At 42.6% G+C, this 144179-nt stretch overlaps 3 protein-coding genes, 1 long non-coding RNA gene and 2 pseudogenes across 7 annotated transcripts; 2 read left to right on the forward strand and 4 right to left on the reverse strand.

Annotated features, from left to right (window-relative positions):
- Positions 1–3189: 3189 nt before the first annotated feature.
- Positions 3190–8556, reverse strand: Uqcrb (ubiquinol-cytochrome c reductase binding protein). Its single transcript, NM_001127553.2, has 4 exons — positions 8515–8556; positions 5909–5980; positions 4534–4700; positions 3190–3950 (listed from the first exon to the last, which is right to left on the reverse strand). Exons 1-4 carry the CDS (start codon positions 8531–8533, stop codon positions 3873–3875), a joined length of 336 nt encoding a protein of 111 aa, NP_001121025.1. The 5' UTR covers positions 8534–8556; the 3' UTR covers positions 3190–3872.
- Positions 8557–8735: 179 nt separating this feature from the next.
- On the forward strand, positions 8736–14444 carry LOC102549197 (uncharacterized). The gene is made up of 2 exons (XR_355592.5): positions 8736–8873; positions 13762–14444. It is a non-coding gene; the product is annotated as an uncharacterized LOC102549197 (long non-coding RNA).
- Positions 14445–14827: 383 nt separating this feature from the next.
- Mterf3 (mitochondrial transcription termination factor 3) lies at positions 14828–33100 on the reverse strand. Of its 4 annotated transcripts, NM_199387.1 has the most exons (8): positions 32961–33069; positions 29294–29623; positions 27184–27336; positions 21923–22112; positions 19423–19570; positions 19019–19090; positions 17204–17365; positions 14828–15088 (listed from the first exon to the last, which is right to left on the reverse strand). In NM_199387.1, exons 2-8 carry the CDS (start codon positions 29601–29603, stop codon positions 14894–14896), a joined length of 1230 nt encoding a protein of 409 aa, NP_955419.1. In that variant the 5' UTR covers positions 29604–29623; positions 32961–33069; the 3' UTR covers positions 14828–14893. The 4 variants fall into 4 exon arrangements, with proteins under 4 accessions (NP_955419.1, XP_006241571.1, XP_038934551.1 ...); XM_006241509.5 differs by lacking the exon at positions 17204–17365 and having other exon boundaries at positions 32961–33100; XM_039078623.2 differs by lacking the exons at positions 29294–29623; positions 32961–33069 and adding an exon at positions 22808–22901 and having other exon boundaries at positions 27184–27322.
- On the reverse strand, positions 28917–29032 carry LOC120093896 (5S ribosomal RNA; annotated as a pseudogene).
- Positions 33101–33423: 323 nt separating the features above from the next.
- On the forward strand, positions 33424–95198 carry Ptdss1 (phosphatidylserine synthase 1). Its single transcript, NM_001012113.1, has 13 exons — positions 33424–33709; positions 49250–49341; positions 52489–52533; positions 55355–55479; positions 58211–58369; positions 61673–61824; positions 65866–66007; positions 67975–68087; positions 70120–70185; positions 84614–84713; positions 90944–91012; positions 92626–92695; positions 94156–95198. The coding sequence occupies exons 1-13, from the start codon at positions 33531–33533 to the stop codon at positions 94263–94265; spliced, it is 1422 nt and encodes a 473-aa protein (NP_001012113.1). The 5' UTR covers positions 33424–33530; the 3' UTR covers positions 94266–95198.
- Positions 95199–136589: 41391 nt separating this feature from the next.
- Positions 136590–140038, reverse strand: Esco2-ps1 (establishment of cohesion 1 homolog 2 (S. cerevisiae), pseudogene 1; annotated as a pseudogene).
- Positions 140039–144179: the final 4141 nt, after the last annotated feature.

The following is a 144179-nucleotide window of genomic DNA, read 5'->3' on the forward strand; positions in this document are numbered from 1 at the left end:
TAATAGCCAGAAGCTGGAAAGAACCCAGATGCCCTTCAACAGAGGAATGGATACAGAAAATGTGGTACATCTACACAATGGACTACTAATCAGCTATCAAAAACAATGAGTTCATGAATTTCACAGGCAAATGGATTGAACTAAAAAATATCATCCTGAGTGAAGTAACCCAGTCACAGAAAAACACACATAGTATGCACTCACTGATAAGTGGATATTACCCCAAAAGCTTGAATTACTCAAGATGCAATCCACAGACTACATAAAGTGCAAGAAGGACCACTAAAGTGCGGATGCTTTACTCCTTCTTAAAAGGGGAAACAAAAGTATTCATAGAAGAGGATATGGAGGCAAAGTTTGGAGCATAGACTGAAGGAACGGCCATTCAGAGCCTGCCCCACATGGGTACTCAGCCTACACACACACACACACACACACACACACACACACACACACACACAGCCATTAAAACTAGAAAAGATTGATGAAGCTAAGGCTAAGAAGTGCAATCTGACAGGAGCCTATAATAGCTGTCTCCAGAGAGGCTCAGCCAGAGCATGTCAAATACAGAGGCAAATGCTAGCAGCAAACCATTGAACTGAGAATGGGACCCCTGTTGGAGGAATAGCAGAACGAATTGAAAGAGCTGAAGGGGCTTGCAATCCCATAAGAACAATGCCAACCAACCAGAGCTCCCAGGGACTAAACCACTACCCAAAGACTATACATGGACTGACCCATGGCTCCAGCTGCTTATGTAGCAGAGGATGGCCTTGTTGGGCACCAATGGAAGAAGACCTTGGTCCTGCCAAGACTAGACCCCCCAGTGTAGGGGAATGTGGGGGGAGGGAGTAAGGGGAAGTGGTTGGGGAGGGGAACACCCTTATAGAAGAAGGGGAGGAGGATGGGATAGGGCGCTTATATCCGGAAAACCAGGAAAGGGAATAATATTTGAAATGTAAATAAAAAAATTATCCAATATATTAAAAAGTGGAGACAACTGATGCACAGAGGTTGTCTTTCCTATGGTTGAGGAGCAAGGGTAAGGATTGAGGTTGTGTGATTCCAACCCTGGAATGGCTTGGAATGGATATTGGTTTCAGCTGTGTCAGATTTCCCAGTGCCTTGCAGCTTGTAATGACACGAAGACTCTCCTCTGTCAGTGACATGAACTGATCTGTTCACAAGTTCCTTCTATCTTCCTGGTCTCCCAGTGATCTAAATCCTGGTCCTGCTTATTCTTCACATTAAACAGAACAGAATGATTCATAGCACTGGAAACAGTAAGACTGTTTTGGTGGTACATGGTTTAATCTGAGCCCTTGGGAAGCAGCATGAGAGTAATCGATATGAGCCAGCCTGCTCTACATAGTTAGCTGCTGGCCAACTAGAACAAGCTGAGAACTGTCTCAAAGTAAAACCCAACTCTAAACAGAAACCCAAAGAGCAGGAAGTATATTCTAGTTTTAAAAAAAAAAATTGTACTTATTTGCTACCATTTAGAATTCAGCAGCTAAGTGACATACGTTGACAACTTAGATTGGAGATAGAATCTTTCCTGAAATCATTGTTGTACATTTTAAAAAGAGATTTATTTTATGTGAGTACAGTGTAGCTGTCTTCAGACACACCAGAAGAGAACATCAGAGCTCATTACAGATGGTTGTGAGCCACTATGTGGTTACTGGGATTTGAACTCAGGACCTCGGGAAAAGCTGTCAGTGCTCTTAACCACTGAGCCATCTCTCCAGCCGATTATGTCACAGTTTTAACTATGAAAGCAGTGGGTAGCCTGGAACCTCCTGTTCCTAGTAAGTCAAAACCTCACCTGTTGAAGTTCATCTCTTGGTATTGCCTTTAGTTTTGCCTTAATAGCTTAAATGTGAAGGATATTAAAAAACTACTTTTACCACAAGAGAAACATTTTTAGGAGGGCTCTAACTCATTAGAGAACTAACAAGAATAACTTCCAGGATGGGTTTCAAAATATGATTAAAGATCTAAGCAAAGTTCTTTTCTGGAAATTTAATCAATAATAAATTAACTCTCAATATCCCAACACTACTTTTAAGATATTCTCTTTTTCCTCTGACAGTCTTACTGTGCAACTCAGGCTAGTCTCAGATGTAGCCATCCATTTCTCAAGTGCTAGGATCTCTTACAGGCACCATGTTGAGCATGACTTTAAAAATATTTGTTAGGAGCCAGACATAGTGGTGCACACCTTTAATTCCGCATTGGTTAGGCAGAGGCAAGCGGATCTCTGTGAGTTTAAGGCCAGACTGGTCTACAAAGTGAGTCCAGGTCGGCCAGGACTATAGAGAAACCCTGTCAAAGAACAACAACAAAAAAGAAACCCGTCAGGATCTTGCTTTAAAGGCAAGTTTTTTTTTTTTTTTTTTGTCAAAGGAACTCATATATGCATCTGTATGTTTTAATTACTTCATGAATTTTAACTGTAACAAAAAACTCTGTTCCTTTCCTTCACCAGTGTTTCTATGGATCTAGATCACTCTCCTGCTACATGTACAAAGCAGGTATTCCTCCTCCTGCTGGGCCAGTTGAAATCCCAGTTCTTATCTCCACCAAAGACCTCACAATTCACGGTCAGAATTTGTATTTTTAAACTAATCTGTGGTCTCTTTGCTGTTTAGTACCTAGTTTGTTTTTTGGTGTGGCCCTGGGTGTATCGGAACTATATAGGCCAGGCCAGCTGGCCTACTGAATGCTAGCAATGAGCTGCTATGTCTAGTTCAGTACATAGTTTCTTGTTATTTATTCATTCCATTTCCCAGCATCAGCACTCCCAACTCCTCCCTCTCCTCAAAGAAAAGAGGAAGCCCACTCCCCGCCCAGTGCCACCCCACCCTGGCACATCAAAGCCCTTCAGGACCAGGCACTGTGGCCCACCCAGGGGAACAGGATCCACAGGTAGGCAATAGGTTAGGAGACAGTCCCCGCTCCAGTGGTTGGGGGACCCTAATGAAGACCAAGCTTCACATCTACTACACATGCGGGTAGCCCAGATCCAGCCCATGCTCACTGTTTGGTTAGGGTCCAGGTTAGTCCATTCAGTTGGTCTTCTTGTGGAGGTCCCATCCTCCTTGGGTCCCTCAAGCCTTCCCACAATTCTTCTACAAGACTTCCTGAACTTTTAGTTCTTAAAGGAACATAAAAGCATAATTTGCCTTTGTGTTTTTCTCTGTTGTTTTCCTCATGCCAGATTTATTACTTATTTATTCATTACTGATTAGCATAGGAGCACATGCACCTGCACATACATAGGTAAGTTACATAAGCCCATAATGGAATACAGACTTTTCCTAAATGCAAAATAAATCTAGGTAGAGAGCAATGTTCTGAAAGGCTGTGTCTCGGGTCCTGGGTAACTAACCTGGGGTAAATGTTCCCTTCCTTCCATCAGTCACTCTGAAAGCTGATGGCCCAACTGTTCAGTGCTGGTTGCCTAATCCCTCATCTCACACCTGTACAGGCCTTGCTATGACTTCCCAGGAGCCCAGAAAGGGAATCTAAAGCCTACTATTCAGCTTGTATAAAGTGCTGCATCTTTCAGTAAGCTGGATAGTTATATAGCCATGAAGAGATGATTAAAGCAGCTCCTGTCATCTCCAGTTAAGCAGCAACTAAAAATATCTTAGAAATCTGGAAAAAATTTGTGTCATAAAAATGATAATAGTAATTATGAGAGTAAAAGTTTGAATTGGATTCAAATAGTCCAACAACGGTTATAATAGACATTTATTTAAAGTGAGGCATGTGTAGAGCAAATGATTCTTAAGTTGTGATTCAGGTTGAAACAATGTCATAAAATAGGGTGAGACCAGGCGCACCCACAGATCTTAACTACACGATCACTTCTTCGCCCACTCTTCTCTCTCCTTTCTTTCCCGAATAACCTCTTTCAGATAGGGTTCAAGGTAGAATTTGTCCTGAAGAATGAAGAAGAGAACAATAGGCCTTAAACCTCCAATAAAGTTCACTGCAATGAATTACTGTTTGCTTGTAACTTAAGAAAATACAATCTCAACCTCTAGGACATATGTGCTTTTTAATGTAAAATCTAAGAAAGATCAAGCAGTGAGCAGGTCAGAAGATGTACAATGCCTGTAGGCTTGCCTGGTTTGATGACTTTTGAGGACAGATGTCCATGCTCAGAGCTACAAAAGCACTCAATAGACTTCGTATAACTAAAACTCTTTTCATAGAGCAGGAACCAGAGTAGAGGGAAAGCAACACTAGCGGATGTGGCAGAAAATATGAATTCCAGCCCAGGCCTTCCATACTAAAGACTAGCTCAGTGATATCAGAAGTCACTTCACCTCCAAGTCTCACCTTGTTCTTCTTTAACATAGAGCTGACACCTTTCTACTAACTTCACTTGGCTGCTGAAATGCTACTTATGTGGCATGACTTGGAGAACACTGAAACACTGAACAATCAAGTGTGTTTCTTCTGTTTCTGATACTGCATCTTGAGTGACCAACACTGCTAGACACATCAAATCTGTTCTACCTCCTCATATTTTGTCCACTGATCCTTAGGCAAGATCTGATGCCGCATAGACAGGTCTAGGGCTCTCTTAATTCGAAACATTCTGTCATTATAAAGGTTCTCAGGCAGCCTTCTTATGGCTTCTTTTACATCTTCAGTTTCATGCATTGTGTCATCTCGCATTAACCCTGCAACAGGAACAGAAGAACCAGATTAAAGAACAATCTCAAAAAGTGATCTTTGTTTGTTTTGCATTTTTGAGACAGCCTCACTCTGTAGCCCTTGTTAGCCTTGAACTCATAGAGAATCATTTGTTTCTTCCCACTCAGCCTTATACTCATTTGCCTTGAAATGACCATCTTTTTGCCTCTGCCTCCCCATTACTAAAATTACATAACTCACCATATCTGGTAGGAGTTTTTTTTTTTGTGTGTGTTTATGTATGTATGTACACACATGTGTCTCCACACACGTGGAGACCAAAGGGTGAAACTGAGGTCTCAGGTCTTGAGTTTTTGCCTTGTTTGTGATGTCTCTGTGGTGCTGCATAAGCTAACCAACCAGCTTCTTGAGATTCCCGTCTCTGCTCCAGCTCCCCAGAGTAGCACAATGGGATTACAGCTGTTTGTGCAGTGTCAGCTTTTATGTGGGTTCTGAACTCAGGTCATCAGGCCTGTGGAGTCACTGAGCCATCTCCTCCATACAGAATTTTTCTTTTCTAACGAACAAAATATCTTTATGTCTTAAAATTCAAGATTTGACTGAAAAAGCACCAAGTGACTAGAAAAGATGGAAACCAAATGCATTTTAGACCCAAGTTATCACTTGAAGAAATATATAGGCTTTTTAAAAGCACTATCAGAAAATTCCTATTTATATGAACCAGTTCAGAAAGCATTTAAAATGTGTATCTTGCTTGACCTTGAAACCATGTGGACTCGATCTCTTCTTCTAATCTCAGATCAAGATATTATATAACTAGACTAGGGAGATGGCTAGGCAGTGAAAGTACTTATTGTACAATCCCAAGTTTGATCCCTGGACACCATGAAGGAAGGAGAACTAACTCCCAGAAGTCTTCCTCTAACCTCCACAAGCACATGCTGGTATATGAGCAAATGATGTTTTTAAAGACACGAAGAACTTAAGTTTATACCAAGGAACCCTAAGATCTGCTGATGCTTCCATTCAGTTTCTGGACCACACCGTGAAGTTCATGGCAAATTAGGCAATTAGAAATAGGAAAGTTCAAACACCACATAAAGATCAAAAATCAAGAAAGTTTAATTTTAAATCTGATGCACACAAAAACAAAATATCTCCTTTGAACTCTAAGAATTCTTTAAAAGCAGAATTCAGAAGAACAGGAGGTGGCGGCCAAAGGACAGGTACTCACCCAGTTTATTGAAGCCCGCTGCATTATAATACCACTTCCGGAAACCATCCAGCCACTTGCTTGATGCTGCAACTAGAATGACCAGGCTGTCAGCTGCTGTAATACACTTACAAACGACCCAGTTCTCTTCTAAACCCAACAATATCCCTCTGTATACACGTGGATAATCACTTCACTCATGACACCGAGGGAACAAACGGTAAACTCAGAACTACAGGTGCCTAATAGCCACAGGTATACTTCCTGCCACTTTGGGTTCTCAAAGTCCAACATCCTCTGCCCTGGCATCACCTGCTACCCTAAGAGATGAAGGACAGGGGACAAAAAAGGATCAGAAGCATTTTTGTCTTTTGTAGCTGCAGAAGTAACTTATTCTTTTCAAAGGAGGTGGAGCTATGAGAGTTCAGGTTAGGTGGCAGGCTTCTAGTCTCCAAATTTTTAGTCTACCTTGTCTTTTTTGGCTATTATCTTTAAAATTATAGTTTTAAATAATTAAAATAATTATTTCTAGAAAAACTTTCACAGTATCAGCTAATTTAAATATCAGTATATTAGTAAAAGAAGCTCATTTTCCTTTTCTCAAATACCAACTGTTCTTAAAGGGAATAACAGTATTTGAACATTGATAAGGAGAAACATTCAATGTTGAATTTAAATCTCTTAATGTAACAGAGCATGCTTGTAATTTCAGCACGCAAGAGGTTGAGACTATAAATACCAAGCCTTGTATAAACAAACAAACAACAAAAACTAAAATAGGGGCTGGGAATATAGCTCAGCCTTAGAGTTCATGCCTAGCATGCAAAAAACCCTATGCAAAAAACAAAATAAACAACTGAAAGCTCTTTGGGGAATAAGGCTGAGCTTGAGGGAGGTAACTGAGAAGAGGTCAAGGAAGCAGGAGAGTGCCTGATGTTGACCAGATGTGGTACAGGAAAGAAGACAGAGAAAGCTTAACCTTTCTTTTTAAAATGTGATGGATAGGGGAGGGAACATGTGACTGCCAGAGGACAACACTAGGCCCTAGTCATCCTCTTTCAGTTTTGAGGTGGCATCTCTCACTGGCTTGGAACTGCCAAGTACATTAGGCTAACAGACCAGTGAGCCCCAAGATCCACCTGTCTCCTTGTCTCTTGCACTAGGATTAAAAGCATGGACTAGAGCTACTGAGGCAGTGTCTCATATAATGTAACTGGCTGGCCTGGAACTCAGGCTTTATTAAAAAAAAAAAAAAAGGCTCAACAAACAAAATGGGTTCTGAGAATTAAAATCAGGCTTGTGCTTACATTGCAAGGCAACCTTTTTATCAGCTATATTCTCAGTCCGTAAGCTTTCTTTTGAAATTTTGTCTAAAGCTATTTTCTTACCAAAGAAGAAAAAAGAAGCTCCCTTCTGCCTTCCTACTCCTTAGTACAGATTATCACATGGTTTCCTCTAACCTTAGAAATTAGAAGTCATTCATAAAATTGTTTCTAAGGGAAAATTAAAATAGTCAAGGCTAGTCTCAGTTGGTACATTGCTTGCTTGCCTAGCATGCACCACAAAGCCCTGGGCTCCAACTCCAGCATTACATAAAACACGCACAGTAGTGCATTCCTGCAATCCCAGCATTTTTAGGGTGGAAGAAAAAGAGTCAGAAGTTCAAGGTCATCCTTCAATACACAGACAGCTAACTTGGGTTACAATGACACCCTGGCTCAAAAAATAGAAATATTTTAAAAAAAAGTGCATATGAACAAAATTGTAAACATAGTAGTGACTATGATATTTACTTAACACTTATGTGTCAGGCACTAATCTGTTCACCCTTACCACATTAGCTAGGTCAAAAGCCTGTTACAGAAAAGGAAGTAGTAGGTTTATGTAAATATTAAACTCAAGTAAGGAAACAGAATGCCTTAAATTTAGTAAGGTTCCTTAAAGTTGTATCAAATGGTTAAAATTAATGCCTTCAGAATTTCCAGGGACTCTTGAGAAGAGTATCAATATTGTTTTTAAAGACTATTTCAATTTATACCACCAGAGGGCAAAGATTAGCTTTAAAAAAATAGGAGGGGGTGGTGGTGAGGAGTACTATTTGATGTGAAAACATTCTGGCATTCTATCCCATGACAAATTTGTTCTAGTGCCTACATTAAACAACAGTCCTTATAACTGAGCAGCTCCAGCTCACGGTCCAGATAGGCCAAGATTAACCTGAAACCTCACTGTGACCTATCTTACCTCCCTTTAATTCTGACAAGCTCGAGGAGCGGCATCCGGACTCCAGAGCTATTTGCTCAGATCACTGTCACTGAAAAGGCCTGCGTCTGACTCTAAATGCTCCCCACTCGCTGTGGCAGTCTTCTGCTGACCTCCCCATGTTCCTAAGCTGTCATAAGGCGGAGAAGGGAGGAGGCCGATCCCGCTGTCTGCCACAGCGGGCTCCTTCCGGCGGAGGTCCCTGTTCTAATCCTCAGGCAGGTTAAGCGAAACCTGTCCTTTGAGCTACAGGCTGGGCCACCACGTCTCTTATCGCAAACTATTTAGCTAAAGCAAAATGAGAGCATTTCGTGGGAAAATACAACCGCCCCACGATACCCACAAAAGAGGATGAGCTCACTTACCTGCAGGTCGGCCCGCCATTTTGACCTAAGAGTAGAGAGCTGCCTTCTGGGTAAGTCCTAGAGGACGCGCCGGGGTCACGCGCAGGCGTCCTGCATACTTTCGGAAGGGGAGGGAGGGAAGAGGGAGTGCTGAGGGCGCCTGCACAGGCGCAGCTCTGATGGCCCGTGGAAGGCGTTTTTTAAATTTTCTTATCTGAACGGACTCCACACATTAGCCTGATCTTTTTGTGCGCCTTGTTAAAGAAACATTCTTCGTCACACAATGGGAAAAGTAGTACGAAATTAGGGGACGGTGTTCTTCCATGCCCTGTTACAGGAAAGAACTTTATGGTATAGATGGAGCCTTTGCTTGGAGACAGGTAATGAATAGATAGTAGATGATTTTCAGGCACACACTTCCTCAGTATGGATGGAGGGGATTCTAGGACACTAGAGGATAAGCTTGATGGTCAAATGCTTTATGTCAAATGGTGCGGTGTTTTAGTATAATCTATGCACACTCTTGCTTTCTTTAAAGCATCTCTAGATTACTTTTAATACAGGATATAAAGTAAGCACTACACAATAATTGTTACACTGCATTAGTTTGGAAATAACACCAGTATAATGAAAATCTATAGTCAATACAGATACACCCCTTCCCAATCTTCTCCCAGTCTTCTGTGCAGAACGCCTAGGGCTTGGTGTTTACTCGTGTTTGTTAATGTTGGTTTGAAATGTTTTAGGGGGTTGGGGGCGTGGCTCAGTGGTTACAAACACTTGCTGCTCTTCCAGAGGACTCAGTTTAGTTCCAAGTTCCAATGTAATGCAGCTCATCACCACCTGGAACTTCAGCTCTAAGAGATCTGATGCCCTCTTCTGGTCTTGTGTGTACCCATATGCATGTGTGAACATTTACAGATTCACACACATTACTAAAACAAATCCTAAAAATATTTTAAAAAATGTTTTATTTCTTTCCTCTTGGCATAGAAATGACAGTACTTTAACTCTTTAAATTTTAGGCACACACCACACACACACACACACACACACACACACACACACACACACATGATGCATTGGCACACCCCCACATGCAAAAAAATTTTAAAGATTAATCTTTAATATTTCTTTTTCCCTTAGTAGACTGCCAACTCCCAAGTCATAATGAGGGCATCTAGGATGCATCACTCTGTACCATTAAACCACTTTTACTCTTAAGATAAACATCATCAAGAAACAAACCTTTGGGGGCTGGAGAGATGTCTCAGCGGTTAAGAGCACTGACTGTTCTTCCAGAGATCCTGAATTCAATCCCCAGAAACCACATGGTGGCTCACAACCATCTGTAATGGGATCTGATGCCCTCTTCTGGTGTTCTGAAGAGAGCTACAGTGTACTTATAATCAATCAATCAATCAATCAATCAATCAATCAATCTTAAAAAGAAGGAAACAAGTCTTTACAGTTTAAAACTGCTTAAAATTTTAGGACTGTCTATGACAGCAGCACAGCTAACCTTTTCTTTGTGTGCTTCTGTGTGTACTCTTGCTTGTCAATATGTGTGTATGTATGTGTACATGTGTGTGTGTGTGTGTGTGTGTGTGTGTGTGTGTGTGTGTGTAGGCATGTGGATGCCAAAGGTCTAGGCTCAATGTCTTCCTTCACCTTAGTTTTTGAGAAAGGATCTCTCATTGAATTTAGAGCTCATCAATTTAGGCGAGATTGACTGGCCAGCGAGCCCAAGGGGTCCTTCTTCCATCACCCCAGCATTGGGATTCCATGTGCACTGAAGCCCTCAGTTATTACAAGGATGTTGGGGATTAAACTGGGGTCCCCATGTGTGAGTAGCACTTGCCCGACTAGGTTATCACCCAAGCTCCAAGCTAGCCCATTCCAAATGGATATGTCATTAAGGCAAAATGAAGTTCTTAGACATAGACCAGGCAAGTCTGTGCTTTTTCTCTCAGCTGTTTTATGGATTCATTTTACCCATTGGAGAACTGATGGGAACACACACACACACACACACACACACACACATATATATCACATTAGCCAATGTATTTTAGAACCTTAAATGTCAACTTAGTAATCAGAGAGACACTATGTCTGGCTCTGAGCAGTCACCAACTCAGTTACATTATTTTTGCAGGATTATCTAAGACACACGTACAACTCTGGTACAATAAACTGATTCTGGATCTAGTGGCTAAACACAGGTTATCTCCCAAATTTGACTCAGCAGGGCATTTCTGCAAAGGTGGCAATACTCAACACTGCTGCCTTCCTCACATCACTTGATATGCTGAACTGGCTGGATTGTTTTGCTTTTTGTCAGTCATTTTTCTCTTCACCCAATTTCTCCAATTGCTTGCTTTTACAGAATGGCTCATGACTCTGATATTCTAAGACTAGACATAATAGGCAAGTGGTTTTCAAGGTACCGCTTAAGAGTGTTGAATGGGCCAAACCATATTGACCCTAAGTCACTGTGGGAGAGAAATTCTTCCAAGTACCAATACCAGGTATGGTTCACTGTGGTGCTGCTAAGGCAGACAACTAAGGTCATGGTGCCTCACAAAAAAAAGAGCAAAGACATAGGGGCCAAGTCACTTGCCCTGGTTAACATATACATGGTAATTGTGGAAAATGTACCAGCTCATGCTGGTGCTAAGTCCAAGGTTTCTTATAGGCACCATTATGTCCCATTGACTTGCTTCAGATTTTCCTGATTACCAGTAGCCAACTGTGGACAATTTCAAATACTCATGCTCAGGAGACTAACACTTTCCATAAACCCAAATGGCTTGTTTTGAGTAGAGTAGTAGATATTGGATGAAGTGATATTTTAAATAAAACTATCTTCAAAACTATTTTCAAAGACCAGTGAATGCAAATGAGAAAAATCTTCCACTATAGCCAAAGCTTCATATGAAGGACACATTGTTAGTCCGTGGTAAAGTTGCTATTTTTTTTAAGCTTCTTGTATTTCATTTTTTCCTAAGAAGGATATGATTAAATCAAACAGGAATTAAGTTACTGGAAATTTGTAAGAAAGCCCTATGAGAGTGAATCTCTACAAATATACATCATCAAGAAATAATTTCTGTGGTTGGAGTGATGGCTCTGTGGTTAAGGCTGGTTGCTCTTCCAGAAGTCCTGAGTTCAATTCCTAGTATCCACAAGGCAGCTCACAACTGTCCATGAATGTAGTTCCATGGGATCCAGTGCCCTCTTCTGGTATGCATACATGCAGACAAAACACTCATACATATAAAATATATAAATCATTTAAAAGAAATAATTTCCAGTGAAACCATCACCTTAACTTACAGTAAGTAATACATTTAAATGAACAGGGAAGATAGCTCAGCTTAAGGGGCTGCTGCACAAACATGAGGACCTAAATTCAAATCCTCAGCGCCCATATAAAAAGCTACCCATGATGATTCAAGTTGATAACCCCAACCCTGGGAAACAGAAAAAGAAGGTCCTTGGGGCCTGCTGGCCAGATATTTTGTGGGATTGGTAAGATCCAGGTACAGTGAGAGACCGTCTTAAATTAGGCGGTCATAAAAGATATCTGATTTGACAGCTGGCATTCTCTCTCTCTCTCTCTCTCTCTCTCTCTCTCTCTCTCTCTCTCTCTCTCTCTCTCACACACACACACACACACACACACACAAAGACTCCGTTCTACTACAGATACTTGTTATGTTCATTGCCTATTTGCTTAGTCATGCTCATTGCCTCTTTAATTACAAGCTAGGAAATGGAAACAATGTCAGTGTTCTTCAACTGATCATGAAAACGTATATAACCGCAAAGAAATTATACTCGGTGATAAAGCAAAATGAAATAAAATTTGCAGGTGTGATGGCTTGTATATGTTCAGCCCTGTTAGAAGGTGTGGCCCTATTGGAGTAGCTGCATCACTGTGGGTGTGGGCTTTCAGACCCTCATCCTAGCTGCCTGGAAGCCAGTATGCTGCTAGCAGCCTTTATATGAAGATGTAGAACTCTCAGCTCCTCCTGCACCATGCCTGCCTGGACGCTGCCCTGCTCCCACCTTGATAATGGACTAAACCTCTGAACCTGTAAGCCAGCCACAATTAAATGTTGTCCTTATAAGAGCTGCCTTAGTCATGGTGTCTGTTCACAGCAATAAAACCCTAAGGCAGAAGGTAAGTAGACAGAACTAGAATATGAGGTACTAATTGAATCGAGGAACTGGAATATATATATACCAACTGAGGTAACTGAAAAAAAATTTGTTCTGTTATTTGTGGATCCTAATGTAGAATCTTTAGATTTGAATGTATATCCTGGAGTAAGAGCAGAAGCCAGGAAAACAGAGATTTTGGGGTAAGCAGGCAGGAAGGAGCTCTACACAGGGGTGTTAGGACAGAGGTACATGGAATGGGAAGTAGGGGGCTTTAAATGGGGAGGGAAGAGGAAGAGCTGAGGTGGTGGAAAGATAACACTTAAGGTTGTTTGAAAAAGCTACAGGTTAACATTTAAAAAGCTTTCTTTAAAATACACATATATACTATATGCTCATTATATATAACGTATAATACATTACACACACACACACACACACACACACACACACACACACACACATTTAGGGTACATGGGGTGGTAATGGTCTCACAAAAAACATTTCATGCCAGCCATGGGAAACCTCCCTTCAAGTTAGCAGAGTTTGAGATTCTTGGCAAAAGAAAGGCTATTGCTATAGTCTTGGACTATCTCTCAGAACTTGAAAAAGCCTATTTAATGCCAAAGATACCACATACTTTTTGAACACAGATCTTACAGACATGGAATTGACACTGATCTGGAAGCTTCCTCCCTAAGGACTAGTTCTTAGCATAGTGGAAGATGCTATAAGACATGTCAAGGGAGGTAATAGTCCTAGCCAGCTATAAAACAGAAGAACCACAAAATGATGGGCCTAGCAAGATAACTACAACTGTGCAGTAGTAAGGATATCTGGAAAGCAACCAAGTGTTCTAATTAGACTTGCTTGTCTAATTGACCTGCCCAATAGGCAGGAGTTCATACCTGCTACTATAAACTTGTCAGCTACCTGTAGTTGGAGAGGTCACAAAACCTAGAAAACATACTATTGCTATTTTCCAAAACCAATATAATTTCTAACTGTATTTTAAATATTTATCCAGAATCTACTAGCGCCATTTTACTAGACCAGCATAATTATATAACTACATTCTACATTTTATCCTTAACCCTACAGATAAGTACAGCTACTACCTCTCATCAAAGAAGTCTCTCTTTACAGTAAATGGAGACCATCACAGAAAACCACAACTTGATACGATGCAGAGGTCAATGGATTGTTAAGTTCAGCTCCAATGGTTACAGCTACCTCAGAGCTCCTTCATCTACTACAGCTTAGAGAACACAGAGGAAGATGGAGCAACACCAAGAAGCTGCTGTGAAAGTCTCTTTGAAATAGACAAGATTGGAATGGCAACATTCATGGGCCATGCCAATGTGGAGGAGGAAACTTTTTGAAGGGTTCTATACCTAGACAAAAAACTATAGACAAGTAATGATGGCTGATAGGATTTGCTTCTCCCTGGGATGAGCCTCCATATTGGCTGGTGTGGTGGCTTAAGAATGGCCTGGCCTCTACAGGCTCATCTAATTGAATGCTTGGTTACCAGGGAGTGTCAATATTGGAAAAAAAATTAAGTGGTCTGGACTTGTTGGAGGAAATGTGCCACTTGGAGTGGGTTTTGAGTTTTCAAAAGTGCATGCCAGCAGTCTCTTCCTCTCCGCCTATAAATCAGGATGTAGAACTCAGCTACTTTTATAGCACTCTATCTGTCTGCATGCACCCATGCTCCCTGCCATGATGATATGGACTAACTTCTGAAATTGTAAACAAGCCTCAACTAAATGCTTTGTTTTATAAGAGTTGCCTTGGTCATGGTGTTTCTTTACAGCAACAGAAAAGTGACTAAGACAGTTGGCCAATGCAGAATGATGAGCCCTGAAACCAAATACACACAAGCAACAAAAAGAATCAGAAGACTGCATTTATATATTTGTGTATTCACATTTATAAATGCACACATGCACTTAACTACTGTAATAAAAAGAGGCTATCAACTTGAGGCAGGGTATGGGAGGGATAGGAGAGGGGGTACCTGGGAGGATATGGAGGGAGGAAAGGAAAGGGGGAAAGTGATATAATTTTCCTATTAAAATAAACAACAAATGCCAAAAGCCAAGCCAAAAAGTTAGTCAGAAAGGGAATTAGGAGAAAAAGAGTTGTAATATTGAAACCAGAGGCATTTATTTTAAAAATAAGTTTATTCATGTATATATTTACAAGAATATATTTAAACATTCATCAAAAACTAAAGAGTTTTTAAGAATTTCTCAAAATCGTTTACTGAAGCTTTGGCAATCTCTTTACAAAATACTTCATCAGGAAAAGATACGAACTTGTCCAAAGACACATAGTTAGGTTTTGCTGGATCATACTGTGCTTTGCCCAAGTAGGCAAGAAACAAGTGTCTTTCTTTAATTTTAAATACTCTTGTATTAAATACCTGGAAGAGAAAGAAATAAACAATAAAAAGCTGAAATACTAACAAACTTACTCGGTTAACTATTTTAATAAGTTAGTTTAATAAGTTAATGACACTGACTATATGTTTGATTCCCAGCACACTCATAAGTATTACTAAATAAGAAATGAGTTTAGGTGCCTGCAATCATAGAACCTGGTCACATGAAGCAGAAGTATTAAGTTTAGAGCCAGTTTAGAGTTTAGGGCTACAGAGTGAGTTCCAAACAGCCTGAGCTATTGGGCAGAAATTCTGGGTACTGGGGCAAAAAATGAAAGAAGAAGGAGGTAAATTTTTATTTAAAAGGGACTAAAAACTAATGCAGAATGATAATGATGGAAGGTCTTCATGGAGGGCAACCAGTATGATGACTCCTGAGACACAGACAGTGTTGCAAGAGCAAAGCCTCAGGAGTCACCCCAAAACTACCTCATCTGAAACTTGAGAATAAGACTTTTAACAAGCTATTTAGAATTTAGATTATCTGTCAGGTTTGAGAACCAACATTAGAGACTAAGATGTGTCAGCAAAAAGGATTCCACGATCTGTAAAGTATTAAAGTGTCTCTGTTTTGATTTTTAAATTCTGGTACCCACTGAAAATTAAAATAAAATGAGGTTGACCCCTTTGGGGCGAATAGGAAAAGCATGCCTTTTAATATTAAAATCCCCAAAGACTAAGAAGAGCACAGACATCTGACAGAGGAATCATGAGCTGGCTACATGCCTAGAGCCTGCTGTTGTGTAGATGAAGGGACAAGAGGGGGAAGGGCCCACACTGAATGAGAGGCTGCAGCACAGGGCTGGGGCTGCTGGGGAGGTGAACCAAAGCACTTCTCTTGGCTGTATTTCAGACACGGTGAAGCACTCCATAGGGCAAATACTTCTAGGCCTTTTTCCCAGTGTCCAAAAGTGGATACAAAGTGCTAACTGTACCCATGGAAGGACACGGAGGAAAACAACTGGGGAAAACTAACAACTTTGAGATCAGTGAGCAAAGAAAGCATATGCTGCTAACTTGTTGGGATGCCTCTGGAACACACAGCCCTTTGTGTCTCTGTACTAACTGCCATAAGACCCACACAAAAGGAAGCATGAGATGGAGCAGCACACAGAGAAAGGAGACCCGTATGGACCGGCAGGCACGAGCCAATCAACACTGAACTTCCAGACAAGACGCTGGACTAGGATGCCTCACAGGACCTAAGAAAAAATACACTTGACTGCAAAGAAACTAAGAGGAAGACTTTCGGAAATCAACAGCTATCAAGACAGGCAGATTCTAATCCTCAAGACATGCCCATAGCCTAACACAATCTTAAAACCCACTGCCGGTGGGTTTTGGTGAAAGTGATTCCTGGGCCAGTGGCGGACAGGAATCCCACTTTGTCCCTTTGGTTGTTTTCTTCATTTGTCAAACAGGGATAATTGCTGGAATAGTAACTATAATGAGTCCATATTCGCAAAGAAGTAAGTGATCAATAGTCGTCCATTTTTCTATCTCTACACTGGATTAACTGCCCCAGCAGCCCCCTGGCTAAGACTCTGCTGCCGTGTGCACTTACTTTAAACCTCCGCCTCTCACACTAGATTACAAGCCACGTATGACTGAGCACTGTACTCTTAGTGCTCATACACGGTCTAGCCCAAGGCAGATCCATTCTGTAATGAATGACTGCGAGGTCCTATTCATGGAACCCATTCTCAATTATCCAACAATCTGTTAATGCTCCTTCATGGAAGATTACTTAAGGGTCACTAAGAATATGATGGGCAAAAAAGCATCACTCTATGGGAAGGAAGTGGGCTGGAAGCAACGTAATTCTGAAAGGTGTGCTAAGGCCACGCATCTTTTCCCATCTAGATACCACGGATAAAGGAAACAGTACTTTTCAAATTTAATGGAGAAAACCCCAAGAGACTATGTTTGTAGATAGAAGCTATAGGGGCAAAGACACTTCACCGAAGTCTCTCCAGGAGACCTGCAGCTGTGAACTTCCTACAAATGCAAGCACCACACCGGGCAGCCTAAATGCAAGACTCGGGCAGCGGTCTGAGACGCCTAGGGTCTGAGACGCCTAGGAGATACGTTCGTTACCTGTGGGAACTTGACAATGATATGGTGGGGAATATTCATCACATTGTGTACATAATCAAAAGTCTCCGTAAGTTTTCTTTTGTTTGCAGTTAGCATCTTAGGGATCTTGGTGACCATATGCTGAATTTCATTATGTTTAAAACCAAGTTCAAGGCGGTAAACCTACAAAAAAGTAAATTTCCTGGAAGTCACAAGTAGAAATGGCCTTTGGATACTATGCTGGAGGGCAAACTGATCCTTCCAGATTTAAAAGTAATAATCTTTTAAAATGTGGGCGCATTTATACCAGTACCCCTAAAAGGATTATGGCTCACATTGGTTGAAGTGACCCAAATTTCACAGCCTTTACCCACACAAGGATGTCTCTGCATTGACTGTCATGAGTCCCACAGGAAAAAAACAAAACAAGAAAACAAACAAAACACCGTGAGATGGAATAACATATGGAGAAAGGAGGCCTGTACGGACTGGACAAGCCAATCAGTGCTGGACTTCCAGACAAGATACTGGACCAGTTGTTCCCATGAGATCTTATGGAAAAGGGTCAGAACAAGAAAAAATACTGACTGCAAAGAGACCAAGAGGAAGTCCTTCAGAAATAACGACTATCAAGACAGGAAGACTCCAATCCTTAAGACATATCCATAGACTACACAATCTTCAAAACCACTGCAGGATTTTGTGAGACAGTGATTCCTGGGCCAGTGGTAGACATAAATCTCATTTTGTCCATCTGCACTGTGGTATACAGAGACTGTGCCATCTTGAGAGGTGATACATTGTTTGAATCTGAGCTCCAGTGGAGGCCTGAAATTTGAGTGACAATTATGAGACTGGGCTCGAATCCAATCTATAATAACCTCAGGAGGAGGGGGAGGCAGAAAGTGCAAAGTGCAGGTGGCAGGAGGCCTACATTATGAAACGTGTAAGGAAAAGTAACCCTGCCCTTGGCTGCCAGGAAGAAGCTGGCCTCTGGAGACCTGTCCCCATTTCACTGCTGTAAAGCCTGAAAGGTGAGGTCCAGCAGTATGCCTGGCACCTGCTGCACCTCTCCAGGAGCTGATTAAAGCTTAGGGGATCTTGGACGTGACGGCAGGGTGACTGCCTGAATAGATCTCAAATGCTGTGACTGCTTCCCATAGTTTCAGGGAAACTGGGATATAGGCCCAACTGGAAAGTAGTCAATACAGTGATTATTATTAGCTTGGGAGCCTTGGTCAGTAAGAGCTGCCGCCCAGCTTATGGAGTGCATAGCTATAGTTAAGTGAGGGCAGCCACTGTGGAATTTGCAAACAAGCTAAATCAGAACCACTATAGGATAAATCAAAATTGTTTTCACAGAAGGAACATGGCCAGGAAGCACAGACACTGCCTATCATACCAGGCAAGAAAATAAGCAGTTCTCAAGTCCCATTTATTCCTTACTGCTTCAGGATCTTGGGTCCTAATGTCTGCAGGAGACTGATGCAGGTACATTAGGTCGCATGTGCAGAAAACACTGGCTGAAACAGACTGTCATTTATGACTTTTAGAAATAACTTCTGCTAAAAATTTTTGTGCTTTATGAAGTATCTACGAAGACTCTAATAAATGTTTCTCTAGCTATTAAGAGCACATGACAACTTGAGCAAGAAACTTTGCTTCCTTAACACACAGGTTTCTTTCATAGAAACACAAAACACACTTTTGCTAAAAAGTTCTGCTAAAATTTTTGTTTTTCCATGATGACAACAGCAGTATTTATTCTAAAACAACAAACAAACAAAACCTAATCAAGTGTGGTAATCAGCTTCTTATAGCCTCAAGTTATGTTACCTTCATGTTTTCCTTCACAGGCTCCAGACTTCCTGTTAGTAGCCTTGGAAGACGAACAACCAGATCTCTAGTCTGTAGTGAAAACATAATTACCGTCACTATGCAAACACGTTTAACCAGTTAGGAAAACTAAGGGATGCCAAGCGAAAATTCAAAATATGACCCAATCAAATACATGATAGCAATCTTCAAAATAAACATCAACAACCTGGTTTGATGAAAAATCTGGCACAGAAACAAAACTTAAGGAATCAATTTGATGGAGTCTCCTCAGGCTAAGTCATCTTTGGACACAAGAGTCATGCAGTAATAGGATCTGTGTACACCAGGCACTTGGAAACATGACATTGAAAGATAACTAAAAGAGGAAAGGCATTCCCTTATACTTGGTCCTTTTTTCTTACCTTCTTCACACTCAGTTCCAGTTCTTTCTGAAAAAATCCCAGTCTGTTATCTAGTCTTTCCACGGAGAAGCTCAACAGAAATGGTGCATTTTTGACCATACAGGCAATATCTGTCTTACTGAAATTTTTTGACTGTAGATAAGCTACTCTAGAGAAAGAATAAAACATACACATACACATGATAAACATTTCCTAGGGAAATAAATATAAAGCAAAATGTATATACACAGACAAATATTTATTGATATGATGTTACTTCAGAAAGTAGTACTGTATTTACATAATTTCTACCCCCACTCTTCCTGTGTTCCATGCCCATCTCTTGTCAATTATTTTTACATGTATACGTACACACACATACACACACACACACACACACACACACACACACACACACACACACACACACACACACACATATTCTGAATCTACTCAGTGCTAAAGTAGTGTTTTTTAAAAAAAGTATCCTATAACTCCTCCATAAGATCAATAAAAATACTCTATAAGAGCCCAAACTCTGGACACTTTTGTAACACCCAACAAATTTTGATCAGCGTTCATTTACTTTAAATCAGAAAATAATCCTAATATACTTCTAATTTTAAAAAGAATTATTATATGTGTATGATGGTGGGGGGCATGAACATGTCTTTGGTGCACATGTGGAAGTCAGAGGATAATCTCAGGCATAGGTTCTAGTCTTCCACCTTGTTTTGAGACAGGGTCTCTCACTGTTCACAGCCAGGAAAGCCAGGTTAGCTATTGTCTAAGCTCCACGGTACTGGGCTTTACTTGGCTTCTAAGGATCCACACTCTGGTCCTCACACTTGGTGGCAAGTACTCTATCCACTGAGTCATCTGTTTTCAGACAGAATTTCTGGTTTTGAGACAGGGTCTTATGACCTAGCCCAGGCTGGCCTTGACCTTTTTATTTTCTGAGTTCAGTATCCCAAGTGTTAGGATTACAAGGTTGCATTACCATGTCTATAATTAATATGGAGTTTATTCATTTTGTAAATTCTACAAAGGACTCACAATTATACACACTAAATTATTTTCCACTGAGTCATTTCAATTTATGAGGTAGCACATTATTAAAGTATGTTATTATTATGATTAAACAATTTGCTCAAAGAATGCTAAATATCTGCCATCAACAATGAGAAATACTGGGCACGGTAGTACACAACTCTAATTCCAGCAACAGGCTGAGCCTGCTGAGACTTCCAACCTCACGGATCAAACAACTAAAGCATTTCTTGGCTTTTTGGACATGAGACGGCCATTGTTGGATGAGTCAGATCACAACCTGTAATCCATTCTAATTAATATATATTAAAAGGCTACTACTTTTCTTCTTAAGAGAACCATGATTACTACAAACAGAATTTCAATTTATGAGGTAGCACATTATTAAAGTATGTTATTATTATGATTAAACAATTTGCTCAAAGAATGCTAAATATCTGCCATCAACAATGAGAAATACTGGGCATGGTAGTACACAACTCTAATTCCAGTACTTAGAAGGCCGAAGCAGGAGGGTTGTAAGTTCAAGGCCAGTCAGGATGATATAGTGAGACTCAGTTTCCAAACAGGAAAAAGGAAAGAAAAAACAGTAATGACCATGCTTTCATAATCTGCCCAGCTTCTACGTGTACTCTTAGATAATTTAATTATTTGTTAATAGAAATGTCAGAGAAAAAAATTTATGGTTTCTGGAGGGAAATGTTTCAATACTAATTCATCGGTAAATTGAAAAGTGAAAATAATAATTGATGGTTGACAAAACAACTATTTTTAAATATTCTTTAGATCAGAAGTCCCTAACTAAAAGAACCATTGATATTCACTGTCTTAGTTAGGGTTTTACTGCTGTGAACAGATACCATGACCAGGGCAATTCTTTTTTTTTTTTTTGGTTCTTTTTTTCGGAGCTGGGGACTGAACCCAGGGCCTTGCGCTTCCTAGGCAAGTGCTCTACCACTGAGCTAAATCCCCAGCCCGACCAGGGCAATTCTTTTTTTTTTTTTGGTTCTTTTTTTCGGAGCTGGGGACTGAACCCAGGGCCTTGCGCTTCCTAGGCAAGTGCTCTACCACTGAGCTAAATCCCCAGCCCGACCAGGGCAATTCTTATAAGGACAACATTTAATTGGGCTGGCTTACAGGTTCAGAGGTTCAGTCCATTATCATCAAGGAGGGAGCATGGCAGCATCCAGACAGGCAGAGTGCAGGAGAAACTAAGAGTTCACCTGAAGGCTGCTAGCAGAATACTGGCTTCCGGGCAGCTAGGATGAGGGTTGTAGGGCCCACACCCACAGTGACACACCTACTCCAATAGGGCCACACCTTGTAATAGTGCCATTTCCTGGGCTGAGCATATATAAACCATCATATGCACACAGTAGATGCTTGGATAGCAAACTAGAAAGTTTCTCCCACACATATAATTCTTCCATAAGTACTTCATAGGTTATATGGGAATCATTTCAAACTTTACCTGGTCTTAAGATTTTCAAGGTCTTCAGAGAAAATAGCATAATTTTTTGTCAGAAATGGTCCCAGTTGGTTATCTTCTAAACCCAAATCTTTAAGAAATAGCAGTATTTGCTTAATGTCTTTTTCAAAATTCAGTCTTAGAAGGAGGTTGGCTACATCTGGATGTTTTTCTATCTTAGACAAATCTACTCCTATAATAAAGGAAAAGGATTGGTTTGAAAATAATTTCTTATTCAGCCATTAATGTCATATAGAAAAAAATTACCGATGAATAATCTTTTAGAAAGAACTGATATAGACAAATGGAAGCTTAAAGTACTTTTAAATGAATTGGTTGTAGAAATGAATTAAAATCAGGTATAGCATTTATATGTTAAAGGTCAGTGTAGACAGAAAGACAAAAACATTTGTGCTTAAACTTTCCCCTAAGACATAAGCACTAAATCATGTTAATAGCTACTTAGAAGGCTGAGTCAGGAGGATTATAAATTTGAGGTCTGCCTGAGTTATATGGTGAGTTCATGGTCAATGGTGAAACATGAAGAGACTATTTTAAAATACAAAGATAAAAGAAAACAAAAAAAGGCTAGAGTGTTTGCTTAGTATACACAAGACCACAGGTTTAATACTCAGTACCACAAAATCCACTTTTAAAAATTATTTTCTAGAGGCACTTTTATATATGTCCTATAAAAGCAACGAAATAACATTTTTATAATTATATCCACAATCAAAAAATCATCATATCCATTTACCAATTTTAGAAACAAATATAATTAGAAATCTAAATTTCTTGGTATTATGAGTGTGCACACACCCAAACATACCACACTCCCACATGGGGTAGAGACCAGAAGCTTACTTGGAATGAACTCAGACAACTTACCACACACTAGTGATGACATTTTAATTCAATAATGTAGCGGTAGTTAGTTAATCCACTCTGCTGCTGGCAGGTCACGACCACTCATTGCACCCACCTAGGAGTGGTAGATTCTCAAATGAAACACACACATACGCACGCACGCTCGCACGCACGCACGCCTGCCCATAAAAATATGCCTTGACTAGCTCAAAGGCTGGACAGTTCTAATCCTCCCCGCAGTCAGCACACATTTCCCTCTGGTACTCCTGGCCTAACGCCCGCCCTCTAATTCTTTATTTTATCTTTGTTGCCATGGCTCCTTCTGGGCAGCTCTCTAGTCTTTGCTGCCCAAGACGCTTCTGGGCAGCCCTTCCAGGGGCCACATTCCTTCTGATCTACACTTCGGATGATTTTCTTTCTGCAGCACTAAATCTGATCTGTCTCCCTCTAAATCATGGTGAGTATCCTCTCTAGTTCCTAGCATGCACAATCCAAAGGTCCTGCCTCAGTCTACCTGCCTAGCCATTGGTTATTGGCTCTTTAGTGATCAATCAAAAACCAATTGGGGACAAGGACTGCTAGTGTTTGAACATGCAGGTTCCCAATTTTGGGGGCTGGATTAATTCAAAGCATTAGAACCAATCCCAAACATCTCATCTTTTCTGTCCAAATAAAAAATGCTCATCTCTCTGACATAAATTGATCATAACTATAATAATTATGTAAATTACAAAGTATGATATACAATTAACATACAGTCCATCATATTTGTCGATTAGATAAAGTACTTCACCACCTATCCTAACTAAAGAGCTTCTAATTTTATACCTGCATTGTGTTTTGACTTTAGCCTGTATCACTACTGAAAACCATCCTTCCAATTGAACTATTATATGTAATTCTTTTGTAAGTTCAAAATAGAACAAAACCAAGTGCAATCAATGAATGATCTCAAAAAAATGAGATGGAAACTAGTTTCAAAAATCTGTAATATATGAGGAAATGTTTTAGAAATAACCTAAAAGACTTGGACTTAAGTGAGTTTACACATGCTGGAGGGCCTCACTCAGCATGAGCTGGCTGTCATACTCTGGTCATGGGGTTGCTTTTTAGAAGCAATGGGAGAAATCCCATCAGGAGAGTACAAGGCTCACACATGACTCCATTAAAATGAAAATTCAGCCACTGACCGCCCAAAATGCTGAGAAAAGGGGATAGGAAGGGAGCAGGAGATGTTCTAATAAATCCTGGCCTTGCATCTTTCACTGTTGCATATACTCAGTCACCAGCCAGGGTCTGGAAAGCATATTACCCTACAGAGCTCAAATGGAAGGAAATGTAACATGATGGCATGAGTAGAGTGGACACACAAAGGCATGCTAGCCACAGAGATAGGCAGACCAATCCTTTCCCAGAGATCAGAGGGAGCTATGAGTTATTAGTGAAGGGCCACATGAGAGAGAGCTGTTGTCGTGGAGTGACAAGTTAAAGGACCTAAAGAAGAGTGAGAATGGGGAAATGATCTGGCCCGCCCCTTCTGGCCTTTACAGAGCCCTGGCAGAAGCTGCCTAGAAGCCAGCTGCATTGAAGCCCCTGTGCACAGGACTGGCCTCCTGGATTTCAAACAAGCAGAAAAAGCAGGAAAACAAATAGAAGAGGACAAAGCTTCATTACTCAAAAACCATTGGCAAGCAATAATGGATCCTCTAGGTTACTGCCATTTAAGTTACTTTCTAAGGCGTGCTATTGAAATTATTAGCTCATACAAAAGGAATGGCTGGAACATATCCCAAGGCTCTCAGTATACTGTAAATTATTCATAGGTGAGAACCATGTTGATCCTTTGCAACAATACGTACCTGCTAGAGGGCAGGGAAGCTGTTCTGAAAGGTAGCTTACTCTGCTGTTCGAGGCAGATACCACATGTCATCTCTCATCTCTGAACTTATTACAGAAAGCATCTCTTAAGCTGTGTACGTTCTGAGGTCTGATAGATATTTTAGGTATATCAGCACTGTTTCTTGATTAAACAAAGCTAATTAACATCACAAAGCTAATTAACATAGCAACCCATGTATTTTGTGTGTGTGTATTTAAAACACACTCTTACTGCATCATAGATTCCTAGAACTTACTAAGAATGGACACTCTGTATCGTTCCACCAACATCTCCCCAAGGTCACCTCCCTTACCCCAATCACCATTCTTCTCTGTTTCTGGGAGCTTGGTTTACTCACTTTCTACTAATGAAACATGCCTTTGTATGCACGTCTTCCAAGTCCTGTTGGAAATGACAGCACTTCATTCTCTGCTACTGCTGACTGGTATCCCATTTGTATACTGCATTTCCTTTAATTAGTCACTAACTGATGGATGCTTAGGTTAGTAAAAGAGCCTTTATTTATATCTCATTGGGTACTTCTCATTTATCTCTATCTTCTTCCGGTTATCTTCAAGTAAGTATCTGTAACCCTGACTAGCCTAGAACCCACTATGTAGACTAGGCTGGCCTTGATCTCACAGGTGTCTGCTCCCTCTGGCTTGCTATGTAGGGATTACATGCCTAGCCTCACGTGAAGTTTCTTACACATACAGGTAACACCTGGCTAACTAGGCCACAAACAGGAGTGAAATATTACCATATGCTGTTATTAGTGCAGGCATAAAAACAAGTAGAGTAGAACTCACAGAGGAGTCATTCACATGGTATGGCAGAGAACACATTTCAGAAGCGGGTTAACTTGAAATAAGTTCTCTACTTGTTGGTCAACCAAAGAAGTGAAGGAGGCAAGGCAGGAGACTGGTAAGATGAACAGGAAAATTGGGAGAACTCAAAGGCCTTGAAAGGCTTTAAAGATACTAAGCAGTTAAGCAGGGTAGTCAGTTTGCATTACAGAGAGAACACTAACACTACAGATATCTTGCAGGGCCAATATGGCTGAAGACTAGGAAGTTATCAAGTTAGGGGCTGGAGAGAGAGTTCAGTACGTATATATGTATAGTGCTTGCCTATATGTATAGGGCCTGAGTTTGATCACCCAAAAGCCACATTTAAACAACAACAAGCCTTGTGGGTGATGTGCAATTATAATCCCAGTACTAGGTAGGTGGAGACAGATAAATCTCTGGGGCTTATTGGCCAATCAGTTTGGCCTATATCTGCAGGTCCAGAACAAGGAAAGAACCTGACTGGAAACAAAACAAATACAAGCAATTAAATGAAAAAAATTTTTTTTTTTTTTGCCTTCTACATGTTCTCTCTCCCATCCCCACCCCCCTCGGTAGGAGGTGCCTGCATTCTCTCTCTCTCTCTCTCTCAAGGTAGGAGGTGCCTGCAGTTGTTCAGTGACAAATGAGAACTAAAGTTAGTACAGCATAAGAGCAAACTTGGAGAGACAGAATATGGAGGCCCTAAATCAATGTTAAGGTGAGAGGGAGGAAACAATAAACCAAGGACAACCCCTGAGGGTCTGTGGTTATGTCACAGGTACTCTTTTCTCTTTTCTGATTAAAACAAACAAACAAACCAAAACTAGTTCTCCAAGATATAGCGAATGAGAACATGCGAGAAAGTGTCAAATCTCAAATACTTCTACCTCCAGGTATTTTGAGTAAGAAATACTTCTGCTGGTTTGAATGAAAATGGTCCCCATAGACCCACAGAGAGTGGTACTATTAGGAGGTGTGGCCCTGTTGGAGGAAGTGAGTCACTGGAGGTTGGCTTTGAGGTTTCAAATGCTCAAGCCAGGCCTAATGTGACTCTTCCTGCTGCCTGCAGTTACAGATGTAGAACTCTGAGCTTCTTGCTAGTACCACTTCTGTCTGCATGCTGCCACGCAGGGTATAAACCTCTGAACTGTAATGAGCCCTAACTAGATGTTTATAAGAGTTTCCATGATCATGGTGTCTCGTCACAGCAATAGAAACCCTAACTAAGATAATACTCAATGCTCAATTAAACAAGAAAAATAACCTTAAAGGCTCACAAATTGAGTCCCCAGAGATTAAGATGCTCAAGCTGAGGTACAAGCTAAAAATGGGGAACTTAGTATGGTTGTATGTGGGAAACTGGAATTCTTCAATCTCTTACCCATGTAATTCCTGTCAACTTCCTAGGATCATTACTGAGAAAATCAAGTAGGTTCAACAAAGTGCTAGATTACAGATAGGACCAGATGGAAGTGTGCAATAAAACGCTCTGGCTGCCTTTGATTACCTAGATTCAAGGATAGCCTCCTAGCCAGCATATTTAGAAAGTTATGATACAGGCTGAGAGAATAATCCAGATGGGAACAGGGGGCTTGGGGAGGAAGGTCAGGGGATATAACACGGCAAATAGAGAGCAGTGCACCATGGGTGAACAGACTAACACATTGTGTGACAGGTTGGAAACTTACCAAGCTGCACCAGCTTCTGTAGAGTCTCGGAATGGTCTACGTAATCTGCAAGTGTGGAGGAGGAAAGGGGCAGCGGGGAGTATGCAGCAATCTGAATAGCCTCCTCCTCTGAAACTGGCTGTAACGGAGACAGCGGAGGCAAGTCGTCCAGTTCTTTACAGCGAGTCATGAAGGGAGAGAGAATCCAGTCAGCAGTGTCATGCACATGCAGAAAACTGTTTCTATAAAGGGGCTGCATAAATGACTTGGCAGTCAAATACTGCTCTCGCAGTTTGGATCACAGCATCTACAACAGACAGTTCCCAATCCCATAACTCCAATTCCAGGGCCTTCACAGGCTCCTGCACTCACATGCACACATCCATATACATATGTATAATAAATAAAAATAAATATTAAAAAAGGAAACAATCCAAGATCTATTTTCATAAATATTCTATCTTCCCTACTTTGTGCCTCATTGCTTAAATACTGAGATTATTCCAGAAGTAGATGTTTATGAAGTCTAAGCCTATCACGATGTCCACACCTGTAATCCCAGCATTTGGCTGTGCAGGCTGAGATAGGAGGAGTACAGCAAGTGTGAGGCCAGCTTTGCCTAATAGTGGTGACCCCCACGCCACAACGGCCCACAAATAACCTAAGACCTAAGAGTTCCCGAGAGACCAGCTACCGTCCCTCCAAGGTAAGAAGCTTATCGGGAAGGTTCAAGGTAGTCAATCTAGTTTTGAGACAGTGAGCACAACCCAGGGAATCTTCCCGCCTCAGCCTCCTAAATGCTGGGATTACAAGTTTGAATCACCTTGCCTAGGTAAGGCACAAAACACTCTCTTCATGTTTCACTAACAGGTAAGAGTGTTGAAAGATCCACTGTTCTTCAACCACACTGTGAGACACAGCTTCGTGAACTTGGCTGAAGAATGACTTTAAAAACCCCAAATCTACATTCTAAAGTTATGTTATTCTGAATTTATTCATTCTAATCCAATGCCACCATCTCCAGATTACTCTTTTAAGAAGATTTCTATGTTCCTACCACCTGCAATCCTTTGCCAGTCTGCCCTGATATGGAGTTCTCTGCTGTTGTTTTAATATAATTTGGTACGGAAGACATTTGAAATTGTCCCTTTAAGGAACCCAAGCTATGATAGACTCTATTAATTTTACTCTATTAATTATGGTTTATCATTCACAGTCAGTTTCTCTTCCCTTCTTTTTAGCATCCATTCACATTCTACTAATGGAGTAGTATTCTACCTGTGGCTTAACAACGAATTCCTATAGTAGGTGGCATGGCAAGAGGACAGTTGACTATAAAGCGATTCAAGGGAAATCTGAAGTGTAACAGAACTGTTCCCACTTAATTATTGTTACACAGTTAAGTATATATGTCAAAACTGTATACTCCAAAGATAAATATAACAATTAAACCCTAATAATTCTATTTAATGCCAGAGGACTTTTTTTTTCTTTTTAAAGATTTATTATATATAAGTACACTGTAGCTGTTTTCAGACACACCAGAAGAGGGCATCAGATCCCATTACAGATGGTTGTGAGCCACCAAGTGGTTGCTGGGATTTGAACTCAGAACCTCTGGAAGAACAGTCAGTTCTTAACCACTGAGCCATCTCTCCAGCCCCCATTTTTTTTTTTTTTTTTTTTTCTCGGAGCTAAGGACTGAATCCCGGGCCTTGAGTGCTCTACCACTGAGCTAAATCCCCAACCCCAAAAGCCTACAGCACCCGGTATTCCCAGGTTTCCCACCCAAGTACTAACCAGGCCTGACCCTGCTTAGCTTCCGAGATCAGACAAGATCGGGCGTGTTCAGGGTGGTATGGCCCTAGACAACATTTTTTGAAAGAAGCTATGAAACAGAATTTTAGAAAGCAAACATCTTACACACTTAGCTATAAAACAATCTGACACAAATTAATAAACCTAGGAACTTATTAAAATAACAATTTAATAGAACTAAATGAAAATAGCCAACATTGTTCCTTTTTTGCCTGGTACAATACAGGATGTGGAATTGGTGAGTATTGTCTATATATTTAGCATGATCAAAACTATCTGTGAAAAGGGGACTTTTCTCACTGTCCACAATTACCTTCCAGAGGCAGCTCAGATTCAAGCCTAGGTATCTTCTCTGGCTGTTCACTCACTGAAGGAAGCAGAGTGCTGTTGGTAGAACTCTTTCTTCTAGTTGTGTTGGCCGACTGGAAACTGCTCCAGGAGAACAAAGCCCTGTCAGTCTTAATTCCCCACTGGAGAAAGCAGGTGTCAGAGGACAACAGGGCCTGAGCTGAGGCATTTTTTCCTAGTCCTGCAGAGTGTTTTGTGACTTGTGTGGCTTTAATGAAGCTACTCAATTTAACTGAGTTGAACCATCTGGATAACTGTTGGGCTAACAAGGCCATGTTTTTTCTGACATTTTAGTCTACAAGGAAAAACACAACCATAAAAGGAAGAAAGATTAAATTACTGACATATTTAAAACAGTATTCAAACAGCAAAAACAAAAATAGATAATACATTATCTATAGAAAGAAATGATTTAAATAAATATATTTGGGGTAGTCAAATATTTCCTATACATCAAAAGCCTGAAAAAAAAAAAAAAAAGGCAGTCTCAGCTACCAACCAAAACAGGAACTTTTTTTTTTTTAATTAACTTGAGTATTTCTTATTTACATTTTGATTGTTATTCCCCTTCCCGGTTTCCAGGCCAACATCCCCCTAACCCCTTCCCCTCCCCTTCTGTATGGCTGTTCCCCTCCCCATCCTCCCCCCATTATTGCCCTCCCCCCAACAATCCCATTCACTGGGGGGTTCAGTCTGGCAGGACTAAGGGCTTCCCCTTCCACTGGTGCTCTTACTAGGATATTCATTGCTACCTATGAGGTTGGAGCCCAGGGTCAGTCCATGTATAGTCTTTGGGTAGTGGCTTAGTCCCTGGAAGCTCAAAACAGGAACTTCTGAACTAGAAAAGTAAAGACGTGCCTTATTATTTAAAAACAAAGAATCATGTTAAACCAAAAATGTCTGTAAATGCTAAAATTACAACAGAATCGACTCAACTGTTAATCTGTTTTTTAAAGGAAACTGTGGTTTGAAGTGTATTTAGAACATATATTGCAGATTACTACATAATACTGAGCTGTTAAAATGCATTTCATGCATATAAATTAGTCAAAAGGTAAATGAAAAAAACCCACTGTCTTAGATGAGTCGTATTACTAAACACAACAGTGAAACGGCTGACCTAGTCTGAGACCCAGTTCTTCCAAAAGAGACTTAAACAAAACTGGTTTGGTAAAATCCTGCTTGGAAAAAAAAAAAGCTTTCAAACAGAAAGGGTCAGAAGAGGGAGCAGCTGGGCACAGGAGTGAGTGCCTCCTGTAATTTTACTCCTGGGACACAGATACAGCATTGAAAGCTCAAGGCGAGCAGTAGCAATGTATTGAAACTGTCTAAAAGAAAAGAAAGAGAACAAAACCCAAACAAGTAACCAACTGCAAAACCAAAACTGCAGAAAGAAATGAGTGCAATACCTAAATATTAATTAAAACGAACTCAGCAGCCTGAGGCAGGATTGCTCAAAGTTCAAGGCTAGTGTGAGCTACAAGTGTGAGGCAGGCTCAAGTAAATAAATAAGTGGAAAATGCTCAATAAATGTTATAAATTATCGACTAAACAGACAAAAAATGTTAACTGTCAAATGACTCTGACTTATGCTTTCATGCTTTGTTCTTCTAGCCAGTGGATCAAGCTGGTTTTATGACCCGAATAGGAACAAATACTTGAGGGTTTAATCTCTTGGAGTTTTATAGTTTGGGGATGCTTGCTAAAAATAATACAAGGGCAAACCTTTCCTTCTGAAGTAACAAAGGAAGGCCGCGTTGGCATACCTTGTGGAATAAATAGGTAATTTTTGCTGAATTTTGGTTGGAAAGGGGCTTCCAAACCTGTCAGTTTTTCCCTCAAACTTCCTCTGGTCTCCAAAATAGCTACATTAAAGTGGGAACTAAGTTATACCCCCTAGACAAGACCAAACTTCTAGAGAAGCTTCAGCACAGCCAGGCAGGTCCAATCTACAAGTGGCCAAAGACAGTTAGGAGCAATATGGCTCAACACAAAAAGTAAGCTTTCTTAAAACGTATACCCTCATGGGGGTCGCAGTTTGACTGTCAAGATTGGACATATCATTGTAGCCCATGATGATGGCGGCTCAAACACTATTTTCCACATAATGCTTTTTTTAATTTATTATACGCTGTGCTAGAAAAAAACCGCACTGGTATAGTCTAACCTGGGGTTTACTCTCAGAATCTGAAAGACCCTCAGTGAGAATCTTCCCTCAGGAAGGAGATCCCCAAGCCCAATGACCAGGCCAAGACCACTGGATGCAATCAGCAAGAGGATTTATTGTCAGGATACACAGGTACCTGCGGGCGTCTCAGTCAACTCGGAAGGACTGGCGCGCCCAGCAGAACCAGGCATACAGAAGCAGATGCATGGTTACAGGGACTTGATTGGTGGATTCAAATGAGGCGCGGATATATGGTTACACACAATTGGCTATTTCAAACATATTCAAATGAGGTTACAACCTAGCAAAACACAATTGGCTATCTCAAACATATTTAAATGAGGTTACAACATAGCAAAAGAATACATGCAGGCTGGGGCGTCCGGAATGTCAGGGGCTAGGGGCTTATCCCTTCCCGCCAGATGGCCTATGAGTTAGTTCCGATACCTCGGGCTGGTTCCTGCATTCCTTCTTCCTTATCTTTATGGTCTGTTAGTCTTAACGGTGGGGCAGGCCCCACAGGGCCTGGGTGTGCCTGGACTTGCCTGGGCCTATTTCAGCTCTGAGCCTGTGAATCTTAAAACTTACTTTTGTCTTTTATGGTTGTGAGCCTTAAGCTTGTATAACTTTCTTTTTAAGGGGGGGGGCTTTCAAATCAAAGTACTTTTTTATAATGTTGGGGATTACAATAAAACGATTTGTCTATGTGCTCTACGGTACTTACAAACCAGCTCCCAGAACTCCCAATTTCATTCTGGAATCTGTCCAGAATCAAATGTAATACCCTTTTCACATCTAGTAGACTCTGGTAAATGTTTACCCTCCACTTTTACTTGCCAGTACACTCCTTTCACATAACTCTTCACATTACTTTCACTGTCTCAGCAATGTCAATGATTAAGACTGTGCAGGACGGCACAGCTCCGCCCCCTCTCGAAACCCACCTTCCCAGGGTCTTTTTCAGCACCAAGCTAGAGGCTTGGAGGGTTCCAGTTTGTTGAGTGGAAGTGAGTCCAGAACAAATACAGCACACAGGACTCAGAAACGAGTAAAGATGTGCACTCCTGTATAACGCCTTGCGGTATGTACAGTAAGAGGACAAACAAAAAAACTCCTTAGAATCTCTCAAGTTCAAGAGGTTCTCTAGTTCTCGCTGTACCGGACACTTTTTATGTTAGGAACAGGAGCAGAAGCAGGCTTTTCTAGGTTCAAGATCTTTACAACTAATCCTAAACTCTGGGCTTTGAAAAGTGCACTCCGTAATAAAGGGCCTCTCGACAGCTCAGCCATAGTCCCTAGACCCCTTTAACCAACGGACTTTAAGGGAGCAGGACTTCCGCAGGAAGCCGGGCCTTCACCCAGCCCTAGTCCGGAGATGTTAAACAAGCCCGGCGGCGTTGCCACCACAAGGCTCAGGGACGCACCGATCAAGTCCGAATCTCCTCTCCCGGTTACCGATACCTACCAAGCCGCGAGGCTCCCGGATCCTGCTGGGTACAGGTAGGCCGGACCCTAACCCAGCCCGGCCGCAGCTTCGCGCTCCTTCTTCCCAGCGACCGCGCAACCCACGCCGGGGTCCAGCGCACTGTCGCTCAGCAAGACAGCGATTCGCCACGCTCAGCCGGCGCCGCCGCCCACGTGGGCTGCGCTCCGAATGGGCGAAACCATCGGCCGCGGCGCGAGAGGGGATGCCGCGGGGGGTGGCAGGGGACAGAGCTGGCCCCGGTCTTGCAGGCCCTGGGGCTGGTCGCCGTGTCCTGGTATCCGTCACTCCGCGTGGTGGTGGGGTGAGGACTCCGCTATCTCGCCCTGCTAGGGCCGACCGCCTGAGGCTGCGCTCTCCCCCTGCTCGAGGCCGCGGTGGTGGCGCCGCGACCCCGCCCTCTTGCGCGGGTCCTTCCCTTTGCTAGCACCCTTAGGGTGCCAGACCCGGCCCCAGCGTCAGGCTAGTTTGCCGCTGCGGTCCTTCACTGCCGGGGTCCCAGCCTTCTCGGGCCGGGGCCTCCGGCGCCGCGGCAGGACGGGGAGAAGAACTATGGCGTCCTGCGTAGGGAGCAGGACTCTGAGCAAGGATGATGTGAACTACAGGATGCATTTCCGCATGATCAACGAGCAGCAAGTGGAGGACATCACCATAGACTTCTTCTACCGGCCGCACACCATCACCCTGCTCAGCTTTACCATCATCAGCCTCATGTACTTCGCCTTCACCAGGTGAGTCTGGCCTGGAGTCCTGCGGAGCGCCGGAGAGCGGGGGGTGGGGGGGCAGAGACGACAGGGAAGCAGTGGAGGGGAGGGTGGCCCGGTGTGGCTGGTGGTGAGGAAGTGAGTAGCTGTTCCACGCGTGCAAGCTCATGGACACAAGGGCCACGCAGCTCCTCCGCCTACCGCGTGGCTTACAGTCCTCTCTGCCTACTCTTCCACCTCTTGTTCAAATCCCACCTCTCAGGAGCTCATGCAGGTCACCTAGCTGGGTCACCCACACCCCTTGTTTGCATCATTCCCTGTCACTACTAGGAAGCTCTGCTCTGTAACCACTTCATCCGTGGTCTGTCCCCAGCAAACCGCATGAACCATACCACGATTGAGCCTCCTTCAACATACACTACACACATAAAACACACACCATACATAGGCCCGGTACACAGGGAAACCCTCTGGCGTTCAGTATTTCCAGGCACATACACACAAATGCACGTGTGGGGTGCACCACACTTTTTTCCCAGTGCAGTACCTTTTATATACGTTTTCCACAGTCATCTGGCGTAACTCTTAGCCCAGGCTCAAACACCACCTCTATGCCACAGAATCAGCAGTCACTGTTGACACAAGTCCCAGTGGATACCTCCCATCCAGCACAGGCCAATGCCCATCAGCTCCAGTGCACTGTACTCTATAGGCTGACCGCACGTCACACCATGCCCTCTCATGCATCACTAACATACTGGCCGAAAGGAGATAGTGTCGAGCAATTGTGCCCTTTCTAGAGACTAGAGAATGCTAACCATACTAGACAAAACACATAAAGTGCGCACAACGTAACACAGCTCTCTTACTCCCCTCAAAATGTACACACATGTACAGATCAACTTCTAATAGCTGTGTATGTCCATACCTTACAAGGGTTCTGTATCTGTGGCCCCTTGACCTCAGCCAAGGAGCGAATGGATCCCACAGCATACACAGCCCTAATTCTATATATTACAATTTATATTATCTGAATTACACTTTTGAAAGAGAGAGGAGTCATTCCCTACCCTACCACACCATCATGGCTTCCCAGAGTAACCAAGAAAGACAGTTGGTTTCAAAACTGGCTGTGATTTTAGGGAACTTTGCTCTGAGGTGAGGGTCCATGCCTACAGAATGAATAACAAGTCCGTGTTCACTTCAGGATTAGGAAGACTAAATGTGTGCACTGTGGAGAAGAGTACCTGCCAGATGATGCCCTGAGTGTCTACCCTTCTTTGTGTTTGTGATAGGATCGGACTGTATAGTCCAAGCTACCCTTGACCCCTCACTTCTGCCTTAGCCCAATATTGTGTGTCTGGGCTTGGCACCACACCCAGATTTTCCTGGTATTTTTATCCAATAAGTCTGAGGAAAATAAGTTGACCAGTCATACGTTTTGAAGAAATGTCTGGCATTTAGTAGAGGGGAGGGCAAAAGCATGCAATTCTTCATATGAGACAGCACTGACTAACTTGCCAATGTTTATTTGCATAAATTACTTCAAACACAGAAACAGTGGGTAACAGTTACTCTTTTTCAGGGGTCCCACTACCGTTACTGTAAAGAATGCTAATATTTTTTTCAGACCAGACCCTTCTTCCTATAGCATCTAGACAGTCCCAATTTCTAGCTTTGGAGAAAGCTCACTCTTGAGGCTAATTATGGTGACTGTCAACTACTCATTGTGCCAACAGATTTTACCATATAAAAGTTGTATAGCAGCCTAATTTGTTAGTCCCCAGTGTCCTCATCTGTACACAAAGTGAAAATACCACTATTCTCGCCTCAGAGGGTTGTCATGGGAATTGATGTTTTGGGATGGCCGTTGCTTGGCTAAGCGCATGGCACTGAGTTAAGAGGTTAAAAAGCATCATTCCGGTGTCCAATGACGCTGGCTAAACTGTACTGTTGCTGAGAAGATAGAGTATGTTCTGGAATTGAGAAAAGGTAGAGGCATTGGGAAATAAACCTTGTATAATATTCCCGCTTGCTTCACTTTAACTTCAGTAGGTGGGTTTGAAGTGACAGAGTGGCAAGAGGATTCTTTTGAAATAGCAAAAATCTACTATTATTATATTATTTTATATATTTTTGTACCATACTATTTTATTTTAGATGATGAAAAGCAGAATGCATAATCTGTTTTTCAACAGTGTGTCTTTAAGATTGTTGTAGGCCCCTTTAAAACACAGCTGTCTTTCTCTCTTCTAATGCAGAAAGTAATGTTCTGGAATTTCTTTTTTAGGCCATATTCTGTCTAGTTGGTGCATTGTGGTGGGGAAGTATAAAAAATGAGTACAAATCTTAGCAGCTTGTGAAAAGTAATTTAAAAAAAAAATCACCTGAACTTTGAGCTATGGACTCTTCCAAAGGTTATAACAATTTTATTTCTTATGCTAATTTCATAAAGAAATCACATATTGAGGAATTAGTTGCACATTTACTTTACATAAAATCAGATGCCTAATTAATAGAATTAAAAGTTACTAGTGTCTATTTTTTGTAACAGTTTATGATCCATGTATGCGGGATATTATAACGATAGCTCATTTTTTTCTCCACGACGATGGAAAGTAATGGTTTCTCAAATAAAAAAATTTCACACTATGCTCTTTTTATAATGACTGACTATATTACCTTATATATATATAAACTTATGGTTAGACAATGTTCAGTGCAATTCCTTTGATCAAACTTTTAAAATATGGCTTGATTTTTCTTTTCCAAAGATGACTTATCGAAGAGAATAGAATACTTTGAGGGTGTTGTGTTACCAGAATGTAAGAACAGTGCTGGGTGAGATCATGTGCTTTGAATACCCGGCTAGAGTTTTAGATTGTGAAGGATTTGATACCTCAGACAAAAATCTGAAGTAAGGTTGGATTTGTCCAGGAGTTCTTCTGTTAGGTGTTTCGTTTGAGTATCACCAAAGGGTACTTATTGAAGGGAGGTTCAGTGCAAGATGTTGCTATTGGAAGATGGTGGAACCATTCAGAGATAGTACCTATTGGGAAGTTCTTATAATCACTTAGTGCACATTCTTGGAAGGTTTCTTTTATTTATATCACCCTCGAATCTTACTAGGAGGGTCTTGTAAGAGGAAACTTGTTTTCTCTTTCCCTATTGTAAATGCAGTCATTTAACATAGCAAGTTTCAAGCCAGCCAAGGTTACATAGTAAGACGGTCTCAAAAGCAAAACAAAAGAAAACAACACCCAAAATTTCAATCTCATACACTGTTATCCATGATTGAAAGGGTTTCAATAAATTGGCAGCCCTCTGTTGGCTCTTGCCAACAGAAATTGTTCCCTGCGTTGATAAGAATGTCTCAGTTTAGGGGTTGGGGATTTAGCTTAGTGGTAGAGCGCTTGCCTAGGAAGCGCAAGGCCCTGAGTTCGGTCCCCAGCTCCGAAAAAAAGAACCAAAAAAAAAAAAAAAAAAGAATGTCTCAGTGCAAATGGCTGTACCTATGTGATTATTAATTCATTTGCCCTTGTTTTCTCCAGATATGGAACAAAGAGGATAGAGAAGGGGCAGGGGAGTGGACAGATGTTTGCTTTGTTTTTGAGTAGTGGTTTTTACTTAATTTCCCTTACCAGCTTTGGAAATTCCAGTTTTTCATTTTATCTTGGGCCTTATTTCTGGCCCTCTCTATGGTTCTCTGGGGGTTTCTGCCAGCCTTCCTGAGTTTTCCTTTAAGAGCATATAAAGGCCCAATAGAAAATGCCTCCCTACATTACTAATGAGGTTGTCTTGGTCCTGCTTTCTTAATAGATGTGTTTTTTTCCCTCTCTCTGTAATAGAAACCTTGATGTCTCTGGTACCAGCAATACTAATTAGTGGTTTGCAGTAATGTCTCGAGAAGTATGCAGCCAGCGCTAGACACAGAATGCTATTAGGCTGCATTGTGTTAGCTTGCATTTGAAGGACAGTTAACATTGATCCTCATCATCTCTGTTTTCCAGTCATTTGAATCATTTTAAAATTAGGATTAAATAAACATCTTTTAAATAGTTTTCTTAAATTTATCTGTTTTTCCTCCTCATGAGATTATAAGCCCATTAGATGGAAGAGCTATATGTTTCTTTGAGGTCATCTGTAGTGAATAGACCTTCGGATGACTCAGATATCTTCATTTCAATGGCACCTTACCCTGAATAGATTATATATTCAGACCTCTTGGTAAATGGTGCTAATTCACAGTGATCCTTTCAAATACTTGTTTGTTGTTTCAGACATAGCACAGTGTCATCTTGTGATATAATCCTCATAGCTCTTGATTTGTGTACAGGAGTTAGCTGTTTATGAATTTCAGTTGGTCTAGAAACCAGGACTGGTCCAGCCTGCTTGGTCTCCTTCCTTGGTCCTGGCTTTGTGTTCAGTACCGCTCAACAGCTGAGCTGTCCCTATTCTATTCAGCTTAACTCTTTGCTATCATTGAGCTCACCTGGGTTATCTTTAGCAGGTTTTTGGGGCCTCTTGTAACTATTCTCCATTGACTCTTTCAAACTTTAGCTTAGCAAATCACCAGCCCCTTGGAACAGCATACTCCCAAGCCTATCTTCAAGGATCATTACCTATCAAAGCAAAACTGTGATCCTGCCTGCCTGCCTTCCTGGCTCACATGTGATGGTTTGCATATACTCAGCCCAGAAGTGGCACTATCAGAAGGTGTGGTCCTGTTGGAGTACAGGACCTGTGGCCCTGTGGGTGTGGGCTTTAAGTCTTTCATCCTAGTTGCCTGGAAGTCAGTATTCTGCTAGCAGCCTTTATGATAATGGAGTGAACCTCTGAATCTGTAAGCCTGCCCTAATTAAATGTTGTCTTTAAAAGAGTTGCCTTGGTCATGGTATCTTTTCACAGCGGTACAACCCTGACTAAGACAGAAGTTGATACCAGGGACTAGGGTATTGCTGTCATAGGCCTGACTATGTTTTTGTTTGGAAGAATGTAGATTTTGAGACTTTGGATTTGGAAAACAGTGGAATGCTTTAAATGGGGCTTAATAGGCTATCCTTGTAAGTTGTTATTGAAAGTGATTTGAATTGTGCAGACATAGCTCAAGAGGTTTCAGTAGAGAAGAACTTCAGTATGTGGCCTAGAGACTGTTTTTATATTATGTTGAAGAACATGACTGCTTGTTGCCCTTGTCTGAAGAGTTTGCCTGAGGTTACAGTGAAGAGACTCAGATTATGGGCTGGAGAGATGGCTTAGTGGTTAAGAGCACCGACTGCTCTTCCAGAGGTCCTGAGCTCAAATCCTAGCAACCACATGGGATCTGTAATGGGATCTGATCACAACCATCTGTAATAGGATCTGATGCCCTCTTCTGGTGTGTATGAAAATAGCTACAGTGTACTTATATATAATAAATAAAATAAATCTTTAAAAAAAGAAAAAAGAGAGAGACAGATTATTTGCATTGACAAAGAAAGTCTCAGAGATGCCCATCATAGACTTTGTTCTTTGGTTAAATCTCATGATGAGCATTTTTAATTAACATAGCAAGCTTAGAAAGGAAAAATATAAATATATAGTTCGAGTATTAAAGGGGCACCAGGAAGTGAAATGGAGCTAAATTCTGTGTTCTAGGATAATAAATTGAATTAAGGAAGTAGTAACCTTGGGGCAAGATCCCACCCAATTAAGTTTAGGTCGGGCATGGTAGTATAAACCTTTAATCCCAGGAGGCAAAGACAAGCAGATCTCTGAGTTCAAGGCCAGCCTAGAACAGAGCAAGTTCTAAGTGAAGAACCTTTAATTATAGTGTTTAGGAGACAGGCATGCAGATCTCTGAGTTCAGTCAACAGCAAGTTCCAGGACAGCCAAGCTTAGGCAGTGAAGGAGTTGGAAAATGAAAAGCTGGTGATAATGTAATAGAACAAGGGGCCATGTTCCAGCCCCAGCGAGCAACAGAACACAGCAGCTTTGGCTACGTGGCTCGGCTTTAGAGTCCAGAATAGAAGGGACTACTGGGACAGGTGATGCTGGTCAGCTGGAGCTAAGAAATTAGTGGTGATTAAGAAGAGACCAGCATCTCTGGGGTGAAACCTTCTGGGAAGTGTTTCCTGAGAGCACAGAGAAGCTGTGCTCCAGAGATAGCCAAGGTTGTACCTCGTGCTGCAGCTGCACTTGGTAATGTGTAAGAGTCACCCAAGTGGTACTGGTTTTGAAGGCATGAAGGGGTCATGAAGAGCAGCTGAGGCTTGGCACTGTAAGAGGCCAGGGAAGGCCATTAGTGAAGGTGCAGCCTTAGTTGCAGTTGATAGCCCAGGACTGAAGGGATCATGCAAAGGAGTTGAGGCTTGGCACCATGAAGAGAGCTTATGAGAGGCTATTGGTGTGTTGTACCAGGGAAATGTTAGTGATCCCCCCAAAAACAGACGTGAGCCGATCTGATGCAACTCACAGCAGGGTCTTTATTCTATTTTGGTTTTGATGGTGGAAGGCTCTATAGGGATAAGACTTTATAGTAAGCAGGAAGCAGGGAGTACATGTGCAAGCATCTAATTGGAAAGCTACTGTGGCCTTTATCATAATTGGTTAGTGCTGGGAACCATATCATAAACTTAGTTTCTGCTCCCCTCTGCATTGGTGGTCATTAGGCAGAGGGTGGGGGCTTGTAACTGGAGTGGTGTGCAGGTTTGTTGAGGGAATAGCACTGGTCTTGTTGAGGGTGTAACCTGCAAGCTCTGGTCTTGTTGAGGATTATCCTAGAGACTGGAGCCAGGCTCAGGTTTGATGGGGGACAACTTGGAAACTAATGCTAGTTACCAGCCTGTTAGTTTACCTGAGTTCAATCTTAGGTCAGGTTCTCTAAAATGGAGTGTGAACTTAAAGATTTGGCAGCTCAACATCAGGTATGAAGATGCAAAGTTTTGAGTTTGCCCAGCTGGTTTCCTGTCTCACATTGGGGATTACACTTAAGTGATTGGATGGATCTCAGAAGAGACTTTGAATTTTGCACGTTTAACGTTGTTGAGACTGCAGTAGACTATGGGGACATTGGAAGTTGGACTAAATGTGTTTTGCATTATGCAGTGTTTAGGTATGGCCCCCAAAGACTCATTTTTGAACAAGCCTATGAGGGCCAGGGAGTGGAATATGACGGTTTGTATATACTTTGCCGAGGGAGTGGCACTATTAGAGGTGTGGCCCTGTTGGAGTAGGTGTAGCCTTGTTGATGTAGTTATGACACTGTGGGTGTGAGCTTTGAGACCCTCATCCTAGCTGCCTGGAAGTTGGTGTTCTGCTAGCAGCCTTCAGATGAAGATGTAGAACTCTCAGCTCCTTCTGCACCCTGCCTGCCTGGATGCTGCCATGTTGCCACCTTCATGATAACAGACTGAACTGGACTTAATCTAAGCCAGCTCCAATTAAATGTTGTCCTTGTAAGATTTGCCTTGGTCATGGTATCTGTTCACAGCAGTAAAACCCTAAGACACCCTAGTACTGCTGTCTTTCTGTGTGTCTTTTTTCTCTCTCTGTCTCCCCACCCCACCCCCGATCCCCTTCCCTTCAGCTCCTCTTGCCTACTCACACCTCATTTGGCTGGTTCTTTTCCTGAACACCTTTCTTGATGGTCCAGGAAGCAGAGGCTGGGGCTGGAGAGATGGCTCAGCGGTTAAGAGCACTGATTGCTCTTCCAGAGGTCCTGAGTTCAATTCCCAGCAACCACATGGTGGCTCACAACCATGTGCTCTGATCTGTAATGCGTTCCGATGCCCTCTTCTGGTGTGTCTGAAGACAGCTACAGTGTACTCATATAAATAAAATAAATACATCTTAAAAAAAAAAAGAAGCAGAGGCTGACCCATGTATCTAGTTCTCAATACCATTTATCATAACTTCTTTCATTGCAGTATTTGTTTCCTGTCAAATTGTTGATGCCCAATGTTTTTCATCATTGAAAGGATGAAGTATGTCCTATGCAGACTTGAAAGGAGTTCTTTAGTGGATCTTTGAGCAAATAATTCTTGACTCAGATCTCAAAGGTCGTTAAGGTAGAATGAGTACATTGTTAAAACTGTGACATCTAGGTTGCATAGGTCTACCTTGTAACTTAGGATTACAGTTTCCACAGAGAAAGACGATCCTTGATTGTGTCATGGTTTTTCTAATTCAACGACTCAAAGGGAATTAGAGGAGAAGAGGGACACATAGCGTAGAGGCCTTGGAGTCATGGTGAGGACTAGATCTTGTTTTCTTCCTGGTTCGGTGGAGAAGAACTCCGTCTAAAGGTCACGAGTAAGAGGGGTTGCCTAGTCTCCTGAAGAGGACTCCAGGTGCCCGTACGTGAAACTGACACTGAGTCTGAGTCACTAAGTCTCCCGATTTGTCCTTCCCCTGCTCCCCTGCTCTGGTTTTCTGCTTCCTGGGTGGTCTCTACAGGACTGGGTCCGTGTGCACTGCGTGGAGGTGTTGCGTATTAATACCAGCCGAAGGCTCAGCAGGCCCCTGCAGTGACCCTTTGCAGGGGAAAGGGAAGTCTGGCGATGGACACTGTAGGCTAAGCAGGGATCACCTTCATGTTCTCCAATCCCCACCCGCTCTACCACATCATCTGCAACATTCTTGCCCCCCACCCAATATACTGCAGGTACCCACTGTATACTTGCTGTGAGCACCTTCACGATAGCAGACTGAACTGCACTTAATATGTCCAGTTCTGGACTCAAGCGGCCCCTTATCAGAACCAGGTGGGACGTGTCCCCTAGGGAACTTAATGGCAGTCTCGTTCACAGCTGCATTGCCACTGTCTGGCTGGTGCTCTTCCTCACAGGTCAGGCTTAGCAAAGAGAGAAGAGGACTTTGTCTCCTCAAGTCCTTGTGTTAGTGACGGAGAAACCTGGACCTGGCCCAGCATTCTCAAGTTCTCCAACAGAGCACAGATTAAGCACTAATTAGATGAAGGGGCAAATGGAAACAAGACTGTCTGGACATGGGGACTAATGAGGGTGGACCCTTTTGTGCCAGACACTCCTCTAAGTAGTCACGAAGTCATGTAATCCCCATGAGGATCCCATGCAGTGGAGCTATGACTGATCGTTATTAACTGAGGGGAAAACAGGCACAGAAAAGTTAAGTGATCTGCCTAAGGCCGCACAGTTGGCATTTCCACTAGAGACTCTCCCTCAACACTGAACTGGGTAGCTCCTACAGACAGGGCTTGCGCCTGGGGCCAGGACTCATCAGTAAGGTGCCTCGCTGATTGCCTTCCACTTTAAAGTGTACTGAACACCGAGTAGGTGGTTTAATGCACTGAGCAGGTAGGTTGCCCAGTGAGGCACAGAACACAGTTGACGACTGTAGATAGAGTCTGGTTCACTAAGAATGGCCCTTTTTTCAAAGTTCCTTGTTATGACTAACTGGCAACTGTCAACACATCTTAATCCAAAGCTAAGTTTCTCTGACTTGGAGTTTAGAGAAGATGGACTCTTGAAGTGTGGCCTTGTGTGCTCAGGTTGTCCTGAGCTAGCTGGGCAGCCCTGCAGTGTGTTTGGTTCCTTTGATAAACTCACAGAAGCTGTCCTAGACGTAGGAGACCCCTCTGTGCTCCAGAAAGGCGTGCTAGACTGTGAGGGCGGTGCTGTGGTCTGGCAGGAAGGACTCCAATTGCTAATTTCACCTGCCCCCCATCTCTCACCGCTGAGCTTGCTGCCTTGACACTCTGTTCAGGATTTTTCCAGTTTATTAAAGCCTTCATCATCTTTTTTTTTCTAATTAGGCAAATACGAAACTGCCATTTTAGTGTGACTTCACTACCTTTTTTCCATTAATAGACTGCATTTGGTTCTGTCCAATAATGTTGCTCAAAAGTTAGAGGTTATAGGTTTATTTTGTTAACTGTTAATATCATCATCATTCTTTTGAGACAGAGTGTCTTGCTTTGTAGCCTAGGCTAGCCTGAAGCTTCCATGTATCCCAAGCTGGTCTCAAATTCCCAGTCTTCCTGCCTTAGTTTCCTGAGTGCTCAGATTACCTCTGTGTTTTCCTATATCCAACTTTGTTCTACATCCTTAGTGTCGATCCCAAGTTCTTATTGTTGACGTGTGTTTTCAAGTGTTTTGACCAGTCGATAATTATTTTTAAATTAAAAAAATACGTGTGTGTGTGTGTGTGTGTGTGTGTGTGTGTGTGTGTGTGTGTTATGGGAGAAGGGGTGCACATATGCTGAGGTGGGTATGTGGGGGTCACAATACATCTCGGTGGAGTCAGTTCTGCCTTTATGTGAGTTGTGGGGATTGAACTCAGGGTTGCAGTTTTGCACAGAAGCCTTTATCCACTGAGCCAACTCATTTTCCAGTAATTTCAAATGGAGATTGATGATTTCTGTAGACACTTAGTCACTTGGTTTGAAGTTAAACTTATGCCATCTGTTTGTATAGAGAAAAGTCTCTCCCAGTACCTCTCTCTCAGACCCTAACTGAATAAAGTTTTTTTCTCTTTTTCTTGTGTGCAGAGACATTTCAGGTGTTTTTAGATACAAATTATAGCTTCTATTCCTACATATTAACCTTATTTGTACAAATACATGTTTATCATGCCTATTGTTCTATTGTTTCTTTACTTCATGATTTTTTTTTTAATTTTCAGGAACAGTTAATTTGTAGAAACTTTCATTCCTTTTTGTGGCTACCTAGTTTTCTGCTGTGAGACTAGGCTGTAATTTAATCAGGTTTCTTTGGTTAACGTCTACCTTGTGTCCAGTCTTTTGTGAATATTTATAATTTTACAATGAACAGCCTTGTATACATGCCACTTACCATACGCAAGAGAATGTTTGAAGCAGAGGTTCTCAGAGTAGAAGGGCTGTGCCACAGGTTATGCATGGTTGTCAGTATAGAATGTTACTCAGTTGTCCTCCGTAAAAGCTGCAGGTTCATATAACTGTAACTAAGGCATAGAGTGCCTGCTTACCTGTCTCTTCATAGCCTTTCCCGCTTAGTCAGATAAAAAACGGTCTCAGTGTTATCTTAATCTGTCCATCTCTTTCCACCAGTATCTTTCATTTCCCGCCTGATACTAGTTTCTTCACAACTCTCTCCCATCTTCCTGCAGATTTTGCTGTGGCTGTTGTATATTTCCATTGGTTGATTTTTGAAGGAACGCTTTCCATGTAGAACACTCAGCCCTTCGTCTTCATATAAGCCACAGGGACTTTCCTCAAATTTGAATCTTCTTGGATCTGGTTACTGCTTCAGTTTCCTTCACTTTATTTCTGGGCTGATTTGTTATTTGCTTGTGGTTTCTCTATGTTGCACTATACCTCAGGACAATGTCTCCATTCTGAGGTGGTTGACTTATTTTTAATTAATCAGATTTTCTAGTATACACTACCCCCCTTAATTTTCTAATCATCCACAGTATTTTCAGATAAAGTATGGTCTATGTGATTCCCCCTTTCTCCACACAACAGTGATTGATTTTACCCTTAAGTTTAACTTTTAACGTGTATATAAATGTGGCTGTCAAAGTCCTTCCAACCCTTTGCCTCTGTCATCGCTCATACTGACTTCCCAGAAACTGCCATAGGTGGAGCCTTGTCCTTGGGATCTAACAGCTCTGGTTCCAGGGCCAGCTCTGTAGCTTCTTAACCTGCACGCTGTACACAGTGTACTCAGCCTTTCTTGGCTGTTGCGTCATTTTAAAATCATGGTTGCTAATATCTATTTTGCATTTGGCTGTGAAAATCAGCGATGATTTCAGTCAAGCGCCAGATGCACAGCATGCTCTTGATAAAGAGGAGGCGTCAGTATCACCGTCTCACAGCAAGGGCACTGGGATGCTGGTTTGAAGGAAGATGTTGTTCCTCCTATGCAGCTATTCTTCAGTGAGACCTGGCAAAGGAATATGGAGCCTCCTTGAGTTTCAGCCAAAGAGATCAGGCTAGGATTTTTAGAGCAATGTGGTAGACAGTAAATTATTTGGGTGTCCATTGAATTACACAGTAGTGGCCTGTGAGATCTGTTGGCTTCTGAGGTTTGTTGAGCTACTTGGTCACATGGATGGTCTAGGAAATGCTGTGTGACCTCATTTCAGAACTGTGCTCAGCCCTGTCCTAACTCTAGAAGCTGATTCACTGGTAGCAGAAACTTAACTCGCAGCTTTTGTTTTTGACCCTAGGACAGCCCTTATCAAGGCAGCTCTTTGTATCATTCCCTGTCTTCACGCTGTGATGGCTCACACTTCATTCCCTGTCTCTTCATGCTGTGATGGTTCACACTTCATTCCATGTCTTCATGCTGTGATGGCTCACACTTCATTCCCTGTCTTCACGCTGTGATGGCTCACACTTCATTCCATGTCATCATGCTGTGATGGCTCACACTTCATTCCCTGTCTCTTCATGCTGTGATGGCCCACACTTCATTCCCTGTCTTCATGCTGTGATGGCCCACACTTCATTCCCTGTCTCTTCATGCTGTGATGGCCCACACTTCATTCCATGTCTTCATGCTGTGATGGCTCACACTTCATTCCCTGTCTCTTCATGCTGTGATGGCTCACACTTCATTCCCTGTCTCTTCATGCTGTGATGGCCCACACTTCATTCCCTGTCTCTTCATGCTGTGATGGCTCACACTTCATTCCCTGTCTCTTCATGCTGTGATGGCTCACACTTCATTCCATGTCTTCATGCTGTGATGGCTCACACTTCATTCCCTGTCTCTTCATGCTGTGATGGCTCACACTTCATTCCCTGTCTTCACGCTGTGATGGCTCACACTTCATTCCCTGTCTCTTCATGCTGTGATGGCTCACACTTCATTCCATGTCTCTTCATGCTGTGATGGCTCACACTTCATTCCCTGTCTCTTCATGCTGTGATGGCCCACACTTCATTCCATGTCATCATGCTGTGATGGTTCACACTTCATTCCATGTCATCATGCTGTGATGGCTCACACTTCATTCCATGTCATCATGCTGTGATGGCTCACACTTCATTCCCTGTCTCTTCACGCTGTGATGGCTCACACTTCATTCCCTGTCTCTTCACGCTGTGATGGCCCACACTTCATTCCCTGTCTCTTCATGCTGTGATGGCTCACACTTCATTCCCTGTCTTCACGCTGTGATGGCTCACACTTCATTCCCTGTCTCTTCATGCTGTGATGGCTCACACTTCATTCCATGTCTCTTCATGCTGTGATGGCTCACACTTCATTCCATGTCATCATGCTGTGATGGCTCACACTTCATTCCCTGTCTTCATGCTGTGATGGCCCACACTTCATTCCATGTCATCATGCTGTGATGGTTCACACTTCATTCCATGTCATCATGCTGTGATGGCTCACACTTCATTCCCTGTCTCTTCACGCTGTGATGGCTCACACTTCATTCCCTGTCTCTTCACGCTGTGATGGCCCACACTTCATTCCCTGTCTTCATGCTGTGATGGCTCACACTTCATTCCCTGTCATCATGCTGTGATGGCTCACACTTCATTCCCTGTCTTCATGCTGTGATGGCTCACACTTCATTCCCTGTCTCTTCATGCTGTGATGGCCCACACTTCATTCCCTGTCTTCATGCTGTGATGGCTCACACTTCATTCCCTGTCATCATGCTGTGATGGCTCACACTTCATTCCCTGTCTCTTCACGCTGTGATGGCTCACACTTCATTCCCTGTCTCTTCACGTTGTGATGGCCCACACTTCATTCCCTGTCTCTTCATGCTGTGATGGCTCACACTTCATTCCCTGTCTCTTCATGCTGTGATGGCTCACACTTCATTCCCTGTCTCTTCACGCTGTGATGGCCCACACTTCATTCCCTGTCTCTTCATGCTGTGATGGCTCACACTTCATTCCCTGTCTCTTCACGCTGTGATGGCTCACACTTCATTCCCTGTCTCTTCATGCTGTGATGGCCCACACTTCATTCCCTGTCTCTTCATGCTGTGATGGCTCACACTTCATTCCCTGTCTCTTCATGCTGTGATGGCCCACACTTCATTCCCTGTCATCATGCTGTGATGGCCCACACTTCATTCCCTGTCTCTTCACACTTGGTTTGCAGGGTATTTCTTTTGTGTTTGTGTGTGTGAGAGGGCACACAGTGTGAATGTGTGGACTTGTGTGGAGACTAGAGGACAACTTTTATTCTCTTCCACCTTTCTATGGGTTCTGGGGATCAAAAGCTTACATAGCAAGAATCTTAATCCACAAAACTTCTGGGGTTTTTTGTTGTTCTTGTTTGGGTTTAGGTTGGGTTTTTCAAAACAGGGTTTCTCTGCATAGCCCTGACTGTCCGAGAACTTGCTCTATAGACCAGGCTGGCCTCAGACTCAGAGACCCACGTACCTCTGCCTCCCAAGTGCTGGGATTAGCGGCCACCGCCTGTCATAAATTCAGCTTCTTTTTGCTTGCCTCTTGTCTCCTGTCTTTGAAATGTCTCCTTCCATTCTGTTTCATGTCACATTTTCTGTCTACTCATTTTACATTTTAAAAACTGCAGTACTGAACTTTCTTCTACCAAGTTTCTCAGAAATTATCGATAATTCAGGAAATGCTTTTCTTACATTTCTATTTCCCACATTGCGTTTGGTTTTGGTGAGTTCCGCATACATTACCGGTTAGTGTTTATTAGTCTCTCCGTCTGTCTGTCTCACTCCCTCAACATAAAAGGTCTAATGTAGTGTGTTCACAGCAGCTCATTGTCACCAACAGTTAGTGCAGTCTGTTGAGTGTGTAGCCTGTGTCAGGAGAGTAAGTCCCCATTTCAGAAGTGTGATTCCGGCAAGGTAGACAGGGAACATTAATCGACCAACAGATAGGACCAGTGCAATCACTGGGGTGATGAATCAATAAACAAGTGACGTTAGAAAGTGAGACATGAGAGGAAGGGTGACCATTTTTCTTTTTTTATCATTCTGCTTCTGCTCTGATTTAAATCTTGTGATTTTTTTTCTTCTCTTGATTTTCTTTGCTTACTGCTACTTTCTCATTTTCCACCATTTTCATGCCTCTTCCTGCATCCTGTAGGTCCATTTTCAAGAATAGTTGATATAATCTTGTCGTATTGCTGCTTTCCTGGTGATTCTTGTTCCATACTGACTTTTCAAAACTTCCCCTTGCCACTTCCTATATCAAGCAAGGGTATCTTTTGTAGTTTTAAGATCAAGACATTTTTCCAAAACAAAACCTTGCGTTTTTGACATCTTGGGGTTTTGTGTTTGAAGAACAGTGGGTCTCAACTGGATGTTTGAGTAGAATGTATGTTGGTGTTTAAGATGATCATTTTCTTTATGCGTTATTTCATAGAAATTTTGGTGGCAGAGATGAGCTTTGTGCGTGCTAAGCACAAACACCACTGAGCCCTACCTTCAGCCGCTGTTTCCTTTTATGCAAGGCCTGGGCTTATTGGGAGAGTGTTGGTTTTAGAACTCTGTGTGGTGGCTGCTCAGCAAAAGGACGTCTGCAGTCTCTGGCGTCTGACTGTGGAAAGTGTATGGGGTTGGCTTCCTGTTTAAATCAGAAGGTCGATCATCAGTGTTGTTTTCCATTTTCAGGGATGACTGTGTTCCTGAAGACAACATCTGGAGAGGCATCCTTTCCGTTATCTTCTTCTTCCTCATCATCAGCGTGTTAGCATTCCCCAATGGTGAGTCATGCCTTACGTTAACGAGGCTCTTCTGTGCATCACGCCCTTCTGAGTTTTTGAGATGTAAATCATCTAGAAGATGGGTTTTGCATAACTATCATAAATACAGGCTCAATAGCTAGACTTCCTGTTCTGCCTTCTTCCAGCTCTGTGCTCCCACTGTCCCTAAATGTGTTTCAGTTTTTGGGGGATAACAGGAAGGTATTCTGAGAGCTAACTAAATTAATAATGTTAAATCCCTGTGTTGGCTTGTTTTTTAATTGTGATAACAACACACCTGGGACTACATATCTCATGAAGCATGGAGGTTTTTTTTTTCTTTTTTTCTTTTTTCTTTTCTTTTCTTTTTTTCGGAGCTGGGGACTAAACCCAGGGCCTTGCGCTTGCTAGGCAAGTGCTCTACCACTGAGCTAAATCCCCAACCCCAGCATGGAGGTTTTGAAGCTCATAGTTTTCAAGCTGAAAGGCCATTCTACATGGCCCTGATGAGGCTCCTTGCCTTTGCATCATATACATGGTCTCATGATAGAACTATGTACAAGAGAGGGAGCTTACATGGTAAGACTAGATTTGATAGTTTATAATGACTCTTTGAGGAGAACTAACCAGGGTCCCAAGAGAACTGCATTATTCGTTTTGAGGGCAACACTCAATGACCACCCACTAGGTCCTGCCTCCTGCAGGTTCCACTGCCTTTTAACATCCTACTGTGGGACCAAGCTCCTGACACCTGAGCCCTTTGAATGAAGGTGAACCACGGGCAAACCATGATGAATGCGAAACTCTTGATAACTGTTCTTTTTACTTTTTTTTAATCTGTTTTGTGGGGACAAGATATGGCTATGTATTCCAAGGCCGTCTCCAACTTGCTCTGAAACACAGGGAGGCCTTGAATGCTTAATTCTCTTCCTGGGCCTCCTGAGTACTGGGATCACAAGCAATTACAGGCATCCACTGCCATGCCCAGCTCATTTGTTCTTTTCTGTAATGTTTTTATTATTACTAGTTGAGGTGTACAGTACTCAGTATATTGGTTTGGTTTGGTTTTGATTTTTTTTTTTGTTTTGTTTTGCCAAAGCTCCAATGAGTACTGAGTATTTATCACTTAAACACTTTGCTGTCTGTTACCACAGTTACCTTTGCTGATGGTGCATTTGGATCAGGCAGGAACCTGATGATTTCTATAAACCCCTTCTGTCAGGATTAGATAAAGAAAGAGGCAAAACCTTTTGTGCATGCTTCTCTTTGATTCGTACCTTCTCTCTGAAGATTTCCTTAGAAGTTACTTTGTTTTGTTCTCAATCCCTTTCCATATCTCCTTTCTAGAATGTTCTGTGCTTGTTTTCTGTACCCATTTCGAAATGCTTGCTGCTGCCTTGTATTTTCCTCACACCTCTGAGATTTTTGGCAGTCTGCCTTATGGGTTATGCTCCATGGTTCTGCTCAGATTTTAAATAGCATTCTTCAAGATGGATTCAGTTTGTAGACGTCCGTGCTTCAGCAGACTGCTATGTATGGCTTACAAGGCTCATTCTAAATGTTACTGAATGCTGCTGAATATGGTCCATGGCAGTGGCCTCCACGTTTTCCAAGCTGGTGGCAATGTTTCTTCTGTGTAGCACTGTGTTTATAAAAATATGGTGGGTTTCACTGGTAGCCCGGGAGTGAAGACAGTAGACCCACAGCTCTGAGCTTCTTCAGAAAGGAATTCTAATTCCCTGTTATTGGGAGCTGGGTTTAGCTTCCCTAACATTTTGGGCTTCCTTTGTTTTCATTTGTGTGTGTGGTGCGTGTGTGTATGCATTTCCAAGTGTATGTGTGGAGTGGAGACCAGCGGTTGACACTAGGTGCTTTCTTGGGTCCGTCTTACATATTGAGGCAGGGTCTCTCATTTGAACCCTGAATCTGCCAATTCTTCCAAGAATTCTCTGACTTAACCACTTATGCTATGATTACAGGTGGACCATCGTACCTGCCAGGTAGCTATGTGGTTGCTGGGATTGTAAACTTTGGTCCTCATACTTTGGGGCAATTACTTTACCTGCTAAGCCGTCTTTCAAACTCTCACCTTAGCTTTTAAATTTACCTTTAATGGAGATCTTGTACTATCTGAAAACCTACAGACCATATGCAGATATAATAATTTTTTTCTTGATGATTGATGTTTGTAGTTATTCACAATTACCAAGATTAGAGGACGTGACGTACTTTATTGACCTTGCTATAAAATTTGCTAAGAACAATGTCAGTGTCAGATATCTTTTTGTCTCTACTAACTTTGTATATGTATCATTCAGGGTCTTTAGATTTTAAGCTTAGAAGGAGGCTTTGGGCATCTCCTTCAGTGTTTCCTTCAGCCCAGTGTTTCCTTCCAGGGTGCCATGTTGGAATGTTGCCAAAATCTACTTACAAGTCTTTCTAGAATAGTAGAAGAGTCATTGGGAGACCAGATAAGGAAAGGATGTGATGTCTACTTTACATTGCCTTCCCTTTCCCCCTTGCCTAGTCTCCATTTGATACTTTTAACAAGAAGGGGACCTTTCAGTTAGCTTCTGTGGGCCCTGGGTATATTATATAACAAAGACCTTCCCTCAGACTCTGTTACCCTTCATGATTGTACATCTTAGTGACTCTAGACCTGCTTGAGAAGCTTCATCCAATTATACTATTAGCTGACTGTAGGCAAATTATTTCACCTTTCTGGGCCAGTTTCTTCGTCTGTGCTCCCCAAACATGCTCACAGAACTCACCGGGCATGACTGTTTTGAGCATTGGAAATAAAACCAAGCAAAACAGGGTCTACACTGAACCCTACTGGAACCATCGTGTCATGACCCTCCTCCGTTCCCAAGTGAGAGAACCTCTGAGCACTACTGCCCCTACTGACTGGAGTGGGAGAAGCACAGATGATCCCTGCATCTTCCCCTGTTTAGTCACCAGTTCCCAAGGTCAAGTCCAGCAGCTAAAGGCAAAGTCCAGATGATAGCAGGTGGCAAGAAAGCCCTGGTTGGTACCTCCCTTTTCGCATGTGGGGTTCATAGTTCTCAGTCCTCCAGGGTTAAGAAGGATGTTTCAGAAGTTATGGGGAAAGAAAAGAGAAAGCAAACACAATCCAGTTTATTCTAACTTCATGTCTTCTCTTCGCAGGCCCTTTTACTCGGCCCCATCCAGCCTTATGGCGAATGGTTTTTGGTGAGTCCCATTAGTAGATAAAACTATTTTCTAATTAAAAAAAAAAAAAAAAACCTTTTCTCTGTGTGTCACAATAGTGGTTTTACACCATGCCTTAAAAAACAAACAAGCCATTTTTAGTGTGCCTAATACAAAAATGTGAAATTATTTGATCAAAAAATAAATGGTTGGTGATGGCATAAACTCTCATGCACAGGCTCCTTTTCCCACATGCCTACTTCTGATGATTTGATTCTTATTGTGCACAGAGCTTAGCTTCAGCACCTGCCATTGTTTTCTGTCTTGTTTCCCTTTCCTGGAGCTCGTGCTCAAGTGCATGATAACAGCACATTTGTCTGTGGAAGCCCAGCCATGCAGTTTCTAGGAACTTGGAAAAGAGAGATCTCTTCTGACAGACAGAGCCTCATTTGATCTGAAGTTTGTCATTAACCTTATAATTATTTTTTTTTTTTTGATTCTGTCATCCAGAAAGTCAAATTGCCTGAATGGGTGTAAAATATATTTTTAATTACTTTGATTTTTTACTTTATCCTGCCTAAGTAAGATGAAATAAAGTATATTGGTTAGGACAGTATAAACTTACTTGACATTTTAAGACATCTTGCTCTCAGGTTGCCCGTCTATTGCCTCCTTCATTTTCTAAAGTAACTCTTCATTTTTGTTTGTTTTTTTGCTTCATTGTCTTTGAGACAGAGCTCTGTATCCCTAGTTGTCCTGGACCTCACTGTGTAGATCAAGCTGCCTTTAACCCTAGAGAGATCTCCCTGAGTTCTGGGATAAAGTTGAATGCCACCACACCCTGCAACTATTCACGTTTGATATTTACTTAGAAGTTTTCATCAGCCGTTTACTAGAATGTGACAGGTTTGAAGACCTGAGTTTATCTGGGGTTATGTAACAAATACAGCTCTGTCCCTGTGACTCCCTCTTCCACCCAAGAACCAGAAGGCAGCCATAATAAGCAAACTACTAAAGAATTTAATAGTAAAAAAAAATTATAAGCTATTAAAAAGCATTAGCTAATTAAAATTGGGTGAGGTGACAGCCACTTGACTGCTTCCACTGGAGTAGTGAGGAGAGGCCTGATGGAGTGACATTCGGTATAAAGTTTAGATGCAACTAAATGTCTGTGCACAGTCAGGGGGCAGGGCCTTCAGCTAAAGAGAATGGCTGCTAAGTGGCCAGTCTCATGGCTGGAAAGTACTTGGCATGTTTTAGGCCCTGGTGGGTGGGGGTGAGCAGTGAGCAAAAGAGCAGAGAGCAAGGATGTGCAGAAGTATTCAGACTTGTGGACAGGGTAAGGAGTGTGGGTGCAAAGGACATTGGGAGCTCTCCTAGAAGGGTGACATGATTGTATTTAGTATTTGAAAAAGATCTCCCTGGTGCTACAGAAGTAACTCAGTTGTTACAGTGCTTGCTTCACAAGCATAAGGAGCTGAGTTCAGTCCCCAGTACCCCAAGCACTCACACACACACACACACACACATACACACACACACACACACACACACACACACACACATACATGCACACATTCACACACACACAATACACACATACACACACCACACACATACACACACACCACACACACACATACATGCACACATTCACACACACAATACACACATACGCACACACATTTACACACACACACATACACATACACACCACACACACACACACACACACACACACACACACACACACACCCCACACACACACCGTTTTTGCTGTAGTATTTTATTAGTGCTTGAAGCTCAGCCTAAAACTCTAGCCTAACTATTTCCCTGTCATAGATCATTTCTATGGTAAAAGAATTATCTCACAAAGATTGTAATTTTAAAAGGTTACAGTGGGGGGGGGGTCATTAAAGATGAAAATTTGTAAAACTGGTACATAAATACAAAACCAAGATAGGTCTTATATGTCAGAAAATTTATGTTCCTTGGCTCTGAGATGTGTGGCTATGTTGGCCCAGCTCTGCAGGGGGCTTCAATGCAGTGCTCTCCCTTGGTGAATGGAGAGGAGCCTGGTGGAAGGCCTGGGGCTGAAGCCATGCACATTGTCTTCTCTAGGGAACCTATTGGAGATCAGAGCCAAGCCACATTTGCGATCAGTATGACAGTTCCCGGATGCCCTGCATCTCTGATCTAATTCCAGCCAGCTTAAGAGAAGAAATCACAACCCCACTCTGGGGTTGGGGTGGGGAATCGAATCTTTGGAACTTGATTTTGCCTTGGAGTGTATTCGAGGCTTTACTGTTTTAAATGACATGGTATTGGTGATTTAGGATAGCAGTTTTGATAGCTGTGACAAGAAAGTCATCCCTGCCCCGACTAATTTGAAGGATAAGTCTCGGTGGGAGACAACCCACCTGTTGTCTGCTCATTTAGCTTCATAAAACATTGATTTACTCATCCGATTTCCCCACTGACCCTTGCCTTGCCTCCTGATCCTGCCACTTCAGTGTCCCTTAGCCTGTTCCCCCTCTCTACCAGCACCCCAGCCTCATGGTGAGTTAACTCTCTTCAGGGACATATTTACATGGCCTTTCTTTACTTCATGTTCTGTTAAGCCTCCCCTGTACATTCTCTGGCTGCTGGCCCCTTCAAAGCTTAGCTTAAGTATCATTTCCTCAGAGAGGGAGACCCTTCTCAACCTGAGTTAAGACTATGATGTATCAGATCCTCTCAACAACAACAAAAAATACCTGGCTATGACAGATTTGAAAAGACTACATTGTGATATTCATGTGTGGTGTAACTCTAAGCCGCTGAGTCTGATGTGTCTCACCCTTGACCTGTTTCGCCTGCTCAGGCCTCAGTGTGCTGTACTTCCTCTTCTTGGTATTCCTCCTGTTCCTGAACTTCGAGCAGGTTAAATCCCTGATGTATTGGCTCGACCCCAATCTCCGATACGCCACCAGAGAAGCAGACATCATGGTATGTACTTGTTAATGGTCCTGTTGTTAACTTCGTGGGGCCTGGGCATAGGAAGTACTGGGTCCTCATTTTAAGTTGATCTATCTTCTTATTTCTTGGTAGCATAGCTAAAACTGGATCTCAGGGAGCACCATTATTTGGATTTTCCAAAGTGATGCCATCCAGGAAAGGAAACCTCTCATGAAACGAGGGTGTATGCTAAGAAGAATACATACACTGCCATCACATGGCCTTTGGCCTGAACTCTGCTCGTATCACTTACCTGTCATAGGACCTTGGGCAAAGTACTTAATAGCCTGCTCCCTTTTTGATGATCATGATAATGCATATGGTGGGTAGGAAGGGCATATTGTGAACTGAACAGAATAATGTCTGTGCATCTCAAAAGGCCTGCACAGTGCCTGCCACATACTGCTCTCTTCAGTTACTGCTATTAACCAGTTGTGTTCAGCACCTCTGCTAGATGTGCCTGTAGCCAGATTTTATAGTCCTCTGTCTGCTTGCTTCAAAGGGGCTAACTATAATGACTTAAACTGTTTCATTTGTTACATATTTAGAACACACACATACACATACACACACACACACACACACACACACACACACACAAACCCTTTTCAGTTTTACCCAAAACAATTTTTATTTTGACTTTCTTTTATTGATAAGACTATTTGAGGAAGAAACAGCATTTTTCTCTTTACATTCGCAGTGATCATTTCTGTGATGAGGTATCTTGGGTTTTGCCCACACCAATCAGTTTTCCAGCTCTCCTGACACGAGCAACAGTACTCCCATGCATTGTTAGACTCCAGAGCAAGAAGGCATTCCTCAGGACTTTCTGTATCTCCATGTGAGTCTCCTGTGTTTCTGAATGGCCAGCCTCACACAGGAACATTCTGTAGGAACAGTCCTACAGACTTCAGCCTGTAGGACTCAGGGATGCCTTTTACACCATTCATTTTAGAGGACATGATATGGGATGCAAATGAGTACCCAGAGAGTAAATACTTAGCTCAAGGGCAAATGTGTCCCACGCACGACCTCTCGCCGGCAAGAAACACGCGGGTACATAGAAATCCTTGCTGTGACCAAACTTTATTTTAATCTTAAGGAGAAGCCTCGGCGCGCCAACATGGTGCGCTTATATACACCCTAGCGCGGCGCATCCACACCTGATTGGTTGTTTACCCATGATCTCATAAGGCACGCCCCGGAGTGGACAAAGACCTGGCACGAAGGCACTCTTGCACATGCGCACACAGATAACTTCCTGAAAGGGAGTCGGCTGGCGCGGCGAAGGCCAGCGCCATCTTGTAATGGCGGAGGCTATCCTGGCCTTCCACGTGGGGCGCAGTGGAAGCCAGCGCCATCTAGTGGTGGCGAATGTTATTGCGGCCCTCTACACAAATGAGTACCCAGAGAATAAGTACTTAGCTCAAGGGCAAATGAGTACCCAGAGAATAAGTGCTTAGTTCGAGGGCTGGCAGAGTTCCAAGTGCAGCAGCTTCTTTAGAGGCAGAGGTCCTTTTAGGGATAAGGTATCCCAACATGCAATTGTGTCACTCTCCTCAGAGCTTTCATAGAGGTTTTGTCACAGAATGCAGGGTGGGACTGGAATGTTCTCACTTCTTCTTTTTTTTTTTTACTTTTCTATTTTTCGGAGCTGGGGACCGAACCCAGGGCCTTGCGCTTGCTAGGCAAGCGCTCTACCACTGAGCTAAATCCCCAACCCCAATGTTCTCACTTCTAATATATCTTTGTTTTTTAGTGCTCAGCTCCCACCCAGGAGCTACCACTTATTGCCTCTTTAAAGTAAGGTTCACCAACCACTGGGATGTCCAAGGCACGAAGAACTCTCTGTGCAACAGGTCATAGATCATTAGTACAAAGGATGCACTTAGTTCCCTCTCTCCTCAGAAAACTCAAAGGGAGCTATGAATTAAAACCAAAGTCAGTAGCTGTTGTTCGTTTGTCCTGTGACATTCTTGTCTAGTGTTCTGAAGGCCTACTGTCCAGTGCAGGTTGAAGGAGAAGCAGGGGGACTAAAAGATCAAGAAGTAATCACCATCACAGAATGGTTAGACCCTTCTGAGATAATACTTCTAAATGCTTAGCTTAGCTTTCCTGGAGGTACGCAGTAAAAGAAAAACCAAGAGCTCGGGGATTATTTAGAAACCTAATTAGGGTTTCTCACTCCCAAGGAAAAGAAGGACAAAGGGTAACTTAGTTGTTTATGAAGATGATGATGCTTATGTTACCATTAAGGTAACAACATCCAGGAGAGCCAGGCGTGTTAGTGCACAGCGTCAGTCAGTCAGTCAGGATGTTGAAAAGATACAGGCAAGCGACCTCTGAGGAAGATGAAAAGCCTGAACTACTTTAATCAGAAGAGTCCCCACCCAAAACTGTATTAATTATTATCTAAATTCAAAACTAAAACTTCCCAGGCATTTAAGAATGTTGGTTCTGGACCTGGGCCGTGAAGGCCTTCTTGATCCATAGTTATGGGCTTTGCTGGGCAATAAGTATCAAGTGGGAGCTGACAGGTGAGGCATGGAAAAAAGTATCACCAGGCTATATAGTCACAATATGTATGTAACAGAAGCTACAATTTCTTAGACGATTGTCCAATTCTAATTTCAGCTTTCAATTTATAATACATTTCCAGGTAATTTTGAATTGTATGTTTGTTATGCAAGCAGTTAACATGTTTGAACTTTATATTAACCAGGAGTATGCCGTGAACTGTCATGTGATCACCTGGGAGAGAATCGTTAGTCACTTTGATATATTTGCTTTTGGGCATTTCTGGGGCTGGGCCATGAAGGCCTTGTTGATCCGTAGTTATGGGCTCTGCTGGACAATCAGTATCACCTGGGAGCTGACAGAGGTAAGACATGGACAAGGGGAATCACCAGGACTCCAAAATCACAGTGGCAGTGTGTGTGAAGGAGGCTACGACTTCTTAGATGATAGTTCATCTTCCAGCCCCTGGGGAACAATATTGGACTTATGCAATCCCTTGACAATACTGTGTGCTTTTATGTAAAAAGCCAAAATGAAACAAAATTTTCTGTGTCCTTAAGAATTTGTGCTCCTCCAGTGGAAGGGGAAGCCCTTGGTCCTGCCAAGACTGAACCCCCCATTAACATGATTGTTGGGGGAAGGGTGGTAATGGGGGGAGGATGGGGAGGGGAAGCCCATATAGAAGGGGAGGGGGAGGGGTTGGGGGATGTTGACCCGGAAACCGGGAAGGGGAATAACAATCAAAATGTAAATAAGAAATACTCAAGTTAATAAAGATAAAAAAAAAAGAATCTGTGCTCTTTTATGGTAAGTTGTAAAGAAAAACAAATGAAGTAAACGAATGAAGTTGGAGTCCAAAGTAAAAAAATCAATGTAAAGAGGAAATCTGTGTAGAAGTAGGTGATTCACTTTGCCCACACACCAACTTTCTCTTTGTATCTGTGGGACTGGGTTACAAGAGCATCCACAGGTGCTCTCTCTCTGAGGGGGCCTTCCCAATAGAGCCCTATGCCCTGGTATCAAAAGGTAGTGCCCATTAATTAATGAGAGGTACATGCCCAGGGAAGCTATCACCAAACTGAAAGTTGGAGAATTGTTTCCAGTTAGTTCAGTATTTATTAATCATACCCAGGACACGGAATTTGACAATGTGCTCAGTGTATTTCTCAAATGCCAGCTATTGCTGACCTGAATGTACAGAAGCATTCCAATTAGGTGAGCTTCTGTCAGTGTGTTCCTAGTTTGGGAGGCCACAGTCTGCAATCAAGCTATGGGCAGGGCTTCCTTCTGACAGATCTGTGGACACCCAACCCGGGTCTTGCTCTTAAGAGCCTTGATAGTCTTTAGCATTCCTTGACCTAAAGATGCATCACCCTGATCTCTAACTTTATCATCAGCTGGCTTTCTCCATGTGTGTATGAGTTTCCATGGACGTGAATGAACCATAAGTGCGTCAGGCCTTGCTTGGTTTCAGTGTGATCTTTGCTTAAGTTGCTTCTTCTGCAGTGACTGTAGCTCCAAATAAATTTGCCCTGAGGAACTGGAGGCCAAGGCATGGGAATTCTTAGAGGATGAGGCTCAGCTCACACATAGCACATCTCAGTCCCTTATATCCCTAACATAGCAGCCACATCTCCCGATCATCTGCATGTATTCCCATTGTGCAGAGGAAGGAAACTGAGTTCAGGCTAACATTGTAGAAGAGTCACACCTCCATCTCAGATGTGAGACCCACCTTCCTGCCATTATATCACATTCTACTTGGGTAAGCATCTTTCTTGCCCAAGTTCTATGACTTTATAAAGCAGCTAGCCTTTCCCAGACTCCTTTGCTTTGCCTTCCCTGGCAGTGTTATCTTCTGACCTTCTTTGCTGCTTGCCAGGATCCTCTGGTCCCTAAGTCTTGGAGTACAGCCACTAAAGTCTTTCATTCCTCTGTTCCCACTCGTGTCTAATCTATGTTTTGTCTGGAGTGTTTTTCTTCATACTGTTGTGAAAATGACCCTTTCCAGTACTCCATCATATCAAGACCTCTTCCTACACACTCTTCAGTGGTCCACGGCTGTGTACAGTCAGCTCATGAATCCCAAGAGGAACTGACTCCTGCATCCCAGTCCTGCCTCACCTAGCCCATCTCAAGCTGATGGTCCACTTGTCTTCATGTTTGTGTTTTTGAACACCTTCTCTATCAGAGCCTGGGCCCAGCCCTTGCCTCTTTCTTGCTCCTCACCTTCTAGACTATTGTCTCCCTGGCTGTATTCTTTTCTATCTCTCCACTACCCATGTTCCTTGTCCAAACTCAGAAAGAGCACCTCTTTCTGCCGTAAGAGCATGTGACCCATGTCTGCATGTCCCAGATCCAAGTACTGTACCTTATATCTCACAAGTGTCCCACAATTCTATTATGAGTGAGTGAATGAAGGGGTTCTGGCTCTCAGAGTCCATCTCTTGGGGTTCTATCTTGCCCCAGAATTTGTAACCTTTCAGGAAACACCTAGGCTCAAGGGCATCTTTCATGTCCACTTCTGCCTATAGTTTTGCTGCTGTCGTTTCTTTTCCTTCTAGTTTTAGGACTGGTGTTCCAGCTCTGTCTGGTAGCTTACAATCTGGAAAAGCACTTCAGAGGTAACGCCAGCCCTAACATAGCAGCTCCAGACTCAGCATTCAGTAACTGTCCTTTGGCCTCTCAGTTTTAGGCACACTGAGAAGAAATGATTGACTGACAGAGTTCCTTACTACTAGTGCTGACATTGCTATCTTTGTAATTTCACCTTAGACTGAATCTTCTCTCAGCAGGATGTGGTGCTTCAGACATACCTGACACAGCCTTGGTTTTGTACAAAACAGTTTCCAAGAGACCTTGTCTCACTCTTGATCTTACCACAGCCCTCTTTGGAATGGTCTCTTTTTCCGTCTCTTGAATCCTGTAGTTTCTGTTTATATTTCCACTCCAACCTGGTTGGTTTCCTTCCAGACACCTTCCCAGTTGCCCTCAGTCAGAGTGAGTCTGCCTCATCCCCATAGCCTATTGATGTCTCCACCACAGCACCTGGTGTGGCCTGTTTATAAGGTTCAACCTCTGGATACTTAGCCTAGTTTTCCTGTTGACTCGCCACCATGTATACCACGATGCGTATTGAAAGATGGCATCACTGGCCACCAACTGTGGGAGATACCCTTTTGAGCCTCCAGTTTCCTTCACGGCCATCAACAGCCAACCTTTCTGGTTTTTTTTACAGTTACTCATGTTTGGCCACCATACTGGCCTGTTCCCAAATAACCCAGCTTGCTTTCTCAGGCTTCTCACTTGAGGAGTTTGCTACACTTTGTTGTCAGCTTTGAAACTTTCTCTTTATTCTCCTTGAAGATACTTCTGTGTGCCATTAGCAATTGTGACTCGTGTAGCTGCCACTGTTCCTTAAAATTCATTTTTTTTCCTGTTTTGTCTTTTAAAGAGAACTATTTTGGTAAATATTGTTTGAAAAAAGAAAAACCCAAAAAACCCTTCAATATAAAAGGCAAGAGCCTGATTCAGACTTTGTTATTGTTTTTGAATACATTGAGAAAAAGGAAACTCATTTTCTGAAACATTATTAAAAATGAAATGTATATGCATGGTGTGCCCCATTTCTACTGTTTGCCCAACTGTCATCTCTTATGTTCCTCAGCTTTTCTTCATGCATCTTCTGCCCAACTTTGCTGAGTGCTGGTGGGACCAGGTCATTCTGGACATCCTGTTGTGTAATGGTGGTGGAATCTGGCTGGGCATGGTCGTTTGCCGGTTTTTGGAGATGAGGACTTACCACTGGGCAAGCTTCAAGTGAGTCCTCTTCTTTGGAACCTTGGTCACATCACAGTGTTGTGTCTCGTTTGTGATTTACTATGAATGGGATTTAGTACACTGTCATAATGACAGATGAATACACTTTGGCAAGTGAAGCCCTTATAATTGAAGCAATTATAAATCCAATTTCAAACATCCACTGAGAAAATGCTGCTGAGATAGTTATTAACATGTCATCTCAGCACTCGGAAGGCTGAGGCAGGAGGATTGTGCAAGTTCAAGGCCAGTTTGGGCAGCTTGGCGTTATATAGTGAGACTCTGTCCACACACACACACACACACACACACACACACCCCAAATAACAAAAAAGATTAGCAAATATTGAATCATACACCTTTTTGTCATTTTCACCCTTGTTTATTTAAAGGCTCTAAGCATGCTCTTGGTTCAAAATAATTCTCACAGCTACTCCTTTTCATTCATTCACTTCCTTAGCACGAGTCTACACGCTCATGTCTGGATTAAGTGGTCTGTCCCTGGGGATAGCTTCTCCAACTTCTTATCAGACCATTGTTTGAATGAGCTCTTGAAAACATAAGGTTCATCACATCACATTCTGTGTTAGAGTTCTGTTGCTGTGAAGAAATATTATGACCCCTGCAACTCTTAGAAGAAAAACCATCTAACTGGGACCGCCTTACAGGTTCAGAGGTTTAGTCCATTATCAGCATGGCAGCACCCAGGGATGCATGGTACTAGAGAAGGAGTTGATAGAGAATTGTACATCTGAGTCTTCAGGAGGCAGGAAGAGAGTGATAATTAGTTTCTTAAACCTTAAAGCCCATCCTCATTACATACTTTCTCCATAAATGCCACACCTACTGCCACTCTCTATGAGCCTATGGGGCCATTTTCATTCAAATACCATACACCTCTGTTTTGGCTCCTCCAGTCTTAAGTATGAAGTGTCTGTCTGTGGCCTGGGAGGGAAGACCCTTTGCCATGTTATGCCAGACACCCAAAGCCCCATGGCTATCCACAAGCTCCTTCTGTACCAGGGACTTAGTCTGCATCCTGGAAACTGGGCTGTTCTACTCTCTTTTGCTGACCATGATTGCTTGTTAATATCAGGAAGCTTATTCCACCCCTGGCTTGAGTGTCACATCTCTCTCTCTGCTTGTAAGAGAGCATTTGTGTCATCACCATTGCTGTGTTTTGCTTAGTTCAATTTGCTGTTCAGCTTGTGGCAAGAACCATGTGTGCCATGGGTGAGGAGAAGAGCCAAGGTGTGGTAATGGAAGTGAATGCTTTCATTGCATTAGGAAATTTATATCATGAAATATGAGCATTTCCACAAATCAGCTAATGTTCTTCCAAAAGATGATTTTAAAGGGCTTTTCCATATATATCTCAATTTACAGACAAACCATAAAATAGGAACTTGCTCCCTGTCTGTTTCTCCATAGTGCTGGGCTGGAGGGATAGAAGCTTAGCCTGGGTAGGTGAATACCATGCAGGGTCTTGGTCAGGTTTTTGATCAATAAATACACACAGGAATAGCTTCAGAGAACTTGTTCAGTTTAATGGAGGTGAGGGTGGGTATTTATGACCCTGGGGAGGTGGCGAGGGTCTCTGGAGTGAGGTTTATGTGGTTGTCTACAATTGGCCAGGACAGGGATGTTAGAAGACACAACATTCAGAGCTGAGGGTTGGGCCTGGGGGCTGGGGAGCGTGACTTTCTAAGGCCAAATAACAAGTGAAATCTGATAACTGTCAAGGTAGTAAATTCTCACTAGGGATGATGGTGGGAGAGCCGGCTTTCTGGCACCAGGTTGGGAGCAGGGAAGATAGCCAACCTTCCTGCCTTCGTGTCTTTGAGGTTTCCAGGACTGAAGCTGTCTCAACCCTTTCTCCATGTCTCTGGGCCATTATGGTTCCACAGTAACTGATTTGTGGTCATTCAGGTGTTTCCAGGGTTTTACTGTTAACAAATGCCACAGTGAAAATCATGACATATCTGTGTTCATAAGTTCATCTCTAGTCCTCTCTCCCTTTTTAATTGGCAAGCTTCTTGTAATCAGAGTCTACTTTATAGTCTCACCTGTCTTGAATGTATAGGCGTAGTATTTCCCTGTTTCCTTGAATCTAATTTTAAACCTTTCAGATTCATCCCACATTAAATTGAAAGGATTTCTACCTAATTCTTCTGGACTTTTCACCGCCTTTTATAGTTCAAGAGTACTTGGATATTGACACAAATAGAACTTTAGTTTTCCATTTTTGACGTACTCTGCCCTCACAGTGGCTGGGCTGAGTCCAGCGCCTGCATCTGCCTAGCAAGCTCTGGACCAGCACGTGGTGCTCAGCCCTGTCTCTCCTCCAGTCATCTTACGTCGCAGTGACCGCCTTCAACTCACTCTGTATCCCATACAGACTTTGGATCAAGCTCTTAGTAGCTGGAATTGCAGGCCCACTCACTTCTTTGTGTATTTCTCCCTAGAATAATATGTTTGATCTATCTCAGACTTGTTTATTATTTGCTTGAGGTTTTTTTTTTTAATTTTGGTTGTTGGTTTTTTTAGATGAAATCTTAGTAATAGAGCTCTGGCTGACCTTGAACTTTATCTTCCCCGTTTAACCTCTTGAATGCTGGGATTATAAGCCTACGTATACCCATGTTCAGCCTAGGATGTAGTACAGAGTGGAGATTTTATACCTTTTGCCATTAATTACTACCTTTGGCTTACTAATAATCCATTCTTTGCCTGTTGACTCGAGGCCTTTGTAATTATTTAAAGACAGTCTGCTACGTGATATTATCTGGGCTAGACAGTGCTTAAGAAGTGGGGCAAAGTGCCTCTTTGGAACCTTGCATTTGTTCTCAGGTAGACAATGCTGCTCTCTTTGGGATGGCAGTAGTAAGACCAAGGTTTGGTAACTTGCCTCAGGACACGCAGTCACTAGCAGTGGGTTGTGAATTTATACAGACACAATGCTGCATTCATCCTCTCAAGTTCAATGGAATCATTTGTCAAGGTGCCAGGTCCACTACTAAACTCTCAGTATTTCTAAACCCATATTAAATATATAATGGATATAGCCTCTTTACTACATTACATATTATGCTACTGGATTGTGATGTGTTTCTATTTCTGTTTTGTCATGTTTGGCATTTTGAAAATACAGGTCCTTTGCCATAGTTGTCAATCTGGGCATCGCTCATTGCTGTTGTGACTCCAGCCTTGTTAAGATGTGTTCCCAGCACATTCTTATGCTGAGATGACATAGAAGGCTGGTACATAAGAGACCCAACCTGCTCTCCTCACGTCTTCTCTCCCTCTGGGAGAAAAGATCTGAAATGTTATTTATGTCCTGGACACTAAGCATACAGTCTAAACACAAGAGTCCTCAGGGTAACCCTCTGTTGAGTTAGATTCCCACCAGGTATTTAAATGGCCTGGATTTCAGCTTGACTGCCGTAGTTGAAATGCTGGGTTATACCCAGTTCCTGTGTTGACAAAGCTGGTTTATACCACCTAATCTTTGAGCCTAATTATTCTCACCTGTAAGATATATTTTTTTCCTGTCGTGAGACATTTGAATGAGTGGTTCCCAGGATTAAACTTATGAAAAGTGAAGTCGCTTTCCCAAACTCTAGGGAAAATAGGGGTAAATAAATGGTAATGGTGAGCTCAGGGAAATGAATCATGGAGCCTACACCACTCCGTTAGGAGGCACAGCGGGCAGGAATAGAGTCCTTACTCTACCTTCATTCTTTCCGGGCGCTTTTACGTTATGTCATCAATGCCTGTTAACTTCTTTCATACCATTTCAAAGCTGAGCCCTCTCTTAGCTGAGCCACGTCAAGATTCCTGATCTTGTTGGCATCACTGTGCCCTGCCGATCCTCCCTGACACCTCCACCCCACAATCCAGTCTGCATCTTGGACGTGCTCGAGACCCCTCTAATAGAAAGGACCTTCTCTGCTCTAAGCACTTTCTAGAATGTCATCAGTGCAGTTTTCCTTTTCCATTCTTTCTTGAACCTCGATTTTCACGGTCTCCATTCTCCCCTAGGGACATCCACACCACCACAGGGAAGATCAAGCGTGCTGTGCTACAGTTCACCCCTGCTAGCTGGACCTACGTCAGGTGGTTTGACCCCAAGTCTTCCTTTCAGAGAGTGGCTGGTATATACCTTTTCATGATCATCTGGCAGGTAATCTTATAAGCCCTTCTAAGCAGAAAAAAACAGAACATAAATCTTCTCGAAGTCTAGAATTAATGGTACATTGCATTTCAGCTGGACACGTTGCAAGAGATTTTTGTAGCTAGCATATAAGGCTATTAAAAGCTAGCTTAGTCGGTCCAAGAAGCTGATTCAAGGTGGAGAAATGTTAAAATACGAGCCTCTCAATTACAAATTAGAAACTGATATCCTAGAAATGGTCATATTTAGCACCCAATGAGTTAGGTACTAACACTATTCTAAAGAATATTTTCAAAACCAAAGAAACTATGGGATGGCTTTTTCTTATTTTTCAAGTTAATTTTAGTTTTTGCATTGCTGGGTATAGAATCCATGGTGCCTAAGAAATGTCCTGTAACCCATCCTCAACGATACTAAAGGGCAGTTTATAAAAATGACACGCCTAAATGGGTTGTTGAGCTCTGTCTTTTCCTTATTAGAAAGAAGCACAGCTGGTTTTTCTAGGTCCTTGGACCTGTCATACAAGCACCCAATCACTGAATCTTTTCTTCTATTCCTAACTCTTTGGTGAACAAAATTGTACCTTAGTTTTTCTTTATTTGTAAAATGTCCACAGCTGTGCTGTGGGAATGGAAGCATTGGTTAGTCTGGATCCGGGAGAAAACTTGGGAGAGAAGCGGAAATTCCACGTGGAAGAAATCTCAGTCAGTAGAGAAGAACTCTCTCTTTTTTCCTCCGTCCTCCTCATCCCCAGGGGTTTTTCCAGCTTCTGGAGACTCACCATGGGAAGCTAGATTTTGCCTAAAGGCACCTTAAGAATCACCAAACATAAAACGTTGGGACCCTCACACATGTACTGGCTTGCATACACGCACACACCACACATAATAAGTCTATAAATAAGTGGGAATGTTGGAAATTAAAATACAGTGGGAAAGATCAGAAGATAACACTTTTAAGCAGAGAAAAATCTTGTTCACCCACGGAAAGCAATTCCTTTCTTTTTTTTTTTTTTTTGGTTCTTTTTTTCAGAGCTGGGGACCGAACCCAGGGCCTTGCGCTTCCTAGGCAAGCGCTCTACCACTGAGCTAAATCCCCAACCCCGCAATTCCTTTCTTGATAGGTGGAGAGGTGTAAGTAAATAAATCATTACTATGGTTTAGTGATGTCCCTAGACCTCCTTGTCTGTAATATTGATCTGAAGAGCCAGCCAACTGTAAATAAAGGTATTTTCTGAAGTCTGTGCAAACTGGGATGGTGTTGCACACTTATCACCCCAGCCCTTGGGAGAGTGAGACAAGGGGATTAGTGCAAGTTCAGTACCAACCTCGGCTACGTGGTCTCAGGTCAACCAGTACTGCCTAGCAAGACCCTGTCCTGGAACACGACTAACAGAAATTGCATCTGCCCAGAACACATACGATATGCCTCTGTCGTCACAGTTCAGATGGACTTCAAGCTTCGTGGGTCAGTGCTGAGTTATCTAGAGTTAGACTTTGTTTAGACTTGGCCTGATTTCCATAAGGCTACGTACAGAAGCTAGCTTACTCTGCCCAAGGAGTTGCTTCACTGTGGAGAAATTTTAAAATACCAGCTTCTGAATCACATGAGACCTCCGATTTGCATGTTCTGTCCCAGAAGATCACACAGAGGAGCCAAATGACAGAGATGCAAAGTAGAAAACATTTTAATTAGCTGCTGACCAGAGGTCATGCCCTCCCTTCCCACCACTGCAGTCATACATGAACATGCACATGCACATGTACATGCACACACACCCTGGCCTCCTCCCAGTTGGTCAGTGGTTAGTAATGGCTATTACTACATTTAAGTTTCGATTTTTGGGAAAGCCCAGGTATTTTCTGAAAATGCTTCAGATATACTGGTTATTTTTAGCTCTAGTGTGCCTGTTTGAGGATTGGTGTGCTCATGATGTAGTCCTGACCATCAGGATGACTGATCTCTCTTCTCTTCAGCTGACTGAGTTGAATACCTTCTTCTTGAAGCACATCTTTGTGTTCCAAGCCAGCCATCCCTTAAGCTGGTGCAGAATTCTCTTCATCGGCTGCATTACGGCTCCCACAGTGAGGTAATTCTGTCCAGTCCCACTGCCATTCGCCACTTGTCTCATGTTTTCTTTCCTAGGATAAAGTCTGTCACATTATCTAGAAGATTTTCTGTGAAATGCTTTTCTAAATAAGTTTTCATCCAGAATATGAAGAAAACATTTTTATTTGAGACCTCAGTGTAACAGTGAGAGGTTTTAAAAGAAAGAGACTATTTAGTGGCAAAAATCTGTCTCTGCTGGTGTTCTCACACCCTGTTAAAGAGTAGTAAAGGTGACACTAAGGTTTCCTAAAATGAGAATATTGGTAAGTAGGAAAGTTTGTGAAGAATTGAAGTCATAAGCAACAGACATTAGTTTTAGAATGGAACTTAGTTGAGATTCAGTTAAGCTGTTTCCTTTTTAAGAACCCTGTAGTCCTCCAGGAAAGCCATGATGAGCTTAGCTGTCCTTTCAAATACTTTTCTTTATTCATGTAGAGCTGGGGGAAGGGCATCATTCACTGCCCTTCAGTAACACCCACGAGGGGCAGCTTAAAGCAGAACTTTTCCTCTTGTGTTGGTTTCCTATTTTAAAGTGGCATTTCCACTGTATAGCTCATAAAGAGTCCAGTACCCACATCAGAGACCTGCGGAAGAAACAGGTAGAAACTGAGCAGAGGAGTTGCTACCTTTTAAAAATATAGAGAATTATTTCGCTTACCTCCCCACCTGTTTTTTTTTTTTTTTTTTTTAACTTAAATGCATTTATGTTGCACCCCTGCACAGTTTGCCACAGTACTCTGGTGGAGGTCAGAGGACAAGTTTCAGGAACTATTCTTTCCTTTCACCATATAGATCTCAGGATCACACTCTAGAGTGTGTTAGCCTTGGCAGAAAGTGCCTTCACCTGTTGAGCCGTCTCGCTAGCCACATCATCGTCTTTAATATCCACTGGGTCCACACAAGTGGAGGCACTGCCTTGCTCAGAGACTATTTCAACCGTTGCTTCTAATCGTCATTCATTGTTTTAATAACCCAACACCAACAAACAAAATTAGAAAAACTTCTCTACAATAGTTGATCTAGTAAAGGGAAATAAGGTAATAAAAATGTGGGTGAGAGAAAACCTGTGTTCAAATGTTTTTGTTGGGGACTTGGAAGTGATGAGGTCATAGTTCATGGATGATCGTTGCATAGTATCATAGTCCTGCAGAGTTCAGTGGAAAGTCTTCGGTGGATATATTATATTTCTTTGCCACAGAATCTCTCAAATCCTCAGGAGAAACTTTAATTCTCCCAGAATGGTGAGCTTCTGGTTCACTTGCCTTCTGTAGGCATGGGCAGAGCGTAGGATTATTTGTGGGACTAAAAGCCACACGGTCTTATTGCCACCCACTCCAGTCACATGGAAACACACCAGATTTCTAAGTGTTAATTCAAAGGCAATACAAAACATTATTCTAGTACTTTGATATAACTTATGTATTGGTCACTTTATTAAAATGATTTTCATCTGTTTTTATCTTCGTGTGACAGCTGGAAATATTTGAATGGCATGTATAGTCCAGAGTGCTGCTCAAAGCACTTGACACTCTTTGCTAATCTTGTCAGCAAAACTCAGAGTCCTGGTGTGCAGCTGTAGTGAAATACAGCTAGGGCTCTTCGAGTTTCTGTAAGGCAAAGGTGGCTACATTTTTATCTGGTTACAATAAACACCTATAAATCTGAATGCCATAAAGAGACAGTCAAAGAAGCCTGTAGTTAATCCTGCAGTCCACAGGGAGGCTGGATCAGACTCAGGCTGCCTTGCACAGGACTGTGGAAGTGGTGCTAGACCAAAGCTGCCTGTGCCAACAGCACGATCCTGTAAGCTGAGCTGCCTGCACCCTTCCTGGCCCAAATTCAGAATCTTTTACAGGAATGTCTGAATGGCCCTAGCTGTCTGTTCCCTAGCGAGGAATTAGACCAGGCTGCTGGAGTATGGCAAGCAAGGCCGACCGAGCACGTCTTCTGTTCCTCTGTCAGCGTGATGCCATTGTGTAGTGCTCTCATGGATTCTAATTCTGCTCTTTCAGACAGTACTACGCCTACCTCACGGACACACAGTGCAAGCGTGTGGGGACACAGTGCTGGGTATTTGGGTGAGTATCTGTGATTGTAGGGGTTTCAAAGCCATTTGGGTCCCTAAATTTCTTTGAATAGTTCTTGTTAAGAGTCTTCCAATGTAATTCTCCATGAAGGAAGCTGATCAAGGTAAGAAACTATTTCTGGCAGAACTCAGAGACCTTGGTTTACAAAATAAATTAGATGCAGTGTGAATCTGTTGAATTTCTCTGAACACATTTGAGTTTGGGATATCCTTCTGCCCTGGACCTTAAAGGCCCCATAAAACAGCTTACTTACTGCATAGTCAGTATAATTTTATTGCTCTAAAAATTAACACAGCCACATGGTTACAAATTGTGGGTACAAGTGCTATTTCCTAATATACTGTTTACTGCTTCACATTCCTAGTTCCCCCTCCAAGCTCCCTCATGTATGAGTCTCTTTTTTGGGTGTCAGGTAGGTCATTCTGCTGCTTACACCCCAACTATCATTTTATTTCACATCCAGAGTTCAAGAGGGGTCTGGGTAAACCTGTGTAGGAAGACAAATCCCTGAAGGGTCAAGACATAATCGAAGTTTTCTTTTCTTTTCTTTTCCTTTCTTTCTTTCTTTCTTTCTTTCTTTCTTTCTTTCTTTCTTTCTTTCTTTCTTTCTTTCTCTCTCTCTCTCTTCCTTCCTTCCTTCCTTCCTTTCTTTCTTTTTTAAGATTTATTTATTTATTATATATACTGTAGGTGTCTTCAGACGCACCAGAAGAGGACCTCAGATCTCATTACAGATGGTTCTGAGCCACCATGTGGTTGCTGGGATTTGAACTCAGGACCTCTGGAAGAGTAGTCAATGCTCTTAACCACTGAGCCATCTCGCCAGCCCCTTAATCTAGGTTCTAATTTGAGTGTACAGAATAGGATCAATGACTACAGGCAGAGTTAGAAATCATCACACACATTGGTAAAACTTCTAAGCAGAATACAAAAGAAACTATGGTGTGAAGATGATCCAGAGGTGAACCGGTCTTCCCTCTAGCACTCTCCTGTGGGCCTGTGTATAAACATGTACCTGTCAGGAAGGTACACAGAGCTTCTCTATGGTTTTAAACAAAGGAATGATGGCAAGCTTTATTTAGCAAGATGTGGAGAAAGAGGAATGTCTACATTTCATACACACTGACATGTAATCTTTTGGAAGGTAGGAAAGGCAGAACAAAGGTCAAACGGGGCCACCCACATCAGGTTTCCTCTCCACCATTTCACACAGTTTTCTCCTGTTTGTTTGTTTTTGTTTTATGTAAACTAACCCTGAAAATCCTTCTGAGTTACTGAATTAACTAACTACAGACTTGCTGTGTCATCCCTGTCAGTTGGAACACAGGTCTAAGTTTTGTTATGTTTTTCACATGTATGTAGTGTACACATGCAGGTGGGGGCCCAAGGTTGAGCGGGTGTCTTCCTCAGTCCCTTCCTACTTCATTCATGGAGGCATCTGTCAGGTGACTCCAGAGCTCACTAAGAGACAGCCTGACTGATCAGCTTTCATCTGGGTTCTCCTCCGCTGCCTTCTGAAGGCTGGGATTGTATAGGCAAGCCACCTGTGCTGGGCACTTACGATCTGGGGAACCTGAACTCCTGTCCTCAGGCTTTCGCTGCAAGCACTGTACCCTCTGAGCCATCTCCCCATGCCTGGATCTGAGGTTTCTCAGAAAATTTCTCAAAATTTTGTTGACATTCTTCCCAGTTCATAGCCTCAGACTGTCTCAGGAAGAGGTGTAGCCATAAAACGGAAGGAAAAGATAACTACTGATAGTATGTGTGGGGTCTCTTCCTGACTGCTGCCCTGATTAGTGGTTGCCATTAATGACTGTTCATATTGTGCTTAGCCATTTGCTGAGCCTTTCCTCCAAGGCCCACTGTTCCTTTGTCACAGCCCTTGGTACCCTTTATACTCTTCACACCATCTCTGCCACTTTACACCATCATCTGCCTCTTCACACCATCATCTGCCACTTCACACCATCATCTGCCTCTTCACACCATCATCTGCCACTTCACACTGTCACCTGCCACTTTACACCATCATCTGCCACTTCACACCATCATCTGCCTCTTCACACCATCATCTGCCACTTCACACCATCATCTGCCACTTCACACCATCATCTGCCACTTCACACCATCATCTGCCTCTTCACACCATCATCTGCCACTTCACACCATCATCCTCTTACTGTTGACTCAGTTTCTAGCTTGCCACTCCTCACACCTCAGCATAAGAAAACTTCTCTCACATCACAAGAACTCTAGTGTTCGCTTTTAAGTGATTTTAGTAGCTGGTTTTCTTTCCTCAGATTACATCTTGCCTCAAACCCTAAAGGTATATATCCTGATGCAAGCCCAGGACCTCCTGTCCCCTTCCCCTTGGGGTTCCTGAGCTCAGGAAGTCCTAGAGCACAATCATAGCTTTCTCTCTCAGGTCAGGGAAACTCTTACTTCCTCTTGATTCTTTCCAGTCAGAACTAGAAGCCCACCATGATAGTTTGTATATGCTTGGCCTAGGGAGGGGCACTATTTGGAGGTGTGGCCTTGTTGGAATAGCTTTGTCACTGTGGGTGTGGGCTTAAGACCCTCACGCTAGCTTCCTAGAAGTGAGTCTTCCACTAGCTGCTTTCAGATGAAGATGTAGAACTCTGAGCTCTGCCTGAACCATGCCTGCCTAGATGTTGCCATGCTCCCACCTTGGTGTTCCCATCTTGATAATAATGGACTGAACCTCTGAATCTGTAAGCCAGCCCCAATTAAATGTTGTCCTTTATAAGAGTTGCCTTGGTCATGGCGTCTGTTCACAGCAGTAAAACCCTAATTAGAACACCCACCCTAGGATCACTGTCTGGCTTCCTGAGTAACCGTGACAAGTTAAATTAAAAAATGCTCACCAAGTTTCCAGTCTTGAGATTGTACTCTGAAGATCAGTTCCTATAGGAATCATCTAGAGATGCAGGAACAGGTTTGTTTCCTGCTGATTAATGAATTAAAAGTCAAGAAAAGTTTGAAAGTCAAAGCCAAAGTATATTCAAAAGGACAATTTTATTAGATTTAAGACAGAAGGAGCTGAAGGGATGTGACACCATAGGAAGAACAACAATATCAACCAACCAAACCCCACTAGAGCTCCCAGGGACTAAACCACCAACCAAAGAGTACACATGGAGTGACCCATGACTCCAGCCACATATGTAGGAGAGGATGGCATTGTCCAGCATTAATAGGAGGAAAAGCTCTTGGTCCTGTGAAGGTTTGTTTCCCCAGAGTAGGGCATTGAGGTGGGAGTGGGAGCATCTTCATAGAAGCAGGGGGAGGGGCTATGGGAGAGGAGGGAAAGGAGATAACATTTGAAATGTAAGGACATAAAATATCCAAGAAAAATAAAATTATAAAAAAAGAAAAAAGAGAAGACCCATGTGGCCAGGCCAGCTGTAACTCCTACCAGCCTCCCAGAGGAGGAGAATGCTGTGCAGGTTAAGCCAAATTGGAGGTAAACCACATGACAGACAATAGGGTTCAGAAACAGTATGAGGAAGTCTTTGGAAATTGTTTTCCAGAAAACAAATAAACAAATAAACAAAAACCCCAAAACTTAGTAGGTTCTAACTAGAATCTCAGAGAGACTGGAAAATTACATGGTAAGGTCAGCAGACCCAACAGAATTTTACAGTGGCTGGTAGAGTCTGCTAGGAATGGATTCTGGGAAAGACAAGCCATTATTTTATTAAAGGGGTTATTCTGTCTCTTTAGCACAGCTAATAGTAGTTTCACCTTCCTAAGGTGTGGTCCCTTGCCCAGGTGATTGACTGGAATAAAACCGTTTTGGGTAATTTGGAATGTTATGTCTTAAGCCGGGCCAGAGATTTTTTAATTTTAATTTTATTTTTCATTTTCCTCTTAGTCAGAAGAAAGGTTCCTTAATGAACCTTTAATGATACAGGTGGCCCACATGGTTGTGGTGTTGATGTGGTATCCTTATAATCTAGAGTAGGTTCTGATGACAAGATAAAAGCTCCTTACATGCTGCCTAGGTTGGGCTTGTACACTTAGCCTCCGTTCTGGTAATAACCCCACACGCCATCTGCTCCATTAGTTGAGGAATTCCACACCCCTGCCCCTGCATTAACATGGATTTTCTACTCAGTGGACCTAGCTACAGAATGGAAGACCTGTGACTAAGGCAGCAGATCTGGACTAAGGAAGCAGATCAGACTAAGAAAGCTAGGTAGGATCTCCAGTATCTGCCCTTAGGCAGAGGCCTCAGGCAATTCCAATGTTTATTTGCCTTTTATCTTTGCTACATCAAGGTCAGGGTGGCTGCAGGCATCAAAGGTTCAGAAGGGGTGCACTGGCTGAGATCTGTCAGGCTGTCTTGTCTGGCTACCTTCTTCAGTCTGGAGAAGAGTACAGATACTGACATTCAAACTGAATAAAAAGAAATGTCCACCCCAGGGCATGTAGAGATAGACAGGAAGGTAGGGGGTTAACAGACTTTCACTATGGCAAGCCTTTGGATTTAACCCAAACTAGTGTCACTTGAGTAGCCAACCTTTCAGAAGGTTGTTGCATAGGAATCTGCCCCGGGGGTTGAAGACTAGCTGATGATTGAATGAGTTCCTGTGATTATTAGAGCATTCTCACCACTTCCCACCATTTCCTCTGGTCGTCGGGTCCAGACTGTAGTGGTAGGCATCCTGTGTCTACTCTCTTGTTCTTACTACAGTTTGGTTCAGCCTCCAGAATGATCTTATTAATAAGTACAACTTATGCTAAACCTTCCCTCACACTGACTGCCAAGCCCTAAGGTAGTCTTCAACTATTATCAGTTCTTTTTGTTCCTTTCACTTCTTGTCCTTGCCTTGCCCGTACCAGGCCTCCTTTTCCTGTCCCACACCCAGAGAACCCCACAGCTGATCCTGTCTGTATTTGCTCTGTTAATCCCACCTGACAAGAATAAAGCCACTGCCATAATTTTGAGCCAAATTTGAAGGAAACTTGATTTTTATTAGGGTGCATTCAAGAGCTGACCAGAGGTTGCCTCCTAAGTCTGGTTAAAGAGAACAGCCCCAAGTCCATTTCTTGGGCTCCTTTTAAGGATTAAAGTCACAAGTGGTTGCTACAAAGGATGCTTACAGAAGAGAAGCGATGGCGCAACAAGAAGTACTGAGCACCGCACGGTTGACTTGTGATTAGAGAAAGTGATTGGAGAGGTTTAGGGAAGGTCAGGGTGTTCTCATCACACTGGAAGGCACAGGGATCAATTATGTAACTAGTAGAAATAATATGAGAAGACCTGTGAAAGGAGAGAGCCATCTTAGGTATATTGACCTGTCAAAATTTGTTTGATTTTATTTCTTCTTGATCAGTAATTTAGTTGTTAATAGTAGGAGAGAAATTAGAGATATTAGAACAGCACATTTCAGTAAATTGCAGACAGCCAAGATTATGTTTAAGTAACAGGTAATTTATAGTAACTCTTACTTTGTAGAACAGTTATTTTCAGTTCTCCCATTTCTTGATTAATTTCAGTTAATTTTTTTTTTTAACTATACTTTAGTATTTTTTGAAATTAGACAAGCTATGTGTAATTTGAAACCTCTCGTTGTAGTCCAACAGCCCTGGGATTGACATCAAAGGCTGAGCTGAGGTAGTAGCCTCTGCAGTGGTATCCAGTAGATATTAGGAATCATTGCGATTCTCAGGCAGAGCTCTTAGAATTCTAACCTAGCCCACGTAAACTCCTGTACCCTGCAGAGAGTGCAGAATAAGTATTGTTTTTTTTTTTTTTTTTTTTTTTTTTGCGGGGGTTAAGCCATCCTAGGCAAAGGGGAGGGTGTGATAAGAAGTGGAATTACAATAAGAACATTCACAATCAAAACACAAACAGTGAAGGAAAATACCTTATTGACAGAAACATCAGCCACAGCTTTTAAAACGTTAGGGGAGTGGGAAGGTGTTCCATTTTTCCCCCCATGAACCTTGTATAATTTTCATATGAAAACTCTATTCTGTACAGATTTTCTTTTTAATTAAAGAGGCCAGGAACAGAGGAATCTCCTCTGACACAAAAGGAATTTCTCATTGGCTTTTAGTGCTAGATGAAGCCAGAGATTATGCCCCATAGTATAAGTTATAGACAGAGTTATTACTATGGGTAGTAAAGTTCAGTTAAAGTAATTAATGAATCTTCCCTTCCCATTCTAATTTAGAAATCTGTAATTTCCAGTATCAGAACCTTTTAAAGAGTATTTGATCATGCTGAAGTCTGTATTCTGGAAAGATGGGTCAGTTAGATTACTCCATCCTAAATATCCTCTATCCATGTGGAACGACTGTCTAAATTATGTTTTTTTTTTCTAAATTATGGGCCCTGGTGGATAAAAGCAATATTTTTGCATAGGAAGACAATATCAGAGTGTTTTTTATAATAGGGGTGCCTTTTACTTCCCCTGTCAAGACACACTTAGGTTCTGTTTGCATAGGTTGAAAATTAAACAGTAAAACTGTTTGCCATAGGAGAATCATGGTGGGAATGCCAACATCAAGAACACAATGTTTAAAGTTATACTGACAGTCAAAAGTTAGAAAGTTTGACTTTTAATGGTCTGTTTTCATTCCCTTTCCACCTCCGGGGGTCATGTTCCTCTTCCGTGGAGTCATCGGGTGCTTTCTTTAGGTGCAACCAGTGAACCCAGGCAGGAGTAACAGCACTCTTAACAGCAGCCAGCGTCTGGAGAAACATGAGGGAAGGGCCTTTCCGTCTAGTTTCAAGCTGGTCAGTTTTGAAACAATGGACTAATACAGTGTCTCCAAGCTGGAATGGGTAATCTGGTGGACAGTACCCAGCTGGCTGAGCAGCCTAAGGGAAACTCTTTTCCAAGGTTAACTGCCATCTTTTTAAGGACTCAAAGATTGGGGTGGGACAGTCCATCCGGTATCCAAGAGGTCAAGACTCTTTCCTGTGGGGTGAACGCTTTTTGGAAGTGGGTGTACTGGACCCTGAGAAGGATGTGAGGCCAGAGTTACCACCATTCTCAAGGATCTATTTAGTTAAAATGTCCTTTAGCGTTCTTTTCATCTTCTCTGCCTTTTCTGAGCTCTGAGGACGGTACATACCATGAAGTTTCCAATTTGTGTTCAGAACCTTAGAGAGCAACTGAGATAACTTAGCTATTGCCAGACCCCAGAGACAAGGGGAAGCCAAATCTGGGAATAATTTCACTAATAATTTCTTGGCTACCACTCGGACTATTTCCGCTCGGGATGAAAAGGCTTCTACCCAGTCCATCGTGGTCTCAGCAAAGACCCACAGATGTATGTAGCTATACAGTCCTGGCTTGACTCAGTGAAGTCCAGTTCCCAGAATTCACCAGGCATAGTACCTTGACTCCATTATCCCAGGGGAAGCATGCCCTTCTTTGCATATACCTGGGCGTGGTCAGATAGCTTCAGAAATGCTCTGAAGTTTTTCCTCAGTGTCCAGACATCTGAGATCTGTTTAGGTGACAAGTGCATAGAGAAGTGGAAGGCAAGAGCCACCATCCTGAGCCCCAGTCAGAGGATGGTGTGAACTCTTCTGGGTTGTACTCAGACATCTCCAGGATAGCAGATAGTTATAGAACCTCTTAGGGTTGGGTTGCCCCAGAGCAGCGTCTTGGGCAGCTTGATCTGTTTGTTGTTACCTGAGTTAGGGAGCCATTGTCTTTCTGCCGTCCTTGTGAATTCATTTGGGAGCCACAGGGCCTCTAGCAGCTGGACAATTTCATGCTTATTTTTAGTAGTCTTTTCTCTGAGGTGAGTAAGCTCCTCTGTTTACGAATCTGTCCATGAACATGAGCCGTGGCAAAAGCCTATCAGCTGTCTGTGTAGACGTCACCTTTTCCTCCTTCAGCCCATCTTAAAGCCTGTGTCAGAGCAATTATTTCTGCTCTCTGGGTGAAATGGGCAGTGCTCCATTCAAATGACCCCTACTGGCCTGTGGCCACCACTGTCCTGAGATACCTGGCTCCTTCCTAATGAAGCTGCCTGCCATCATCTGATAGAGGCTCACTCTCTGGTGGGAAGAGGAATGTCAGGTCCAATTGGATAGCTTGGATGGCTTCCCACATCTCCATGCAGGTATAGATTGGTTCCTCAGGGTCATCATTGGTAGCAGGGTGGTGGGCTTAATGGCCAAGGGTTTATCAAAGGCCAGTCTGTTCTTATCTAAAAGAAGGGCTTGCTACTGAGTCACACATTTGACATCCACTGGTTGGTGACATCCCTCTGCAGGGTTTCCACAATGTATGAGGCTGTTACAGTTAGTCTGTCCCACTGTGAGCTTGTTAGCTTCTTTTTCAAGAATTATAGTGGCTGCAATGTCTCTTAAACAGAGGGGGGCATCCCAAGGCTACAGGATCTAGTCTCTTTGGGATGGAGGCCATCTTCCTTTTCCAGGGAACCAGTTTCCGAGTCAGGACTCCCCGGCAATGCCCTTTCTTTCATGGATGTAAATATGAGAGGACTTGAAGATACCAGGGAGAGTTAGACCCGGTGCCTGTACAAGGGCCTATTCTAAGTTCTTAAAGACCTGCTCATGTTCCTGTCTATCAGTGGGCTGTTGCCCCCAGCAGAAGCAGACATCACAGGTTCGGCAATAGCAAAAAGCTCCCAGGAACTCCCGAACTTGTTTTCTGGTGGTTAGATTGGGATTTGCATTATGGTCACTATGTGGCCCTGGGAAAAGAGTCTTTTCCCTTCTCTCAGTTCATATCCCAAGAAGGGAACGTGGACTGAGCCAGTTTGGGCTTTGTTTTTAGAAAATCTATAGCATCACTGTGCTAGAGTTTACAAAAGGACTGTGGTGGTTCTCACATAGTCTTCTAGTGGCCAGTAATAAATAACTACAAATCAAAGCAAGGCCACGTCAGGGAACTTAGCTATGGAAGAGACTTAAATGCTGGTTTAGAGATTCACTGAAGTTGATGAGAGAGAGGGTTTTTCCATATTAATTAATGTATTTGTTCACTTTACGTCCAGATCACAGCTTCTACCATCCCCCTGCACAGCCCTTCCACCATCCTCCCCTTCTCTGAGGAGAAGGGAAAATCACCACCCCCCACTTCCACCTCTACTCAGCCCAGCCTGGCACATCAAATCATTGCAGGACTAGAAGCACCTGACAGAGGTTTTTGAGCCCTTGAGGTAGTCTGGTCTAGGTTCTTTGTCTAGATATGCCCAGTTCAGGGTCAGCCCATTCAAACGTAAAGCTTAATTTTGACAGGGAGATAGAGAAGAGTGCATCTTTTAAGTACCATAAAGGACTGAGCAAAATGTAGGGATGTGGAATCGTTGGGTGAATTATTTCTACATGTTTGTTCACTTGTCACAAGTCTTATAGTGGTCTATAGCCCACTACTGAATGGGATAAGTATACCTACTTCAAGGAGGCATTTAATGTGTCCCTGGCTTCCAAAGTGATTGGGTATTACTTAGCTCTAATAGGCATCGATCCAGGCGTTAGTTGCACTGTAACTGGTAGCACATGTTTGGCCAAGACAGGATTGTCCTCTGCCCAAACTGTAGGAATCTGTTACCTGGATCTGTAATTCTTTTCATGTCCCTTCCAGGGGATGGGTTGGATTTTGGAGGAGTAGATATTCTTCACTTAATAGGAAGGGCCCCCCAGTTGCAACCTAGGAGTGTCTCGGTAGAGCAATATTGTTGCCTGGAACTTGCTCCTTAGGTTTTGCACAGGGTAGGGACATTCATGAATACAGTGAGTTGTAGTTCCTCATCCTGGGTTAATGGTCCACTCAGTAATCCATTTATATTCTTTGATATTCGCTATCATGCCTGTACTTCCATTGTTTGGTTGGAAGGGGTCCTAAGAGCTCCTGTAATACTGAGTGGGTAGCCTCCATGTCTACCAGAAAATATGCACACTGGCCCATGATGGTGAAAGTTACTATCGGCTCCTGGGGGCCTACTTCTAAGGAGCCTCAGCCTCACTAATCTCCATGTATAGAGCTGGCTTGGTTTGGAGGGCCTGCCTGTTTCAGGCTTGGGCAGTCATATTTCCAGTGACCCACTTCCTTGCAATAGGCAATCAGTCCTTTTGTAAAGGTCTCAGTCTTATCATGGGGAAAGTAGCTGAGGCTTGTAATACCATATGGTGGTATACCTCATCTGCCTTGAGATTTGTGGGATCCTCTGGGTATATAGGGGTTTATAAGTGATAGGCATTCAGGCAGTGCTCCAAGAAACCTGAAGACAATTCATCTGGGCCCTGTTAGTAGGTTTTCGGGCTACCCGTTTCATCTCTTCTAACAGAACCTTGTGGTAGTCACTGAGTGACCTACATATCTCTGCGTTGTTGGGGTCTCTTTCTTGGCAATTGCCTCTACCCTCTGGTCATTCGTCATTGAAGCTGTTCTGGAAGTGCTTCAACTGCTTTTGTGAGAATCAGTTCCCTGTTTTTCAGTAGTGGAAAGGGTATGAAGAAAATCTTCTGACAGTTGTCCCACACGGGGAGGTGATTGAAAAAAATAAAATCATTTAGAGAAATTAAGGAATCAGGGTTAGTGCTTAAAGGGAGATAAGTTCTGATTCTTCTAGTTGTAGAGATCTGTAATAGTGAAAGGAAGAGTGGGGGTGGGGATAGGGGAGATGTGGACAAGGGGACAGAGTGAGTCTGTGGTGGTGGGCACTGGGGTAGTGAATGTGGATGTTGAGGAAAGGAAGGGAGAAAAGGAATAAAGATGGTTATGTGGAGGAAGGAGGGATTCTTCCTCCTGTGAGTCATGCAAAAGAGTTTTCAGAGGGGCCTCCTGGGTCTCTGCTTACAGGCCCATGAAGAGGCCATCTGCTCACAATCAGGACTTGGCCACCTTGTCCATTGTGGACCATACAGTGGGTCAGTTTGGAAGTTGCTTTAGACCAATGCAAGATGTATCCAATCTGATCTGAGTGTCCAGGCTTACCTAGGATGGCATTTACCACTGCCCAGGCTATCTGGGAATCAAAAGTGCCCTGGGAAGACCAGTCAACCCCAAGTGTGGGTCATTCAGTCTCACAGAATGTTTGGAGATTTGCTATAGGAAAGTTAGAGTTCTTCAGAGTGTAGGTTACCGGGCTGTTGGACTTGCTAGTCTTATTACACATGCTGTCCGTGTTACTGCTGAGTAGCACTAACAACCACTGCTCATGTCTATCCATCCACTGCTCATGTCTATCCATCCACTGCTCATGTCTATCCATCCACTGCTCATGTCTATCCATCCACTGCTCATGTCTATCCATCCACTGCTCATGTCCATCCATCCATTCTGTCACCCCGAGTCCAAGGCAAACCAACTAACCCAAAAGTGTAAAAGTCAGAACAGAGAGTAAGAACTAGCCCAAGAGAAGATAAAGGAGACATAAAATAAGACCAAAAATCCCCAGTAGGTGGTGCAGCATCTCCCTTTTTGCCCTGGACTGGAGAATATTCAGGTTCTGTTGGAATCTCTTCTGCCGTGTCCCAGACCAGGATCCCCACAGACTAGACTGGTTTACCAGGGAGGCCTCTGTGGATGCTTCCTGCTTCTCTCAGTGTAGCAGCTCCTGCTGATAGTCCCTGAAACTGAAAGCACACCAGGAGCCTGGAACCTCTCAAGGTATACATGTCCCACTTTAGAATTCGGGCGGTAGGTCTGAGGGACTCTAGAAAATATTAATCCTACCATGCAAGAATAAGACCACCACCACAACATTGAGCCACATTTGGAGCAAGCTTGATTTTTACTGGATGTATCCAAGAGCTGGCCAGTGACTGCCTCCTAAAGACAGCATCCCCAAGCCCATTTCCTTTTGTTAACTTTATTTTGATTCTTTGTGAATTTCACATCATGTATCACAACCCCATTCATCTCCCCGTCCCTCCATATCCACTCTGCCCTTGCAACCTCTCACCAAAATAAAGTAAAATATGATAGATTTAAAAAGAAAGTTTGTCATGGAAGCTGTGGCGTGTCCATCCATCTTTACTTTCAAATGTTCGTTGCAATGAGTCACGGATCTGTTTCAAGGCCTCTGGCTTCTGCTACACTTTCAATACTGGATCCTCACGGGAACTCCTCTCGGATATCCCATTGTTATCCTGTGTCATGAAGATACTGCAGCTTTGGATCTTCAGCACTGGTCCCTTGTAGTCTCCACAGGCACAGACATACATGCAGACAAAACACTTGCACAAATAACGTTAAAATAAAGTAAAAATGAAGCAGAATAGAAAACTGCCAAAGCAGGTGTCAATGACAAATTATAATTTAATTAAAGATCATAAGTGCTCCTGTTTTCTAGAATTGGGGAACACTGTAGGGTTAGGGAGAAAGAATCTCCTTTGCTTATGAAATTGGCTGATTTGGCACAGTTTTCAGTTTTGTAATCTCTAATCCCAGTTTCTTAAATCAAGTGAATACCTATCTTGGATTCTGCTCGGTGACATGGAAGTTCTTCAGCACGAGTGAGTGACTCCCTCTGACTTTTAGCCTACTCTACCGGGACCTGAGGCAACAGGGCAACAGCTTAATTGAAAACAATAGCCTCCTATAATTTTCACTTCATGATGGCTATAATTATTTTATGAAGCTTCTCTCTGTGTGTGTGTGTGTGTGTGTGTGTGTGTGTGTGTGTGTGTGTGTGTGTGTGTATTAGTTACTTTTCTCACTGCTGTGACCAATAAATGGCAGAGCAACTTAAAGGAGAAAGAGTTTCTTCTGGCTCATCCTTCAAGGGTGGAGTCTACGGTGGTCGGGAAGGCAGGTAACACAGGGTGACAAGGCTCTGGCAGCAAGAACTCACATTCTCTGTGGACCGGGGAGCAGAAAGAGGACATGGAGTGCAGCTAGCCATAAACCTCAAGGCTTATTTCCCAGAGACCCACTTCCTCTGCTGAGGCCCCATGTCCTAAAGGTTCCATAGCCTCCTAAAACAGCACTATCAGCTGGAGACTAACTGTTAGTATGCAAATACAAGCTTGTTGAGGAGGACGTTTTACATGTCAACCAAAACATCATACTTTTTGAAAAAGGACTCAAATCTGAGTGAACAATCAGAACTCTCTTATGCTCAGTATGTCCCGTGTGGCTTCAGTGAAGATTGTCACACTTGTGTCCCAGCAGGAGAAGGGAGAGGAGTCAGGCTCTAGCCCACAGCAACAAGTTCTCTAGCAGCAGCTGGACTCCGACCAGAAAACAGAATGACCAGTCAGACAGTTGGCTCACAAGCCATGCTTGAATACAACCTCATTGTTTAGAACGTCCCAGCAAAAGGGTGACTCTTACCAGCACCAAAAATTGACTGCAATCTAGGGTTAAATCATGGTCTAGATTTCCAGACTGGAATACTGTCTTTGGTAAGAATTTATGAGTTTAAATGACGCTTAGTCATGCATCGTGAGCTTCTTGGGGGAGGGGCTGTTAAAGAGCAGTGTTCTCTAATTTCAGATGGCAATCATTTAACTTTGTTTAGATACAGACAGAAGGAAAAAGAGTTCCAAGCTCTTTTCCAAAAGGACTTTCTGTTCATTTTTCTGCTTTGCTGAAATGAGCCTAGTCTATTGTTGTTTAGAGCCAGCCATGTATTTGATGATGGCTGTTCTTCGTGTCTGCCAGTAGACAGAGGGGCCAAGCCACTCACTCACCAATAATTGACTGTGTGGATTCTGTTCTGAAACATAGACCCTTTAAATTAATTGAACATCTTTAGTCTGATATCTTTCTAGCTAACTATATAGTCCTAACCTCATCCATTCTTACCTCCAACCTCTGAGCCTTAATAAAGGCCTGATAGTTTTTGTTAATTTAAACGGAAATCATGAGTTATATGCATATGTTGTTAACATGTTTTGTTCTTAGTAAAATTGCTTAAGTTCAAGAGAGGATAAAGGGCTTACATTGTTAGTAAAACAAAGATATTTAATCTGAAACTCTTGAAAGACTGGGAGAGAATATGGTTGATGCAGTATTGACAGACTGTGTTAGATGGCTCTAATACCTGTGTATGCCAAGAGCTATATGAAAACAGCAGAAGAACGGTAGAGGAGGTGGTCTCCAGTCCCAGCTCTGAAGCAGCTGCACTCTAAGCAGAGAACTGAACTACCTCTCAAACATAGTGGGTTCTCTGTGCTTCAAAGGGTCCCTAATTTAGCATGTGAGTCCACTCTTGGTTAATGCTGGGTGTTTCTAGATACTAAAAAAAGGATCGAGTTATAATTTTCGAGAAAAGAGGGGGAAAGTATTTCCATCACAAGTGCAGTAGGGAGGAAGGGTTTTTGAGGAGTGCCTGCTACCTGTGTCTGGAGCAGGAATCTTGACCATTTGTGACCCAGCCATTGCATGTTTCTGGCAATGGCACGCTCTAACAAGGTGAACTAACACTGACCTTCTTGTTGTTTTCTGCTTAGGGTCATTGGTTTCCTGGAAGCCATTGTTTGCATCAAATTTGGACAAGATCTCTTCTCTAAGACCCAGATACTCTACGTGGTGCTTTGGCTTCTTTGTGTGGTAAGTTCTTACTCTCGCACCCCAGAGTGTCAGCTGAGCTCCCTAGCTGTTTCCAAGGGAAATAGAAATACTAAAACAACATTCCCTTGTGCACCAAGTTTTCCTTAGAAGTTCATAGACATTTTTAAAACTGGACACTAGTCTAAAAGTTTAAGAATAAAACACAGCCATACAGCATCTGAAATGGGTCATCTTAGCCATTTCCAAACATGCCCTTAGCAGATGCACCATCTTTGTGTTTCTTAGTTTCTGGGAATATGTCTTCATGAGGTGAACTTGAAGACTTTGAAGACGCAACAAGGACAGTTTCCATGCCCTCTCCTTCTATCACTGTGGCTTTTATAGTATAACATACACGTCACTATACCTGGGTATGAGACACACTGTCATCACAGTGTGGGAGGCAGTCAGACCACAGGTGTTCTGCCCATAGGACACACCTACCCCTAGGGAGATGCACACTCTGCAGAAAGAAGCCCAGAGTGACATCAGCCCAAAGCTCCATCCTTTCATATTTCTGTCCTTTGCTCACCTTTTAGGCTGAAGCCTTGGAATGATGACTAACGTAATTGTATTCAGGTCTTCTGCAGAAACCACAGATGTTGTAAGCTCAAGACTACAGTGGTCTGACCATGTGCAGAAGCCACAATTTCATCCAGTGTTCCCTGACCTTAGATTTTATTTTTACATTTTGTATAATTTCTGTGCACTCATCCCAAGTAGCTGTCATGGCCATCAAGTCTTTTATGCTCTGTCGCATTCCCTTTTGTCTCTAGTCACTCTCCCTTCCAGTTTGAGGGAGAAAGCAGCCCTTCTGTCCTATAGAGTCCCTTATCATCTGACCAGCTTCATCCTGTTCTGTTATTATACACATGTTTTTGACTTTCTTTAAGGTGTATTTTGTTGTTGTTGTTACTTTTTCAATGTCTGTTTTTTGTTTTTTGTTTTTTTATCTTTTGGAAGTGGGGGATGTTGTTGGTTAGAAATCCTGAATTCACCAGAGCACCTTGGTCTGCCTTCTTTGATCTTGAACAGTAACAGGCAGTAGCTCCAAGTAAGAGCTAATTAAGTAATTAAGTACAGAGTTAATTAATTAGCTAATTAACTAAAGAACAAAATTAATTGTAGTTTTCTATTCTGGTAAGATTAGAAAAAGGAGTAGGGGTCTGGGGAGGAGAAGGTTAAGTGCATGTGACGTTTTGCTTCTGGTCTTGAATCGTTCTCTGGCATGGCACTTTAGGTATGGACTGGACTATGACCTGCCTACATTGGGCTCCTTACCTAATCTGCTATAGGAGAGCCATGGGGCCAGGGAGAAGGTAAGCCAGTGTGCCCGCAGTTGTGAGAGAGGAAGCATCTTACCACAGGACATCATGGACCAGCCAGTCAGCTCGTCACACCTGGCTCTTCCAATGCCCTCCCGTGTGGCAGACAGAATAGGTTTTGTTTATATCTGCCTCCACAGTGTTGTACTTTGTGTGAAGAAGCTTAGTCATCCTTTGCCTCCCACTGTCACGAGCACAGAACTTGGTACGCAGGAATCTCAGCAGGTATGTAAAGGATGAGTTGGAGAGGCAAAGCATCAACTTGTATAGACATGGGACTGTGAGGAGTGCCTACTGCCTCAGAATGGCAGCCTATTTTGGGGAACGAGAGCAAACTGGGAACACTGACGGAGAATAGGAGTTGCCTACGTGGGATGGGTAAGCATATGTGTATTACTTCTCCCAGGATTTGTAATGATGAAATAATGTAGTCTGATTGTTGTCCCAGAGAAATACTCTGCAGAATGGGGTCTAGAGGGAGAGCGTTAAGTTGGAGTGTGCTGCTGGGATCTGGTTTACCAGTGACGGGGAAGTGAAGCAGAGGGGTGGAGTACAAGGAAAGGGCTAGTTTGGTTTGTTAGTTGTTTTCACGAGATAACTGGACAGGACACTGTTGCCTAGTAATTACCCAGAAGAGACTTGAAGGCAACTCTGGGGTTTCTAAATTGTGCTAACAGGTCAGGGCACAGGAGAGCAGCTGTGACAAGGGGAGATAAGCAATCTGAGCTGAGATTGAATGTACAGATGAAGATGTCCTGCCCCATTTCATGCCTCACTGGAATTTGTATCTGCTCTGTAGCATTGGGTAAGGCTTGCTCAATTGGGTAAGGGGGACCTGACCCAAACTGTCGCTGTGTGGGACCAGGAGATGCCAAGAATTATACAAGCAGTTAGAAGCTACTCCATAGAGACTTGAGATGCTGGCCAAGGATGGGATTTCATGGAGCAGTTAGATGTAAGAGGCCAAGTATAGCTTACATGGTGTCCATAAGGTGTCTGTGAGACTCTGAAGACAGGCATGGGAGACATGGAGAGGACTCAGCTTGACGAAAGGCCCCTGAGCTGGTCAGCTTGCATTACTGTAAAAAAATACCTGAGGTCAGTTCAAAGAGAAAGGTTTATTTTGGCTCACAGCTTTGGAGGCTTCAATCTACAATCATTTGACCCCATGGTGTTAGCACATTGCCTCTTGGCCTGATGTAAAGGAACAGGCTCTGACCTGTTCCTGAAGTCGGTGTTCTCTGAAGATCCCCGATCCCCGGAGAAGGGAGTCTCAGTGCTCCAATTGCTGCCCCTCTTCTTTTTTCTTTTCTTTTCCTTTCTTTTCTTTTCTTTTTTTGATAGTTGAAATAGATTAGGTTTTATTAGGGCTTTTGCAAATATTATTTTTGTTGATTTTCCTCCCTCTTGCATCTCTCTTACCTCATTTCCCTTTTTAGATTCTTTAACTTCCCACAACTACCTTTTCCTCAGACATGTTTGGGCACAGGCATATACAATATACATATACACATAAGTCAACCAAAAAATGAAATATAATCCCCAGTTTTATCATTTTATATATAAATCTGGTCTTGTCATTGATAAGTTTATTTACATTATTAATTATATTAAGGTGTCTGATACACTTACTATAACATCATTTTAACCTTTCAATAAACAGAAACTGCCTCCTACTAGGCAAATGATGGGATTTACACTAATTAAATAAGAAGTCTTCCCTTCAGTAAATTCTCAGACTATTTTAAAGAACAACATAATTATAGAGTCCTTAAGAGTGTTCATAGAGGAATTATTTGCTGCCCCTCTTCTTTACCAAGGAGGTTGCAGTGGAGGTGTGGTAGCAAGAGAACAAGCCCAGTTCATACGCAAAACAGCAGACCTTCACATGGTGGGGTTTTGAAAGATGGGAAGCAGAGACTTATTAGCGCCCTTAAGAGTAGTTCCCTAGTGATCTAAGACCTTCCACTGGACTTTTCACGTTGGAGGTTCCTACCACCTCCCAGTTGCAGCAAGCTATGAACCAGGTTAAAATGGACCTCTAAGGGACATTCAAGACCCAAGGCATAGCAGCAGGTCCTTGCTACCATGCATATTTTATAATCAAAAAGAATGGAAATGGGCTCTCAACACTTTTCCATACCACAACCTTTACTAAAGAGCAAGATTGATCTCCCACTCAGAAGTGAGATGATCATTATTCAAAAAGAGAGCAGTAAGTTACACCACAGTACTCAGAGAAACAAAGCCCCTATTTATCCCCTTTCCTTGACAAGCCACCATGCACAGAACTTGAGTTTAACGTGAAAGCAAGCATCTCATGTACTGGCTAATAAAGTTATCAAGCAGTCATCTATTTTAATGTTCATTTCCTTACTGTGAGTGCTAAGCTGGGTTCTGCATGCTCACTACTGCCCCACCCTTGGGCACAGACTGCCTGGCTTTCATTCCAGAGTCCTCTATTCTCCCTTCCTTGTCCCTCTGTAAACACAATCTGTGCAACTGCTATTTTAAATCCAGACTTTGACATTTTAAGTGGGTACTTGTCTAGATTTCCGCAGGTATGATCGCAAACCCATAAATTACAAGCTTTTGTCTCTTGAACCAAGTAGAAAATGGGCCTCTTGTACCTAGGTGAAGTAGTAGATTTGGCAACCACAGCAGGCTTTTTGTGTAATGATCATGATGATAAGCGCCCTTCCATTGCTACCTGCCTGTGTTTGCCTGGTCCCTCTGCACAGCTGGCTCTGCCTTCTTTCCTGTTGGAGGGAACTCCAGCTGCAACCTAACAGCACAAGCTCAGGAGATGAGGAAAGGAAAGAGCTTGAACGCCTTCCTTCTGATGGTCAGCATCTGCACTGGCAGACCAAAGAGGCCTTACCTTCTCCTCCCAAGCTCATTCTGCAGGCAGTGCTTTGGGAAGAGAGGCCAAGCTTCCCTCTCCCAGCGTACAGCATAGGACATCCTGTTGTGCCCTTGTAAAAATCCTAACACACACAGGCGATCACACGGTACATTTTCCTCCCATGAAAAATGGCAAATTTAATGTTAGTATATGAGAAAATTGGACAAATATTAGAATATGTTAGAGGTTAGGAATTGTTTTTTTAAACTCCATATTTAAGACATCATATAGAGACCTGCTCGTTTGCAATATGAATTGGGCTTCATGTTCACTGTGCCTCTATGGAAACCTCCTTGATAAGGAAGCAGGTAGCCAACCGGAGCACTGAGACACATTGTTTGGGGATTTTAGGAGGGCACTAGTTTCAGAGACACTCAGCAGATGTTGCCAACATGAAGGAATGGGGCAGAGCTTAGGCTCGTGCCATAAGGCTAGGGGCTCACAGTTCTACCCCTTTACTGTCTGTGCTTCACCCACCAGACGATGGCAGAGTGAGCATGGCTGGAGTGTGCTGTTCCGACGATGCTTTTATTTTCCCTCAGTGGATTAAGGAGCTTCATGGAGGGAAGGAGTTAGATGTAAAGACATAAACTTTGTATCTGGTTAGATTTTAAAACTAAGACTCAGCCTATCAAGAAAGCTGTGCTCTGCTGAGCTCGTTTCTTCTTCCCTTAACATGGGAAGTGACTTAAGAATCTCTGAGTGGCTTTTCAATCTAGAGCTATGGTTCTCAGGAAGAACTAAAATTATCCTCTCAGGGTGAGAGGGTCTCACTGTGATTTCATACCTGTCCCCATGGTTAGGGTGAGGTGTTAGGTAATAATGACAATTGACGGCAATCGTGTGAAATAAACCGGGTATTAAGGACTTCTTGGCCTGAGTGTTCTAGACGTGCCGGCTGTTTTGCTTGGTTGCTTTTGTTTATCTATCTCACTTACATCCTTGAGTAGAAGGTCTCTCTCTTTCTGGTGCCTCCTTGTCCTCCAAATACCTCCCTCTCTCCTGATCCTCTTGTTCTCTCCGTTCTTTTTCACTTAGTCTGGGCAGCCAGAAACTTTTCCTAAACTTAAGTTTTTTGACACATTTTGAAATTTTAGATTCTTAATAGTCGTGATTGATGGGTTCCATGCTCTCCCTTTGGGAAATACAAAGACAGTAGCCATCAAATCCCACAGTAGCTTTGTGCTCATACTTGCAAAGTATACGCATGTCCTTCTATGGCATTTGAATCATATGTAGGTAAAACATGAATACTGTGCAACTTGTTTTCAGGGAATGATGATGAGAATTGAAAAATCTTCATGTACGGTACCAATACATTTTTTTCTTCCTCAAAATATTTCTGATCCACTTGCTGACTGTGAGAATGGGAAAGCTCTGCATGAAGTGGGCCAACTGCCTGCACGTTTACCCTTACAGCGGTCTCCCTTAAGGTGTGTGCAGGCGTGGTGAGCAGTCCATTCTGACGCAGACACCTGGCTTCCGGGTAGCCCCGACTTGCCCTTTCATCTCACTCAGGCTGTTGTATAATACTTTCAGTCTCTGCTTTCCTGTCTGTAAGAGCAATGGCAACAAGGGTCAAAGTGGGGCAACTGGCACCGAGAAGCCAGGACCAGTGAAGGTAGTGTTGTCCTTGCTCTCAGTCCCTAAGGAGGCGCTCCCAGGCATGGCCGTGAAGCTGCTACATGAGAATTTTCTATCCAGAACTTCTCTTCCTTAAGCTGAGTCTCTACTCTTGAGAGATGGGTATGGGGTAGAGCCCTATGTCTGGTCCCACCTTAAGAAGGGTTATCCTTCTTAAAAATGGAGTATATATGACCTGCCCAGCACCAGTCTGTCAGACCCATTCCTGACTGTCCCATGTCCATCACATCCAAACATTTTGAACTCTTGCACCGAAGACAGGTCTTCTGGATTCTCACAGAAATCCAATTCCTGGGAAGTGGAGAGTGTGTATGTGCTGTCATTTATAAAAGGCTTTGTGTCTTTCTGTCTTGCAGGCCTTCACTACGTTCCTGTGTCTGTACGGCATGGTTTGGTATGCAGAGCACTATGGACACCGGGAAAAGGTAGAGGAGGAAACAGAGGTGGTCTTCATTTGAAAGACCTATCAGGGAGCCTCCCCCAAACACAAACACACACACCCACACACATACACACACACACACACACACACACACACACACACACACACACACACACACACACACATGGAAGGAAAGATATGGCATAGGAGCCTCAGGGAGTGATGCCAGTTTTACCATATAGAAACTTAAGGTGTCAGGATGTGCAACTGTTACACAGCTGTGCTTGCTTGTGGCTGGCCTGGTCAATATTATTATCCTCCTTTTGCAAAGGGTTTAAATCTTAGTTATTTAAATAAAATTTAAAAAATTAATTAAAACAAATGTAGAACTCGGAAAGCACTAAACCCAATCTCGAGGTTTTCTTCTATTCTGACTCTTTTGTCTTTTTAACTTATTTACGTGTCCTAGTTTAGGCTCCCCAGCTGTACTGTGTTAAAATAGACGTGTGTATGTACCATGAGAGCATCTTGGTCTGCACGTGGGTCCTGAACAACTGGAGCGGGACTGTCCCAGAGCTGTTGCCTGTCTGTGGGATATGTTCCTCTAGCTGGGCTGCCATGTCTGGCCTCAGTGGGAGATGATGCACCTACCCTCCAAGATACTTGAGGTGCTAGGGTTGGGGGATACCCAGAGGGGCTCTCACCAGAGGAGAAGGGGAGGGGGAATGGATGGAAAGGATTGTGGGGGAGGGTGAACCGAGGGAGGCCAGGGAGCAGGATGTAAAGTGAGTAAGTAAAAAATTAAATAAATAGGGCTGGAGAGATTGCTCAGCGGTTAAGAGCGCCCGACTGCTCTTCCAGAGGTCATGAGTTCAATTCCCAGCAACCACATGGTGGCTCACAACCATCTGTAAAGAGATCTGATGCCCTCTTCTGGTGTATCTGAAGACAGCTACAGTGTACTTATATATAATAAATAAATAAATCTTTTAAAAAAAATTAAATAAATAAATGTTAAAAAAACAGAGAATGGTGTGACTGGGCTTCAGCACTACGGCTGTCCTGGGGATTACCCTGTGTGTGCTGGTGTTGGTGCCGTTCCTCTTTGGGCATTTGTCCAGTTTTTCTTTTTTAGCAGCAAGGCCTCTCACTGGTTATAAGCATTAGCCACTCTACCAGCCTTTTTTGATTGTGTTTTGTGTTCTGGGGTTAAATTTAGGTGTCAGGCATTCACAGAAAGTATTTTCCTGACTGAGCTATCTCCCAGCCCTGCCTTTGTTTAAATAAAGATAATGGCTTCATCGTTTATTCAAAACTTTAGGCTTGGATATCTGTGCGGGTGTGTCATCCAGATCAAACCCAGGGCCTTGCCCACGCTAAAATCCAGCCTCAGTGCTAATGCCTTCTAGAAGGTTAATTCTGTATGGTCTGGCAGAGATCTTAGGTTTTCTAGCTGAGAAATACAGGGTAAAGCTCTATCACACTCAGCCTGGGTTTATGTTCATTATTATTATTATTATTATTATTATTATTATTATTATTATTATATTACTACTACTACTACTACTACTACTACTACTACTACTATTACTATTATCCATCTATTCCTCACAGGACTGACGTAAGCTTACCCACTAAACCTTTGTCTTTTTCTAGACCTATTCAGAGTGCGAAGATGGCACTTACAGTCCAGAGATCTCTTGGTATCACGGGAAAGGCTCAAAAGGTAACAGCCATCTTGTTCGTTGTATAAAACTTTGAGTCCTCTGCATCCTCAGGCCCACTGTGGAGATTTGGGGGTCAGTATTCATCTCCCAAGTATCGGTGAAGATATTGAAGGGTCTCACACTACTCATCAAGTCTCATCTGTCACTTCACACAGTGCTCACAGAATACAGGCGGAAATGTGCTCTGTGAGATGAGACTGTGCTGAGCTCTGCTTTCCTCAGGCAGAAGGGTATCGTTGCCTCAGTCCCCATGACAGGAGCACTCTCTCTTGGCTCTCGGCTTTCACAGTGAATGGAGTGCTTAGAGAGCTGTGCACCCGAAGGAAGACTTTCCATTTTGTAATAATCTGGGGCCACTGGGTTTTTTTGAAATTTTTAAATTTATGAACCATTGACAGTGAAGGGGCTCCACTGGCCAGTAATTTTAAGGTCTTGTGAATCCTGAAAAGCGTGACTGTGGGGAGCAAACTGGCTCTGAGAGACAGAACTCACTGTGGTTGTAGCCCTTTACAAACCATGCTTACTTAGAGTTAACTCTGCAGATCTGGGGCTGTGAACTCTGCTTGATTCCCAGCACCCTGTAGTCTGTGACCTGTGTGAGCAAGGGGCTTCACCAGACTGACCTTATCTGGTCCCATCAGGTTGTATAATCAGCGTTGGGCATTCCTGGTTCTCCAATAGAAGGGATTTGTGTGCACGTGATGCTGCACATGAAGAACAGAGGGAAGACAGAGAGGGAGAGAGGGAAACTCTTCAGAAAATTTGGGACTGTGACAAAAGATACTTAGAAGGACGACAAAATGCTGCTGGGCCTTTGGAGTGGGCTTAAGTGGCTGTGTTTGATAAATATTTCATCCAGAACTGAACCAGAGCACTGGAGAAAAAGAGAGCTTAGGCTTAGCTACTCCCTTAGGGACTGGCTGCATGCTCTATCAGAGGAAAGAGTAGCTCCCGATGTTTCAATGTCACCTCAGGGCTGTCGCTCAGCGCATCAGGCACCTTGGTTGTAAAGATGTTGATGTCTCTGCTAGTAGTTTTAAAGTTACGACGTCAAGAATCTTTTCCAAGAGACCGTACAGAGCCTGTTTAACATTTCAGTACAGACTAGGGGGATCTGTACTGTGGTTGTATGGATAAAATGTGGCTGAACTTTTAACTGTCCGTTGTTTAAGCTTTCATCTGTACTCACTTCTGGTCTGTGTTGTGACTAGTCTATCTTACATATTCCCAGACTAACAATTCCTTAGAACCCCAGTCTTCGGGGCAGTTGCCTGGTACACACAAAGCACAGACAGATTGTCAGATTCCCTTGGCCTCAATTTATTAATGAGGCCACTAGAGGGAGCTAGATTTTAGCTGATAAGCCAGGTCATGCCAGAAAGGGAGAACTACCAATCCCAGGAGTCAGCCACAGAGCTCAGGGGCCCCTGGTGATGGTGTGTTGGTTTCTTTTGGGCAGGTTCTGAGGACAGCCCACCGAAGCATTCAAACAACAACGAAAGCCATTCTTCCAGAAGAAGGAACCGGCATTCCAAGTCCAAAGTCACCAATGGAGTTGGGAAGAAATGAAGGAGGCGAGTTAATGTCCGATGTTCCAGAGTGCCTAGACCTGAGAGGAAAACAGCACATTTGGACCTTCCTATGCGGAGATCAAAATGTACAGAAAGAACAGAGGGAGCTTTGAGGATCATGATTTGAGGGTATAAGTCTTGTCTCCCATCCACCTGGACACAACACTAGGTTCACCATGGCTTGGGGCCCTTTGCCAACTGGAGTTGTTTCTTAACTTCAGCACATGGCTTGCGTTCTCTGGTAGCAATACAGTGTGCTGGAAGGACAGGAGAGCTGTTTGTCCCCAGCTGCCAGCAGTGGCTCTATGCTGGTGTGTCTTGTGGATGTTGTATAAATGTCTTCATTCAGATGTTGACTTAACCGACTGGCTAATGAACTGGTCACTGGGTTTTATTTTTATGAGTCTGCCTTTCCATTTGATTGATTGTTTACATTCAGTCAGTCTGCTCTTACTTAGTGTTTTCAAGTTAAAATGCTTAAAAGCTTCCAGAATCCACTGCTGAAACTGGGGGAGGGTTCCTTCTGGAGAAACAAAGGGTGGAAGGAGCTTATATCCCTGCTTAGCATACTCAGTCCCCAGCCACACGGCAGATGACCAGCAGCCTGAGTGAAGAGGCTGGCTGCTGGCCCTGGAGCCTCGGCTTTAGATTAGAACTGTTTTTGTTCCCTTCCAAATACTGTCCAGACTGAGTGCACAAGAACGACCTTGCTAGAGGGGCTGGGACACGGGCTCTCCTGCCAGGTGCCTTTTCCGCGTGCGTGGTTTTCCTTCTGTGATGTGTTACCTTCTTCATCTTTCTGTCTCATGTGAGGTGCTAGTGAGTATTAACTAACCTTCGTCTGTGCCATGCTCTACTAGAACATTCTCCGGGTCTACCCTGGATCCTTGTTTAAATAAACCAGTTCACATTAAAAAGTTCATCAAAGATCTGTCTTTGTTAGAACGATGTTTCTTTGTATCTTACTAGTCTTTCAACTGTTTGGAGCTGACTTCATGTTTTGCAGTTGACCTTAGGTTATGTTTGTGTGTTCAATATGGTAAAGAAAGAAAAAGAAAAAATATATTTTAAAAGTGCTTACACATACCTGTCCTGTCTGAACCTTCCAAAGTGATCCACCGGGAATGGAAGTGGAGCCATTGCCTCTCACTGTACTCACCAGACAAGTGGCCTGTACAGATACAGACTTGCTACAAACAACCCTTCCCTCATTCCCCAAGCACAATGATTGCTCTGTCTTTTCCTCCTTAAAGGAAATCCTTGAACTATAAAAGTTACGTTTTGTTTTTATTTCTTTTTCTTTTTTCTTTTTTTGAAAAAAGAATTTCCAGACGAGGGGTTTAAATCAACCATGAAAAAAAGCTAGGGTTACTGTCATTGCTCTGGGTGACCACCTGATTCAGAACCACCCACAGACTTGCTTTCTCGGTCAGCCACACATGTTCTGAGAACAGCATCAGCAGCCACTAGTGCACAGCAAGAGGCTAGGGTAGGCCACAGCTCTAAACTTTCCCATAGTATTCCATGAGCCTGTTTAAAAGGGGACAGAGAGGCACCTGTCATCCCTCATCCCTCCTTTTGCACTTCTGGAATTGAACAAGAGCTCTGCCACTGAGCCGTGGCCCTCTCCTCACATTCCATCAAATAGGCTTTTATGAACATTGTGTTGACTTCTAAACGTTGCTTTGCCTCGCAGGTATGTTTTATTTCTTGACAACTTTGATGAGCCCAAAACTTTGTATTGCTCTCATAGGTTGTATGAGCGTTTCCAAGTTGATTTTCCAGGACAGCAGGGGCTAGGACTGTAGGACTCACCTAGCAGGTGGGCCAACCCCTCTGAAGAGGCACATGCACAGTTCCTAGAACCAGACAGAACGTTCCTGTAGAGCCAGTAGTGGAGTCGATATTGCTGTGGAATGTGCAAGAACCAAAGCACACGAGGCATTGTTTCCTCTCTGGCTTTGTAGGAAACAGCTGGGAAAACCCTTAGATACTTTCTACGTACGCTGAGTTCAAACTTCCTTTTCACTTAGAAAAAGCATTTTAGCTACTGTAGTAACAAAACCAACAACTTTGCATGACTGTGCTGCCATTTTCTTTCACACCACTTAGGTCCTGGCCTAAGATTTTGCCCATCTCTGGACATTGATCCTAGGTTGACGGTTTAGAGTATATGTTCCAGAGAAATCCACGTAGTGAGTGGTGACTGTAAGTCATCTCTTGATCCTCTTGGCCGATTGCTGTAAAGATACCACTGCTCAGGGTATAGAACAGGAAGGGAATTTTGAGTAGACACTTCCAAAGAGAGAAAGACTGCACTGAGTGCTAGATTTTCTCTCCTTTTTGTTAGCCTTGGTCGTTACAGGCCTCCCTTCCTTCATGCTCCTTTCACCATTCATAGAGGCCTTGCTCACTGCTCTCCTGGCCATGCTCAGATGTTCACTGCCCCACTGAGCAGGTTAATGATACTCAGCATCCAGTAAATGCCTCGCTTTACTGCAGCTGCCTCTGAAGTGAACTTGGAAATCAAGCTGTCACCCTGGAAAATAAAATTAGTTCTATCAGTTCCAGCTCTCTTGGTCCCTACTCAGAAATCACTTGCCTCAGAGCATCCAAAGAAATGATACCCACTTTGCTAAGGCTTGCCTTTGGGAATTTGGTTTCTAGAATGTTTGCAGGTAAATGGTACATTTCCAGGCCTTCACAAAGTGACTAGAAGGGAGCCTGGGCAGAGGAAAAACAGCTTCTGACTGGATGGAAAATTAGAAATTGGGCCTTTGAGAGTAGACTGTAGTGTATGCTCTAAACACTGGATGCTTGGCACCTACCCATTGTGCTCGGTGACTGTCCTGGGACTCCTGGGCTTACTACTGCTTATCAGGTGAGTGTCACTTAAATATCTAGAAATCCAGCAAGTGGACACTTGCACCTAGGTATTTTCCGTTTCTGTGATGGAAAAAGACCTCTGGTTCCTGCATCTCAGCACCTAATGGAACATCTCCTTTCTTTACATGCATGCATGATTCCATGACTATATTTAAGATTTGGTTCTTTGCAGTCAGTATTGGAATGGCTGATACTGGTAGGCCACAGTCTTACTGCTCATCCATAATTAATTGATTTTCACATCTCCCTTTATCACCTTCTGTTCTAAACCCGATGATAAGATGGTCACAGGTAAAGATTATAATATATTTTAATCAGACTTTGGACTTTGATGCAGTAAATAAACACGGCTTTTAAATTTTGCTGTCTTCTGTGAACTTAATTTTGTTAGCATACATGGATTGTACGAAATAATGTGCTTCATTGTGACATTTTCATGTATGTATACAGCGTACATAGGTTATACCCCCCATTATTCCCTTTTGCCTCCCCTCTTACCCTCATGGCTTCCTTTCTCTTCCCAGATAATTTAAAGGAGCAATTACTGATGTCTGCAGAAGAAGGGAGAAATAGCTGGGCTTGAATTGTTTAGCTTGAAGGCATGCTGAGTGGTAAAAGCTCTTTCTTCTCTCTGATGTCCACTAAGAATGCCTTTGATCCACTTTAGAAATTTCATCTTGGACTTCGTCTACTTGCTGTTTTCTTTCAATGTGCCGGATATATTTAAAAGACATGAAAACAATGAACAACAAAACCCCAAGCGTTTTCCATGTAGCCCAGGCTGGCTGTGAGTTCACAGATGTCTTCCTGTTTCAGCCTACTGAGTGCTGTGATGATAGGCATATACCACCTCACGTGCTTGAAGCTTCTTGACCTCTGAGGTGATGTGTCTTGTCACAGTCCCACACTGTTCAAAGGTTTGCCACAGTTTAGGTCCCATTGAGGCTTCATGTGGCTTGGCTTAGCTTACAGCTCTTTATAATCTGGTACTTAATTATTCATGCCGAAAGCGGGCTTTTATGTACAGTGTACCTGACTAGCTAGAGAAGTGGATGTCAGGCTAGCTTCCTGCCCACAGCCATAGGAGAGAAGACTTCCAGGCCTGCTGCATGACTGCTCTCTTAGTACATAGAAGAGGGTGTTAGCACATCCTTTCTACCAGAGCCTAAGGACAGGAACTTACTGAGAAAATATAATTTGCTAGAAGATTTTGCTTGCCCTGCTGAGTCAACAGCTAGAGGGCCTCTTTAGGTATCTGGACTCATGCTTATATTTTGTATATGACTATATGTTAATTACTGCATTTTCTTTGCTACTGGAATGTTCTGATGACATTGAAACTGTCAGGGTCTGTATATTGTATGCTCCAATGGTCCTAGTAGCTAGGCATTCACGTTCCAGGGTAGAGAGCCCTCTCCGCTTTCTACATGCTGAAAAGAGAACTCTCTGGTTCTACAAACCACAAGAAATGAGGTTCGTCTGCCATTAAAAAAAAAGTGATTTCTCAAAATCTCATATAAAAGAACCAAAAGATTGTATCGTTATATGTAAATTACACATAATATTCTTAATTACAGGGTCAAATTGCAGGCAGAATGACAGAATGCTCCCCTGGTAGAAGTGTGTACAGCACCTCTGACTTGGCTGACTGTTATAACCACGGGCTACTCATTTGCTCTTACAGGTCTGATTGGTCTGTATATCGCATGCTGACAAGGTTCATTCTAGACAGGTCCAACCTGGCAAGAGTGAGGTCTCTGGCTTGCGTGGTTATTTAGGATCCTGTATCTTCTCCTAGAGTGGAAATACCTAGATCAGCTGCAAGAGAATGAGGTTTTTATAGTGCCGTAGAGAACAAGGTTTCAAGACAATGGCACTTGGAACCTCTGAAACAAGTCTGCATGTAGCTCTCTGAGACCCTATATTCCCAGCAGCCCTCAAAACACAAGGCTTCACTTTTGTACCAAGTGCCAGAGCAATATCTTAATTCCAGAGGAAAGACTGTCCCAGATGTTCACATGTATGAATGCTCTGTGAGTCCTGTCAGTTCGCTCGCTTTTTTCTTGGATAAGATGGCATGGAACAGTTGACCACTAGGCCCTAGGCACTAGGTCAAGAAGAAGCTGTTAGGTCAACCCAAGGCTCTTCTTAGAGTGTCTGGACATAATGCTTATGTTCCTGTCCTGTTCTGCATCCCCTGACAGAGCCTCTGTACCTCCACCCACAGCCCTCCTATACAGCTTCCACGGCTAGCAGGTGGCTGGTGGACAGTCAGACTTTGGGCAATCACTGTTTATGTATACCTCCTCTTCAAAGAGATTCAGATCTCAGGGCCTTGTTTGCCAACCCACTCTCCATACGTCTGCTACAAGAGAAATGACTAGTCCTAGCAGTTAGGGTCTGCCTACAGCTTTTCTAGCCATTTGTGTATGTGGTCTGAAACAGGCTAAGATTTTCTAGAAACAAAACTCTACCTCTCTGCGGGAATCCTGTCCACCCCCAAGCCAATTTGTTGGTGCTAGTAGCTCCCTCTGCCTACAGGAATGTGATTTGCCATCATAACAATTTTTATAGTCAGCAGTAATGGGATGGCTGAGTGAGTTATTTTTTTTTTTTAAATTAGGAGTGTATATGGCTTTAGTTTCTTTTCTTTTTTAATTGGATAGTTTTAAATTTACATTTCATGTGTTATTCCCTTTCCTGGTTTTCCGGCCATAAGCTCCCTATCTCATCTACCTCCCCTTCTTCTATAAGGGTGTTCCCCGCCCCATTCAACCCCACCTTGCCCACCCACATTCCCCTACACTGGGGGTCTAACTTGGGCAGGATCAAGGGCTTCTCCTTCCACTGGTGCCCAACAAAGCCATCTTCTGCTACATATCCAGTTGGAGCCATGGGTCAGTTCATGTATACTCTTTGGGTGGTGGTTTAGTCCCTGGGAGCTCTGGTTGGTTGGCATAGTTGTTCTTATGGGGTTGCAAGCCCCTTCAGCTCTTTAAATCTTTTCTCTAATTCCTCCAATGGGGGTTCCGTTCTCAGTTCAGTATACTGCTAGCATTCGCCTCTATATTTGACATGCTCTGGCTGTGTCTCTCAGGAGACATCTAAATCCGGTTCCTGTCAGCATGCACTTCTTAGCTTCATCAATCTTATCTAGTTTTGGTGGCTGTGTGTGTGTGTGTGTGTGTGTGTGTGTGTGTGTGTGTGTGTGTGTGTACTTCCCAGCCATTCGATATTCCTCAACTGAGAATTCTTTGTTTAGCTCTGTACCCCATTTTTTAATAGGGTTATTTGGCTCTCTGGAGTTTAACTTCTTGAGTTCTTTGTATATTTTGGATATTAGCCCTCTCTCAGGTGTAGGATTCGTAAAGATCTTTTCCCAATCTGTTGGTTGCCTTTTTGTCCTAAGGACAGTGTTTGCAGTTTTATGAGGTCCCATTTGTTGATTCTTGATCTTAAAGTATAAGCCATTGGTGTTTTGTTCAGGAAATTTTCCTCAGTGCTCTTGTGACCAAGATTCTTCCCAACTTTTTCTTTTATTAGAGTTTCTGGTTTGATGTGGAGGTCCTTGATCCACTTGGACATAACCTTTGTAATGGACGTAATCCATTTTTATCAGGGCGATAAAAATGGATTGATCTTCATTCTTCTACATGCTGACCTCCAGTTGAACCAGCACCATTTGTTGAAAATGCTATCTTTTTTCAACTGGATGGTTTTAGCTCTTTTGTCATTGATCAAGTGACCATAGGTGTATGGGTTCATTTCTGGATCTTCAGTTCTATTCTACTGATCTATCTGCCTGTCTCTGTACCAATACCATACAGTTTTTTTTTTTATTATTACTATTGCTCTGTAATACTGCTTGAAGTCAGGGATGGTGATTTCCCCCAGAAGTTCTTTTGTTGTTGAGGATAGTTTTCGCTATCCTGGGTTTTTTGTTTTCCAGATGAATTTGCAAATTGCTCCTTCTAACTCTATGAAGAATTGAATTGGCATTTTGATGGGGATTGCATTGAATCTGTAGATTGCTTTTGGCAAAATTGCCATTTTTACTATATTAATCCTGCTAATCCATGAGCATGGGAGGCCTTTCTATCTTCTTCGATCTTCAATTTTTTTCTTCAGTGACTTGAAGTTCTTATCATACAGATCTTTAACTTGGTTGGTTAAAGTCACACCAAGGTATTTTATGTCATTTTGGACTATTGTGAAGGGTGCCATTTCCCTACTTTTTTTCTCAGCCTGTTTATCCTTTGAGTAGAGGAAGGCAACTGATTTGTTTGAGTTAATTTTATACCCAACCACTTTGCTAAAGTTGTTTATCAGCTTTAGTAGTTCTCTGGTGGAACTTTTGGGGTCACTTAAGTATACTATGATATCATCTGCAAATAGTGATATTTTAACTTTTTCCTTTCCAATTTGTATCCTTTTCACCTCCTTTCATTGTCTGATTGCTCTGGCTAGGACTTCAAGAACTATATTGAATAAGTAGGGAGAGAGTGGGCAGCCTTGTCTAGTCCCTGATTTTAGTGGGATTGCTTCAAGTTTCTCTCCATTTTGTTTAATGTTAGCAACTGGTTTGCTGTATATGGCTTTTACTATGTTTAGGTATGGGCCTTGAATTCCTATTCTTTCCAGGACTTTTATCATGAAGGGGTGTTGAATTTTGTCAAATGCTTTCTCAGCATCTAATGAAATAATCATGTGGTTTTTATCTTTGAGTTAGTTTATATAGTGGATTACGTTGATGGATTTCTGCATATTGAACCATCCCTGCATCCCTGGGATGAAGCCTACTTGATCATGATGGATGATCGTTTTGATGTGTTCTTGGATTCTGTTTGCAAGAATTTTATTGGGTATTTTTGCATTGATATTTATAAGGGAAATTGGTCTGAAGTTTTCTTTCTTTGTTGGGTCTTTGTGGTTTAGGTATGAGAGTAATTGTGGCTTCTTAGAAGGAATTGGGTAGTTCTCCATCTGTTTCTACTTTGTGGAATAGTTTGGACAGTATTGGTATGAGGTCTTCTATGAAGGTCTGATAGAATTCTGCACTGAACCCATCTGGTCATGGGCTCTTTTTAGTTGGGAGACTTTTAATAACTTCTTCTATTTCTTTAGGAGTTATGAGGTTGTTTAGATGGTTTATCTGTTCCTGATTTAACTTTGTTACCTGGTATTTGTGTAGAAAATTGTCCATTTCCTCCAGATTTTCCAGTTTTGTTGAGTATAGGCTTTTGTTGTAGGATCTGATGATTTTTTGAGTTTCCTCAGATTCTGTTGTTATGTCTCCCTTTTCATTTCTGATTTTGTTAATTTGATTACACTCTTTGTGCCCTCTGGTTCTTCTGGCTCAGGGTTTATTTATCTTGTTGATTTTCTCAAAGAACCAGTTCTTAGTTTTGTTGATTCTTTGTATAGTCCTTTTTGTTTCTACTTGGTGGATTTCAGCCCTGAGTTTGATTATTTCCTGCCTTCTACTCCTTGTGGGTGTAGTTGCTTCTTTTTGTTCTAGAGCTTTTAGGTGTGCTGTCAAGCTGCTGATGTATGCTCTCTCCTGTTTCTTTTTGCAGGCAGTCAGAGCTATGAGTTTTCCTCTCAGCACTGTTTTCATGGTGTCCCATAAGTTTGGGTATGTTGTATCTTCATTTTTATTAAATTCTAAGAAGTGTTTAATTTCTTTATTTTTTCCTTGACCAAGTTGTCATTGAATAGAGTGTTTTTCAACTTCCATGTATGTGGGGGCTTTCTGTAGTTTTTATTGTTATTGAAGACCAGCCTTAGTCTGTGGTGATCTGATAGGATGCATGGGATTATTTCTATCTTTCTGTATCTTTTGAGGCCCGTTTTATGACTGATTATATGGTCAATTTTGGAGAAGGTTGCTGAGAAGGTGTATCCTTTTGTTTTGGGATGAAATGTTCTATAAATATCTGTTAAGTCCATTGGTTCATAAATGGCTTTGATTTCTAAGACCCCTACCATATTCCTGGGAAGAACAGAGAACAGTGAAAAGTTGTGCTGACATAGTGTTTCTTCAAAATGAAAAGTAGCACTTCTTCATAATTCACTGAATACTTTGAAGTGACCATTCAACACTGATGAAGATGGGACAGTAGGTGGCAGTAACATTCTAATATTTGTAGGATTAGCTTGTGTTAGTCTACCCTCATCCCTTGTGTTTATACTTAGCCACCTCCCAAGTTTCACTTCACAGGAGTAGTTTTGAGTTTTCTTTTAACCTCTCTTGGTGGAAATTCTTTTCAGGGATCACACTGCTACTGCAGTCAGGAAAAACAGCCACCAAGTTGTCCTGGATCCTGGTGGGTCAGCTCTGGGTTATTTCACAAGTCGGACAGCAGTGGCCCTTGACCAGTCAAGGAGGGAGGAAGCCATTGTTTCCTGCATGGATTCCTGCTTCTGGGATCCTCAGACCACAGAAGCTGAGCTAGCTGGTGTTGCTTTACTGGTATTGACCATTTTCCCATTCGACTCAGCCTCATCCCTGTTTACAGCAGTGGGCGAAAGCTGAAAAAACATGCAGAGCTCAAACTTTCCCAGGCTACTGTTGTCACAGCCTGTCTCTGCCAAAGTACATATAAAAGGCAACACGCTTCTGTTTCTCTTGGTGTGGGCAGTGATTATGCGCACAGCAGAGCAGTGTGGTATGAATATGCTGCTTAAAATCACAAACACATTCACCCACAGAATGCCCGGTTCACTTACATAGCCTTTTTGACTATCATTTTCTTCGAGCCACATTTGATTCATAAAATGCCAACCTCAGCTGGTGTGTGGGGTAGCTAGACCCACATAAGGCATGGAGGAGAAGGACCATCATGGTTCCCCAAAATGTCAAAGTAGATGTGAATGTGTTTACCACTCAGATCACCTCAGCTGAGGATCCCTTATTTATCACTGTGTTTCTGCTAGAAATTTCTTCTGGTTTACATCTAAATTCTCAGCAGAAATAGGAGAGAATGTGTATGACAGCCCCATATTTGGTTTGTTGAACTTAAAAAGGGGAAATGACAGAAAGTCATGGTGGTGATAGCTCAGCAGTAAAGAACACTGACTACACTTCCAGCGGATCTGTATTCACCTAGCGCCCTCATGGTATGGCTCACAATCATCTACAACTACAGCTACAGGCTATCAGGCACCTTCTTCTGACCTTTGTGACGACCAGGAGCATAGGTAGTATGCAGACACACATGCAGTAAAACCAGTCATACACATAAAAATGTTTTAAATGACTTTTAAAATCGAGGGAATTGACATAATCAATGGTGGTCTGGGACTAGGCAGAAAGTTGGGATGCTTGCTTCAGTAAAGTGTATGAAGACTTAAGTTCAATAAAAGTCAGGTGTGGTGATGGGTGTGATAGCCCCATAGCTGCAGGGATGGAAACAGAGAGTCACTGTCCAGTCAGTCTGACTGAATTGGTAAGCATAGGATCAGTAAGAGCCCCTGTCTCAAAAAATAAAAGTGCAGAGTGATGGAGGAAGACATTCGATGTAGCTCTCTGGCTTCCACTTGCAGGCAATGAAAATAGTGACTAACACAGGCTGGTCTCTGTAGGCCCGAGTTTTTTCCCCGATGCAGAGCATGGCTGCTTGGGGAGGCAGAATGTGGGGAGTTTAACTGTGCTTACCCCATGCAGCTGCTGGGCCATAGGGAAGCATCAAGGCACTGCTCTGGGAAAGTCTGCAGTCTGAGATGTGGGAAAGCAGGAGCTGGTTTCGGGTTCTCGGGCCTGTGACAAGGCCAGTGCCACGGGGTACTCTGACTCTTGGATACTCTGACACTGGGAGTCTTGGAAGAGAAAAGAACAGAGCCGGGGACTCGAGGGCTGGGGACAGTGTCTAGCTCGGGAGCAGGGGAAATGGGGAGCTCTAGCTTGTCCAACGGGAGTGATTGTCCTTATCTTGATGGTGGCAGGCTTGGTGGCTGTTGTGGCTAGTAGTAGCACAGAGAGGCCTTCTATGGGAGATTAGGCTGCAGCTCTGTAGGCAAGGGCCTTCTTCAAAGTGGATGAGTAAAACCATACCCCACTTCTCAGGGTGGGTCTGAGGTTAAATACCTTTTGCAGGGAGGAGTGTCTGGGAAGGGAAGCTTATTGGCTAAGCCCTCCGGGCCTCATTAGCATGTAGAACTCTGTTTTGAGCTGATGTCACCATAGGATACATTTCTTTTATATGAAAAGCATGGCATATGTTTCATGTCAAGAGGAGTCTGGCAGGGAGCTGGGATTCACTTAAGCCTCAGGTGTGTGCCCACAAGGTTGCCTGGTCTCGACCTGCTCTATCTTACCAAACTTCCAGGCATGGTCTCCTTCTCTTTGATTCTGCAGAAGTCCTTGGCCCTTTGGCCTAGGCACATCTATCTGCCCAGCACCTGCAATAAATTTGGTTTCATTTCCTCAGCTGCCGCATATAATGTGTCCTGGAGCCCCGCATCCTACATTTTGGAGAGCCATTTTGCTCCCTTCATTTTCCTGCTAGAGTTCAATCATCCATGGAACTTGATAGCCCGTCTTTTACTAAGTGCTAACTAGAAAATACCTTAAGTTGGATGTTGTGGCAGATGCCTTTAATTCCAGCACCCAAGAGGCAGGGGCAGATCGCTTGCTAGTTCCAAGGCAGCCATGCTTATATGATAAGAGCCTAGTTCAATAAACAGCAACCAAAAGAAACACAAACACCACAAAGTTGACAGTGTCCGTGCGTCATGGACTGAGAACCGGGTGTAGGCCTGCGGGGTTTAACAAAAAGACGCACTCGGGACATTCGTGCTACGAGAATGCCAAAGCTTTACTGAGGTTCACAGAATATATACCTCAAGTTCATGGGGTGGAAAATTCCAGGAAGCTCAGTGGAAAAACAGGTTTACGCCCACAAGATAAAAACAGGAACAAAAAACAGGAATAGACTCAACCATGTACCCACCTAGGTGTTAGGCCCGGGAGCCAAACAGACTGGTGGGGATGTTCCTTTGTTGGGAACAAAAGCTTCCACACGCATCAGCAAGGCTCAGCAGGGGGTAACCACTTGAGGGGCCCAGGAGGGTCCCACACAAAGTATCCTTTGAAAATAACTGAAGACTCCTGGTCAGTCTTCAGGACTTGAAGCATCCCCTCTTCCCCCATACCTGTAGGGATATTTTTGCCAGATCCCAAAGAAGGCTCTGAGTCTCTCCCTTATGTCACTGAAAAATCCAGACTTTGTGCGGCTCCTACTTGGGATTTATAAGCTTGAGATCTTGTCTATGAAAAATAATTTTAAAAGCTCTTAGTCATAATGTTTCACAAAAAGTGATGCCATGTGGCCTGATTTGTTAGGCTAACCCAAGAGCCTTGGAAAAGCCCCATGCCAAAGGAAGGGACTTAAAGCAGCGATTTCATTAACTTTACAGGAAACCGCCCTCTACCAACCAGAGTAACTTCACCTGTTTAGAGATCAATCAAGCTATACTTTTTATCCCATAAATTGTACAGATTTCAAGGTACCTTGTCCACATGAACTGTAGTATTCTGCTGTCCTCTGAGCCTTCTGGCCTACCCAAATTTCCTGGAGAAATGGATATGGGTAGGATTTCCTGTTCCCCAAGGCCGGCAACCCAGCTAGTCTTATCAACATGGTTCCCACTCTGAGGTGCTCCCATCCCTGCTGGCACAGCAGGAGGCATCAAAATGGTCTGCTCTTCCCAGCTGACCTAAGCCCTGACAGCTTAGGGAGCCAACTCTGCCATTCAAACACCCTCTTTCTCCTTGGGGACCTCACTTGGGATTTTAGTATCTACCTATCATTGCCAGGATTTACTCAATCCAAGAAAGTCCTGTAAGGGCTGCTTCCAAGAGAAAAAGGTAGGACCTTCAGTCCCTTTCCTCCCTATTGGTCTGCCTGCAGATCTGTCACCTTCTCCCTTCTGTGCCGCTTGTTGGCAAGCGGATGTGACTTGTAAATAATTTGCCAGTTACCCAAAGCAGAACTGAAATATTCTGCTCCTGTGGGCTCCCAGTTCCTAATTTTATTATTCCGTCCCTGTGAGCTGGCAGGACCCAAATCATCAGACCTGACAGTTTATGTAGCATTTCTACTCCCACAGAAGCTCTCCCTTCCTGATGGGACCAATAACCATTCTGGTTTTCAAATGGGGATCATGATGGGGTGATCAAGCCAGCTCGGTCAGTCAACAGGTTCTCCAGGGCAGGAGTGAGGATTCAAAGGAAAAAGACAATTAGACAACACTGTAGCATGACCCCAGCCAGTTCTGAGGCTGAAGCAGGTTTATTTTTTCCAGTCTGCTTTTATACTACTTTAAGTACATGCAAAATGATAAAATCAGTTCCGGGTCAAGGAACAAGCAAGGCAATAAACAACTTTCTAGGAGCTAGTCAGGATGGCCAAAACAAAAGGACTGCCACACATGAGCCCCCCACCCCCCCAGCCTGTTCTGATCATTGCATGAACTCGAATGTAAATGTTATTAATCTGGGCCTGTTTCCTGAGTCCTTGCCCAAAGTCAGATTCCCGCCTTGAGCTTATTTCTTTTGTCCTGGCCAAATTCCCACCAAGTGTCTAGAAGCAAGCAGCCCCCAAAAGGCTCTCTACAGTGGGGGTTCCTAAACTCAGCTAAGCTGCAAGATCTGTGATGCCAGGGGCTGCATCCATTCTGCATGGCTGCAAGGCTGCTCATTGCTTTAATGAGAACAGACTCAAAGAAAAGGCACTTCCACTGGTGGTTGTAACTGACCTGAACTAATTATCGTCCATCTTTGAAACGCTCCTGCTGGGACCAGTTTACTTTATGGAACTATTTTTTGCTTTTAAACAAAAGTGTGTTTTTTACATAAGTTTACCAGACAAGCAATGATGAGCCACTGAGTTAAATGTTTTCCTGTGAGGGAAAAAATATGTAGATTTCTGTTTGGTTGGCTTTTTTTTTTGTTTTTTTGTTTTTTTTTTCTACGTGTTTCCCAGAGGAAGCCACTCTCCTGTGTAACATCCATCTACGAAAGTGTGTCTGTTCTATTCTGACTTTTCTCTTGGGTAATGGAGCAAGGACAAATCACTCATGTGGCCTCAGGGAGAGACCATCACTCCCCAGTTCCTTGTGCTAATAGGTGTTGGTATCAGGAAACATTTTCACCTCCAGCAGTGACATCACCTGGTCACCTGCAGGCAACAGGGACCTGCCCATCTGTTGCCATGGCAACAGCCATATATTCCCAGCATATATTTGGTTCAGCTCCCATTTTCACGTGGGAGCAATTACTTACAGCTTAAAAAGGCAGACCTTCCTCCTTCCCCCCCTTTCTCTTCTGACCTCCTCCCCATCTCTGTGGTCCCCAGTAAACCTCTTCCACTTGGGACCATTATTGACCTGATGTGGTCTGTCTGGACGCTAGCTGTGATTTTATCACAACATTGGTGCCCCAACTAGGAGCTCCTTGCAGCTGTGCCAAGTCCCAGTGACTGGCCCGACACTCGGGTGGCCAACAGGAAGCGTGACCGCTGCCCACTTCCCATCGGATCACACAGCCTGAATTCGATCACCACCGCTGTTGCAGCTTCTTCCTAGCCAAGAAGGAAGGGACTGCGCTTCTGCCGCCACCGCGCCCACTGTACCGGCACAACCGCTGCTGCTATTGAGTCTTCCTGACCCTGCCAGCCCAGCCTACCATGGCTCAGCAGCTCAACCACAGAACCACCTGCTGGCTCCTGCAGAACTCACAGACTTCCACTATGTGAGTTGCTGCTGCAGCCAGGGGACATATAGACTTCTACCTTCGTGAGCTACTGCTCACTATGGCCCACAACGTGATGCTAGCTCTTGCTACATGGGTTACTTAGAGGGACCCACACCAACCATTCCTGCTACCAGATCACTAAAATTCTCGCACAAACACCGGCAGATTGGTAAGGTCTAGTTTGGCAAGGAGGACCCCTGATTTCCCAGTTAGGGCCCGGTTAGCCTTTATGGAATAAAGGGGTTGACGATTCACAGCCACAGTCCTTATGACCAGCCTCCTAGCTGACAGACACCATAAGACTTTGACCCTTGGGTGAATATTCCCTCAAAAGGACTGTCCATCCCCTCCTGCTTCCAGGCTCTTGCAACTGGTTAGAAACTCCCAGGCCTGGGTAGAGACGCTTGCTGGTGAGTCTGGAACTCACCGTAAATGGCCTCTAGATGACTTAGTGATGACTTAGACATCTAGCCTGGCAGACATTTTGGGTGTTGAGATTATTCCCGGGACACAGGTAGGAATAATTCAATACCCTTCCCCATGGGTATGTATGCCTTCACACATACTCCAGCATCTCCACTGGGATGTCTCCTGGAAATTCTCAAATCTCTAAAGTTAACGCCCGACTTGAGGGTATCAAAGCTTGTACACCTCTGCAATAAGCTCTGGATTCAGTACCCTCTAGACAATGGCTCCAGATGGCCGCTTAATGGCACACTAGATCCAATTGTCTTACTTATTACCAGCAGTCTGGTAAATGGGAAGAGGTCCTCCATGCCCAAGCATTTACCTATCTTCACTCCAACCCCTCTCGGTGCTCTTCTTTTAGCCCCACTCAACTCCTTTTAGCTATGAGACAAGCACCAGATGACAGTATAACCCTCAGTCCAGCTAACGAACCACCTTTCCTCCTCACGCCTGTTTCTACACCCGCCTCCCCAAACCCAAGCTGCCTCCTTGGTTTTTCCTCCTCACCAGGCTACCCCAGCGCTCCTTGCTTGACCTCTCCAGACCCCTCCCCTCCTCCTGTGCCAGCTGCAAGTTGCTCCAATTGCCCTGCATTGACACCTAGCTTCACCCCTCCAGTCACCTCTCCCGAGGCCACAGCCAAACCCCGAAATCCTTCACCACCAGGAACACCCGACCCAGCATCAGTCCTTCTGTTAAGTGAGGTAGCCAGTATAGATGGGCTGGTCAGGGTACATGTCCCTTTGTCACTGAATTAACGTTGTCAAACAGAAAGCAGACTGGGTTCCTATTCCTCTCACTCATCCACCTTTGCCCCGGCCCGCAGGTGCACTTAAGGTCCCTAAGGGGACCACTTAGGAGAGAATGGGGGACAAGAGATACAAAGAAGGACACCAAGACAAGAGTCTGATCAAGGCGAAAAATCTATTTTTTGCCAAGGTTGAATTTATACGATAGCAGGGTTAACAGAGGGGGTGAGGGAGAAGTGGGAAACATTTATGCAGGCCAAGGACACAGGCTCCTGTGGTCAGTCAATTGGTTGACATCAACAGGATGTCAGAAAGGTTACACGTTTGTCATATCACTAGGCATCCTGACCATCAGATTAGCCTTCTGCAACTGGCTGGGGATTTCCCATGAACCCAGTCATACTTAACTCTAACTATAATATTAACATCAATAATGGAGGGTTTTAAGGGCATTGCTCCCAACACACCTTTATTAAAGAGTTCCAGTACATTACTCAATCTTACAGCTTGACTTTCCTTACTAATAAGTTACTTCCTGACAAACACTGGCTAGTTTGGGAGCAGACAAGAAGTCATGCAGACGAGACTCATCAGACAGATGGAACATAATATTGGGTCTGAGGTAGTACCTGACCAAGATCCCCGATGGAATTATAATTCCACAAGTGGTATTTTAGACAGAGATAGATTCATAACCTGCCTCCTGGCCAGTCTCTGTAGGGTAGTTTTAAAACCAGCAAACTTTGAAAAACTCCAAGAGGTCATCTAGGAAAACAGGAAAACCCATATCAATTTTAAGAACGCCTCACAAAGGCTTTATTATAGTACACTAATCTGGACCCTGAAAACCCAGAAGGTAAGCAACTTCTGATGACCTACTTCTTTCCCCAGAGCTACCCTGACATAAAAGCCAAACTTAGAAAGCTAGAGAAGGGACTCCTAATTCAACAGACAGATGTTTGGCACTGACCTTCAAGGTATACCATGAGAGAGAGGAGAAGGCCTGAAAACAAAAATAACATATGCTAACAAAGACTGTATGACCAGACCCAGCTATTGCCCTGGACTCCTGGTCTTCTAAGGCTCAGAGCCCACCAGGCTCCTGCTACAGATGTGATCAACAAGGTCATTGGGTGAGGGCTTGCCCTAACTTCCGAAAGCCAAAGGAGCCATGTCCTAGGTGCCATTAGGAGGGACATTAGGCTGTCGACTGACTTCATGTTGTGCAGGACCAATGGACATTACTCCTAGGTCATCCCCAGCGAATCTCATAGGCTTGGCTATGGATGATTGAAGGGGCCCAAGCTCCCTTGACCTGACCACTTCTATCACCAGCAGGGAGCCCCAGGTAGCCATCATGGTATGTGGGTGTCCCATCTCCTTCCACTTGGACACTGGGGTCATTTAGTCCTGACAGAGTTTTGGGGACCCACTTCCATTTACCCCTCCCGTTTTTCTATTGTCAGGGTAGGAGAGCAACCTTACCTTCCTCACCAGACCCCAACACTTAGGTGCATTTTAAGGGGTGTACCTCTCACCCATTCCTTTTTGGTAGTGCCAACATGTCCTGTCCCCTTATTGGGAAGGGATCTTCTAGTTAAGTTGGGAGCCTCTATTTCCTTTGCTCCACCCATTCACCTAAAGCCAGGTTCACCAACAGTCCCTTTGCTCCTTCTTCTAGCCAGTCAACCTTCTAACACAACAAGTTGCTTCCTTTACCAGCTTCTCAGAAAGACCCCTAAGTCTGGAACATCTAGAACCTCTCTGTTGCTAGACATCTACGTCTGGTCCTAACTCCTGGTCTTTCACCTAAATGCTCTCCGCTCCCAGACCATCTACTCACCCCAATACTTTGCCACCTTCGTTCTCTCCTATGGAACTTTGCTGACCACCATCTACCTCAGCCACACACTGTCCCTTATCTGCTGCCTGTCAATGTTGGAGATCAGGTTCTTCTATCCTCTCCAGATGATCACCCCTCACCCCTCTTTCCTAAATGGTGGGGCCCTTTTAAGAATCACGTTCTGTTAAACTCCAGAAGACACTGAGACCGCCCAGCTTGTCCCCAATCCTAGAAAATGAGACTCCACTCCATCAGCTGCGCTCAACCCCTCTGGATTAGACATAGGCTTCTCATCCTCCCCTTGCTATTTGTTTCCATCCAGGGTAGCCCTTACATCTAGAGATTTGAGAAGCCCCCACTGATAACAGTCTTTCCAAATAGGGTCCAGAAACTGCTCAATGGTCAGATGACAGGAACCGATCCAAATTGCTGTCATCTCTGTGTTGGTTATCTCATCAAAATATTATGATCTCTTTACTTGCTTTCTCTTTGACCAGACTAAAGACGATTGTAAAAGATGGCCAGACGAATATGGGGCCTGCCCGTATTGGTCTCATCAGATACATATGCTAGGATCATGGACCTATCACTTCTTCTATCAACAACACAAGACACTCTTTTTCTACATACAAGACCCATGGAATCCCAGGTGGGAGACAGGAGTTGTTGGTAAGCTCTACCATAAAAATCAGGCAGGGTCCCCAATAAGTACTATCTGCATCCAGAGAAAGTATGTCTCACTTGCCCAACCTCTAGATATCAGAAAAGTAGGGAAAGTAATGAAACACTCCTCCGAGGTCCTTACGTCTTTGACATCACTCCTCATAAATGGCACTAACTTGTCATTTTGCTCTTTGCTTCATACCCTGACTTCAGCATACCAACTCCTTAATGTCACCCGACCTGGTTACTTTAAAGATTGCTGTTTACATGTACCCTTTGGAACTAGCTCACAACTGCCACTTACAACCTCTCTGGTAATGCTACCAAGTAACCTTAATTCACATTTTGTCAGCTGCCCTGACTCTGATGTCACCATGGCTCCATACCTTTTCTCTATCCCTCTTTTAGGGTTAGGGTTAGGGTTAGGGCGTTAGGCGTGGCGAACTGTTTTAAGATACCCAGGACATGATCTGTAGGAACACTAGGCTCTCTAGACTGCAATGGAACCACAACCTTTGATACCTCATCTCTGTCACAATGCCCTGCAGTCCAAAACAAGTCAATCCTTTGTGGCACTCAGGTATATCACTGCCTACCTGCCAGCTCGTCAGGAGTTTGCACATTGGTGATCCTTTTCCCTGAACTAGGAGTAATCCAGGGAAACGAGACCCTGCCAATCCCAGTTGTAGGTATGAAGCTGCCCAAAATAAGTTCAGTTCATGCCACTCTTGGTTGCTTGGGAATAGTCATTGGTGCTGGCACTGGGATTGCAGAGATAACTACTTCTGTGACCCAGTATCATAAGTTCACTCCCGAGATTGATAATGGTTTTCAAAAAAATGTCTGAAACCATGCTTACTGTCCAGAAACAGATCGATTCTTTCGTAGCTGTGTGCTTCAGAACCAACAGGGTCTGGATGTCCTGACAGCTAAAGAAGGTGGTCTTTGCCTATTCCTCCAAGAAGAATGCTGGGATAGTGAGCTACAATCAGACATACAGAATTTCAAGGAATGTGAGGCCTCCAATTCTTGGATTTTTGAAAACCCTATACGGAAGTGGCTGCTCCCTTTTATAATACCTTTCCTAGTCTTCTTCCTGGGATTACTATTAATTCCCTGCCTCATTAATCTTGTTTCTACATTTCTTCAACGACAGATTAAAAATTTTTTTCTACCCAAACTATTAATCAGTTCCTGTTATAGGATTACCAGCCACTGTCCACAGAGGAGCCTGATAGGAACGTTTACCAAGTGGACCTTGATGGTGAACGTCAGCTACACTCCAAAACTGATGATGCCCCAAGACAACAGGAAGCAGCCTAAGAGACAAGGCACCCCAATTCCCCTTTCACTGTTGGTTCTCCCCACTTTCTTCTCTTTATGATAAGAAAAGGGAGGTATGTTGCTATCAGGAACCACTTTGGCTCCAGCAGTGATGTCACCCGGTCACCTGCTGGCGACAGGGATCTACACATTTGTTGCCATGGCAATGGCCATATATTCCCAGCATACATTTGGTTCAGCTCCCACCTTTACCTGGGAGCAGTTACATCACAGTTTAAATAAAAGGCAGACCTTTTCTGTCCCATTTCTCTTCTTTTTTCTCTCTTTTCTCTCTCCCCCCCTCTTGTCTCTGTTGTCCCCAAAAAACCTCTTCCATATGGGACCGTTATTGGCTTGGCATGGTCTGTCTGGACAAGAGCTACGATTCTTTCACAACAATAGGAATCAGAGGGTTAGGTTGTATTAAAAGAAGGCTGAGGAATTGAAACAGAATCACACATTTTCACTCCTTTTCCCACCCAAGGAAAGTCACTCTCAGATGTCCTGCCAGTTGAACAGTTTCTGGTTCCAAAGGTTCAAGGAAGAGGAGGAATTAGCCTGGGTGGTGCAAAGTCCTGCAGAAAAGAGTCCATAGGAACAAAAGAAAAAGGAGCCAATGGAAAAGTCTGGGAGAGGAAAGGACTCTGGGTAGGCCTATGAGTGAACATACATTTCCAAGATTTGGAGGCTTAGAATCATTAAAACACTTGGCCAGATCTGGCTATGCCAGAGATAGGGTTTGCTCCCACCTCTACTACTTGGGTTCCTACCCTGTGTGTGGTGTTCATCTACAGTTGCCAAAGATGATCTTCTGTTGTTTGTGCATTGGGAGTCACTGTCTTTTCAATCAGATGCCTTTCCCTCTTCCTCATCCTGCACAGTTCTCAGCTCCAGGACCCAGATCTTTCTCTTAGGGCTTCTGTAATCAGGGATTCCAAACTTTAAAGGTAATGTGCAGAAACAAGTGTATACAGATGAGGATACTCTTAGTTACTTTATTCTTGCTCTGACCAAAATCCTGATAAGTAACGTAAGGGAGGAGGGTTATTTTGGCTCAGTATTTGAGGACACAGTACACCATGACAAAGGTACAGTGGCTAGTCATATTGTGCTCTCAGTCAAGAAGCAGAGAGAAATTAGTACTCAGTTCACTTTCTCCTTTTTATTCAGTCTGGGACCCTCTCCTTTTTATACAGTCTGGGACCATGACTGTTTGATGGCACTACCCACATTTAAGATGAAGCTTCCTTCCTCAGTTAAACCTTTCTGGAAACACACTCATAGACATATCCTGAGTTGTGTTTCCATGATGATTCTAAATCTGGTGAGGTTGACAATGAACAGTGGCCAACAAAAGAGTCACAGACATACCTTTCAAGTAAAGCATTGTGGATGGCCATATATGAGGTGCCCTGTAGTATATAGAAAGTGCGAAAAGGGTCCAGCAAGATGGCTCAGCAGGTAAAGACACTCACCACCAAGCCCAAAGTTCAATCCCCAGGACACTCATGGTAGAAGGACCGAATCAGTTCTCAGTCGTTATCTGACTTCCTCCTCCTAACATATTCCATGGCATCTGTGGCATGAGAACACACCACACACACACACACACACACACACACACACACACACACACAGAGAGAGAGAGAGAGAGAGAGAGAGAGAGAGAGAGAGAGAACAAGAAAGTGCTAAGGAGTGAAAAACAAGTGCTAAAGGTATGACTTTCTAAAGATACTTGAAAGATAAGGGAAAATGAGAATGAGTATCCAGTCTTTGGGGAAAGAGCTCAGCATGCTAGTCCTTTCTGGTATAGACCCTATAGTGTCTCCTAAAACAAGCTGTGGCCTCTGTTCACTCTGGTAACTTTCTCTTTTCATCTCTGCCTCCAGTCATATTGTTCTGTTATCATCATCCAATGAAACTGTATTAGAACCTCCCTCACCATGTCCTTTCCCTTTCATCAACACTAGGCAAGTCCTTATCTTGGAGGATCTACCCTCCATTGAGACTTGGGAAGGAACAGTTGGCATTTGCCTTGACCATGAATCTTATTTACTTATATTCCTTTGATATGTTCTCAGCCTACAGTACTTTTTAACATGAAAAGGTAGAACATAACTGAAACCCAAGATGGCCTAACCTCATTTTAAATACCACCCAGAGCTCCTGTGGAGTAACTGCCATGAACTACATCTCAGAAGTGATGTGGATTAAACTCAAAAACACAAGAAAGGGTCACATCAGCATCAGGGGGTAGATGTTGAAGACTAGACCAGTAAACTTGACATTTGTCCTCAATAAAACCTAGAGCCCTTTCTAAAAGGAAATGTCTTGAACCATCTTTACTGGGAAAAGAGTCACTGCCATCAGTGCAGGTTCACTAAGAGCAAACCATGGGTGCCATGGGTCTTGGCATACTCCTATAATCCCAGAATTTGGGAGGCAGGAAGATCATGAGTTGAAGACTATTTTGGGATACATAGCAAGGTTGGAGCTAGCTTAGGCTGCTCAAGATCTCATTTTTAAAAATAAGGAATAACAAAAATCTTAAAAGCTAACATGGTTATCAGGTACTGAGGTCAAGGGAACATTGTAAATGACCAAAACCCGGAGCAAAACTCCACAAAACCAAAGTTCAAATACCTGACTCATCTGAAACCCTTAATGCTCTTCCACAGATTCGAAAAGCAGCAAGCTCATATATGTCTGCAATGGTTAGTGTTAGTTGTCAGCTTGACAGAAAGTAAAGTCACCTAGGAAATGGGTCTCTGGGCAAGTCTGTAGGAGGTTCTCTTGATCTGTTAATTGAAGTAGGTAGACCCTGGATTGTATAAAGTCAAAAAAGCGAACTGAACAACAGGATGTGACTGGCTGTGTCAAGCTCCTTCCACCTTCACTTTCCCTCCAGAAACTAGGAGCTAAAATAAACCCTTTTTCCAGGCCAGTGAGAGACCTTGTCTCAAAAACCAAGATGCCTAAGAACAAATCCCAAGATTGATCTATGACCTATGACCTCCACAAATCTGTACATACCTGCCACAGCAATGTCATCCATCAGCTCCAAAAGTTTCCATCCACCTCAATAGTCTCAGTTACTTTTCTATTGCTGTGAAGACACCATGACCAAGGCAACTTATTGAAGAAAGTTTATTGGGCTTACAGTTTCAGAGGGTGAGTCCATTGCCATCATGACAGGGAGCATGGTAGTAGGCAGGCAGGAAGGTGTGGTCCTGGATCAGTAGCTGAGAGTTTACTCTCTTACTTGCAAACTGTAGTCACAACTGATAGGGAATAGCATGAGCTTTTCTGCCAATAGGCCATACCTCTAATTTTTTTTTTAAAACAGCTCCACTAACTGGGGACTAAATGTTCAAATATTTGAGCCTCTGGGGGCCATTTCATTCAAACCACCACAGCTATTATGTATGGATGTATGCATGTTAATTGTTTTTCTTTAGCTTCAATGTATACCTCCAATAAATTTTAAGTGTATACACCAATACCGTTAACTGTGGTTATTATGCTGTACAGCAGATTTCTAGAATTTACCCATCTTGCATAACAGAAACTTACCCTGATCAATACCTTCCCATTCCTACTCTGCAAGCTCTTGACTATCACTTTCCTATAGTCTGCTATACTCTATGAATTTGACTTATCATTTCTCTCTCTTTTTTTTTTCGGAGCTGGGGACCGAACCCAGGGCCTTGCTAGGGCCTTGCTCCTGCTAGGCAAGCGCTCTACCACTGAGCTAAATCCCCAACCCCATCATTTCTCTTAAAATGAGACCATATGGTATTTGTTCATGTTCCTGGCTTATTTTTCCTAGAATAATCTCTTTTAGATCTGACCATGTTGTGGAAAATGGTATGATTTTCTTCTTTTTTAGGGGGAATATTATATAAGTGCCCTATGTTTTGCCTATTCACCAATAGACTTTTAGATTGTTTCATTGTCTTAGCTAATATGACAGGCATTTGAATGCACATATTTCTGTAATTCTGACCAGCTTTTTTGGGTATATATCCATAGATGGGACTGTTGAATCATAAGGTAGTTCTAGGTTTGATATTTTGAAAGGAAACTTCATATTACTTTCATAGTAGACACCGTAGAAATTTATATTCCCAGTTTGTATCAATTGATCCATTCACCTGTTATGATTTCTTCAAATATCCTAACGTATATGCTTCTTGTCTTTTTTCATTGTTCTGAGAATCAGACACAGTGAACACCTTTTACATATGTAATAGGCATTTGTATGTCATCTCCGGTGAAAAATAATATCCGTTACCTCTTCTGCCCACATTTAAAATCACAGCACTTGGTTTTTGTTGTTGTATATAGAGTCTTAGATTTTCTTATATCTTTTGGATATATGATTTATATCTTTTCTTTCTTACTCAACAGGATGCATTTCCTCCTTTGTTTTTCTTGCTGAGTTTCTACTTTTGTGATTTCAGCTGAAATCCCACTTGTTTAGCTCTTGCTATCTGTGCACATTCCGGAAGCCATAGTTAAACCCGATGGCTGGAACCCCTCACTTCCTGTTTCCTGTTAGTTTTTTTTTCAAGGATTTACATTTAATGCTTTCTCTGGTTTTGGTTTGTTCTGTCTCTAATCCAGGGTTTTTCTGGTAGCTCTTTGTGGTTTGCTTTTTGTCCCACCCAGCTCCATCACTCACGTGGTGGGAATCCGTAGTTCAGTTTTTCTCCTCTAGATAGAGATCCATTTGCCCACATGGTGAATGCTTAGATTCAGGCAATCAGGGCTGTCCAGTCCTACAGCCTAGCTTGATCCTCAGATACAAGCAAAGCCTGCTTTCAGATACAACGTTTAACGAGCACCTTTTTAAAATTTTTTAAATTATCTTTAATCATTTTTTACAGTTCAGTCATTATCCCCCTCCTGGTCTGTCCTCCAACATTCCTCCCATTCCTCCTCTACCTTCCCCAAGAGGATTTCCCCACCCCACCCTACCAGGCCTCCTCACTCTCTGGGGCCTCAAGTGTATCGAGGGTTAGGTCTCTCACTGAGACCAGACCAGGCAGTCCTCCGCTGTTTATGTTTCTGGGGCCTCTATCAGCTAGTGTGTCTGCCTGGTTGGTAGCTCTATGTCTGAGAGATCTCAGGGGTCCAGGTGAGTTGAGACTGTTAGTCTTCCTGTGGGGGTCACTCTCCTCCTCAACTTCTTCCAGCTTTTCCCTTAATTCAACCACAGGAGGCCCTGGGCTTCTGTCCATTGGTTGGGTGTAAGTATCTGCATCTGACTCATTTAGCTACTGTGAGCTCCTTTCATTCTTGTGCTGAATTCTGTGTCAGTTGCTTTCACAGAGCTAATTGTACTTAGTCTCCAATCTTACTTGTATGAAAGCATGTGCTAATGCAAAGAAAACTTCCTCTGTCCAGTCCAACTCTGCTGTGTGTATAGTGTCACACCAAGGACACAAGTGGTAGACTCTTCTACCAAGAAGAGAAAGAGGCCCCCTGCAATGGGAATACCAACCTCGGGCTCTGGTGCCTGGAAGGTAATGTTCTTAGCTCAGTAACAGGCAGGGCTGAATTACTTATTAAATGGATCACATTAGCTAGCAGATGGGTGTTTTGTTTTTGTTTACTGAATCTTATTTTTTAATTTAAATTACTTACTTAGAATTCCATAATACATGAGTGCCATATATACATAATTTCTATCCCTTTCTATCCCCACTCCAACTCCTCCCATGCTCCCCACTCCCTATTCAAATTAATGACTTCTTTAATTATTATTGTTACATATATATGTACAAACACACACACACACACACACACACACACACACACACACACACACACATGACCCACTAGATTATTTAGTATTTGGGGCTTACAACTTGGGACCAGATGACCTAATAGGGAGTTTGTCCCTATATAAACAGATTTTTTTTAAAGTACCCATTGATGTCCTGTAGCTCTTCAGCTAGGAATAGGATCTTGTGAGATTTCTCCCATTTATGTTGACATGTCAACCTCTGTTGTCATTGAACAGATACGGTCCAGAATCCAAGGGTATACTTTTTCCTATGTCTAGAAGATACTATTTGATCCTGGTCCTCTAATCCCTATAATGTTCCTACTCTCCCTTCCCTAATTTTCCCTGAGCCTCAGGTTCAGGGGATGCCCTATAGATGTATCAGTTGGGGCTGGGCTCCCTACAGTCACTTAATCTCTGCATTTGACCGGGTGTGTGTATCTGTAATTCTCCCAGATGATTATTTGTGAACATCACATTCAAAACAGTCTTCTAGGAAAATCTGGGTGCTCTGTATGCAACAATCCTGCTGTGGTATCTGGCATTAGAGCGTGAAGAGATCCCAGAGGTTGACAGTGAGAAATAAAACACAAAGAAAACCCATGGTTTTTAACTTAATCAGTATGTGTAGAGTAGGCAGAATCTAAATATAAACCACATTTCCCCCCCAAATTTTCCCCTTAATTCTCCAATCCATGTGTATCATATGAAAAATCTAATCCGTATGTTTCTTACTAATTTACACTTACCTCATCAAAGCATTTCCTCTGTAGAATTATTTGATGTTCAAGGAGACTTTAAAGACTCTTTTAATGAGCCTTTGTTCCTAGAAATAAAGAAGCTGCCTCAGTTGTATAGGCAATGACTAAACGAACTTGAGCTCCAGGAAGGTCAAATGTTTCAAGTAAGTTCTATATTTGGAAGAAAGGACTGTGAGACTGTGCTTTATTTCCATTGAGAGATTTTTCTTTTTACTTTTTAAAATGAGGAGTTCTTAATGGATACCTGGATTTTCATGCCAAAACATTTTCTCTCTAGCTGATGGTAGAGATTACTAGTTGAATCAAGTCCATTTCTACAGTGCTCTAAAGTGATACTTGGCTTTAGTTAGAAGAAATGGGCACCTAATTTTGACTTTTGAGAGCCTCTGGCTAAATCTTCCTCGAGGAAGATGCCTCCTTCTAAGACCCCAACCTGTCTATACTGGAAAAATAAGGGTTTTCAGGTATGAAAAGTGTCATGAAGCCATAGAACTGATTTACTTCTCTCAACCTCAGTTCTGAATTCTGTTCTTCATTTGCTGACATTTCTATCTTTGATTCATGTCTGAGCAGGAAGTGGTGGAAGAGGCTGTTCTCACTCTCCAATGACTAGTGATTTTACTGAAAGACAGAACAATCAGTGTGTGTTCTTGGTCAGTCAGGATTCAGAACTTTCAGGAAGGGAAGACTGGTCAATACCTATCAAAACGTGGAAGACTTCCCAGAACAGTTTGCCTGAGAACCTCGGAACAACAGCCTGGACATTAGCATAGCATTCTTCGATAAAGTTCTTGGGATGCCATCAATTGGACACTCCTTGAGATAGTTGGCTTAATGTTTTTGTTTGGTGTTGTTGTGCAGGAAAGACTGAGAGCTCAGGTGTGGAGAGCATGCAGGACCAAGGATGGTGGGGTTCAAAGTCTCTAATGATCCTATCGTTGTGCAGGCCTCACCCAGAGAAAAGCAAGCTGTGTAGTCAGTCAGTTGTGAGGACTATATTAGGACCATCAACTACTACTCCTCAAACTACTTGGGAGTATTACAACCCACCCAAAATGCTCCCCTTAAAAGCATCAGAGACAAAGGTGGAAGGAGAAGGAGAGGGCATTCTGGTCCAGAGAAAACATTGGGGACAGTGAAATCTATTTGTCAAGGAAGAGCACAGGTTTGAAGGGAAAGACACTGAATATTTTGTGTTAAAGGTTCTGGGGGAGCATTTAGTCCAGGCTTCTGGCTCATGATAGACCAGAGGGTTGTCCTCCTGTTGAGTTGCTGTAGGCCAAGATGGGACATATGGATACATGGGAGAAAGTGGAGCAGCACAACAAACACTATTGGTGACTATTGGAATCCCAAACTGTGCCTTTTACATACATGATTGCTGCTTCTCAGGGAGGCTTTGCTGCACTGAAGCTGGAGCTCTGGAAAGCACAGCATTGCATAATCTTAAGTATCAATGACAGGAAGGTCATGACCTCCAGTAAAACGGCAGGTGCATGATGTGCTTATATCCACAGGGCGATTCTTTTTTTTTTCTTTTTTTATTTTATTTTATTTTATTTTTTTTAATAATTGAAAACATTTATTATATTCCCATAGACACACATGAACATCAGGTAAATTTTATGGAAGGTTTTAGAAGGCCACCATCTCATGCCATCACCTTGTCTCCTTGTGACTTTTTTCTCTTTTACGGGACTGGGTCTCCTTGTTTATATAAGGTGCCTAGGCTAGTCTGGGACTTGCAGTCACCTGCCTTTACCTCTTTTTTTTTTTAATTTATTTAATACTTAAAAATAATTCTTTGGTTTCCGGGCAAACATCCCCCTCCCCCGTCCCCTTCCTTATGGGTGTTCCCCTCCCAACCCTCCCCCCATTGCCGCCCTCCCCCCATAGTCTAGTTCACTGGGGGTTCAGTCTTAGCAGGACCCAGGGCTTCCCCTTCCACTGGTGCTCTTACTAGGATATTCATTGCTACCTATGAGGTCAGAGTCCAGGGTCAGTCCATGCATAGTCTTTAGGTAGTGGCTTAGTCCACAGGGCGATTCTTACAGTGAAATATTACTCTAGGGTCAATTTATTTCTTATTATCCCAATTGGGCATTTATTTAGGTTCAAAAAAATCTATTTGAAAAATCGTTGAATCTTGAACCTAGTTATAATTTTTATACATTTTTATATTTTATCCCATTTATATTTATACTAATTTTCATAATAATATAAGCATATACATAGAAAATTCTGTTTTGTTTTATTAAAACAAACTGAGGTATTATATTTTAGAAAATTGCATCTGATGGAAATAACATTGCTAGCATCTGAGGTGTTTGTTATCTAATTAGTAGTAATAACTTTGAAATGCATTTTTCTTATAGACTCTTTTCCTTTATTCTTCATGTTATAGTAAAACTTTGTAAAAGTTTCTAAGTGTAAATAAGTAATATGATTTATTAAATCCACTTCAGGAGGGCAAGGGAGTAGTTAAAAATGAATTATACAGGAGGATTGGGATTTATAGGGTTGATAATCAGAGATATTAGGCTCTTACCATTCAATAAAAATGTAATATGAGACAAAATTTTAAATTTAAATTTCATGCCATTTTGAAACAATAAAAAATGGAAGAGAATTTATTTTGAAAAGGAAGTAAGCTCTCTCCTGTACTATAGCAAAGATGACTTCTGAAGCCACTGAGCTAAGTAAAAGAAGCTAGTCACAAAAATTACAAATATTGTGAATCAACTTCTCTGAGGTATCTGCTTAAGCAGTCAAGTTTGTAGAAACAGAAAGTGGGGTGGTATTGCCAGGATCCAGAGAAAAGCAAGTGGGAAGTTATTGTTTAAGGAGCACGAAGATACAGATTTGCAATATGAATTTCTGTATTCTCTACAACAATGCAACTATATTCAGCTTAATAATAATAATAATAACAACCAACATGATAAATCTTGTATTCTGTGCTATTTTTTAACCACAATAAAAAGATTCAAGGAGTGAGTGAAATTAATATTGACAACAAATTTCTTTAACTTAATATGTTCAAAATGCTTTCATTTTAACATGTAATCAAACTATGGAAAATTGTTGGTGAGAAATTTTATGTTTCTTCTCTTGTATAAAGCCTGGAGTTTTTATGCTTCTTGTAGTGCATATCAGCCATTACAGTAACCCGTGGTCAGTGGCTTTGGTATTAGATGGTGCATGTAGTTAGTATTAACAGATGACCTTTCCAGAGTCTTAATTCCAGGAATTAAGTCCATTACACAGATTGACTCTTTATTTTCACAAGGGCCCTTTAAGTTAGGTGTCAGGACACTGAACCTCAGAGAATTCAAGGAACATGCCTGAGGTCAAGAACCCAGCAGCCAAGTGGAAGGCTGGACTCATGCCTTAGCTACTGTGCTGTGGACACCCTTGTCACACACTTCCCTTTCTGACTAACTGGAATCTGAACTTCTTCATAGGAAGTTGCCAGAAGTTTCTTTGGTGGGCCTAGAGAAGGCAGGCTTTAGGCCATTATGTATGTGCCCAGTAAGCTTATTGTTCCCTGCTTTCCTGTGTGATGTTGGTAGAGACACGTGGTGCTGTTTCTGAGCAACAGAAAGAAACTTGTTTGCAAAACACACACACACACACATACACACACACACACACACACACACACAGAGACAGAGAGAAAGAGACAGACAGAGAGAGAGACAGAGAGAGAGACAGAGAGAGAGACAGAGAGAGACAGAGAGACAGAGAGAGAGACAGAGGCAGAGAGAGACAGAGAGAGACAGAGAGAAAGAGACAGACATAGAAAGAGAGAGAGACAGAGACAGAGAGAAAGAGACAGACATAGAAAGAGAGAGAGACAGAGACAGAGAGAAAGAGACAGACATAGAAAGAGAGAGAGACAGAGAAAGAGACAGACACAGAGAGAGACAGACAGAGACAGACAGAGAGAGAGACAGAAGCAGAGAGAGACAGAGAGACAGAGAGAGACAGAGAGGCAGAGAGAAAGAGACAGACACAGAAAGAGACAGAGAGAGAGAGAGAGAGAGAGAGAGAGAGAGAGAGAGAGAGAGAGAGAGAGACAGTGCTGTATTGTTCTCTGTTCCATATTTTCACTAAGGAGATAGTGGGATTGGTGAATTAAGACAAAACACAGCTGTGACAAAAGACTCTGTCCTGACATACACATCTAATAAAGACTTGGGATCAGGACTTCGCTGATGAATCACCTACATTCCAATAACTTTTTCTTCTGAGTGTTTCTTAATCATGAAAGACTTCTTCATTTCCTGGGGTTTCCTCAAAATTATTCTGACAATTCCCCCATTAATTATCAAATTATGCCCTGTTACAAAATTTGCTTCCTACCTAAACACATGTCCTTAATTTTGAAAAGTATCATTTAAAGTAATATGCGTTTAACTTGCTTCATCTTAACACCTTCTTAGAGGCTCCTAATGAGCTGTTTCCCTGCTTGGCTGGTCTCTCAGCTCTTTCTTTGTGTTCTCTGTTCCAAGACCACCTGTGATTCTGCAATCCAGAAAGGAAAAGGGGATGTCCTTGGAGGGCAGTGCTTGCCTTAAGCTGTTTGGAGTGGGGGATAAAGATAAATAGGTGACATTGAGTTCAACCCCCCCCCCCCGAAAGTTAAGCTGCATTCCCTGTTTTTAGAAATGGGAAGACTGCCTGAGAGCAGGACCACAATAGTAAAACATTCTCCCAGTTTTGACTGAGCAGCTTAAGGACTCAGATAATTATACTCAGAGTCCCTTTATAGGAGCGTCTTAATTAATACAGAGATGATCCCAGGCTATGACCTACAAGGCTAGCAATAATAAAACCTCAGAGCTACAGATATGCTTCCTCCCAGATATTATCTTCCCCTGGCAGGGAGAATAAGACATTTGACAACCTCTGAGTCCTGCCTTACAGAGAAGAGTCAAAAAGAGCTCCTCTTCCTGGCACTGTCATCTCTGAGGTGTCAGCTGGGTCACTTTGTTGGGGTGTTGGGAATCAGGTCAGTCTGTTACTCTGATTAACCCTGATCTCATTCTCTTGGCACAGTCAGTAGCTAGAGGCCCTGCTGCTTTCCAAAGGCTGGCCCACTTGTGCCAGCAGCCCTGGGAGGAGGAAGGGTGATATGTGCACGGTGCCTGCTTAGGTCCTAGGATCTCACAATATTAGTGACCTTTCTAAAGCCACATAACTAATCAGTGGAAGAGCTGACTCATGCTGGACCACAGGCCTGTCTCCAGAGCCTAAGGGCTTGACTACTTTGCTGTATTAGCAAGGGGAATGGTGGGGGAAGGAAATATTGGGCTATGTTTGCATGTCTAAGACTTAATAGTTTTTAGGTGGCTATCCATTGTAACCAGTGTTGGTGACCCATGGCACTCTGACTCTTCTCTGTGAGCATATGCACTCAGCCATGGTGAACTCACTCTACCCATAAGCCTTAGACTAGACACAAGTCCATTATCCCTGCCAGACCAGAAGGTCTTTCCTGAGAGCTTTACAATTTGAACTGAATAAAAAAATAGATGGATGAAACTGGATACATGCTAACCCGGCACTTCCCAGGGCAAACAACAGAGAGAGAGAGAGAGAGAGAGAGAGAGAGAGAGAGAGAGAGAGAGAGAGAGAGAGAGGACAGAGAGAGAGAAGAGAGAGAGGACAGAGAGAGGACAGAGAGAGGACAGAGAGAGGAGAGAGGAGAGAGAGGAGAAAGAGGAAGAGAGAGAGAAAAGAGAGAGGAGAGAGGAGAGGAGAGAGAGAGAGAGAGAGAGAGAGAGAGAGAGAGGAGAGAGAGGAGAGAGAGAACCTTAATAGCATTTGAACCCCTCCCCTATTAACACTTTTAAATAAAATGAAAATCTTACAATGCAGATCTACAAGTCAACAATTCCCCCTCTATGAAAGCTAGCTTCTGTCATTTTATGATAAAAAGAGTTCTGATGTGTCCTGTGAAATTTGGTTAATCAGAGACAAAGGGAAGTCTTTATGGAGCTTTAACCTATGCTTTGGAAAGGCTGGGGTGGTATTATGGCAACAGGGGTAGAAGTGGGGTACAGTTGCTTCTTTCAGTATTGACCATGACACTGGTCCAAAGGAGATATGGTCAGACCTAAGGCAGATGGATATGGACCAGACTCAGTGATTGACTACAATTAAAAAGATGGCTAGGGATTGTGGCTGTGCTGGGTAGTCTTGGTCAACTTAACACAGATCTAGATATACCTTCAAAAAGAAAAGCTCATTCGAGGAATTGCCTCCATCAGATTGGCCTCTAGTGTCCATGAAGCATATTATTATTGCTAATTGATGTAAGAGGGTGAGCATGGCGAGCAGTGCTGTCCCACATAAGCTTGGGCTGCATAAGGTAGCTAAGCAAGCCAGAGAAATGGAGCCAGTAGGTATGACAGTCTTTGCTTCAGTTCTTGACTCCAGATTCCTGTCTTGAACTCCTGCCCCAGCTTCACTTGACGATTGGCTGTAACCTATAACCCAAATCAACTCTTTCAATCCCTAAGTAGCTTGTGGTCAGTGTTTTACCATTGCAGCAGAACTGAAATCCTAGCACTCGGCAGGGGGGAGGGGGCAGGGAGGAGAGGAAGGGGGGAGAGGGGACAAAGGTCAGGGGTTTGTTACCAGTAGAAGAGGGGAAACTAAGAGTTCAATGTCATCCTTGGCTATATAGCAAGGTTGAAACCAGCCTGGGCTATGTGAAACCCTGTCTCGAAGAAATAAAATCAGGGAAATGATGGTTTTAGCAGCTGAACTGGGAACAGGTGGCAGAACAGACTTAGGATGCACATGGTGACAGTAGGTGATGAGCTTGATTGTAGACAGCTCTGGTCCAGCTGGGAGCAGTTCCATTAAGCTAGCACAGTACGTTCTAACACTGTGACTAAGGGTGTACTGTGCAGTTACCCTCTGCTCACAGCCTCGGTTATGACCCACGCATCCTGACCTGTGCCTCATACCCAACTTCTTCCTGTACTATCAATTGCTAACTACTTTTACTCTTGTCTTGGAATCGCCCTGCAAATTTGTCAGGACCGGTATTGACTTCTTGGGAGGACATGGGCACTTTTCCACAGAGTCTACTTTTTCCTGCTGCTTAGCTGAACCAACTACCTTGGCTCACTCCCTCCTGGAATGGAAGAGAAGGATGGCTAGCACTGTTAAAAACAAACACAGGACCATGCTGAGGAAAACAGGCTCCTGCCAATTTGGCTGCGTCTACTCAGTAAATTCTAGAGTCTATCATAGTTACAAAGAAGATACCGGTCCTAGCTCCCCTCTACTTCTGCCTTCAACCAAAGAGTATTGCATTCTGTTACACTTTGAGCTACCAGCGAGCAGTAAGTATGACTTTTCCATTTAAGCCCCAAACCTTACCTCTATCTCTGTCATATACTGGATGATGAGAAAATATTCTAGGTAAGGAATTGAAAAGATCTACTCATCAGAAGCAGACAACAGAACATGGAAAGCCCAAATCATATTCCCAGTCATCTGCACAGTTTATCTATACCTTTCAACAAACTGATTCTATACTCACTGCACACATGAACAAGTCATCTATTGTTGAAGGGAGATGCTGATGAAGGCCACTGAGGTTCTCTCAGTATGGGCTTCCAATTAGAGACTTTACAACTAACAAAACACTGTGGAGGTTGTGTATCTGACTGGGGTATTTCATACATTAATGAATGTGCCGATTAAAGCTAAAACACATTCCTCGGTCCAGGCTGGAATTAAAAAAAAAAGAATGACATATAGTATTGTTCACAATCAGAAATTTTGCATGCAATGTCCCCATCCCCTTCTAATGCATTTGCCTGAAAAACTCGTATTCATACTCAATCCAGAACTTAGCACGGAATCACCTCTCACAGGAAGACTCCTTGATCTGTCCCTAATCAGTAAAGTCGAATGTATTGCTTTAGCATCTTCTCCTAATAATAGCTGATTTGTGAGACTCAACTGGTTTCTCTCTCATATGGTTTTCTTACTTCTTGTTTTTGTATCTTCACTACCAAGCAGACAAAGGTATACAATTTGCTTATGAAATTGATTTATTTGTTTTGAGATAGGGTCTTGCTATGAAGTTGCACCTGACCTGGAACTCACTGAGTCGACCAACCTAGCCTCGAACTTGCTGTAATCATTCTGCCTCTGCCTCCTAAGTGCTGGATTTCAGTTGTGAACCACCATGCTTGCTTTTCAAATAGAATTGTTTAAAAGAGACGGATCTTTTTCCTTCATTCCTACGTATTAAAAGACTGTTAGTGCATGTGGTCATCTGAAGACAAACCATTTAGTGTGAGGAAGATTGGTGAGACTATAGGTACACCATGGTTTCAGAATAATGAGAAGAATTCATCTGCTGTTTCTTTAAATGCCCACGGCTTTCCTGATGTGTTCCCTGGGTAAGCTTTGGAGTGAAGTCTGTGGCAAGTATCTCTGGTATGAACTGGTCTTTTGACTTTTCTTCTGTAGAGAAGAAGGCAGCCGGAAGTCTCACTTATGCAATGCTTCCCTGTGAGTCGTGTGATTCCTGTAGAGCACAGTGGTGCTGTCAGCCACACAGCAAGCCCCCAGGAGCCTGCTGCCCTCATTGTGTCCACCACTGTCCGAACACTCAGACTTGACATTTGCCAGAGTGCAGTAGAACAAATGGTGGTAAAATAGTGTTCCACCTATTCAGTGTCCATCTTGGCCGAAAAACTAGATGTCTTCTTCCCTTGCAACTCAAAAGTCATTGCTTATGTGTCCAAATTAACAAAATCAGACATGAAAAGGGAGACATAACCACAGAATCAGAGGAAATTCAAAAAAATCATCAGATCCTACTACAAAAGCCTATATTCAACAAAACTTGAAAATCTGCAGGAAATGGACAATTTCCTAGACAGATACCAGGTACCGAAGTTAAATCAGGAACAGATAAACCAGTTAAACAACCCCATAACTCCTAAGGAAATAGAAGGAGTCATTAAAGGTCTCCTATCCAAAAAGAGCCCAGGTTCAGACGGGTTCAGTGCAGAATTCTACCAGACCTTCATAGAAGACTGCATACCAATATTATCCAAACTATTCTACAAAATTGAAACAGACGGAGCGCTACCGAATTCCTTCTTTGAAGCCACAATTACTCTTATACCTAAACCACACAAAGACCCAACAAAGAAAGAGAACTTCAGACTAATTTCCCTTATGAATATCAATGCAAAAATACTCAATAAAATTCTGGCAAACCGAATCCAAGAGCACATCAAAACAATCATCCACCATGATCAAGTAGGCTTCATCCCAGGCATGCAGGGATGGTTTAATATATGGAAAACCATCAACGTAATCCATTATATAAACAAACTGAAAGAACAAAACCACATGATCATTTCACTAGATGCTGAGAAAACATTTGACAAAATTCAATACCCCTTCATGATAAAAGTCCTGGAAAGAATAGGAATTCAAGGCCCATGCCTAAACATAGTAAAAGCCATATACAGCAAACCAGTTGCTAACATTAAACTAAATGGAGAGAAACTTGAAGCAATCCCACTACAATCAGGGACTAGACAAGGCTGTGCACTCTCTCCCTACTTATTCAATATAGTTCTTGAAGTTCTAGCCAGAGCAATCAGACAACAAAAGGAGATCAAGGGGATACAGATTGGAAAAGAAGAAGTCAGAATATCACTATTTGCAGATGACATGATAGTATATTTAAGTGATCCCAAAAGTTCCACCAGAGAACTACTAAACCTGATAAACACCTTCAGCAAAGTGGCTGGGTATAAACTTAACTCAAATAAATCAGTAGCCTTCCTCTACACAAAAGAGAAACAAGCCGAGAAAGAAATTATGGAAACGACACCCTTTATAATAGTCCCAAATAATATAAAATACCTTGGTGTGAGTTTAACCAAGCAAGTAAAAGATCTGTATGATAAGAACTTCAAGACTTTGAAGAAAGAAATTGAAGAAGACCTCAGAAGATGGAAAGATCTCCCATGCTCATGGATTGGCAGGATTAATATAGTAAAAATGGCCATTTTACCAAAAGCAATCTACAGATTCAATGCAATCCCCATCAAAATACCAATCCAATTCTTCAGAGAGTTAGGCAGAACAATTTGCAAATTCGTCTGGAATAACAAACCCAGGATAGCTAAAACTATCCTCAACAATAAAAGGACTTCTGGGGGAATCACTATCCTTGAACTCAAGCAGTATTACAGAGCAATAGTGATAAAATCTGCATGGTATTGGTACAGAGACAGACAGATAGACCAGTGGAATAGAATTGAAGACCCAGAAATGAACCCACACACCTATGGGCACTTGATTTTTGACAAAGGAGCCAAAACTATCCAATGGAAAAAAGATAGCATTTTCAGCAAATGATGCTGGATCAACTGGAGGTCAGTATGTAGAAGATTGCAGATCGATCCATGCTTATCACCCTGTACAAAGCGTAAGTCCAAGTGGATCAAGGACCTCCACATCAAACCAGATACACTCAAACTAATAGAAGAAAAAGTGGGGAAGCATCTCGAACACATGGGCACCTGAGAAAATTTCCTGAACAAAACGCCAATGGCTTATGCTCTAAGATCAAGAATCGACAAATGGGATATCATAAAACTGCAAAGCTTCTGTAAGGCAAAGGACACTGTGGTTAGGACAAAACGGCAACCAACAGATTGGGAAAAGATCTTTACCAATCCTAAAACTGATAGAGGGCTTATATCCAAAATATACAAAGAACTCAAGAAGTTAGACCGCAGGGAGACAAATAACCCTATTAAAAATGGGGTTCAGAGCTAAACAAAGAATTCACAGCTGAGGAATGCTGAATGGCTGAGAAACACCTAAGGAAATGTTCAACATCTTTAGTCATAAGGGAAATGCAAATCAAAACAACCCTGAGATTTCACCTCACACCAGTGAGAATGGCTAAGATCAAAAACTCAGGTGACAGCAAATGCTGGCCAGGATGTGGTACATCTACGCAATGGAATATTACTCAGCTATCAAAAACAATGACTTTATGAAATTCATAGGCAAATGGATGGAATTGGAGAATATCATCCTGAGTGAGGTAACCCAATCACAGAAAAACACACATGGTATGCACTCATTGATAAGTGGATATTAGCCCAAATGCTCTAATTACCCTAGATGCACAGAACACATAGGGAGGCAAAGTTTAGAACAGAGGCAGAAGAAACACCCCTTCAGAGCCTGCCCTACATGTGGCCCATACATATACAGCCACCCAATTAGATAAGATGGATGAAGCAAAGAAGTGCGGGCTGACAGGAACCGGATGTAGATCTCTCCTGAGAGACATAGCCAGAATATGGCAAATACATAGGTGAATGCCAGCAGCAAACCCCTGAACTGAGAACGGGACCCCCGTTGAAGGAATCAGAGAAAGGACTGAAAGAGCTTGAAGGGGCTTGAGATGCCATAAGAACAACAATGCCAACCAAACAGAGCTCCCAGGGACTAAACCAGTACCCAAAGTCTATTCATGGTTCCAGCTGCATATTTATCAGAGGATGGCCTTGTTGGACATCAATGGAAGGAGAAGCCCTTGGTCCTGCCAAGGTTGGACCCCCCGTGTAGGGGAATGTGGGGGTGGCATCTGAAAGGGAAGATGGGTAGGGAGGGGAACACCATTATAGAAGAAGGGGTGGGGGATGGGATAGGGGGGCTTATGTCTGGGAAACTGGGAAAGGGAATAACATTTGAAATGTAAATAAAAAAATATCCAATTTAAAAAAATTAGCTAATTAAAGAGAGCTTATTTCTGATAGGGTTATGGATTGCTAAACTAGACTGAATGATGCCTTAGGAATTATGAAGAAGAGTAACACATGGTCTGTATTTCATTGAGTTTAAAGTTCAGTGACCACAATACACATACATGTGTAGAGTTCATCCTTAATCCAAGGAAATATATGATAAAAAACAATCCACAATGCAGAGTACTAACCACCATACAATCTTAACCAGAGACAATCTAGTTCACAGAGTGAACACCAAACGTTTTTGTTTTGCAAACTCATTGACAATAAGAACTTTTTGAGTAACACTGTGTATATATTTGAATATATAATATTTGTCACACACAATAGGATTCAAGATAACATCAGTCATACATTAGTCATGTTATATACCATAAAATAGAAAGATAGTATTACTAATTAAGACACATAAATCACACCATGGGCTTCCTTTATTTTTTTTCTCCATCTTTATTAAATTGGGTATTTCTTATTTACATTTCAATTGTTATTACCTTTCCCGGTTTCCGGGCAAACATCCCCCTAACCCCCCCCTTCCCCTTCTATATGGGTGTTCCCCTCCCCATCCTCCTCCCATTACCACCCTCCCCACAAAATCCTGGTCACTGGTGGTCCAACCTTGGCAGGACCAAGAGCTTCCCCTTCTACTGGTGCCCTTACTAGGCGATTCATTGCTACCTATGCAGTTGGAGCCCAGGGTCAGTCCATGTAGTCTTTGGGTAGTGGCTTAGTCCCTGGAAGCTCTGGTTGGTTGGCATTGTTGTTCATATGGGGTCTCAAGTCCCTTCAAGCTCTTCCAGTCCTTTCTAAGATTCCTTTAACGGGAGTCCCGTTCTCAGTTCAGTGATTTGCTGCTGGCATTCGCCTATGTATTTGCTGTATTCTGGCTGTGTCTCTCAGGAGAGATCTATATCCGGTTCCTGTCGGCCTGCACTTCTTTGCTTCATCCATCTTATCTAGTTTGGTGGCTGTATGTGTATGGGCCACATGTGGGGCAGGCTCTGAAGGGGTGTTCCTTCTGCCTCTGTTCTAAACTTTGCCTCCTTATTCCCTGCCAAGGGTATTCTTGTTCCCCTTTTAAAGAAGGAGTGAAGCATTCGCATTTTGGTCATCGTTCTTGAGTTTCATGTGTTCTGTGCATCTAGGGTAATTCAAGCATTTGGGCTAATAGCCACTTATCAGTGAGTGCATACCATGTGTGTTTTTCTGTGATTGGGTTACCTCACTCAGGATGATATTCTCCAATTCCATCCATTTGCCTATGAATTTCATAAAGTCATTGTTTTTGATAGCTGAGTAATATTCCATTGTGTAGATGTACCACATTTTCTGTATCCATTCCTCTGTTGAAGGGCATCTGGGTTCTTTCCAGCTTCTGGCTATTATAAATAAGGCTGCTATGAACATAGTGGAGCACGTGTCTTTGTTATATGCTGGGGCATTTTTGGGAATATGCCCAAGAGAGGTATAGCTGGGTCCTCAGGTAGTTCTATGTCCAATTTTCTGAGGAACCTCCAGACTGATTTCCAGAATGGTTGTACCAGTCTTCAATCCCACCAACAATGGAGGAGTGTTCCTCTTTCTCCACATCCTCACCAGCATCTGCTGTCACCTGAGTTTTTGATCTTAGCCATTCTCACTGGTGTGAGGTGAAATCTCAGGGTTGTTTTGATTTGCATTTCCCTTATGACTAAAGATGTTGAACATTTCCTTAGGTGTTTCTCAGCCATTCAGCATTCCTCAGCTGTGAATTCTTTGTTTAGCTCTGAACTCCACTTTTAATAGGGTTATTTGTCTCCCTGCGGTCTAATTTCTTGAGTTCTTTGTATATTTTGGATATAAGCCCTCTATCAGTTTTAGGATTGGTAAAGATCTTTTCCTAGTCTGTTGATTGCCGTTTTGTCCTAACCACAGTGTCCTTTGCCTTACAGAAGCTTTGTAGTTTTATGAGATCCCATTTATCGATTCTTGATCTTAGAGCATAAGCCATTGGTGTTTTGTTTAGGACATGGACTTTCTTTAAATATCACTTGTAAGACATTTCCCAGTATAAGCGATATGAAAATGAGATAAAACCATGTGCTCCAGAAGGAACACCCATTCAGAGCCTGCCCCACATGTGGCCCATACATATACAGCCATCCAATTAGACAAGATGGATGAAGCAAAGAAGTGGAGGCCGACAGGAGCCGGATGTAGATCGCTCCTGAGAGACACAGCCAGAATACAGCAAATACAGAGGCGAATGCCAGCAGCAAACCACTGAACTGAGAATAGGACCCCTGTTGAAGGAATCAGAAAAAGAACTGGAAGAGCTTGAAGGGGCTCGAGACCCCAAAAGTACAACAATGCCAAGCAACCAGAGCTTCCAGGGACTAAGCCGCTACCTAAAGACTATACATAGACTGACCCTGGACTCTGACCTCATAGGTAGCAATGAATATCCTAGTAAGAGCACCAGTGGAAGGGGAAGCCCTTGGTCCTGCTAAGACTGAACCCCCAGTGAACTAGATTGTTGGGGGGAGGGCGGCAATGGGGGGAGGATGGGGAGGGGAACACCCATAAAGAAGGGGAGGGGGAGGGATTAGGGGATGTTTGCCCGGAAACCGGGAAAGGGAATAACACTTGCAATGTATATAAGAAATACTCAAGTTAATAAAAACAAAAACAAAAACAAAAAACCATGTGCTCCAGAACTGAAAAAAGGTCATATATTTCTAAATTACTATATTATATACATTTAGAATCATACATATACAAAACTGAATGTTCTAAAGGGTTGAAAATTCATAAGCAAATATTCAAATGCTTTCTTATTGGATCCAACAGGACCACTACAGATAGTCCACATGGAAGACCAGTGGCATAGGCAAATGTCCTTAGCGGGCTCTAAAGAAACAAGGTGCTTCTCTTAGATGTGTCTTTGTGGCTGTGGATAAGTTGAAGAACATTCCAGATTAGAAAAGTTGCCAAAGCACATAAGCAAGAAGAATTGTCTCTGATGTTGAGAGATGATGAATAAACCCTGGGGCTGGAAAGTAACTCAATTTCTGAGCCTCGTTCCTAGGGCCGAGGAGAAGAGTAAGGATGGTCAGCGGAGGAAGCTTCCCTGGGGAAATGGAAATATAATAAAGCACAAACAGAGGTCATCTAAATGGAGCTGACATAGAAAGAAAGGAAATTACAGCTGGGAGTTGTGGTTAATGTCAATGTGAACAAAGAACAACAAAAGGAGATTTTCACAGGTTCTAGATTAGGGCAGTTTTATAACCCAGGTGAGGTATGATTCTGGTCAAGGACTCTGAGTCAGGTTCTCTCAGTGAAAAGTGTCAGGGTACCTGAAATTTCTCTTTTGGAAATTAATTCCTCACAGGTAAGAGACAGCCCAATCAAGATGCAGTGACCCCTCAATAGATGCTACAGATACCTTTGCTCCTTGTGAGAGACCTGGTGAAAGGAAAGCACTGTCTAAATATAGTGAGGAGAGCTGGGGTCAGGTTAGGGAGGAGGTAGCCTGCCTCTGTAATTCCTGAACTGAGGACAGGAGTAGAAGCAAAAGTATGAAGAGCTCAGGGTCATCCCTGCAGTGTATCAACTTTGACGCCAGTTTGAGAAACATAGACTCCATCTTTCAAACACAAATGCATATCAGGAAAGCTTGACATAAGAATGGACCCAAGAGGAGAACCATTGCCCTAACAGGAAGGTCTACTCAAGTGGTCTCTATATTTACAGCTCCAGAGAGCTTCAAGGTTCATTTTTCACTGAATTCTCCTCTCCTACTACTTTTATTAAAAAATCTATGTCACTCTGGCTTTACTCACAAAGGTGGTTTCTAAAAAGAGAAAAATAAGACAGCTCAGAAAGGTTTTTTTTTTTTTCATTTTTTCTTTTGGAGACAGGGTCATGTTATGAAGCCAAGTTGCCCTGAACATACTATGTCCCTAAATTAACCATAAATTCATGCTTCTACTCTTGAGTGCTGATTACATGAATCACCAGGCCAGGCTCCATTACAGTACTTTGAATGTTTAAAAACAAAAAAAAAATAAAACATAAGAGGAAAAAATGAATAGAACTGAATATATATTCCCCCACCAACCCATGGATGCCTGACACCATTCACAGTCCAAAACTTGTAAATACTACGTTTTTTCCCTGAGGTAAAGTTTAGTTTCTAAGTGATATTTAATGAGATATTGACAATATTAACTAACAATCAAAGAGAGCAAGTATAGAATATATTTGACACAAAAGGTTTTTTTTTTTTTTTTTTTTTTTTTTTTGCAATTCAACTCCATACTTTATTCAGATGTACTGTTCAGTGACTTTTTCTGTTCCAAGATCCCATTCAAATGCCACACTTCAGGATGTCATGACCCTTTGACTAAATTTCAAACTTTTGTTTTTCATTGCTTTTGAGTCTTAGGGTATGGTGGTTATATATTTTGTACAACTGGGACTTGTCTTGAGGTTTAGTTCATGTTCACATGGAATTATACTTGAGAAAGGTAAATACCCTTCTGATGTAGCAAACCAAATCTCAACACAGTAGCACTGGCTGTTGCTATTGTCAGCAGGGTACCTGCTAGTGTGACGCTCATTTTCCTCCTTTCCATTGCTATACTCTAATGCGCAGTCTGCCTTAGGACTTAACTGTTGTCCACAATTCATTTTTTGGTATGGACTCAAATTATTACTATATGTGGTACTTGCAGAAGCCTGGCTATCTGACTTGAATCCTTGGAAGCTATGGTAGGGGAGAAGTAACTCCCAAGGGTTGTTCTCTAACTCCATGGAGGCACCTTGAAATGCATGCATGACACACATGCACACTAGCAATAATTAGAACAACTGTGATTGGCTTCTCACAAGTCACTGAACAATGGAATGTTAATAAAATATAATAAACATTTAAGATTTTGTGCAGAAAATAGCATTAAAATGTTATAATTTTAACACTTTCTCACTATTTTTGGAAGGATTACAGGCAAATTAGACTAAAGATGAACCAATTTTACAAACAATAATACAACCTAGAAACAAAAATTTCTTCCTTAATGTCTCATGCCAGGTATCAGTTAAATGACCTTTAACAATTAAAACCACTTGAATTTTTTGTTTTAGAAATGAGTATCAAATTCAGAAAATCTGAGGTGAACTTAGGTAAACTGAGTATTCCATAAGGTCATTACGTTCTTAGGTCCATTAGTCTGATTCATGACTTTCATTACCTACCAGCAATTTCATTTAATAAAATCAGATAACAATGCCAAATAGCCTTAATTAAATTTTATGATAAGCATGCTTTTGATTAATTTTCTAAGGGATTATGGAATTATTTTACCTAAGTAGATATGAATAATGATTTCTGCTATCTAAACCAGAAATTCAAAATACTTTTAAGTATTTTCAACTTAGCTGCTACAATATGCTCGTAAAGTAGGATCACTACATAAGGAATTCCGGAATTGTCTCATGGCCTGTGTTTAGATTTGCCTCTACTGATGTAACATGAGACAACCACATGGTCTAAAAGTGAGTTCACGTGTTCCTTATAAAGTGGCCCAGTTTTTGCGAAAGCTACCGTTCTGTGAAGTTTTTCAGAATTATGAACTCAAGAGTGTATATGAAGATCTTTTTTCCCTTTGAATCTCAAACAATTCTCAACAAATTATCTAACACATAAAGAAAAAACTTGTATGTACATGTGTACAGTCTTACAATTTTCATTCTGATACTAATTAGTTTTTATCTAGCTGAACTTTTCCACATAGTACCAGATTTGTGGTTACAATTGGTTTTAGCTATGAAAATTATATACAAGGAAATTAGGGGTGTTGCAATACTTGGTTGCAAATAATTTGCCATCTGGTGTTAGGTCAGAAAATGCAATTTCATTAATGCTGAGGAAACAGCCAAACATGAAGCAATTCCTGACAGTGTCAACCAGTCGTCTTGCAATGCGTTTTCTTCTTTTTAGTTTGAAGACCCAGATTCTACTTATTCCACAAATTGCAGGTTCTGGTACATCTGAACACCGCCAAGCTCTAGAACATTCTTTAGTGGTACTTGGTTCTGACAGGACACGAAAGGCCTGTTTGATGGGTTCCGCAATTAAACATCCAACTACTCTCTTTTCATCAATAAAGAGGAAGGTTTTGGTTTTGTTTGGACACATGGGAACAACTTGCTGGAAACCCAATTCCAGATCCACAAGTTCTTGGACATCCTCTACCTTTTTGATGGCATAACTTGGATCACGTGGCAGGACCAACACAATCTTCCCATCCCAAAACTCTGCTACTATCCGTTCTCTTTTCCATCCCACATATTTAATTCCCTCCAGAAATCGGTGGTGATGTTGGAGATGTTGTATTTCATCTTCAGGGTTGGAAGCAGTATAGATCATGCCACAAGACTTACACATAGTCGTCCCAAAATGTTTCTGACCCGCGTCAATAGCAAGCTGGTCTTTTCCTCCTTTATTTGTATCTCTGAAATTAATATTTTTCTGTACATTTGTCTGTTTCAAGAAGTTAGTACATGCAGTAGATCCCACAGAAGACTGTTCTTCAGATGGAGACCTTTTTGTGTTCGTTGAAGAAACACTGAAGATAGAATAGACAGACTCCGAAGAAATTGTCTTGTTCTCAAGTGACTTCTCTGAAGGAAAATTATGTTTATCAAGTTTACACTCCTTTGAAGAAACTACTGCACCTGAGGAATTCTTTCCCAGTTTCTCTTCACTTTCACTTCTTGCGTCTAGTAGCTCAACATTTGATTTCTCTCCCACTAACAAGGACTTTGGGACTTGCTTTGCCTCAAGGGCATCTTCAGTGACCTCTGGTTCATTTTTCTGCAAAAGTATTGGTAATGGCTTATCTTCTAGAGGTGACTTTTTAAGAAAGTTTCTTTTTCTAACAAAAAATGCTGCTCCACCTTGGAGTGTAACTTGTGGTCTTATTTTCTGGCTTAGAACCCGAGGAGGAGAATTTGGAGGATTTTCTGTGGGAAAACAACTGCTCTCTTTGTCCACAACTGGCTTATAGGCCACTTGACTTGGCTTGGAATTTTTCAGGTTTCTTGATATAGACTTGACGTGCTTGTAATTTGGTTGATGATTAGCAGTTAAACTCTTCTGCCTTTTTTTATTCTTGGTACAGACTGGTTTTCTCTGAATTTTTTCTGTCACACTGGGAAAAGGTTTATCTTCATTTTTAGTTGCTAGACAAATAGATTTACACTCTCTTATCAACTTCCTCTCCAGTGGATTGAGGTAGTGCTTATTTTTATTGTAGAAAGATACAGTAGACACAACTGGTTTAAATAACGAGCTATGGTTTGCAAATGACAACATATTATTTTCAGTTGTTTTGAGTGGACTTGAAGAGAAATGTCGTTGGTGGGAGCATGGCTTTTCTTCCTTTTGAACACTGCTTTGACAATTATGTTTCTTATTAGGTGATGAATATAGATTTTCAGCAAATCTTAGTTTGCTTGATGAAATATCTCTTAATAGGCTATCATCATTATCAGCCTTCAGTGTATGTCGCTTCCTCTTCCTTGGAGTAAAAGTTGCCATCATCATAACTAAATTCCTTCGTTCCTCAGTCTCCCTTTGGACCCGCGTCCACTCCTGCGAGGGACCTACGGAAAGATACCTCAGCACCTCAGCAAGCGAACAAATCTCAAAAGGTTTGTTTTTAACTTCATGAATTGTTTACTTTTAGAATTTGCCATTTAATATAATCAAATCAGAGTTGATCACAAGCAGCTAAAACCACAGAGAATGTAACTGTCAATGAAAGGAAACCATTGTAGACAACAGGCTGGTCTAGAACGTGAAGATGAGGGTGGCCTTAAACTTACAGTGATCCTTCTTTCAAGTGTTGGTATTATAGATAGTTTTCACATTCTGCAAGAAAAGGAAAGCATCTCCAAAATCAAGATTCAAAGAGGAATTCAAGATTCAGTTTTTTGATTCAGTCCCAAAGTAAATAAAGCAAAGCTGCTATTATTGCTGTATAAAACCCAAGGGACTCAGAGAGAAAAGTCCAAAGACCTGTGCAAACATAAGCAAGACCAGTGAAATGGCACTGTCACTGGGGAGAGACTCTAGTGAGGCACAGTGGCTGTGGGTTCGTTAGGTTACCCCTAACTGCTGCGTCAGAGCCTGGTTCTCCTCTTCTTTAAATATTTGTTGTGTGGTTGATTAAACCCATTGATTTTAGTATATGTGCTGCCCAAGTGAGCACAAACCCATTGATTAATGGGAAGAGAAGACAATGTTGAATGTTGAGGCATTCAAAACAATGAAAATTAAGAACTTACAAAATTTAATTATATTTTAATTTTAATTATTTTGTTTTAGCTGGGAAGAAACTCGCTTATGCCATTGTGTATGTGGAGGTCATAGGTGTGGGTTCTCTCATTCCACTGTGTAGGTACTGGGGGTTGGACTCAAGTTACCAGATTTGTTGGCAAACACCATTACCAACTGAGCCATCTTGCTTTCCCCCAAATTAAGTATTTTTGTCCAACATTTTAACAAAGACTTTAAAAGGAGTCATGTCTGATGAGTTTTGTATTATAGAGAATGGGCTGTCAATTACAGATTGAATTACTGTGACACAATAGGAAAGCACTCGGTAGACACCATTAACCTTGATCTGATGGAGACGGTCATGGTGGCCTGCCTTTTGTACCTTCCTTCCTTAAAGGAGAGAGAAGTAACCCAACAATTAACTTTGCCTAATGAAGAAACATGCCTCTGTTTTGTAAGCTACTGAAATATTACCATCACTTGTTACTTTAGAACTCTAGTCCATTCTCATTAATGAACTCATTTAATTATTTTAGTGAATCTCTCCCACCCATTACAAAGCAGGCTCAGGTTACAAGTAGGAAGAAAATAATCTGAATCATGGAGAAGATATTTATAGATGAAGCTGTTTGTGGTAGGATTATTTTAAACCAGCCCTGCCCTAAGAAGACAGGCAGCTGCAGAGAAGCATGTCATCTGCACGTCTTAGATACTCAGAAAGCATATGGATAATGTGGGAGAATACTGGTGGTTGTCATTAGTATCACACAATAAATAAGCAGAAAACACTAACAGTGCTAAACAGTTGTGTTGGCTATTTTTTTTGTGTGTTTACTTTTTTCATCTTGGATTTTTCTAAATATTTAAACATAAATTGGTATTAATTTTCATTTCAAAACAATGCTTCTCTCTCAATTATTCAGCCTTTAAAACTTTCTTTTTTAAAAAAATCCAACTTTTTTTAGTTTTTTCTTTATCTTTTTTTATTTACATTTCAAATGTTATTTTCTTTCCTATTTTCTCCTCTAGAAACCTGCTATCTCCCCCTGTTTCTATGAGGATGCTACCCCACCCACACATCACTCCCTTCCACCTCCCTGCCCTGACATTCCCCTACACTAGGGCATTGAGTCTTGACAGGACCAAGGGCCTCTCTTCCCATTGATGGCAGACAAGGCCATCCTCTGCTATATATGTGTCTGGAGCCATAGGTCCATCCCTGTGTACTCTTCGGATGGTGGTTTAGTCCCTGGGAGCTCTGGGGGGGAGTGTCTGGTTGGTTGATATTATTCTTATGGGGTTGCAAACCCCCTTTAAAACTTTCTAATAGTTGATTTCATTATCTCATTGGTTCTTCTTAATCCTAGATACAGCTTTTCCTTACTTTTGTCCAAAGTCTGGGTGGTGGATGATACATTACAGTTTACATATTTTGTGCTTTTGTGCATATGGGTATTGCTGGGGACAGCAGACTGTGACAGGGAATGCCAATAGTAGACCAGGATGGAGACATCTCAGAAGCCCCTGAGAAGCAGAAGACACATCCCTCCAGAGGACCCACCATCTGAAATAAGAGGCTGCCTGTAGGAGGTTGGAATGGAGACATCTCAATAGCCTGCAGCAACTCTTTGTAAAAAACAGTTGTTCCCATTTCTCCTAACCTTAGCCCTGGACAACAACCCTGTATAGATTTCATTTGTGTATGACTGCTTTTCAGTTGATCTTGGTGTGCATTATTATTCTACTATATCTAACTTTCCTACTTCTTTCTCCTTCTGCTCCAGTGAATTCTGTGAAACTAGATGTTCCTTGATGTAATAATTCTTAAACAATTGGAAATTGAGGCATGGGGCACAGCACAGCAGAGTCCTAATGGCCCAGGTGTATGCTGTGTGTTCTTATCTTGGCAACAATATAATAATTGCACAACGGAATGCTTCACTCCTTCTTTAAATGAGGAAAAAGAATACCCTTGGCAGGGAAGGGAGACGCAAAGATTAAAACAGAGACTGAAGGAACACCCATTCAGAGCCTGCCCCACATTTGGCCCATACATATACAGCCACCCAATTGGACTAGATGGATGAAGCAAAGAAGTGCAGACCGACAGGAGCCGGATGTAGATCGCTCCTGAGAGACACAGCCAGAATACAGCAAATACAGAGGCGAATGCCAGCAGCAAACCACTGAACTGAGAATAGGTCCCCTATTGAAGGAATCAGAGAAAGAACTGGAAGAGCTTGAAGGGGCTCGAGACCCCAAAAGTACAACAATGCCAAGCAACCAGAGCTTCCAGGGAATAAGCCACTACCTAAAGACTATACATGGACTGACCCTGGACTCAGACCCCATAGGTAGCAATGAATATCCTAGTAAGAGCACCAGTGGAAGGGGAAGCCCTGGGTCCTGCTAAGACTGAACCCCCAGTGAACTAGTCTATGGGGGGAGGGCGGCAATGGTGGGAGGGTTGGGAGGGGAACACCCATAAGGAAGGGGAGGGGGTGGGGGATGTTTGCCCGGAAACCGGGAAAGGGAATAACACTCGAAATGTATATAAGAAATACTCAAGTTAATAAAAAAAAAAAATAAATAAAAAAAAATAATTGCACAACGGTAGTTCCAGATTGATGCTTAACTTGCAAAGAAAATTTGAAGAAATTATTAGAAAATGGATTATAGCCAACATGGGACCCCATCAAAGGAAAACATTATTGAAGTAATGAAATACATTTGGCATAACATTTGAGAGTGGTTACTTGATAAGAAAGCATAGAATGCATAAAATTAAATACTAGTAAATAATACTAGTATTTGAAATAGAATTCTTAGGAGTGTTACTGTGTGCAGTGTAAAGGATCAGAAAGCTAGTGGATCTACTGAATTCAGGGTTAACTCGATTCTTTCTGTCCATTGCCTTTCAGCTTTGCCCATGTCATTTATCATTAGAGCTTCACAGGAAAATAAAAGTAGCTGACCTCAGAGCTCTGAGTTCTGAAGTATAATAAGTCAAAAGTTGAAGTTTAAATAGTGATAAGTTTGCAGTTATTATTATGTTGGCCACAGGCCTGGCAATAGGGGAAGCTTGAAACTTTGGGGAACAATTGTAATTTTTTAAAAAATATTTATGTTATGTATGTGAGTACACTGTTGCTGTCTTCACACACCCAGAAGAGGGCATTGGATCCCATTGCAGATGGCTGTGAGCCACCATGTGGTTGCTGGGAATTGAACTCAGGATCTCTGGAAGACCAGTCAGTGCTCTTAATGGCTGACTTAGTCCCCAATTGTAATTCTTAATTCTTTGTGAAATGTTATTCCTTTGAATTTGATTTGGCAATGATTATACAATCTCTTTTTTTCCTACCTGCTTTTGGAGTACCAATAAAAGACTGGGACAAGAGAAATGTGAGCAAGTGAGTGAGAGAACATGTGTGAGCATGGGAAGAGCGTGTGAAGAGTGGGGGAAGAGAGAATGTGAGGTGTGTGTGAAGATTGTGTGTGTGAGTGAAAGGAGAGTGCATG

This window comes from Rattus norvegicus, chromosome 7 (genome assembly GCF_036323735.1).
Source record: "Rattus norvegicus strain BN/NHsdMcwi chromosome 7, GRCr8, whole genome shotgun sequence".
Lineage (NCBI taxonomy): Eukaryota > Metazoa > Chordata > Mammalia > Rodentia > Muridae > Rattus > Rattus norvegicus.

Excerpts from the sequence above, each read along its gene's own strand:
- Uqcrb (NM_001127553.2), bottom strand. Across the intron at positions 4,701-5,908 it reads AGCGGGCTTCAATAAACTGG|GGTTAATGCGAGATGACACA; the intron begins GTGAGTACCTGT and ends TTCCTGTTGCAG. Across the intron at positions 3,951-4,533 it reads AGTGGACAAAATATGAGGAG|GACAAATTCTACCTTGAACC; the intron begins GTAGAACAGATT and ends TTCATTCTTCAG.
- Mterf3 (NM_199387.1), bottom strand. The coding sequence starts at position 29,603 with ATGGCCTTGTTAGCCCAACAGTTATCCAGATGGTTCAACTCAGTTAAA. Across the intron at positions 22,113-27,183 it reads ACAGAAGCTGGTGCAGCTTG|GAGTAGATTTGTCTAAGATA; the intron begins GTAAGTTTCCAA and ends CCTTTATTATAG. Across the intron at positions 19,091-19,422 it reads TGGAACTGAGTGTGAAGAAG|ACTAGAGATCTGGTTGTTCG; the intron begins GTAAGAAAAAAG and ends TTTTCACTACAG.
- Ptdss1 (NM_001012113.1), top strand. The coding sequence starts at position 33,531 with ATGGCGTCCTGCGTAGGGAGCAGGACTCTGAGCAAGGATGATGTGAAC. Across the intron at positions 33,710-49,249 it reads ATGTACTTCGCCTTCACCAG|GGATGACTGTGTTCCTGAAG; the intron begins GTGAGTCTGGCC and ends TTCCATTTTCAG. Across the intron at positions 55,480-58,210 it reads CCAGAGAAGCAGACATCATG|GAGTATGCCGTGAACTGTCA; the intron begins GTATGTACTTGT and ends TATATTAACCAG.